This window comes from Halichoerus grypus, chromosome 9 (assembly GCF_964656455.1).
Source record: "Halichoerus grypus chromosome 9, mHalGry1.hap1.1, whole genome shotgun sequence".
Lineage (NCBI taxonomy): Eukaryota > Metazoa > Chordata > Mammalia > Carnivora > Phocidae > Halichoerus > Halichoerus grypus.
In genome coordinates, this window is record NC_135720.1 from 60,092,848 (window position 1) to 60,225,390 (window position 132,543).

Sequence of the window (132,543 nt, forward strand, 5' to 3'; positions counted from 1 at the left end):
TTTAAGAAAAAAGACCCAAACCTCAAACCAGTAGCAAACACTACTCTTAATGGTTAAATAATGAAAATATTTCCCCTGATACCAGGAATGAAGCAAGGATGTCTTCTATCGTCACTTCATTCATTATTGTATTGGAATTCTTAGCCAGTGCAATGAGACAAGAAAATGAAACAAAAGACATAAATATTATGCATGAAGAAATAAAACTGTTTTTGTTTACAAATGACAGGATTGCTCATGTAGACGTTCCAAAAGAATCTACAAATGAGGGGCGCCTGGGTGGTGCAGTCAGTTAAGTGTCTGACTCTTGGTTTCAGCTCAGGTCATGACCTCAGGGTCATGAAATTGAGCCCCGGGTCCGACTCTGCACTCATTGCAGAGTCTGCTTAAGATTCTCTTTCCCTCTCTCTGCCTCTCCCGTTCATGCACGTGTGCGCTCTCTCACTCTCTCTAAAATAAATAAATAAATCTTAAAAAAAAAAGAATCTACAAATGAACTATTAGAACTAATAATAGTTAATTTAGCAAGATCACTGTAGACGGCAAAGTCCATATATATAAATCAACTGTAATTATATATATCAACTACACCAATTCTAAAATAAATATTCAAAAAGATGCCACTTATACTAGCATCAAAAGTATTAAGTAGCCAGGAAAAATGTAATAAATGCAAGACCTCTATATAGAAAATTATAAAATATTACTGACAGAAAATAAAAGCCTAAATAAATGAAAAACTACAACATGTTCAGGAATTGAAAAGCTCAATATTGAAAAGATGCCAAACTGATCTATAGGTGTAATGCCATCTTAATAAAAATTCCAGCAGTTTTTTAATGGAAATTGACAGATTCTAAAATTTATATGTAAATGCAGAGTTAGGAATAGTGAAGACAATCTTGAAGAACAAAGCTGGAGGATGTAAACTTTAGATATCAAGATTTCTTATAAAGCCACAGTAATTAGCACTATTTTGTTCACTTACGGATAGGCAAATTGATTAAAGGAATAGAATAGAAAGTCCAGAAACAGACCTACATGTATTCCTGGCCACCTGATTTATGGCAAAGGTGCCATAGTGATATAGTGCCAGAGGCTGTTTTTCTTTCTTCAACAAATGGATAAATATAGAAAAAAAATGGACTTTGTCCCCTATCACAGACCATGCATAAAAATCAATTCTTGGTCATAAGCCTTAATATGAAATAAAATATTCTAGAAGATAACATTGGAGAATGTATTTAAGACCTGGGAATATGCAAAGATTTCTTAAATAGGACACACACACACACAGAAACTAACCATAGAATGAAAGTTTGATAAACCTACTTCATTAAAATCAAGACTCTCGTCTTATACCACTAAGGAGAGTGAGATGGCAAACAACAGAAGAGGATATTTACATCACAAATATCAGGCTACGGAGAAGCATCTAGAATTTATATTAAAAAAAATCCTACAGATCAGTAAGAGTAGGAGAAAATCCTATTGGAAGTGGACAAAAGGCTCAAACCAGCACTTTTCAATAGCCAATAAGCATATGAAAAGATGCTCAACATTGATAGACAGTAGAGAAATGCAAATTAATACCACAATGAGCTTTTACCAAGCATGCTTAAAATTTTACAAATTGGCAATATTAAGTGTCATAGAGAATGTGGAAGACTGGAACTCATATATATTGTTGGTGGGAGTGTAAATCGGTAAAATGAGTTTGGAAAACTGGTAATATCTGATAAAGTTACATATATATGTACCCTATGATGCAGCAGTTCCACTCTTAGGTATAAATCCAATAGGAATTCATAAATGAATGTACAAAAAGACATGTACAAGAATGTTTATAGCAGCATTATTCATAATCACCCAAATTAGAAACACCTAGATGTCCATCATCAGTGGAATAGATAAATACAGTATATCCATATAATGGAATACTGTACCTCAATGGAAAAGAATGAATTAATGATATCCACTACAACGTAGAATCATCTCATGGACCTGAGTACCTTAGCAAAAGAAGCCAGACAGTACCTATGGTGTGATTCCATTTATATAAAGTTCAAAACCAGTCAAGGTTCACCTATGGTGATAGAAGTCAGAATTATATTTGACTGAGTTAATGACTGGAAGGAGATATGGAGGAGGCTTCTGGGATATCAGCAACATCTTATGTCTTGATCTGGGTGCTAGGAACACAGGGTGTTCAGTTTTTAAAAACTCAGTAGGTGTACAGTTAAAATCAAAAGTTTATAAAAATAATTACTATCCAATAATCTGGAGACAGATCATGGGTTGCTTTTTCCGGGTAGTGGAGAAGGCTTCAGTGGAGCTGAGTCATGTCCGGTTTCCAACTGCAGCCTTTTAAAAGGGAAGATTGTCCTCACGTCTGTCTGATCCCTTGTTCAATGGAATTTACCTGGTGTTTAGCTTGTTACACTAAAGACAAGGGGAGGCTTTCTTTTTCTTTTCTTTTCTTTTTTTTTTAAACCAGTAAAGCTGATCAGTTGAGTCTGGTTCAATGACATAAGGTTGTTTAAAGAATCTTGATATAAAAACCACACTTGGGATTAACAAACTCTTTTCACTGCCTTCTCTTTAGAACCAGGAGCTAACAGTGAATTAATAAAGCTTTTCTTATGCTTGGATTTTAAATCAAAGAAAAATTACTTCCAGTCCAGCATCTTTTGGGGCAAACAAAAGGAGACACGTGGGTGAAGCTGAGGGTGGGGAGCGTGGGACCGTGGATCGGAGATTGAGAAGGACCAGGAGAGCAGGATGAACAGGCTTCAGAGCAGCGTAGGCGGGAGGGAAAGGGAGTGTCAGAGGCCGAGAGTTAGGAGACAGCGCAGGAACCTGGAGTGAATCGGTATTTGTTCATTTGGATATGTAAAGCACCTAAGGGAGAGGAAAACAGGTGCAATATGAATGCATTAATGGAATGAAAAATGAGGCTTGACCTATGAATAAATATTCGGAATAAAAGCATTTTAAAATGTATCTTGGTTTTAGGGCACTTACTCTGTCTGGCAGCTAATTCAAAGTTTTCATGGTCACACACACTCACATGGGTTATCAGCTTCCTGAGCGCCTGAGATGCACTCACCCAAGGTCCTGTGGTCCCTGTGCCTCCCCCCTTTGTTGCTCAGTCTTGTTTCTCTTGATGAGAGTCTGCTTAAATTGTATAAAACAAGATCCCGTATTATATGGATTCAAATGGTCAAATCACGTCACCAGAAATCATGATCTAGCCCTAGAGCCCCCGACAGCCATCGTTGGGGCAGGTTGGTTGGTCCATTGCGCCCACAAGAGCCTTTGCCGGTGCCTGTGCTATGGTATCATATTTTGCCTCAATCTTGGGATTAAAATCTTACCAGAAACCAATTAAAGGAAAGGATATTACACATTTTTCCCCCTTAGAAATGTGGCTTGTGGCAGGTTGGGTGGAGACTCCCATTAGTTCATCTCTAAAACCCAGGGAATAGGCTTTCAAAATGATTTCTTCTGTTTGATTTCCTCAGGAGATGGGCAGGGGCCCTAGGAACGAATTCCACCTGCAGCTATCTCTCTGGCCTGAGACTCGAGCTCAGAAATGGGACTTCCCACACTTGACAAGAGTGGCTCCCTGCCCCCCACCCAAATATCGAAAAGTTTTCTTCTGAGCCAGGAGTGACTCTTCTGATGGGGGCGGCCTGAGATCCCTCAGAGCAGCCAGGCCTCTGTCCACCTGCCAGGGGGCAGCACCCAGCCTCCTCCAACCACAGGGACACCTTAGCTGCATCCTTTCTGCTTGGTCCTGTCTCAACATCCCCTCTCTCTACTGACCCTTAAGGGGTCCTGGCCTGCTTCAGCCACTTTAGAAATCCAATCAATTGTTGTTTCGCTTTTGAGCATCTGTGAGATTCCAAGATAGGTCAATTTATGTTTTTTACCATAGAAATACAGTTAGGTTTCATTAATTTCTTCAGGCTGCAGAGGGCAAGAGGGGTGGTATGACACAGACGGATCTGGAAGTGATTCAAGGGGTGGGCATGGGATCAGGTGGACATGCCATGATGCTCCCACAATGATTCTCTGTCCTTACTCTAGTCATTGCTAAAAAATGACCCCCTATCTCTCACTTCTCTGAATCACCCTCATTCTCTAAGATTGGCTTTCAAGAAACCTTCATTTGGTGCATGATAGTGATTAAGTGTTTCCTTTAAACATGTGTACTTTCTCTAGATAAAGAAGCTTTTATAATAGAGAGGAGCCAATACATTTCCCCCCAGGATTTCAAAATCCAGAATTGGTCAAGGGCTTATTGAATTTTCCCCATGATTTGGTATAGGATCAACTTCAGGCCTGGGAAGGGTGGAATATATGGTTGGGGCTCAAGAGGTGGGGGTAGGGAAAGTGGGGGCAGAATGGGGGACAGGCAGGTGGAGAAGGGCCAGGAGGCGTCTTCAGCATTTAGGGGAGGCTGCTACTTGGCTCAGTGTTTTGAACTGCTAATGTGAAGTGCGTGTATAAAGATATGGAGAGTGTTTGTTCTTTCTCTTGTAACCCACAGGATAGCATCTGTTCATGCCAATGCCTTGAAGAATTTGTTAATAATTTTTATTTTCTTCCCTGCTGTTATTTAGAAATGTCTTCTGATATTAGCAGCAACAGTAATAATTAACACATGTGTTAAGTCATTTATGTTTACGACAGCTCTATAAAGAAGGAACTATTACTAGTTGCATCTCACAGAAGAGGAAACTAAAGTACGGACAGGTAAGTGATGTGTCCAGGGTCATCAGCTGGTAAGTGGAGGGGCTGGGATTTGAATCCTTGCTTAACGACCATACTACTTCTTCAAGAAGACTTCTGAGCTTACCTTGATAAGCTACAGGGCATGAAATCAGATATGGTGTAGATCACCTAGCCATAGAGCTCGGAAAGCTTAACTGTCCCACTCCTATATTGTTTGACTGATTGGTTAATTCATTCCTTTGATTAAACAAGGAGAGCCCTCTCTGTGCTAGACATTGTGCTAGGTGCAGGGAATTCAGAGACAAGTAAGACAGGGAGCCCTCTATGTGGGAGAAGACATATGTTTACAAGTACTTACTAAATAACAGTACACATGTGAATGTGGAGATTAGTGTAGCATGCATTTAAATCATGGAGGAAAGGCAAAGGAAATCAGGGGAGGATTACAAGGTTGACATTTAAGTAAGTCCTAGTAAGAAAATAAAACAGAACAAAAACAATTACTCAAGAGATACATTTGCTGCATAAAAATGCAAACTGTATAACATGTATAGAATATGAAGGGAAGAACTACCTCCCTCTCAGGGGTATTGTTAAAAGTTTTATCTATATTTTTCCAGACCTTTTTGTATATATTTACATAAACATACATATATGCTAATACAGAGGACTAAAGTAAAATGGGTACATCTTATAATACTGTTCTGTATATTGTCCCCCCCAACTTATTGATAATGTCTTAGAGATTTTTCCATGTCATATCATATAGGTCCATCCCATTGTTTTAATTGTTGGGTATTAATGGATTAAATGGTAATAACACAATTCATTCCCCATCATGTTACTGATGGCCATTTAGGTTAGTTCCATTTTTTTTTTTTTTAATGGAACCATAACAATGCTGCCATAAAAAGTATACATATGTGTCATTGTCACTATGCTTTTGACTTATATGTTTTTGTCATGGTATATCATTTCTGTAGTATACATGCTCACTTCAACCTTTGATATACACTGACAATTTAGTCTCCCTTGACTCTGTTCCAATTGATTTCCTTCCATCAGTTCTGAGTGCCCACTTCCTCACTCACTTGTCCATATTGGATATTAATAATCTCTTAAAATTTGGCCAATCTGACCATTAAAAATGATATTTCATTATTTTAATTTTTATGTCGCTGATTACTAATATGTTTGTCCTTGCTTATATCATCTTGGTTTGTGCTTTTAGCTTTTAAGTCATTATTATTATTACTTTGTTTTCAGGATGTTGCGGTGTTTGGGGGCTCTTATTTGTCCCCCTGCTTTTTTCAATGATGTGTTTGGCTCACATCCTGCTTGAAATTTCATATTGCATGCCTCTTTGTTTTTCAAAAACTTTCTTCAGTTCACATTTCATTCAGGATTAAAGAATTCAAGTTACCTTTTGCCTTGCTCCTATACCATGTAAGATGGGCTCTTTAGCATGATGTTACTGTATCTCCAATCTGCACTACTCCCCACTCCCCACATTCTTTTCTTCCCACTGACTTTGGGGACCCAGATTACTGTTGTTAAATCATTATTCTTTTACTTTTCACATCTCCCCCTTAAAGAAATTTTCTAGACATATGTATTTGATTTTGTATCTGTATCCGTGTATTATTTTTGCCTGTGACTGTTTGCAATATTTATTGATAACCTTTTTATACCACAGCTCCCAGCTCTTTATTCTGATTTCTCACCCATTTGACTAGAATAGGTATTCAACTATTTTTTCAAGAAGTGGAAGAGTTTGGTATGTTTCTAGGCCCAGTATGCCTGAGGATATTTTTCTATTCTCTTAACACTTGAATGACAAGTTGGCTGGGTATATAATTTTAGGGCTTTTTATTTCTGTTTTTGTCAAAACTATTTTTTGGACTTAGTGTATGGAGGAGACATCTTGAGCTCAGATGGATTTTATTTTTTCTTTGTAGGAATTCCCCCTTCCCAATTTGGTTTCTTGTAGGATTTCTTCTCCCTCTCCTTCTTCTATTTAGAGAAGTTTAAAAGATGCTGAAAAGTACAAAGAATAAAACAAACTTTAATGCTCTCAATACCCAGAATGAACAACTATTTATATTCTGTCTCACTTGCTTCAACTCTTTTCTGTCTCTCCTCCCTCCCTCCCTCTTCTTCCTAACAAAACATCACAGATATAGCCAAGGTATCCTTTAACCAGCACCCCATTCCCAGCCCATTCACTAGCCTTCTCCATGGCCACTCAAGAACAGCCACTATTAAGATTTTGAAATGTAATTTCTAGGCCTTTTCTTTGTAATTGTACATACATATTTATACACCCATGAATAATATATGGTATTGCTGTGAATGTGTATGTATTTTCCTTATTTGTATAAATGGTCTCAATCTAGAGATATTCTGTAACTTCCTTTTTAAGGGATTCATTTCTCTTGTCCCCTGCCTGTACTTTAAAGGATTGCCAAGATGTATTGAGATGTGGTCTTTTACTTTGAATAATACATTTTGATCCTTTTTTAATTTGTACATTCAGGTTTTTTCAGCTCAGATTTTTAAAAAATTATGTTTTTGTTAGGGCGCCTGGATGGCTCAGTTGGTTAAGTGTCAGACTCTTGATCTCAGCTCAGGTCTTAATCTCAGGGTTATGAGTTCAAGCTCCGTGTTGGGCTCCAGGCTGGGCATGGAGCCTACTTAAAAAAAAAAAATACATTTTTGTTGTTTATTGTTTCTAACCAAATTGTTCTAAATTTCCACTGGGAAAACTTATAATTTGTAGGGTGGATCTAATTATTGACCACTTGTTTTTTTCTCCTTACTCATGCTTTGATGAGGAGAGATTAATCCAGCCTCAGTGTTTATTAACAGACAGACACATGGATTTTGTTATTCACATGTGCTGTTAACAGCCTTTTTAAAGTCATAGCTATGGGGAAAGTTGATATGCTCCTCTTCTAGCCTAATTCCCAGTTTCTCCAAGTTCTTATCCTGGGCAGCTCTGATGTACCACAGTGGGACCATTTTTACTCTCCACTTCTGTGTTTCTTGATCAACTGAAGAGAGAGACTAAACAAACAAACAAACAAATCTAAACTCTTCCACATCACCTCACTCAGAATTCTATCTGCGCCCCAACCCACCTCATTTACATATAGGGAATAAACTTCCCAGGACCAGAGGAATCTCTACTTTCTTTTTCTCTCCAATTCCTGCCTTGTTTTCTGGAATTTGCTATCTCAGAATAGAAGAAAAAGATTTGGGAGGAGTAGGGTTGAGGAATTGTACTTCTCTAGACTTCTCCATGCCACATGAGTCCTGGCAGTAAGCTATCTACAACTTAAGTTTTTAGCTTTGGATGATATTATGAGTTTTCTCTTTCTCATTTTCTCTTTCTCTCTCTCTCCCCCCCACCCCTTTCTGTTTTGGTCTTTTTTATTCTAGCTAATTTAATGGTAGCTTAAAAAGTGGCAGTTAGCTAGATCCCTTTTTAACTAAATACATTTGGACTGCTTCAATTCTAAGACAACTTAGCTATTTCTTTTATGCCTTGACACTTGGATAAAATAAACTTTTCCCCTACTGGTAAAGTTTTATTGTCCCAAATCAGCACTGATCCCAGTGTTACTTGAATTTCACCATTGGCTCTATACTCTTGAGTCTCTTGGTTTTACTTACCTCTCAGTTCAAAGTGCCATTGAAGTGGGCACGTAGAGTAGCAGTTCCTTAGGTAGATAAGGGCAGAGTGATGTGTTGCTGGGGTCAGTGGTGAATTGCCATTCTAGATAGAGGGAAAAAAAACATGTGCAAGGGGAAAGAGATGAGAAGAACCTAGTGCATATGGGGAGTGTTGGACTGTTGATGAGACGATCTTAGTCCTAAGAATCTGGGCTTTGTTATTAGACCAGCTCTATTACAACTTTTATACGTCACTGAAAATACTCTTCACTTTTTTCATCTGTAAAACGGGGACACTAAGAGTAGCTAGGTCATATGATTTTTACACAGATTAAATGATACAATGCATGTATACTAAGTACTTAGCACAGAGTAAGGGTCGATAACGGTTAGATTCTGTTACTGTTATTGTTATCATTTGAACTAAAATGCAGTTGGAGCCATGGGTGTGGTCAGAGTATGACCTACAGTCAGAGCCATAGATGTGGTCAGACCACGAGAAGCCATCAGAAAGAGCAGGAACAGTGACATGATCAAATTTGTGTTGAAATGTCTGTCTGTTCTGAGGAACAACTTGAGTGGAGACACCAAGGACAGGACTGTGGTGTACTGGAGTGGGTACGTTAATAGGTTGTGAGAGCCAATTAGTAGGTTCTTAGAAATTTTCTGAATAGGTTTGGAACACAGATGATATTACATATTAAATTATCTAAAGCTACAATTAAATTATATTAAAAACAAAAACAATAAATATGTAAAGCTTACCGATTATTTTACCACATTTTACTATCATTTATGCTCTTGGGGTTGTTTACATCTACTGTATCCGTATGTTGGAAACAGAGTGGTGTGCTACTGAGCATCTCTTCCCATGCTGCCATCAGTGAAGTCTCTTGAGTAGCTTGAAATGAGCCAGGGTGGGAGTGTTTGTACCACGGAAATCTGCACATTCCACAAATCAGGGCTTTATTCACCCCCTGGAGAGTTAGTTGTTAAACCTTTACTAGCACAGCACTGGGCCAGAGAGACCGATTAGAAAGCAATTGAAGCAGTTCTGTAGAGAGAAGAGTGCTTGAATCTTAGCACTTGGAGTGGAGAGGAGACAGATTTGAGAGACACTTTATTGTTAGAATAGGTAGCACGTACTCTCTGATTGAATGTAGGGGCAAAGAAGATAAAAATTGAAGCCTGAAAAGGAGATATATGGCTTGAGGAACTCTCTCTTGCTGTCTTTGATGAAGCAGGCTGCCATATTGTCAACTGCCCTATGGAAAAGCCATATGGCAAAGAACTGAAGGCAGCTTCTGGCTGATAGCCAGTGAGGAACTGAGGCCCTCAGCCCAGCAGCCCAGAACACACTAAATCTTTCCAACAACCATGTGCGCTTGGAAGCAGATCCTTCCCCAGTCAAGCCTTCAGATAAGGCTCCAGCTCTGGGTAACACCTTGATCACAGCCTCCTGGGAGACACTGAAATAGAGGACTCAGCTAAGCTGTGCCCAAATTCCCCACCCACCAAAATGAGATAATAAATGTGTGGTGTTTTGAGTTGCTAAGTTTGTTGTAATTTGTTCTGCAGCAATAGATAACAAATTCCAGGCCTTAAAGTAAGCCCTAGGGAGCACCTTTCTGCCTTTCAGGTTGAGTTGGCTGGAGACTGGCTTTTAAGTCCACTGAGCGGAGTTCCATATTGGAATCTGCAGTAGGGGCTTGTCCTTCTGGGTGACAGGTGAGTATCTCAGAGCTTGTCATGCACTCTGCTTTTCCTGTGTGCACTGAGTGAAGCCCTCAGGCTTCTGGAAAGTCGTCAGCTGTGCCCTATTGGGCAAATCTGGATAAGAATGATAGCTGGTGTGAATCTAGCAGGCAGAGCCCAGTTACTGATCCAGCATTGGCTGTGAAGAATTCTTCTCTGATGAAGGAGCCATAATCCTCCCTCTGTACATGACTTCTAGAATGGGCCAGAATTCATGCTGGAAGATCTGCTCATTTTCCAGAGGTGGGAAGGGCTTTTAAGAGAAGCATGGGTAATTTTTAACATTAATTGTTTGACATGAGAAAGATCACTTGCTACCAGATATTCTTTTTTGTTTTTCAACAGAGAGGATTTAAACATTTCTTTCATGATGATTTGGTTTATTTAAATTATGCAGCATGGAGTAAAACAGAGGTTACACATTTTGAGATGATGCTAGTCATAAAAGGAGCTCTGAATGGGGTTTGGAAACTAACTTTAGGCAAAAGTGTGGGTCAGCATCTTGCTCCTGATCCCTCAGGCTGAAGAGAACTCCTTGTATTTTGACTCTGTGCCCCAGACAGGGTGTTTAAGAAGGACCATGGCCAGGACAGTAGTCTACTAAAATGACTTATCTTCCCAGACTCCCATTTTAAAAACAGAAGTCTAATTGCCGATGGGGAATTTAAATAACAAAATAATGTAATTTATTTTTAAAACCAATTACCAGCATTTAAAAGGCTGCCTCTGTAGGATGTCAAGATGAACTCTTCATTTAAACTGACCTCTTAATAACACACTCATTGAAAATTTTTTTGCTTGAAACAGGCTAATTTTAAATAAGGACTTTTTTTTGTAAGATTCATTTATTTATTCAACATATATTTACTACATAGCCTTTGGGTGCTAGGCACTGTTCAAGGCACTGTCTTCACTGTAGTGAGGAAGAAAGACGACAAATAGACAATATAATATATAATGTAATAGCATAATGATGTAATATCAATAAAATATAAGCCACATATGCAATATGATATTTTTTATTGAGTAAAATATATTTATAGCATAGTAAAATTAATCAACATATTGGCAGCAATTTTGATGTATTTATTAACAATAAATATGTTATAATCATAGTAATTATATAACACAATGTCAGGTTGTGATAGATATTACTAAATTCATAAGCATACAAAATCTAAAAATTCACTCCTTTGTGGCATTGTGCTGAAAGGAAAAAAAAGACAATTTACTCTTCAGAAAAACAAAGACTATTAAATAGAGGTTCTTTCTCAAAGTGGGGAAGGGATGAAGAAATTTCTTTTTATCTATCTATCATCTATCTACCTATCTATTTCCAGTATAATTAATGTTCAGTGTTATAGTAATTTCAGGTGTACAATATAGTGATTCAACAATTCTATACATTACTCAGTGCTCATCATGATAAGTGTATTCTTAATCCCCTTCATCTATTTCATCCATTCCCCCCTTTCCGTCTGGTAACCACCAACTTGTTCTCTATATTTAAGAGTCTGTTTTTTTGTTTGTCTCTTTTTCTCTTTGTTCATTTGTTTTGTTTCTTAAATTCCACATATGAGTGAAATCAAACTGTATTTGTCTTTCTGTTACTGACTTGTTTCACTTAACATTATACTCTATAGATGCAACCATGTTGTGCAAATAACAAGATTTCATTCCTTTTTATGGCTGAGTAATATGCCATTATATATATACACACACACACAACATCTTCTTTGTCCATTCATCTATTGATGGACACTGGGTTGCTAGGGATGGACACTTGGGTTGCTTGGGTTGCTCCGGAAAGACAGGTGGTGGCCCTAGTATGTTAAGTAGGAATGCTTTTGTCTGTGCGTGACAAAAAACCCAGTTTATAGTGGCTCATGTAACAAAGGGTCAGAGAGGCAGGCAGCTGCTAGAGTTGGCTTAGCAGCTTAACAATGTCAGGACAAGATTTCCACTATACTTGTTGCCTCACAAAATGGCTGCTCCAGCATGAGGTATTGCACTCACCTTCAAAGCAGAAAGACAGGTGGATAAGGCAAGGCCAGCTACATTTGTCTCTCTTATCAGGAAACCAAAAGCTTTCCCAGGACTATCCTCACCTCAGCAGACTTCTGCTACATCTTATTGGACGGATCTGTCTATCCCTACTTGTACAGGAGCCTGGGAAAGGGCATACTTACTCCCTCCATGTTCTATAGTGGAAAGGACTAAAGGAGTAAGAAATTGGGTATAGGGACACCTGGGTGGCTCAGTTGGTTAAGCAGCTGCCTTCGGCTCAGGTCATGATCCCAGAGTCCTGGAACTGAGCCCAGCATTGGGCTCCCTGCTCAGCGGAGAGCCTGCTTCTCCCTCTCCCTCAGCTGCTCCCCCTGCTTGTGCTCTCTCTGTCTCTGTCAAATAAAGAAATAATATCTTTTAAAAAAAAAGAAACTGGGTATAGATGTTGCATCAGCATATCAGTAGCTGTTGCCACAGGGATCTCTGAATTAGGGCCATAAAATGCACTGAGTTCTTCTTTAAGCTTTCCCTGCATTCCATCCTTAACTACTACCATGGTTTCCTCTGATTTGAAGAAAAGCAGAAGTTTGGTAGAAATAATCTCAAGGAAAACTATATATTATTTGGTGAAAGAGTTTTGAGGAAATGGATGAATCATAATGATGGCACAAAATGGGAGCTATTGGTTTAAAATGATAAACATAACAGGAAACTGACAATAATGGCCTGGCTCTATGCTAGGGGTGGAGAAGAACATTGGTTAGTGGGGTTATAAGAGACAAAACAAATTGCTACTCCTTGGCAGGTAGAATGGTGGGAGGGATCATCTACTTTTAAGACTAGTCCAAATATGATACAGTAGAGGTAGTTCAAATAAAACAATAGTTTTATCACACATAAAGGTGTGATATGGACTGGAGAACCCAATATGGGGGGGAACGAGGTTGAAAGGGGTCTAATGTTATCTCAGAGCTAAGACCATGTGGATATTGAGGGCTAATGGAAGTGAAGCAGGAGACGCCCCAACCATCCTTTTGGAGGTCATGGGCAGAACACCTGCTTGGGTGTCAGGCCAGGAAACAAATATGGAAAGAGAAAAAGCAAAAGGTACCAGAGGGTGTGTGTTTCACTCCCCATTTGCTTTTAGAAACAAGGAGGACAAATTCCATTCTTGTTCTCGGTAGAGTTGGATGTGTACTAGTTCACTGTATTCTCATTGAACTAGTTTGAAATAAACCTGGGTCAATGGCAAGCTCTGCCATGGAGGGATGATTCACTAGTGGTTACACATAGGATGATCTTTGTTATATGGTAGTAATCTTTACTGATTAGTTGAGAAGACATTTTTCATGTTGAAGAAACCCCATCAACACTCTAGAGATAGGTGCACAGGCTGATAGGTGTACAGTACAAGAATGCTGAATATCGATCCTTGACTGGTGTGCACAGATCCACTGGTTGGAAAGCAGTCTCTGCCTTCTGAGGGATTATGGGTATTCGTGTTCAGTTAAATATGATCACCATTAGGAAATTTAATCTCCTAGATTCAGAAGAAGAATTTCAGGGTGCTTTTGTAGGGTGATTTGAAAGAATAAGTGTTTTAAAGTGTTAAAACAACTGTGGACAGACTGTTGAGTATGACAGGAACCTTGAATTTTAAGAAATCCTCTGGCAACCATGAGAAAAAGCAATTTCAATCTTTGCTTGTATCTCTTGAAGGATTAAAGAGAGATTAAATTTATTATTTACAGTACTACTTATTAGGGTCTCCTTGGAAGTTTCTCAGTCTCCAGATTTCTAAATAACTCTCCTCATCATGACTTTCTCCAATACTCAGTACATTTTGTTTTTCTGTCTTCTTCATTTCCTGAGTTCTTCTGAAGGTATTAGGTGGATAAACTTAGGCTTTTTGTTTTATTTTGTTTTCTTACCCCATAGACTATTTCCCTAGATTTTCTGCAACATAAGAAGGCCAGGAACTGACCCAGTAAGTAAGTTTACACCTACTCCCCTTGCCCCTGGAAATTTAAGATATTTGAATCCATTTAGGTATATATATATATAAGTCATGAGGAAGGTAACACACTCAGGAATATTACCGTGAGGCAGTGCCTTTTGGTGACCCTATATGTCAGAAAATTGTACAAGGGCCTCGCAAGTAGATGTTCTGGTTTTATATGAATTATTTGGCAGAAGCAATAATGTCTTATGCTGGTGGAATAGGGAAGGGGAGCAGTGGGAAGGGAGAAAAACTTGGTGACTTACCAAGGCCGAGGCAAAAGAAAAAGCACTTTGCTTTATTCCCTTAATTTGAACAGGGAAAGCTTAATATAAAGAATTGTTAATTTTAATAGGGGATTGAAGCAATGAGGGATTTGCTAATGAGATGTTAAGAGAACCTAAAGAATACAGGAATAGCAGATTTAAGGAGCAGCTTTCCCTCTGCCTCCAGGGCTGAGACAGAGCACCTGAGGAAGAACCCTCCCCCTCACCCCATCCCTCCACCCCAGGGCTGAGTTCAAGATATTGTCAGAGAGGGTTCAGGGGATGGCAGAGCAGCCGCTGAGATGCTGTGCCATCAGAGCACGTTGGAAACCCTTCCTTTGGAATGCAGGACAAGTGTCCACAGGCAGCCCCTCCAAAGTTGCTGTAAAGCCCCTGAGGGGATGCTGGGGGAGTCTGCGGGGGTCTAACACTGGCGGAGCCATTTGTCCTGCCCCTCATTTTATTTTCCACCAAGAAAGTACTCTAGGTATGAACTCATTGGTTTGTAAATCTCCAATTTCTCCCTTATTAGATAATCAAGCAGCTACTACTTCCCGCCAGGTAAATTTTGAGTCTGTGGAGAGATAACAAAACACCACTGCAAACTGTTTTCATAGATTCACATTCATGGGAGTTTCCCTTCAGCTTGAGGTTTTGTGTACCCTGTAAAAATACAAATACCCTCTAGAAGAAATGGCATTTTAGAGCTGTTCTCAATTATTTATACCTTAGTGTGCATGAAAGTATGGTCTCCTTTCCAGATACTGGGGCTTGATGTGACTGCTGGGGCTAGGAGGGAGATGATGTTATCCTGGACAGCTAAGGACTTCGGGAAGGGATGCTCCCAACCTTACCAGACATTGGAGAATGGGACCTCGGGTACCAGCAACGACCAAGCCTGCTTCACAGTAATAGGGAGTCTTGTCCTGACTGAGTTCTGTCAAAACACCAAATCCAAAATCCACTTTCTTTGCAGAACATTTCCCTTCTGTTTCTTCTCTTTTCTTACTTGCTTCGGGGAGGTTTATGGTTTGAAAAATTAAAGTGCGGATCTATTTTCATTACCAAAGGATTTGCAAAACTGAGCTGGGCCTGTCTGAGCTCACATTTGCATTTGCCATCCCTTAAGCTGATTTTCAATGCTGAGCAGCTATTTTAAATGTTTTTAAGAGCCTCCTTTTTAACTCTTTTCCTTACTTGTGTTATCTGTTTCTGCAGTTGAAAAAAGGTTCCATTGCTGATTCTTGGTGGGCAGTCCCCATACCAGATCGCAGCTGTCATCATGGATAAGAATGTTTGCTCAGGGAGCGACTGGGCAGTTGAGCAAATATGCAAGGGTGGCTTTCCCTGCAAAGGCGGGCAGGGTAAGGGTAGCAGAGCTGGAGCCGCAGAGGATTTAGATGACTTCAAAGTTTCTTTATGGCGGGAGGAGTGACTGGCCCAGAGTTGGTACTCAAGCAATATTTGTTAAATACATGAATGGGCTAAAGAAAAAAAAACAAAAACAAAACCACACCAAACTGCTGGGCAAATGAGGACATTACCCATTGTTCAATAATGCTGATTGAATGGATCGTTGGTTACTCATTTCCTATGGGATAGACTATGAAGTCCTCCATGGGGCATGACTCTTCATAATGTGGAACTTGCTTGTCTGTCCAGTCAAGACCTCCCTCCTTCCCACCTTTCACGTTTTGTGCTTTGACCTGGAATGTGCCGAGGCTTCTTTGTAAGTCTTTCCCTGAATCTTCTAGGGTGTGGCTTTTCTGGGCTCCCACTACGCCTTGTATATCCCCCCATTAAAATAATGGCTGTCCTGTTTTTACATACTATAATTTAATTTGTTTGCTTGTCTGTCTCCCCACTAGACTAAAATTTGTTACTTCCAGGCATCATGTGTTCGTGGTCGAGTCCTTCATTGTTTGTTGAATGAGTAGGCCAAGTAGCAACTATAAACTCTAAGCAAGTTAAAAGAGCTGTATCTAAGTAGCCAGAAGTGCTTATGGCTTTTGAGTTGGCTCCTGGTGAGCCCTGGTGCTAGATGCGGAAGATGCAGTCAGAGGGAATTATATACCAGAAGGCCAGCCCAGTGCTGATTCTGGGAACTGTTGTTTGCCCCAGTCTATGTGTTTGTGAGAAAATGATGATTCGGTTGACTTTTTGTATTTTATTTGTGTACCATTTTATTTAAGTTCATTCCTTTCTTAAACTTTTTTTTCCTTTTGGGTTAGTAGCAGGAAGCTTTCTTTACATAACCTTGTGGTTGAGAACCCAACCCTAAGAGAGAAAAAGTGGAGGGTCTCTGGTCAAACCCAAGGCAGGGGGTGTAGAGGCTCCAAAGTTGGTCCCCCTTCACTTCTGCGGGTGGTAGACTCAGACTCCAAGGAGCACAACTTGAACACCACTGATGTGGATTAAGGAATCAAGTGAATACAAGGGACTAAATCTTTTCCTGACATATTAAATAGAAACCCTTTGGCAACCAAGTTATATATTTACCAAGCCTTTCATATGACTCAAAACTCTGTAACTCCAAATCAGTTTTCACAGCTTAAAAATTGGTATTGAAATAGTTACTTAGGTTTAATTTTAGAAAACTCAGGTCAATCAATATGTATGACTTTTAAGTTTAATCCTTCCTTTGGGGATCACGGAAGCTCCTTTCGGCTCCAGTGCTCTTTGATTTTCTGATTGTGAAGGGCAAGGTGGGAAAGGAATAAACAAGGTGACGAGGTTTCAAGGGCTAGCTTTCTTGGCATGAATGAGTAATTGGAAAGCCAGCATAATCAAAATAATTTCATCCATCATGTACAGAAAGGGAAATAGAATTCAGGTTATTAAGGTTTCACGAAACTGCTTTTTGAATGTATGTACATATTTCTTCCTAGGGGCTAGATAACATTTCCCATTTTTATTTCTAAAAGGAGTTATGGAAAAAGACAACTGAAATAAAACAGGAGCTGCGGTCTCAGAGCAAAACTAGAATAATTCATTAAAAGGGTTTTAGGTTTCCCTTTTAAAAGAACAAGCTGGAAAACCAGAACACATGTTTTTAGCCCCTGAAGGGCCCAGGCCACGAGTGAGCATTGTCATCCCCTAAGAGGCAAACAAGGACCTTCGTTCTTAGCTCCTCAGACCCTTGGTCTGGAGGAAGGAATCATGTTAACTTACATTGTGGTTTCACAATTGCCTAAGTGGGTGACCTTTCGGAGTTTGGGGAGAACAAACAAAATGGGAGAACCAAGGACAAGAGAGCCTCTGCCAGGGTAAGAGAGATGGAGAAGGAGGAAAGGCAGGCCAGCTCCATAAAGGAGAAGAGAATTAGATTGCTAACCAGAAGGAAAAGAGGGCAGTTCCAGAAAAGGAACAGCAGAGACAGGCGACCCATCTGGACTCAGTGTCTGAGAAAGAGGCGCACTTACCCTGTGGGATTGGACTTCTTTTAAATCTAGGCTGACTTTCACTAACTCATGGGAAACTGGAGCTAAGGTACACCCAAAGCTTTGTGTACCTCATTCTTTTAAAAAATCATAAGATCAAGAATTTTTTTCCATATGCACAAAGCTCCAAAACTGTAGGAACTTTGTCTCTTTTGTTCACAGCTGTGTCTAATACCTAAAGCAGTAGTAGGTAGTCAAAAACAAAATCTTGAAAAAAATGAACGAATGAATAAAAAGGACTTTTATCCTTTTATTTCCCCCATTTAATCTTTCTTTTCTTTTCATTTCTTTTCTCTTCTCTTCTTTTTTCTTTTCTTTTCTTTCTTTTTCCTCCCTCCCTCTCTCTCTCTTTCTGTTCCTCCCTTCCTCCCTCCTTCCCTCCCTTCTTTCCTTCCTTCCTTCGTCTCTCTCTCTTTCTTAAAGTAAGAAGAGAAAGTATACTCCCGGTAGCAATGCTGCATTCTGGGGCCATAGGAGGGGGTGGATGGGAAGAGTATGGTTGTGTTTTCTCAACATTAGATTGGCCTAGCTTGCTGAGACTTTGGGGTTCTGCTTCAGCCATTATTATTAGTAGTTACTCCTCTCTGTTACTAGTTTATTTAATTACAGCAGCATCCTCCCATCCTGGTCCCCCCATGTTTCTCCTACTTACTATTTCAAATTTGCTCCTTCCTGAAATTTAGGAAGAACCGAAGATTGTCTGGAGAATATGAACACCAAATGTGTTAAATCGGCAACCTCATTTTATACACATTTCTAAGTCATGGCCATGGGCAAAGATACTCTTTTTCTTTATTAATAAAGAAGAATAAAAAGAAAGGAAAAGACGGCCATATAGGTCATTTTTCACATGTGCAATTCCGGGCACGAGTGCCAGTTCTTCCCCTTGTGTATCCACTTGGGACTAGTTCTGGTGGCATCTTTCAAAGCCCATGTGTGTGAATTCCATGAAGTCTTTCCCAATTATTCTCATTTTAATTTCCCTTCTCTAAATAGCTATGACATTAATTTATTACTTAATCATGAATTATGGCATACAATTCCCTAATTGATGTTTGTGGATTTTTTTCCCCAGCTATATTTTAATTTCCTTGAGGACAGAAGCCTTGCTTGTATAGTGTTAAAATAACCATCTCCCACAGCTCCTAACACAATGCTCTGTGTATAGAGGGTACATGTTGGTTCACCAATTTGTTCCTCACACCAAATGTCCAGGGATATCTTACACAGAATTTATAGACAGACTAGATTTTCTGGCCTGCCAAAAATCTGCATGTACTCCCTAGTCACCACAGCTTCCTGGGTCTGGAGGTCTTTCAATTTGTTATTGATGAGAAAGGAGAGCAGGGAGACTTCTCTTAGTGAGAGAGGGAGAAAGCATGCTCGGAATCACCTGGCCTTCCAGCTTCGAAGTTAAACTTTGGTCCTAAGTCAAGTAACCTTCCTTTCATTTAACTTGTTCTTGGGGCATAAAAAAACAACAAACCACTCCCTCCCCCCAAACCTCTGGGCTCCAAGAAGTTGGCTTATTGTTATTTAACCATTGTTATTAATAGCTATATATTTTGCATCTGTTCCCTGGAGGCTGAAATAAATCCTAAACATCTTAATTACATATAGTGTCACTCTCCCTAACCTATTACATTCCACAGGGTCCCTAAATCCTATTTAATGAGACTGTGGCTTCAACGTTTTTCTTCTTTCATCCTCACATTATATTTGGGTTTGTAAAAGCAGAAACTTAAACAGCACATGAGAGAGAGAGAGAGAAAGGAGAGAGAGACTTGGCATTATTTCTAAAGACTGACAAGCTTTATTTGATATTCTTTTTTTACAACAAAAATTTGAGGTTTCCTGTGACTTTATTATTAATACCCTGAGGGTTCATGCATGATGACATAAAGATGAGGTAGACAAAATGTAAGTGTGTTTGAAAAATTTTTAGTTAATTTTTTAGCTTCTCACTTTTCTAATCTGTAGACCTCAAAATTATGAAAAAATACCATGGGTTTTAATTTCTCTTGCTAATGTTTTTCCTCTTTAATTACAAGATTAATTTTTCAAATGGAATTTTTGGGGTTTTCTTATCACTAAATTTGGGCTATAGTGTTAGGGGATGTTATCTTACTGAATTGGCATAAGATACACTGAAAACAATGAAATTTTAGAGCTTTAAGTGGTTCTGATTGTTTGTTAGCATCACCTGGAGAGGTTTTTAAAAATATGGGTATCATCCCAGAGATTCTATCCCAATAGATCTGTTCTAGGGCCCAGAAGTCTGGGATTCTGATACAACTGGTCTACCTACAGTTTGGAAACACTGGTTTAGAATTTATTTTGTGGGATTCCCAAAAATGGTATAAGATATTGATCAGAAAGTGCCACGCTTTCCCCCTGGATCTAAGCTACCTCTTCATTTTATCTTTTAACACTTAAGCTTACATTAATGGCTTAAAATAAATATTATATACTCTAAGTGCATAAAGGCTATTGTTAAAAATCATCACATCTCCTCAAGGCTTTTTTTTTTTTTTTTTTTAAATATAACCAATGAGTTGGTAGCCATTACTGAGAGAATTATAGTTAAATTTTCTTGTTGTTTGTCAACAAAAGTAATCAATCCAATCTAGGTAGAATAGACCTGCTTTTGTCAACGAGAGAAATGTGAATCATTTAGGTTTTCCAAAAACCCCGACATTTTAATAAATGTTTTCTCTAAGGGCTCCCCCAAAGATACCTTGCAGGGAACTGGTCTCTCTGAGTAGCTGAGCCTCCCAGATAACTGAGGTTTACTCAAGGCTGACACCATCTCATTCTTGCTCCTTAATGTCTTGATGCCTGGCACACTGCCTGGCGCATAGCTGCTTCTCAAGAAATGTTTTTTAAAGAATAAATGGATCAAGCCACAAGTCTCCTCTTATTTTTATTGTATATTATGAATGTCTCTGCCTTTTTAGACTATACCAAATATAATTTAGCTTTTTCTAATGATGGCTTAGGCCATCATGCTGAACTTTAGTGCCCTCAGGGGTCTGTTATAGTATGTAGAATGTTTTTATTCTGCACTAAATGATCCTAAACTGCTGTGATTTTTACTTCTTTTGTTTGCCTTCTGTAGTTGTCTTCCCCCCCCTTTCCATCCTTGCTGTTAATCCATCAGCTGTCACTCGGTACTGTTATTGATGTGTCTCTTCTGGTCCTCCTCTTCTTTTAATTTGCTGCTCTTATTGGGCTGTGCATTTGGAAACCGTATCGCCAAGCCTGTTAGAATTTCTGAAGAGGAAGATGAGACCCCAAGTAAGGACCCTAGGAAATCCTTCTCGGTAGAGTTCATTAATGATGGTGGGCTCTGTCGGGTAGATGTTGGCTGCTCAGAGGTCTCTTTTGTTTCTTTCTTGGTTCTCAGTTGTTTTCTGATAAAGCAAATGCCAAGTAAACAAAGTGACAACGTGTCTTTAAAGAGAAGTGAGGTTCCCTTCTTCTGCATTTTAATTTCCTGTACCTCCTGGCAATTAGAGATGATTGGCAAGCACTTTAGTCTCCACGCTTCTCCTTTCAGAAAGGAATTAGCTTGCAGTGATTAGGGACCTGACAAAGCAGTTCAGGGCAGGTTTGGGGTCCTAACTGAGGTGGAGATCCAGTCTCCCAATGGCCAAGAAGGTGAAAAGATTGGCCCCTGTACATTCAAGCCTTTAGGAAGTGGAGCTGAAGGAAGGGGACAATTTCTTACCCTGTGAGAAAAGCAAGGCAGGTATTTTACTCTCATTGATCTCTCATTTTCCCGATGAGAAAACTAAAGCATTTGCTATAAAGTAGCAAAGGGACTCAACTTGAAACTTTTGCCAACAATAAATTCCACTCATCTTATAATTGTCTTATCTAGTGGGTGTTCTCAGCCTTCCTCATGTATGCTGGCATTCAAGACTAGTGAGCACGTCTGCTGGAAACTTCCTCTTTCCTGAGTTTTACAGGAGAAATTTGGTTCTCCTCATTCTTCTACCTCTCAGCCTTCTCCTTCTCAGTCCTAGAGCAAGCTCCTCAGCCCCTTCCTGTTATCTGGACATGGATGCGTCCTAGAGTTTCATCCTTAGTCTTCTTCTTTCCTTTCTCCTTGCCTTTTCCCTGGTGATCACATCCTAACCATGGACCTGCCTGATTTGATTTGCTTCTTAAATACAATGACAACAACAACACAGAACAAAACCCTCTGGAGCAGTTATATAAGCACGTGGAGTCCCTTGAGACCTGCAGGCAACTTCCCCAGACCCCTTTTCCATCTGCCTGTTTCCATCCTGCATGCTCGTTAGAACATGGCTGCCGTGGTTACTCTGCCCACCTTGGCTCCAGCCCTTGGCTGCCACTTTCTGTCTGGCTCCTCAGATTTGGGCACTGAAGTTTGGCTTGTCTAGTCAGGGCTGAACCTTGGCTTAACTTTGGCATTAAGCCCTTATATCCTACTGCATTCTACCCATGGCCACCTGAATGCCCTGCAGATATAGCAAGCTCAACACGACCACAGTGAATCTGTTTATCCACCATCCCAGGCCAGTAACTTCGGAGTTCTACTTTTACCCCCACCTATGCAAACTTTACTTCCTGTCAGTTCTCTCTCCTGAATATATTACTTATTTGTCCCCTGCTAGCTATATTTGTGTTTTTTTATTGCTGCATAACAAATCACCCCAAATTTAGAAGCTTAAGACAACTCACATTTATTTTTTTAAAAGAATTTATTTATTTATTTGAAAGATAGAGAGAGAATGAATGGGGATGGGGGAGGGACAGAAGGAGAGGGGGAAGCAGACTCCCCGCTGAGCAGGGAACCCAACAGGAGGTTCCATCCCAGGACTCTGGGATTATGACCTGAGCTGAAGGCAGCCACTTAACCACCTGAGCCACCCAGGCGCCCCGACAACTCACATTTATTATCTCACAGTTTATGTGGGTCAGGACTCCAGGCATGCCCCTGCAGGTCTTCACAATGTGATCCTCTTGTAGACCCCCCACCTCCCCCGCACTCATAACAGAGTAGCTTGTTTCTTTAAGGCCAGCAAGAGAATCTTCCTCCCGGTTTCAGTCTCTGACTTCTAAGTACTGTTTTAAGGGCTCCCCTGATTGGGTTGGGTTCATCCAGGATCTCCCTTTTGATTAATTCACAACTAATTAGGGACTTCATTCACATCTACACAATTCCTTCACCTTTGCCGTACCATAAAAATGAAATCCTTTACATCTACAGGCCCTACCCACATTCAAGAGAAGGGGTTTACACAGGATTCTGCCTCCACAATATCTCATTACCTCCTCCTGAATGTTGTAGCCTCTTCTGTAGAGATCTTCCTGCCTCTTCTTATTCTGCTCTGTCTAGCCTCAAATCCATCCTCTACACTATTAGCATCGTGATCTTTCCAATGGACAAATATGATTGAATAATCATCCAGCTCAGTTCCTCAGGGGTTTGCAAATAAAACAAAATAAAACATCCCCCTCCCCCAAACAAAGAAACAAACCAAACCAAACCAGGATGAAACAAATTCTTTTATTTGGTGTCTAAGACTCCTTACAGTCAAACCCATACCACTTTCCGGTGTCATCCTTTGCTTCTCCCCTCCCAACACCAGATGTTGTGTTTTAGCAAGTAAACATGTATTTCCCTGAACACACAGTACCCTCTTCACTCCTCAAAGCCTCTGAATTGGCCATTTCTCTGCATTCTTGCCACTTTCTCCTCCTACATGCGCAATGATGGTCTAGTAAAGTGCAACTCATCTTCCAAATCGTATCTCTTCAGTGATGTTTCACAGACTCAGCTGCCTTTTCTGGGCTCCAGCGGCACTTCCTACACATCTCGACTAGGGCTGCCCTCCCTGGAGCTGACGAAGGCGTCACTTGTGTCAAGACATGTCTGTGATCTGGTGGGAGAGACTCCACAAAAATGTGTCGACACTGAGGCTAAGAGACCTGGGGAAAGAAATCCCAGGTTCTGTCTTCTCTTAATTTTCAAGCAGGTCTGGTAATGCCTGCACGGCCCACAGGATGCCTGGCTCGAGGCCTCTCCAAGGAGGTCAAGGAGCCTCGTGGGAGGCTTGGATTTGTCCCCTGGCCTCAGTCCCATGGGTATGTAAGGAAGGCCTGCAAGTGCTCCTTCACTACATTCTGTAGCATGTCTGCAGGACCCGCCACATGGTAAAGCACAGATAGGAGAGGGCTGCATCCTCCTACTCTGTCACAGGCTGCAGGCTGGCCTTGCTGTCAAGAAGATTTTGGAGGAGGAAGAAGGGGTGAGGGCAACTAGAGGACGAAGGAGCGGCCTGCCCTGCCGTGGCCCAGAAGCAGGAGCCAAAGGGGGACTCGGGGCCCCAGAAGAAGAGTGATGGCAGAAGCTGTGCCTGACGAGAGAAGAATCGCCTGGGGCCTCCCTGAGAAAGCTGAAGGAAGTCTTAGTGGGGGGAGCTTCTGTGAGGAAGCACTCGAACAATCAAACTGGGGGAACTTCTGTTACATACCAATTCTCAGTTTGAACTGTAATTGTTACCATGTTTTTCTCTCCACGAGACAGTATGCTTTTTTGAGAATAGACTCTGAATAACCATCACTTGGCATCCCTGACATCTAACAAATACTGGAATGAATGAATGAATGAATGACTCATTTCATCAGACTGAACTGAGTTCTTTTTGCTCTTGAGAGGGTGGTACGTGTAGGACTTTGCAAACAGACGGGACATATGTATTTAGTCTTAGGTAAAAGCTTTCAGGAGGTCTATTGCCTTGTCTACGGCAACATTTAAAAATTGTCATCCAAAAGTGTGTATTCATGGATCTCTGGTAGAAATTAATAATTTATACCTGTTTCAGAGATACTGAACATCACTTGCTTGGCAGCTTATCCATCGGAGCCTTCCTTTTTTCCTATTCCCTGCAGAGGGCATGTTAGGCCATGGAGGTGAGAGCAGCAGACAACGTGGGGGAGTGGATTCTGCGTGGTTCTGGTTGATGGGAGAACTACTGGCACAGATAATCTCTAGGGCCCCCTTTCTGCTTCAGATGTCCCTGGCAGCTGTATCAAATTGATCCTACTTGACCACGAAACATGGAGGACTTGAAATCACCAGCCTCTTCCATTCTTACCCACGGTGGAAAACAGAACAAAACGAAAAACAAAATAGAAAAAGATTTCTCATTTTGGACTCAAGGTTTGGCAAGGTTACAGATGTGAGCAGGAGTTCAGGACTGGATGTACAGAGACATTGGTCAGCAAAATTGTATATGATTAAATGGCTGGTTCCATTTCCATTAGCCTCATTTTTGTAGAAACAATTAGAAAATTCAAATGCTGTATTTGTAAATTGCATTTGGGACTTAATGGTGGTATTTTTTCCCCAACCGGAATGCCTCTGTGAGTTGCCCTCTAATTCCCATTTATTTTTCCTTTATGCTTGAGCCTAATTCACAAGTGGATCAGAATAAAAGCACTTTGTGCTATCTTTTCACTGTTAAGTTTGCCATCCATCGAGGTTTTGGGGTCCTGATAGGATAGTACTCTTTTGACTGCTAATGTTAAAAAAAGGAGCTCTCAGGAAATGTGGCAAAATGGCTTACATTTGAATATAGCTTTTCTTTTAAATATATATTTATTTCAGTGATAGTCATCTTGCTATTGATCTAGGCCATTTATTTTTTTATCTTGAATGGAAACTTCCGGTGGTTGTCTTGAAACGAATAACTGTTATTTCTTATGCATGTTTGTATTAAAATGGCATTATTTTCTAAATCCTGTGAATTAGATACCAAGACAGAGGAAAATTTATTTACAAAACACAAAATGGTGTTGGGTATTTGAATGTAGAATCATCTGTCCCTTTTCCTATTGTATACTCAATAAATAAAGTATTTTTTTTTGTCAATGAGGTTATCAGAACTTTCCATGCTTAAAAGAGGTTGTTCTTATTTTAATTAATTAATTAATTAATTTATTTTTACCATATTTCTTTGTCAGAAGAATTGAGCTGGTTGTGGGTGTTTATTAGATAGTTGCTGAATTCATCTCAGGAATGGGTACTGATAGTTGCTCTTACCTGGAACCTGGGTTGGCTGAATCCTTTTGACCCAACCAGGGAAACTTTCCAGAATTTAGGTCCAGTCAGGGTAAACATCATGTGAAATGGCTAAAAGGAAGTAGCAGGTAAAGCTTATATGATTAAGACTAAAGCTTACTTGCCAATTGTATGTCTATAAAGGAATACTCCAGTTAACAAGTATTTTTTGAGAATTCACACCAGATACTGAGGATATACATACGCTCCTCCTTCAGTAATCCAAAATATGCTGAAATTTGCATTCATTTTCACAAGGCTATATGCCATATGTGAATGTAACCCTCTCCCCATACTTACATACATCAATGAAAAGAATATGGTCCTTGGAATTAAACAGATAGGGATTCAAATCCTGACTTCGCTATTTATTATGTTGCCTTTGTGAAGTCATTTAATCAACACGAGACACTTTTTCCTCATTTGCATTATTTAATGAGGGCAATAAATACCCACCTGGTTGTTGTAAGGGTTAGAGATCATGTGTTAAGTTACCTTGTACAGCGCCTGACCTCTATAGAAACTCAATGACTGATTATAAGATATAAATATGTTAAAAGTGGGGTTTCCCCACGTCAAATAGATTGAGAGCACAGATCTACATCGTGTAGGATGGCTGATATTGTCAGAGCCATGTTAGTTTCCATCACACGCCTTCATGAAAATTTTCGGCAATAGCATTCTTATAAAAGCACCCACACCTCGGCAAGCTGGGCAAGTCCCCCTTACACGATCCTCTGTGCCTTGAAAGACGAGTAGCTGTGGCTCCTTGAGGTGCCAAACATTAATTTATGTTTTCTCTGAGAATTTGTGCTCCGAATAACCAGAAATCTCTGCGCACCAGTCTCGCCGGGGGGAGAGAGTGGTGTGGCTGTTCTCTGGGAGGGTGGGCTGGCTGAATCTCACCAAAGGCACATCTTCCTTGGGAAGGAGCAGAGGACGTTTCTCCAATCCTTTTTGTCAACACAGTGGGAGTTATCTGAATTTCATTTGGGTATTAACTGCTGTGTGAGTTGGGTTTCTCTCTGTTAGAGGAGTGGCTGTTATTGGATTAAAACCACAGTTGTTGGGAAGCACTTAAGACTCCATGGGGGATTTCTCTATCAAATAGCAGGGTCAGAGTCTTGTTTCTTCTCTTTTCTAGTAACCCCACTCACCAGAGATGCCTGTTTTCAAGGTAACTATATCACTTAGCTGGAGACCAAGGAGAGGGAGGATTTCTTTCTTATTACCAAGGTGCCTGACGAGTCAGCTTCGAAATTATCCAAAGCTTGCTTTGGCTCTCGGCTGCAGGACTGGAACCACAGCTACTTTGGGGACGCAGAATTCAGCCGTAGGGGAGAATTTCATAAGCAACAAACTCCAGGTAGAGGTACACATTCTTATGTGCGGTAAAAAGGCCATCTTATGAATATTAACTCACTCCCGGATTCTCCCGTGGTTTAGACTCACTGTAGATTCTATCTTTTTATACAGTTCCTGGCAGCCTTGGCATTTACCAGAAAGGTGTTCTCCCTTTAAGTGAAAGCCGGAGGCTGCTGCCGGAACCCCTGGGACACGGAAGTTGGCATCTGCCGGCCCGCTGGGCTGAGAACCTAAAAGCCCGGGTTCTAACCTCAAACCTCGTCGGCCACGGCTCAGCCAATACATCTATCTGGGAAAGAGAAATGCATTCGGATGCCTTGAAAGTTTAGCATCTGCTTCTCGTTGGCTCCCGCTGCTTTAGAAAAACATTCGGAAGTTTCTATTGGATTTGGATGAGGCAGAGATGGCATATTTTCCGCATCTCCAGAAGTCTACACCCCACTTGGGGACCTTCATTTGCATGCGCATCGGATGCCGTCTGACTGCCGGACTGTACCTTTGAGCAGATCCGATGGGATCCCCACATGCATGTAAATGAAGCTCCCTTCGCCCGAGCCCCGCTCCAAAGAGGCAAAGAGCAGGCTTTTCTTGAAACTTGTTACCGCGACAATCTCAAACCAGACACTACAATAAGGAATTTTTTTCCTTGCTCGTGTGTGTGTGTGTGTGCGCGCGCGCGCCAGGAGGACGCCACATAACTTGGTTTTCCAGACCGAGGTAATTTATTTAAACATGGATTATTTGAAAAATGGGAAGGGATACAGGGCTTGATTTTAATCCCTGCTAACATAGAGAAAAGAATGCTCGTGTCACAACTCAGTGAGTGTAAAAATTAAAAAAGGCTGAGACTATTGTTTGGAAACAGGCAAAATAATTAAAATTATTATGGAATAATCACATATCACACAACAACCTCCCACTCTTACGAGCAACAATCCAAAACAGCTCCTCCAAAGCGGGCCCAAGGGCAGAGGTTCTGTATATCATTCAAAGACCATCTGTCGTGCAATTCCGGTAGCGCTTTTGCGCTATTCGGCGGGCAGGCTGAAATTTAGTCCTGGCAGTTCTCTTTCCATTTGCTAACAAACAGCAGTGATGGCAGATAAATATGGCAAACAATAGGCGTTTGTAATGAACTGGAAAGGGACGGGGAGTTTTGGAACCTGCACCAAAATCAGAAGTTTTGGGTCCTGTGCTGGGCTCCTGAGACCCCCCAGAGCCAGTTCTTGCCATGTGGCAGCCCAGACAGACATCTGCGGGCTGAGCAAGGCTTCTGCGCGCTCAGCCAACCTAAGGGCCTGATTTAAATAAAGTTCTTTTTTCTTAGAAAAATTAATCATCACAAAGACTCCAAGCTAGGTTTTTTTTTTTCTTGGTTCCAGGAAAAATCAAACACGGCAGATAGTTCCAAAAACGGACTTTTTAGTTTGCAGTCTTTACTTCTGTTCAGAGGCTATGTCTCCTCCCTCCCTGTGCCCTCAGTCCTGTGTTCTTGTATCCTGTCTCATTGTGGGGCTTTACAGAGCCCGGGAGAGCATAATCTTGGTAATTATGCTTGATATGGTGGTTATTCGCATTGTTTTCAAAGTATAAATTTGAGATTTGATTGTTTGATGTTGAATCAGGGAGGTGGAGATACTACATCAATCTTCAGTAATTATGGTTTTAATTCACAAATTAGTAATACCCGAGGAACTCTAGATTAAAGCTGCTCTTGTGAATGTTTGGAGCCATCTAGAATTCCGACAAAACCAAATCCTCTTTTAAAGTCATTTGTTGACCCCTTTTCTGGGAATGGTATCTATATACACACAAGCCTGCAGGCTTACATACCCAGCTCTCCAGACCCTATTTCCACTCTCGTCCCTCTGCCCCCAATCCCTCTCACATGCTCTAGTGCTCTCTCTTTCACACGTGGGCTCACACACATACACACACAGAGAATTCATTAGTCAGAAGTCTCTGGAAGACTTCACACTAGGTTCAGGAATGAGTAGAATGTTATTTTCAATAGGCACAGAACTGAATCTTTGATGATTTTAATTTCTAGTTGGAGTAATAAAAGGGTTGTTCCAGATCATCTTGTAAAATTAGCACCTCGTGCCAAGGAGGACACTTCACCTGCATTGGTAAGGAGCCCGTGTGGACCTCAAATAGCAAGGCCAGGCTCGACGTGCTGTGTGGGCTCTGGGAAGGAGTGGCCTTTGTGTGGTCTGCAGTGCAGGCCGTCAACAGGAACAGCGGTGGGTGGGTGCAGAGAAGATCAGAGGCCAATTCCAGTCCTCCATTACTGAAATTAGTAAAAGGCAAGTTGCTACATTCCCTGCCCCATCCCTGACATTGGTTCTCGCTGACAGTTCTGCCAGAGTGGTGAGCTCAGCTCTGGTGTTAAAGCCCTAATGACAATTGTATTGTATCCAAGCCGGCTTTTCTTCCTACCAGTATTTTGCAGCGAACACAGTTTTAAACTCAAAACAACTGAAGTGATTTTTAAAAGATTTTACTTAGAAGCCTGGCATTTTAGAGCCATAAGGAACTTCAGGGGATTATTTACTTTATAAGTGAGGCAACCCGAAACATAGAAAAGTTACATGATTTTCCCAGAGTCATTCAATAGAGGACAAGGACTGTATTGGGGGCCTTGCACTCCTAAGCGAGTGCTTTTTGTCACACCCCACTGTTCCTTTAGGTCTTGGGAACACAGGTCATACTGAATCATACTGTCCTTCATAACTTAGGGCGGTGTACTAGCGGAATTTGTGGGATCATGGGATCGGAAGTCTGCAACCCCGACCTTTAGGTAACACGTTCCCATATTATCATACCACAATAGACAACTGAGGCTTCTCTTTAGCTTCTGGAAACTAATTGCCAGAGCCTCACTGTGTCTCCAGTCACTCTGAGTTCGTGTCATTTTCGTTGATTCTGCCTGTTCTTGACCCATTTACCTATCTGGCTGTCGGCAAATAACCACAATTCATGTTACCTGACTCCTAGAACAGTTGTGTCTGCTTCCACCACCCTAATGTTCTTTCCCTTTCTTTCTTTCTTTTCCCTACAGGGTGGAGGAAATCCTGCCAGTTATTTTAGTATGGGATAATTTTGTCACATGTAATTTCTTGCTTATCCGGTGGTGCGCTGGCCCTGGCTTGTAGCAGCTCACGAGAGCTCGTTTTTGTCAGATATTTTGCAAGTCAGTCGTTAAATTGCTGACAGGTTTAAATTGACCTTGATGGAGTATTTACACCAGAGAAATTGGCAAACATAGCAAGTCAGAGCACTCCTTCCCTGGGAGGGCTGGCCGTTCAACCAGCACATCCCTGCTCCCATTCTCATCTTCCTGTCTTTCCCAAGACCAGTAGGTGAGTTGAAACAAGGGCTAGAGTTCAGTACTTCTGCTGGGGAAAGCCCAGTGAGACAAAGAAAAACAACACTCTAACAAATCTATGTTAACCAAACTGTAGTCCGACAGCATTATTGTTTTCATTACTGGGACTAGGAGCGGTGACTAAGTTGGAGAAGGGTAGGAATACTTATTTCTAGATCTTTCTAGAATTGCCTCGCTACTAATATGGACACTATTTCACAATACTCGAAATGTGACTATGTATGCTACCAGAAAGAAACACACTCAGTACTCTGAATTCACCACATCTCCCTGTGATGTCTGTGGGTTCTTGCTCTCTCCTCTTTCAGATGGCCCTGGGTGATGTTCGCTCTCCCAAACAGGATGTGCCATTAAAATTCAACCAAGTCAACATACACTTATCAAGGGCCTATTATGTCTAAGGTGCAGGACTATAGGAGCCCAACTAAATTAACAATATGAGGAATAGCCCCATGTCTTCCTTTTTTTTTCAAATTCAAAACAAATTCATGTACATTTATTTCTCGCACAATGACGGCTGAACATGCTGGCCGTCCACTCACGGACTTGATTAAATGGTTTTCTCTCCTTTCTCTTCTTCAGAATCTTTGCAACATACTAGCGAGGGAAGATTCTATGCTCTGGGGCCAAAAGGGAGAGGATTAAACAGCCCTGGGTGGCAGCTGGTCAGTTACCAGACAGTTTTAATGTGGAGATGTTCCTAAAAAGAGAGTGGAAAATTTCCATTCTGTCCTGGGAGCTGGTCCATGCTTCGAGTGCAAGTGCAGCCTTCGTCTCTGCCAGACTCAAGTGAAAACCGGAGTGCACGCCGAAAGCCGATATGGTAAAAAATCAAGCAGGCAATGGGGCTCCTCCAGAACCTCGAGACACCGAGCAAGTTTCAAAATCAATGCCAGGTCAAGTACTAAGTCACCCGACCTGGTTAGTAAATTTGCCGTTCCTTGAAAACCTATTTGTGCGTGGCTGGACCGTATTTTATTTCACGATGCTTCCTCTTCTGTCCTCCCATTTCAGTTTGAGTGACTAGAGTGGGTTACCTGAGCACTTTTTTAAAAAGAGATCAAGTGTGAAATTTCTTTCCTAGTCAAACATAGCGAGAAACCTCACTGCTGGCAATGTTGCACCAGAAAGCATAGAGCTGGACTAGAAGAGACCTGGATTTCAGTTCTAGTTGCGTTATGGATGGGCCAGCCCCACAACATTGGGTAAATGACCTAATCACCTAGAGCCTCCAGTTAACTCACCTGCAAATGAGATTAAAACCAGATGATCTGTGTATCTGACAGGCTGGTAATTCTTTAATACAACCAGTTGGGATCCCCTCTTCTCTCACCACCCACATTTTCTCCATATAACTCATTTATTTTTACTTCTCCCACACCTCTATTAATATTCTAAGTGAAGTGCTCCTTATAGCCACGATTCTCAAAGAATGGTCTCTGGACAAGCAAGGCATCATTTAGGAACTTACTAGAAACCCAAGTCTCAGGCCTGACTCTGGGTCTGCTGAGTCAGTAACTCCTTAGGTGGAGTCCAGCAATTTGTGTTTTGACAAGCCTTCTAGGCAGTTCTAACAGACTGTGTTAGAGAGTCAGATTGAGGGGTGAATATGAGGAACAGGATGATAAGTGTGGGGAGCAGCTATCTCCCAATCCTTTTGGCTATCAAGACCATAGTTTTCTCTAAACCCAAGCACTTTCATGCTGTAGACCAGTTTGGGAAAAGCAGACCAGTTACCTGTTTGCAAAAGTGTAGTGTCTGATGTTATTATTAGTAGTAAAAGCAGTAACGACATGTGTGCAGTGGTTTTTATATATATCAGTGTTTTTTACCTCATTTTCTCATTTGAAGCTTGGAGCTGGCAGCTCGCGTGGTGAGGATGAGAGACGGGTGCTCTGCGTGGGGGCTTAGAACTCAACAGCCTAGTTTCCATTCGAGGAGGAATGTGTTCCCTGCTCCAAGACCACATTTCCTGGAGTGCGGTGAGGGCAAAACTCCACCAGGGCCGCACACAGATTCTGCTGCTCTCTCAGATTTGGATCAACGATCTTTTCTGGGGAATTGTGGGTCTAGCAGACCAATAATCACATCTCTCCACCAATGACAGATACCGCCAGGGAAATAAGTTTCACATTGAAGTCCCCCAAGTCCATGACCAAACAAGTTGCAAGAGTAGATGGAAAAACTCTTGTGTTTGCAGCCCATGGGCGAGAGGAGCCTGCTGATTGGGAATTACTTACACTGGAAGTCAGAAGGGGCTGTAGAATCATGTGACATATGGCCCTGGGGCCTCTCACTCTTGTGATTGGCAGGTCACACTCGCTGGTTTTTTGACTAAGGCCTGTCACAGTTGAAAAGACAGCTAGTGAAATGGTTTTCACTTCACTGAGGGCTATGCCACAGGTCACCCAATGCTGCCATCCTAACAGTGAAATGCTGCCGTGCATCTTGGTTAAGGACAATGCTTGGAGTGGTTTCACTCGGCTGTGTGTTGCTGCTGGATGAGAGGGTTGCCAAGTGGACCGATGGAAAGAAGAGGAAATATTGTAACCTAACACATATTTGCTAAAGCTGACAAGATGAGGTATTATTTATTAACATGCTTATGCTCAAGTTAGAGTCACAGCTTAGTATATGAATGAAATGCGTGTGTCCAAAATAGCTTGTTTGGGACAGGAATTAAGAAACAAGCAAAAAAAATATCTCATTAACATCCCGATTAAGTAGGGAATTTATACGGGAGATCTAGAAGATCAAGAGTGCCTGCCAAGGGATACATTTGATGTGATTTCATAGATTCAGAAGTACATTTGGTGGCAAAAGTACATAGAATCAGAAGTACATCTGCCGAATTTCTCTGGCTTGAACACATCACACAAGAGCAGATATCAATTAATGCAAATACATATTTAACTGTCCTTAAAATGAAATCATACAGCATTCAGAAATGAATAAATGCATATCTTTGGAATTGTTCATGATGACATCTCTCAATTATTTTGTCCGTGTGTGTGTGTATGAGAGAGAGAGACAGAGAAAGAGACAGAGACAGAGAGAGACAGAGACAGAGAGAGACAGAGAAAGAGAAGGCCTCATTCTCATTGGTGATGGTCTCCTACCGTCCAGGAGAAGGTCTGGTCTCTGTGTGCATTTTTCTTAAGTGACACCTCCCTTCCCTCTTTCCATTTTTCTTTTCTTTTCTTTCTTTATTAAAAAAAAAAAAAAATCTTAAATTGGTATTCAAATTCATTATGGGATGTGATTAGAAAAACAGAAAGTAACATCGAATCTGATAATATTGGTGAAACATACCTTTAAAGGTATTTTAAAAATCTAAAACCACCTAGTATAAGTACCTAGCTTTAAAATCTTCATTTCATCCTATTTCAGAAGGCACACTGATTCTGAGCATTGCCCTTGGTGCAGCTGTTGAGATCAAGAGATACTGCACAATTCGCGCATTAGGAGGGAAGGTTCATGGGATGGTCAAAGAGCAAATTGCCTTGAGAAAAGTGTATATTTCATCAAAGCACAATAATTCTATGGAAATGGGGATCTCTCCTTTGTCTTGCCTTGTCTGTTTTTTAAACATTTCAACTCTTACTTTTATTTTTCTTTCTTACAATTACTGATAGAAAAAAAAATGAAGCTTTGACATCCGTATTTTAAACTGTCTGGGTGAGTTGATTGTATACGTCGTAGTTAAGGACGGAGCACGGGCTAATGTCTGCCTGGTAAAAACTAAATAGCGAGTTAATTCAAGAGTGCTTTTTATTCTGTGTAGTCAAAGTTAGTTATTAGTTCAGTGAAAACAATTAATTAGAATTTTCATAAATAGGTTTATATTTAATTTTTACTGTGTTTAATAGAGGGATCTAGGCTCAGTGTTTTCTTATTGTGAGATTTTTTTTTCTTTTAACTGAAGTATAATTGACATAGTGAGACATTCTTTTAAACTGAAAGTAACAAATATCCTCCTTCATACCCTGACGTGGATGTAATTATCTAATAGTTTTACATATGAGGTTTGGCGATACCTACGCACTTATAGGGTTTCTCACCATCTGAAATCTGGCCCCGTCCCTTTAATCAAATGGGTGGTCTTTGTTCACAATGTCCTCTGCTTGCTGTCTGCCTACCTGGTCTATTTGCGGCTGTTTTCCCTGTTTGTTCTAAGCTACATTTCCCCAGGCATTTTGGCTTTGGCTGTGTGTATGTGAGGTCAAATGACAAAAAAGTTAAAAATCCTGCCATTGGGTAAGCAAATGCCCCAAGCTGGCTTACTAAGTTTGTTGTTTTAATCAACTGAACTCCAGCGAAGTAGTTGAGCACACGGATACAGCCTGACCGCAGGAATGGGAGGGAAGAGTGTCTGTACTTCTAAGAGATATATCTCACCTTGATCTTGAGTTCAAAGATCACTCAAGTTGTGGCTTACCTTTTCCTTCAGCCACGAAACCATTGGTGTTCCAAAAGTGGACAGACTAGGGTAGGTAGAGAATTCCGTCATCTGCCTCTTTGGTTTTTATTCAATTACCAACAAGGCCATTTTGCCCATTTCTCCTGTAATGTTCACAGGGAAGACTGAATATTCACTCTGAAGGGTCTTAGAGAGTTGTGTAGACAACACTCTAGTTTTTTCACGCTCTCAGGACATCTTTATTTCCGAATTTCTAAGCAAACTGGGGTAAGGTGAACAGCTTTGGTCCAGTGGGTAGTGTTAAATAAAAATTATTAGCAATTCCTGACTTGTATTGACTTTGAATATTAAAAGCTCTGTAAGCCTTTACTTTCTGGTTATATTTAACCACTCTATCTTTTTTGGTGAATAGTGTGCTAGTCTTCCCAATTCTGACCTAGTTCCTGAGATAGCTAATGATGGAATTTTTTTCCCCTTAAAAGATCTTTTGGAAGAACAGTATATAAATATGTCTTAAAATATTTTTCTTACTACAGAGTTAAAGTTTATTGTAGAAAATATAGATTAGCAAAAAGAAAATGATAAAAATCACCTTTCATTTCACCTTCTACAGATAAGTACTCTTAATATTTTGAGGGATTTACTGCTAGACATTTTACCCTATGCATATAAAAAAAACAAAACAAATGTGATTTCCTTATCAGGGCTTAAGGGGTTAAAAGGGAAAGAGAGGATTATTTCACTTCTTGCTTACATTTTCAGCTCCCTCAAGGTCCCCTCTTTAACAGACTGTCTCTGGAGTGATTCAGGATGCTGAAGCTGTTGATCACTGAATAAATCTTCCCTGACTCTGAAAATGTTACAGTATTATGCAGCACACACAACGCGGGTTGCAGCTGAGCTGCTCTGTGGCCAGAGATGATCTCTGGGTAAAGAAACTGCCTGGAATTACCCAGGGGAGTTTGCATTTCAGTAGCGAAAGAGTGAGCGCAGAAATGGAATTGAGTGACTTGCTCAACATTTTGGCCATATAAACACTAAGCACGGGCTGGGGGAGCCTAAGATAAAAAGAAACCTCAGTATCTTTTGATTCAAGGAGGAGAAGGACACCCTATAAATGTCACTCATTAGAGAGCTCCAGAAATGGGCCATTTCAAATACATCACCCAACGGCTTGCAGGATGGAATGTCCTGGAAGCCCCATTTCTCTTGGAGCCACTCTGAACAAGGAAGCCATGTAGCATGAGGTAATGTCTGCTTCAGAGAGTTGCAGAGTTTCAGGTGTTGGCCTGTCCTCTGTGTTGATATTGGGATGTGGGAGATGGGGGAGGAATACTTCAAAATAGATTCTCCTAGAGATCTGTTCCCTCAGCACTTGGACAGTGAGAAATCAGTTTTGCGCTTGGTTTTAAAGGAATACTTTTATGCATTTCTGACCATCAGAATTGTTTTGAAACATAGCCCTCCATACTGTGAACTACTCTCTTATTTAATGTTGTATTTCCGGTGCTGAGGCAAGCACTTGAAACGTATTAGATATCCAATGAAGATTTAGTGAATGAAATGAACGAATGTGAATAGTAAACAGTGACTTAGGATTAGCTGCAATGTATGAAGGGCTTCTGTATACCATTTCTACTTCATTGTAGCAGCAAATGTAAACCCTGAAGATATGGGAAGTATGGTATAATCCACAGAGCTTGCAAACTGTCAGCCTCAATTTAGTCCAGAGATGTGTCTTGCAGGGGTGCAAGGTAGGGAAGGGGTGGCAGAAACGGCTAAGAGTATTAAAATATATTCTCAGGGGCGCCTGGGTGGCTCAGTCAGCTGAGTGTCCAACGTCTTGATTTTGGCTAGGGTCGTGATCTCCGTGTCATGGGACCGAGCCCCGCAATGGGCTCTGGGCTGGGTGTGTAGCCTGCTTAGGATTCTCTCTCTCCCTTTCCCTCTGCTCTGCCCACTTCACCCCCATCCCCCACACCTTGTGCATGTGCACACTCTCTCTCTCAAAATAAATAAAAATAAAGTAGCTTAAAGAACATTCTCAGAGTAAATGCCTTTGGAACATTTGTTTCCTTATACACACTTACTTCTGTCGAAAGACATTGTCCTGTACACAAATTTACTTGTCTTGCTTGTGAAGGCGCTTGAACTTGAGACCCTTGGTGTGATGCAAAGCTTCCCTATATAACAAATGTATTGAATCCGACTCTCCTGGGGGAAGGAGGTCAGGAATTTATAATTTCAAAGAGCTCTCCAGATGATTTGGATATAGGTGGTCTGCACAGGCATTTGGGAGCAGTGGTATAGAGGAAGGGGTGATGTGACTTTTCCATTTTTCTATAATTTATGTGAACCATTTAGTCTTAATGTCCAATTACTATGCAAGGCCATAACAATTACCACATGTATGTTGTTAAATGTGTGCCTGATTAACTTTATTACGGGTTTATCTGAAATAGCAGTCACTGTACCTACATGGGGTCTCAGTCTTCAGAGATTTTATGAGCAAAATATAAGATATGTTAATGGGAGCACAATTTAGGGCCAAACTTCAGCATTATGGCCTTAGTAAGTTGTTACGTGTACCGTCTATCTGTGTGGAAAGTTGAGCTGTAAATAGCTTGTCAGCATTTTTTTAAAAGTCATTTTTTGACCTGGAAGAATATTGTTATCTCTTTCATGATACTTGGATTTTCATTTCCTTTGGGATGAATGTGGGGGAAAGGGAAAAGATCATCTAAACATATGTAGAACAAGCAAAATTCTGTTGTCCTGATGGCAGTCCCGGCTTTTCTAGGATATTGATCTAATCTCAGGACACACCCTAGTGCCTCTCGACCAGCCTGATGATTATTGGGTCTGGCAAGGAAACTTGAACTGGAATCCATGTTGAATTCAGTGATCCATTCCAAGGAAAGAATTTTGTTCAGGGCAGACTCTACAAATGATCAATGCGCTCCTCATTCTACCACAGACCTTTGCCACACCAGAAATTGCTGGGCGCCCCTTGTATGTAGCACACACAACACCAGTATGAACCTTTCTGACAGTGGTCTTGAAGTCAAATTTTCGCAAGTCACCACCATCTTGTTTCATTCCAGTAAAAAAAAGAGAGAAAAAGGCAAGCGGAAAGGTTAGTGTAGATAAAATAAGTGTACTCTGAAGCAAAGTTTTGGAGCAGATTCATCATCTTAAGCAACTACTGAGATTGGCGGCAGACAGACAGGAGAAGTGCCGTCCCAAGTGCCACAGGGGATGGAACAATGGCTTGGCCCTCACCTTCAAGAGTCCACAGTTTGTCAGGCTTCCCCTGGGTCCAGCTTCCACCCGGTAATCAGCAGGAATCTCTTCCTGAATCACTCAGCCACTCATTGATGCCAAGCCCCTCTAGGTTTAACGGAGAATCAGAGCTCTGACAAAAAGGAATATGTCCTGGTCTTACTTCCCTTACACCTTGAGTAACCTCAGGGAGGTGGTAATGCTGAGCAAAGTGCTGGGGCGCACCTGACTTCACACTCCAGCCTTAACACTAACTGGTATCACTCTGGGCATGTTATTGCTGCCTCTTTGGTTTCTATAGGTGATAAACCAGGATGATGGTGTATCCAGTTCGCAGTTTTGCTTTGAGGATTAAGGGAGCTGTGTGTGAACAATGCCGGTGGCATGGCTAGGTATCACTAGTGGTGTTTTTTACCCCTTGGCTAGGTGGAGCTGGGTCATGGTTGTCCTGACGCCAGAGAGGAAGCTCCAGATCTTGTGCCTGTGCAGAGGGACCAACTCTCCTTTCCATGGAGGGGGTTCTCTGCAAATCAACCCTCTCCTCTCCCCAGGAGTAACTGGACAGTCCTCTGTAAGCAGAACTACGAATTTGGATCTGGGACTCCATCTTACCAGAAACACACTACTGACCTTCCATAGTTCTGTGCCCCACTAAGGGGTACTACGGAGGCATGGCGCAAAAGGGAGCTCAGAAGGTGCTGCTTTTTGGGGCCTGCATAGGGAGAAGGAGAGTCATGAGTGCCAGAAATCAGAAAACGCTAGGGGTCAAGGTTAGGAGGTGATTTTGGTTCTTTTAAGATCCTGTAGTTGTTTATAGCAATGACTTGAAGGGGAAAAGCAGATTAGTCAGAGATATTTTACAGCAGTTGGGCTGTCTTTTGAAGGCCTGCTTTTTCTTCCCTTCCCCCCTTCCCTCCTCCATATTCTGCCCCCCCCCCTCGCCCCCTTAATGGTTTAACCGAGCTTCGTTCAAGCATCAGCTTCCATGAAGGGTGTCTCCTGATGCCACCTGGCCATATCTGGTCTTGCTCTTTGGCTAATCCTGTAACACTTTGCCCTACCATTGATTCGGTGTGATTCTTTACATTTTCTGTTAACTATTTCACACATTTATTTCTTGTCTCCTCTAAGAGGTTGGAACTTCTGGAGGGCAGGCAAATGCTTCTTTGTCATTCTTTCTGAGCCTAGTCTGGGGCCCTGTGCACGCTGGCAAGTGTGACGATAAATGCCTGTTGAATCAACAAGTGCTCATGTTTCTAAAAGGCCATTTGGTGTAGTCAGTGAATTCTTATAAGAAGGGCTTGGAGTGCCTGGGTGGCTCAGTCTGTTGGGCGTCTGACTCTCGATTTTGGCTCAGGTCATGATCTCAGGGTTGTGAGATCCAGCCCTGTGTTGGGCTCTGTGCTGGGCATGGAACCTGCTTAAGATTCTCTCTCCCTCTCCTGCTGCGCCTCTCCCAGCACTCATGCTCTCTCTCTCTCTCAAAAGAAATGTTTAGAAAAACACTAAAAAAAATTTAAAGGCTTAAAAAGTCTAGAATCCATTATTGGGAAGGGGTGTTTATGAACTCTCCTGGTTGCCTTAATTTAATGCAGAATATTCCACGCTTTTGGATCTTCCCTCACTAAGGCCTGGAATGATGGTGAGCACACCAAACCAGAAGTCATACCTGCTTTTGCTTCTAAGAAACAGTGTAACTTCTTAGACAATTTACTTGAGCACTCATTGCCTCTGTTTCTTGACCTATGAAATGAAGGGTGTTAGAATAGATAAACTCAAAGTTTCTGGTATTGTCTGAGATTTTATTATCTTTCAGTGTTGTAAGGTTTCTGTTTTAATCATGACTGCTTATTAGGTAGTCCTCTAGCTATCTGGAAAGATGTGGAAGTTGAATTATTCATCCGTTCAAAAATTATATTTCCAATGAACAATTTTTATTGTTGTTGCTTATTTTTGATAAAATTACAAAAACATTATCTGCTAAGTTGAGTGCTTGGGTCAATGAAGATCTTACCCAAGTAGAGGATTCAAAAAGGTAGTTTTTAAAAATCAAGGATACCTTTCTAGTAATTTTTATGAAAATTATTTTACAGCATTTTTATAGTTTATGCTTTAAAATTTTGTCTTAAATTTAAAAAACTTAGTTCTATAAAGCTGTAAAAGGTAGAGAGATTAAAAAAGAATCTACTATCTGGAACAAATATATTTTTTCTGGTAAAATTATAGACAGTATTATGAATGTTCTGCCTGATTAACTTCTGATTACAACATTCTAATTGGAAAAGTCCTTCAGGTAAAATAGGACAAGTTGTAGTATAATAGGCTGAGAAGCATGGCTTCACGGACACAGTCAGGCATCAGGTATTTAAGCACGCTCCTGGGGTGTTGAGTTCTGGGCTGGAGACTTAGAGGGAGACAATGAAAATTTGGTAGATTCTATCCTCGGAACATAGGACTTGTTTTTTCTATATAGTATTATAATGTCTATAGTTATATTTACTTACTTCTATCTCTATCAACTGAGTAAATAAACCCATCCAACCAAACTCTTTTTATTTTATTTTTTATTTTTATTTTTTAGAGAGAGAGAGTGCATTCAGAGGGGGAAGGTGGATGGGGGAGGGGCACAGGGAGAGGGAGAAAGAGAATAAGCAGGCTCTACGCCCAGCATGGAGCCCAACTTGGAGCTTGATCTCACAACCCTGAGATCATGACCTGAGCTGAAATCAAGAGCTGGACACTTAACTGACTGAACCACCCAGGCGCCCCCAAGCACTTATTTTAAGGAGCAAAGCATAAAACAGTAGGCTTGCAATTTCTTTTTCAAAATAATTTTCAAAGTTCTACTTTGAAAATTTTGCATTGGCTGTCTGCATTTGAACCCTGTGATTGTCATTGTGATAACTCCTGGTCTGCCTGGATTTTTTTTTCTTAGCTGAAAACAGCCGAACATTTGCCTGAAGACAACATCTTTGACTTACGGATATGGGGTCCTTTAAAAACCAATCAGAAGGAAAATACAAACAAATTGTTCTGATTTCTTTCAGTCCCCAATCTGAGGCCCATCTCAACATTTTGTATTTATTGGTGCAGACTGCTTCGTTCCAAAAAGGATTTAATAAGGTTACTCTATGTTCTCTATTTTTATTTCTCACGTGGAACGAATTTGAACAAATCAACCAGATAGTACAAAGTGGGTCCTATGTTGAAAATGTGGCAAGTACCCAACTGTCACTGAGAAATTAGAAGGTGCTGAAAAGCTTTCTGAAGCTAGAATATTTTCCCGCATTGACCTTCCCATTATCAGATTTCATTAGAATCACTTCTTAGGAATCTCCCGTAGACAGGCATTTTAACTGGGTTAAGATGTTACCTGGGAGAGGTGCCAAATAAACTAATCTGTGTTAATGTGTTATATATCTGATTAATTCATGGTTGCAAACACAGTGCCTCAGGGGCCAGGCCAGTAGCTCGAGGGAGGGTGGCCGACTGGGGGTGGGGGGTAGGGGGGTGAGGTGAGTGGGGAGTTGGACAGGAGTGGTGAGATCCAGGCTCCTCTTTGGGCCAGCTGTGGCTCAGACCGTGTGAGTGTGTGTCATCGGGCTCCCGGCAGCTGGTTTGCCTTCTTTTGAAAAGGATTAATATAAGGAGTCTCCTGATATTGAAATGTTATAATTCAGACTTTTTGAAAACACCGCACTCTCTTAAAAAAAAATCTCTCTGACCGCCCCGATTTGGCCTCCGGTTTGCCACCTCCGGATTCGTGCCTTCGTCACGTTGGGTCCTGAGGGCAATTCTGGGAGCAGGTGACTGTTGTGAATGTCCTGACGGGGCGGGGCGGGGGGGAGCTGGAGTGGAGAAGAGGCCTGGGGCTAATACCCCACATCTGGGGCGTGGGAGATGGCGCCCCCTGGCGGGGCTTGAGTCCTACCGACCTGATTGGGGTCGGGTCCGAAAGAGGATGAAGGGCAGAAGAAGGTTAGACGGGGGCCACATCCTCATTTATTCTGGCTGGGATGAGACCCTGAATGACTCGGAGGCTTCTGGGAGCTTCTCTCAATGACACTCGTTTTCCTTTGATGTGCAAGCTGCTCTTGCTTGCTGTTCTCTGGTTCTCAAGGTGCTCCTGAGCAGAGCAGATATCGGGGGCCTGCCCTATCAGTGAGCAAACAAATCCCCAGTGAGACTTGCTGGCTGCTTCTCCGCCAGAGGATTAGTAACGATTTAAAGAAACACGGGAGGACACTTCGAAGAGTGCCTTCTTGGCACTGGAGTCAGCGATAGCTGGCCTTCAGGAGAAATGTAATCCTTTAATTCAGGACCACAACTATAATTTTTCAAACAGCTCCCAAGAGGCCACCATGACAGGCTGGCACTCGTGACAAGGGGACGCCATCGAAGCCAGGTTCCGTGTGAAAGATCCTTACTGTGCCCCGGGCACGTGCTTTCCTCGGGGGCGGGGGGGGGGGGACAGGGCACCCCAGCAGGTGGCCTTGACAAGTGGGACTCTAACACTGAGGCTGCTGGCGATGGGAGGGAAATTTGTGGGTGCCAGCGGAGGGGGTACAAGGAGGGCAAGGCTTTTTTGAACACGATCAGCCTTTGGTAAGTGGCCTGTTTTGTTTTCCGTCTGCAGAAACGCAGCCCCTAGGAAACCTCTGACTCGCTCTTTCCCTTCGTGAGCTGGTCATTAGGGGGAGCTCTCTGCTTGACTACCATACAGAGATTTCATCTGAAATTTTCAGAGAACTCACAGACCTCATTTTATATTCTTTTCCATGCCTGCCTTTGTCCTGTAGCAACAAGTGATGGCTTCAGGGTGTGATTTCAGGGATGGATATGAGAAGGCACTGGGGCTGAACAAAAAAGAAGTAGTTGGCGTCGAATTTGGCATTTTGGGACAAGAGGAATTTCTGTTGGAAAATTAGCACGTGTGAATATGAGAGCCAGAAGAAGAGGAGAGAGAGGGCAGGGGGAGGAGAAAGGAAGAGGAAGAAAAATTCTAGGTTCTTAGGAGATGGACTCTATCTCTGTGACTTCAGTGAGTCTCACAAGGCCGGTTTGGTTTTGTTTTGCTTCCTCAGGACCTCTGCATTTCCTTGTCATGGACACTGATTAGAGTCCTGGGTCAGCCAGCATGTAGCAGCTGACCAGCCAGCCAATAGCTCAGGTGGATAACTTAAGAACACTCGGCGATGTTAGTGCATTGCTCGATTGCCCGACAGGTGCGTGGTTGGAGTGATCGCATCCACAGAAAAGATTTTACCTGGTCCCTTTCAGTTTGTGCTTCTGGCTTCAGTGTATTGATTTAATTCCCAGTCAAGACAAAGATCTGGAGCTATAAGCAGGATCTGTAAGTGGTCTGCAGCTGCCCACACATGCCAACACCCTGCATGTTGCCTCTGTAATAAGGAGGGATCTATACTCTGACATTCTCTCCCTGGCCCCCTTCTTCCTCCTCCTCATCTTCCTGTGCATGTCGTGCACTAGCAACTGTTTATTTTCCTTCCTAGCAGTCAGGAGGGAATGGAAGACAGAATAAGTAAGGGAGGCCAACTATGTAAATTTACTAGCTGTTTTGTTAAACAAATAAACAAAAATCTTTGGCCAAAATGAAATATAGACTTCTTTTTTTTTTTTTTTACAGAACTTGGTGACCGGATAACTGCAGGCATTCACTAATACCCAGATGTGTGTTTCCTAAAGAGCAACGTCAGAAAAACGTCCCAGGCATTGAGGTGGGTAAGAATATTCCTTTAGAATACTGAGGAGAAGTGGAAGTCATTTCAGAGGGCTTTAATTGCCGCAGAGTGATTCCATTTCCCACTTAACTTTTTCTGCTTCAAGGTCCCCTTTACACAGCATGTCTAAGGCGTGATTTAGGTTTTTGGAAGCAGCTGATGGCATGAATCTGGCCAGACAGGGACAGTGCTAGGGAGCTGGCAGGACACTCTGCCGGCCATTGTGCCCCAATGTCACCCAAAACACCCCGGAATGAAGCAGGGGGGGACTGCTGGGCACCCTCCCTGACGCAGACAGATGAGGAGAGGAGGAAATATCTCTTCAGGTGTCTAACTTAGAGAGGCACAGTTCCAGTGTGGTTTTGTCCCCGACAGGTGCACTGTTAGAAAGGTCTGGGGCACTGTTCCTCCAAGTGGGGCCTTAGGAATCCGGCCTGTCGTGGGCCTGCAGGTGTCCCCTCTGACCTACTGCATCAGAGCAAGGAAATGTTTGTTGCAAAGAGTGTCCTGGGTGAGCCTTTGCACAGTGAACCCCTGCTCTAAGGACTCGGGGGCCTCTGTTCTGCTAGGTTAGCCCAAGGAAGGGAGGGTGCGGACCAACATTTATTTAGTGACTTTTATGTGCCAGGCGTGACGTTCCCTGGCCCTCTGCATCCTCCTGGTATCCTCATAGTGAGAGTAATACCAGGCAAGGTACGGAAACACAGAGAGGTTCAGCCAATTGTTCAAGGTCACACAGCTGGTAAGAGGTTGAGCCAACCCTTGATTTGAAAGTTAGTGTTCCTTTCACTAAACCATGAACCGCAGAAGATTTTTAATTTCCTTGTCAAAGAGTCCCCAGACATCACTCATTATAACCAGGCATGAAAAGAGTTTAATTCCTGTTTCTTTACATTTGTTCAGGCTCCTCTCACCCTGCTGAGAGGGAAGTCCTGACATCTGCTAGCTGCGGCGCAAACCCGAGCCGCCCCTGACACTTGAGAGCAGCCAGCCCTCTCCTGGGGCCGCGCTGGAGGCTTGGGGGAAAGGAAGAGTTCACGCCCCGTCTCCGGCTGGAATTCGGACCCCACACTCCTTAAATTCCGTCTTCTGGTAGCCAACACAATGTAGCGTGTCTTATACCAATCTTTGGTTTTTCCATCGTTTCTGAAATAGAAATGAAACCTTTTCTTTTCTTTTTTTTTTAAAAGATTTTATTTATTTATTTGACAGAGAGAGACACAGCGAGAGAGGGAATACAAGCAGGGGGAATGGGAGAGGGAGAAGCAGGATTCCCGCGGAGCAGGGAGCCCGATGCGGGGCTCGATCCCAAGACCCTGGGATCATGACCTGAGCCGAAGGCAGACGCTTAACGACTGAGCCACCCAGGCGCCCCGAAATGAAACCTTTTCTTAAGTGAATTTTAGGTCAAACTACTCTGTTGTAGGTTTGGCAGGATTCATTATTTTTCAGAAGATTCTAATTTACAAAAGAAAAGCTCCCTTTGAAAAGGGCTTTTCCAGTGAGAATCTGTTGCCAGTCAAGGGCCTGGCCTCTTATTTTTTGAGATACTGATTTTAGAGCACCTCAGAAATACTCCTTAGCGAAAGCTCGGAGCCTGCCTTTCAGGTCCGGAGTGGAAGCAGCACAAGTCAGTGAAAAGATTATAGGCTCTGGAGGGAGACAGAAGCAAGCTATTGAACTATTTGGTCTCTTGTTTCCTCAACCATTAAATGGTGATAATAAAACCAACCTCATGGTGGGGGGGCGGGGAGGTTGCACCGATTAAATGAGATAAAGGGTGTGAAGGGCCAATCCCAGCATCTGGTGCGTGCAAGGAGTCAAATGTCATTTCCTTCCCTTTTGGGGGGGGAGGGGTCGCGGAAGAGAGGGGCAGTGGCCATGGGCTGGCAGCCTGCAGTGAATGGATGAGAGTGGACGCTGGGGCCAAACACCAGCACACAGGTAGGGCCATAGCGAAGGGGACCAGCTGACGGAGACCGAAGGCTAAGGATTTCACCTTTACAAGATGTGAGTTGGGCTCCTCTCAGCCTTTTTGGCTCTCAGCTACCTTGCCAGGCAGTCCCACCCTGAAAGGCGCTTTGCTTGATCAAATCCACAGTTGACTGCTCAGGTTCATAGCCTAGCTTGGCCCCTTGTGAGTTGTATGCTTTTTGGGAAAGGTACTGTCTCCATTTCTTCCTCTGCAGAAGAGGACATAATAATGGTACATTCTGTAAGGATTGAAAGTGAAGTGCTTTTGCAGGGCCTGGCTTGTAGTAGGTGCTCAAAAAATGCTATTTCATACCTTCCCATACTAGGAAATGTCTGTTTTCATTATTCACATTGTGTAGTTGGAAAAACTGCCTTAACTCGCTGAGAGGCTCTCTCTCTCCCTGGGGGTGCAAAGTTAAGTAGGGGCAAAAAGCATCATCCCAGTGTTTGGAGGAGGAAGAGTGTGAGGAAGAAAGCTCCGGGGTCACACGTTGAATAGCAGACTACATTCTACCAAGTTTGTTGTTGTTGCTGTTAAGGCTAAGTTTGTTTCCATGTCTATAAAAGTCACAGCCTTCCCATCTTTGATTTTTTTTTTTTTTTTTTCCACACATGCCCTAACAAGATTCAAATTTCTCTCTGGCCAAGCTATGACATCCAGTAATGGCAGGAGTCTTATTTTAGCCTAACTCTTCTGGTGAGAAGACCTAGGACAGGTGCACAAATGTGAATACTCATTTGTTGGAAGGCACTGGAGGACCATGGATGCAGCAAAGTCTTGAGGGACCAAGATCCTGAGGGGAGGGGAAATCCAGAAAAGTGGACCTGATATTGAATGTTGGGTATTTGCTTGCTGCAAAGTGGTGACCAGGAGGCTAGGGGGCTGAGCAGAAAATGCTGGCTGAGAGTGGGGCCAAACACACGGCAGGCAGGCTCGTGCACGTGTGGACAGTTGGGGTTCAGGACCCACCAGGACAAGGAGCTCTGGCAAACACCCCAGGGCTTCAGCGGGGCCCCCTAAAGCTAATCTTCTTTCTGCCCGGTGTTCTTCCTTTCACCATTCGAAGTGGTGATGGATATCTATTCATCTTAATCAAACGGAAAGAAATGCCAGATTTTAATTCAGCTTCTATAACTAAGTGAAAGTCTAGATTGAGTTGCCAACCACCTGGATATTTCTGTTGGTAAAGAGACACTAAGAACATTTTTAGTTAAATAAAGGGGCGATAGTAAGATGCCGTACAAGAATATGTTTCTTCAAACTGTGCTGAATGTCTCAGACTGAATGCTTTCAGAATGCCGTCTATTGGATAATTTGTGTCTGTGTTGGGATACCAGCGTTAAGACATATATGACCATAATTGGAAATTTCCAAATGTAAAATTGCTTGAGAATCCCGATGTTGAAGAGTATACAGCTTAAGATAGCATGCAGTTTTGTTTTGTTGATTTTCTTTTATGCATGAAAATTTATCCGTGTAGTGCATGACTACTATCAATAACCCCTGTATTGGTTGGAGATTGGGGATGATTTTGAGTACAGGATGTGTTGATTCAGGGAGAGCAGAGACAGAGGCAACTGGGTAAAGTGGGCTCGTGCATTTCTGTGGAATATCTTCCGGTTGGAGCATCTCTTCAAATGGAGTAAGTGAGGAAGTTGCAGTGGGCACTTGAAGGCTTAAACATTTCTAAAAAAATCTTTTTATTTGGAAATAATTTCAAACTTACAGAACACTTGCAAGAATTAGAATAATACAAAAAAAACACCAAAGAAGTCTTCACCGGTATTTACCCATTGTTAACATTTTACCCCATTCACTGTATTGTTTGTGCTCTCTCTTTACTTGTGCACGTATTTTTGCTCTGTAATATGATATATGTAAATGTGTATATACTCAGACTATTTTTTTCTGAACCATTTAAGGGTAATTTACATATATTATGGCCCTTTATCCCTAAATACTTCTGCATGTATTCTCAGCACAAGGATATTTTCTTACATAATCACAGTACAACTATCAGCTTCAGGAAATTTAACACTGATACAATATTTTTTGTCTAAGCTAGTGCCTATATTTTAATTTCGTTAATTGACCCAATAGTGGCCTTGATAGCATTTTCTCCCTCAGTACAGGATCCAATCTAGGGTGAGGTAATACAATTAGTTGTCGTATCTCTTTAGCCTCCTTTAATCTAGAACATTTCCACAGTCTTTTTTTTTTTTTTTCTTTTCTGACATTGGCATTTTTAAAGAAGGCAGGCCCCCCCATATCTTTTCCTGATGGAACATTTCTCATTTGGTCAGATGTTACCTCATGGTGTGTTGATTTGGGCTACGCATTCCTGGCTGGAATGCCCTATAGACGACGTTGGTGGCACATCCAGAGGCAAACAATGACATCTCCCCTCACTGGTGATGTTCATTGCAATTACTGAGTCAAGATATTTTCTGGTTTCTCCATTTAGATAACTACTGAATTTCCCCTTGCAACTAATAAGCAGTCTGTGGGTAAGCCCTTTAAAACCACACAGACATCTTGCTCCACCTGGAAGTTTCCTCTAGATTTAGCATCTGTGGATGATTCTTGCCTCATCTGATCTCCACCCTAACGGTGATGTGCAGGCTTTTTAATGGTAAATATTAGGCAGTTAAAAGGTCATTAAGTTTTAGAATGTGTGTAGTTTAGTTAATAGCCAATGGTAGCTTTGAAAATGAAAAGTCCCTTTCTCTCTCTCTCTCTCTCTTTTTTAATCCAGGACCCCAAATCGTGTTGAGGTGAAGTCCCCATTTTTCCTGACCAGCTAGCCCATTATGAGCTTTAGAGGAACATGCTACCTCTCTTCCCTTGTCCTCGGCCTGTCTTTAGCATGCTCGCCTTGGGCTTGGGGAGGGTGGCTTAGACTGGGACTCAGAGAGCTCAGAAGTGAGTTTATTACCTGTTTTTCTCTACTCCTTGTCCCATCACCATGGATTGATCCACATTTGAGCTTCTCAGGTTTCCTTTACTTGTTAACTGTTTTTGTTTCCTTTGACCCCTAGCCCTTGGGAAAGGAAGGGGGTTGTGGAGGGGGGTTGGGGTGATGAAACATCTACCTCTGGAGTATTGACAAAACAGTGTGGAGAAAGAATAAATAAATAACTGAAGGAAGGCAGGCGGCCCACCCCGAGCAGCTTGCAGCCCCGCCCCCTGCCAGGAGCTTGCACTTGGGGCCTGCAATCCGCACATTACCACAAGATAAGCAGGAAGGTAGCGGGCGCTGAGCCTCTCTGCCTCGGGGTGGGGGTGGGGTTGCTTTTCCTGTGGCAGAAACTATCTGTGCTCCCCAGTAAGTCCAGGAACAATCTCCACTTATTATACCAGCTCAAAACCCAGGACTGTTTATAGCCTCACGCCGACAAGACACTAACCCTCACTCATTACTGTCACTGTGGGGATTGATCTGTACCACACTCTCCTTGCATGGGGCCCACATTTTCATCCAGTAAAATCACACGTTGTTAACTCAATATATATAGTGAAAACAGCATGAATAATGGAATCTTTAATCCTTATTTCTCAAAATTAAATTCCACTTTATCCTTCTCCCCTTTCCTCTCTTTAAAAAAAAATTCTTCTCAGTGCCAAGCAGAATAGATGTTGTCCAAACCTTAGCTCTAAGCAGATTCTATGGTATTTCCATTCCATGACCAGGTCCCATTGCAGATCCAATTTCTGGGTGGATTGATTGTATTTCTTCCCCTGGTCACTTCACACGTGACTCAGGAGAAATTAACATCATCCCTGTCACAGCGAAAGAGAAGAACATTGACAGTGAGTCCATTGCAACGAATTGAGTGAAAACTTTGTCCGATTAAACTTATATCTGTAATATCAGAACATGAAGACACACTCATAACCTGTCTCTTTTTCTCTGTCTTCCTCTCTAAACAGATTTATTGGGTTGAAATTATTTTTGGTATTAAATCAGAAACCAGCAATACTAAATCAAACCTCAAGGACAGAGTTTGTCAAAGACTGGTGTGAGGCATTAAGACACCTTTGTTAATGTACATCGTGTCATATAGTATGCAGACAAATACGCCTACGGCTTGTAGCAAGGATATTCAGCTTGTTAAATTGTTGTTATTCCAGAGATAAGTAAGTAAAAGCAAACGGATCAGATTTATGTGGACTGTTAGGATGGTATATGTATATAGCATGTATATATTGATGTCTAGATCGACTGTCCGTTCCTTTTGAGGGTTTGGAAATGGTCACCCACATTTCTTAAGTACTACAGCTCTGGATGTCTGAATATGCACACTTCTGTATATTATTGATAACTGGATTCCCAGTGTGAATCCACTGAGTTTCAGGCCTGACTCTGCCCTTACTTGCTAGGTAACCTTGGCCAGCTTCCTCTTTTCCTCATCTGTAAACAGGATAATTATGAACCCTACCTTGCAAGGCTGTCCTGAGGACTGAATGCATTAATGTGTGTCAAGTGCTAGCATGGTGCCAGGCACATACTAAATATGCAGGAAATGCTAGTTGTCATTACCAGAGAGGCCATTTAGTGGAGAGTGGATGAATTGAACTGGGGCTCATAGGGTCCCTGGAAACCAGTCTTGGGGAAAAAAAAACAACAAAAAAACCTAAAAAACAATTAAGTGCTCTAGCTGAAACCAGATTGATCTACATCAATCATCAAGATTGGTTAGCTTGTGATCTATCATTTCATGAAGTTAAATCTATCTTAAGAATTTCTATTGAAACACCTTAAAAATTTATGTCTTTTTACTGTCACCCTAGATCTTAAAGAGATGAATACAGTATTTTCTCTTCTGGATGCTTCCCCCTTCGGGTGGCTTATATTTAACAAATGATAGTCTTGATTTATGTGTTTGGAGAGATGTAAGTAGCCTTCATTAGTAAAAAGCTCTTGGTGGGAAAATAAGTTGCAGCTCATGACTGTTTATACCTTTCTATCTTACCAGAACTTTAGAGGCCCGGGGGTAAGGCTGTGTACTGTGGTGGTCTTATTCCTACTGGCTGTTGGCATTTGTTCCTGGCACATACAATCGTGTATACCTCTTTCTTTTTTTAGTGGTAGAATGTCTGTGTAGAAGGGAGCAGGGCACGTGAGTAGGTCTAGTGCTCGGGTCCCAATAGGACACATGAGGGCACCATCAGCTTCTGGGGGAGAAGGTAGCCAGCCATGTCCAGGCTTGTCTGTTGCTGTAGGACATTGTCACTTGGCGCACTTCGCACCATCAAGGCATTTTTCAAGCATTAGCAAAATACGTTTGTCAGGAAAGTAGATATTCCTGTTCCGGCTTCATGCAGAAGGAAATCAAGGTGGGAAAAAGGAAAAGACTCATCTCATCCGCACCCAAACTACTTGTGCTAGCATTCGCAGGGGAGCTGGTTTCTGAATCGGGGAGAGGTTGCTTTCTACATTTTCCCCACCCAGTTGCTGTAGGCTTTCTTAGTTTATTACCTGTTAGTGAGTTTATAACTGAGGGACAAAAAGACCATGTCCAAAAAATACTTGGACATGCTTCAGGAACCTTCTCGCTTGTAGTTTCAAAACCTCCCATGGGACTCTGTCAGATGACCAGGATCGCTGAAGCCTTCAACACACAGGTGTGTGCCCGTGCTAAGTGTATGTACGTGGGCCTCAGGTCAGAGAGCAGGATCCATCCACGAAGGTCCAAACAAGACAAGAGCTAAGAGAGGGGCCAGAACAGCTTGGAGACAGCTCCCCTTCGTGATGTTCGGGACTCGCTGAATTTTGTTAGTGTTCTAGCATGATTATTCATCTGCGGTGACTTCTCTTTTATTCTTCAAAGGAGCGGTAGCTCTGAAGTTAGCGTTGGTGTTCTCGTTTGCCTTCCTGTTATCTTCTGGGCTTTTCCTTGCCTGGTTCGTGTTCCCGGCTTCTCCGAGGACAGGGCCCTGAGATGAGAGAGATCACCTCTGTCTCGGCACAGCCTGGGGCTCCGCTGCCCGGTGCGGCTCAGGTGTAGTCGGTGCGGCTGGGGGCCCGTTAGCACAGGGACGGTTACACAAGTAGCCATGTTATTTCATTTCTGCTTTGTCCCCTTCACACCCTGCAGCGGGTTTAACGACCGGGCTGAGATGGCTTTAGCCATGTGTCGTGTTTTCAGAAACTAAATTTGTTTTAAATGAGGCTAGGGTTTCAGCAGTTGTGGTCCAGGATCTTGTCCAAATTTAATTGTCACCAAGTCAAGGAAAATAACAAAATGGGAAATTCGTCCAGTTTTTATTAATTAGCGGTAAGCTCACTCTCGGGGTATCCAGACACTGCTCCCTCTCAGTGTAACCTGTCCTTAGCCCTCAGGTCAGGGCCGTCTGGCTTATATAACTGAGGGCCAGGGGCAGGAGGCCTTTAAATGAAGCTGAATAGCATCTGGTTCATCTGTGCTGCTTACACGCTGTGTGGTTATTCTGATGAAATCCTAGATGTGGCTTCTCCGTGGTAAAGATGGAATAAGATGAATTATTTCTAACTTAACTGAGTTTATATTTAATTCCATATCTTATTCCATTTTGGAAATGGGAAAAATAGATAAGAAAATACCATAATTCTAAAAGACAGAATAGTTGAATGAGATTTAAGTAGTTTCAAAAGTCGAATTCGACCCTTGTTTCTGAATGTGTAATGGATTTAGTGCCTATCATAACCTGTAGGTCCAAGGTGTGCTGAAATCCAGGTGGCTTCACTTTGAACTTTAGGAAGCACCTTCCCAACGAAAGAATGTTGTCCTTTTAATCTGCGTTAATAACGAAGTATTTGTATTGATGTTGCAAATATGGGTTAGTGCCAAAAAGTCCCAATAACTGCATTCATAGCATGGTTTGTTGACTGGAGGATGTTATGTCAGGTGGTTAATCAACTGAAGTCCATGTGTGGCACTGATTTTTGTATGTGTATGGGTGTGTGAGCTGCATTAATTCAAACTCCTCTACAACTTATCCAGCTTTGATTTTTCATAAAACATGTGCTATTCCTTTCTCAAGCAGTAGACCCTGTAATGAGTGGTAAGCCTTCTATAAAAAGGTGCAGAAACTGGTCCACATTTACCTTTGGTGGGGTCACCTTGGCAGTGCTGTGCCCCCTCAAGATCTAGAAGAAAGGAAAGGATGTGACCAAGGCAAATGTCTTGTAATTTTATCCAAACTGCTCCTAGTGATGGTTTCCTGAACTGGGAGTGAAATAGAACATTCACGTAGGAAATAGGAGGGTGGTGGTCCTTTTTTTATGGCACCTAATTTTCCTTCCTTCTCTGTCCAGCAGGGGGTAGTCTGACACCAGAGTTGTTTATAAAAGGAGCGGAAAAGAGCTCTCAATCTGTAGTCACTTAGCTGTCTTCACTGGAAGAAGAGCCATCCAAACCAGGACAGATCTTGCTTCCTTGATGAATCAGACCTGTCACTCAAACATAACGTTAAATGATATTATCACAAAGGCAACCACTCAGCTATTTTAAACTGTGTCTTAACTGCAGATAAAAGAAAGGAAAGATAGCATTTATTCTCTTGCATGAGCATTCCATCCTTTGGCAGATCCACATGTTTCTACTTTGCAGGTGTGTATGCACCGCATTATATCCCCCCCTGTTGGAGTCTGTTCTTTAAGGTTGTGATGTTGAACCCAGATCATTGTTCTGATTAGCTGTCATCATCATAGTAACGGAAAGGTTCCCCACTCCTGCTCCCTCGTTAGCAGGCTGAACTCCAGATTTGACCCTTATTCTAGTTAGAGACAAAATGGTTTCCAATGTGCAAAACTGCTCTTAGGTATTAGAAACTTGAACAAGTGCAGTATCTACCGATTCCTACAAAACAAAGTGGTCTATCTACAAACTTGAGTGTCCAGATTTGTATTGTTGGACACGGTAGCCACCAGCCACACGTGACTTTTAAATTCATTAAAATTACACAAAAGTAAACACTCAGCTCCTCAGTCACACCAGATGCATTTGGACGCTCAACAGCCACATGTGGTGAGTAGCTGCCGTATCGAACCGTGCAGATTTAGAACCTTTCCATCATCTCAGGGAACTCTACTGAACAGAACCTGTCTAGAGGCAGGTGTGGGTCCTTATTCTGGGTCCTTAAGGGAAACTTTCTAAAAGATTCCCCCTCCATGCTGCTATTTCCATTAGTCACCTTACTGGGGTGAGTGGTGGAAGGGGGCTCCTCCTTCATACGGGCATCCAGTCCAACTCTCTCCGTAAGGAAGTAAACTCCTGACGGTGTGGTGATAAATGTCTGTGTCTGCAGGGGCGCCTGGGTGGCTCAGTCGGTTAAACATCTGCCTTTGGCTCAGGTCATGATCCCAGGGTCCTGGGATTGAGCCCCGAGTCAGGCTCCTTGCTCGATGGGGAGCCTGCTTCTCCTTCTCTGTTCTCTCTCTCTCTCTGTGTCAAATAAATAAATAAAATGTTAAAAAAAAAAATCTGTGTCTGCAGGTAAGTCCAGTCCCTAAATGTTGCCTTCTCCGTGACTGCGTTAGCCAGGTCACCTGAACGTGGGCAGCAGAGAATGCTGGCTTTTAAAAAAATAATTGGAAAGAAGAGAGAAACTAGATTATAAACGAGCCTTGTACAATCTATTCATAGGCAGGTGTTTCTTCCACCTGATGTGTTAGAAAAGAAGGCTGATCATAGGAGAGAACAGGCTCTAAACCTGGTTCACATTTTTGTAGTTACTGAAAACCCTTCTCTCTGCTCATCTTTTTACTTCTCTGCCAGTTCCTTCATCAAGATGTGAGGTTTCTGGAACACTCGGATAGTGTTTAAATGAGAATTGTTATTTAAAAGACTGTAAAACTTTAATTTCTAAATTAAAGTTTTGCAAAGAAATGAGAAAGAAACAATTAGTGTATTATCAATGGCACCTTCTTCACTCTCAAAAATGTCCCAATTTGTGGGCTAAGATATAGGGTCACACAAATCCTAAATGTTTACAAGTTGCCAAAACTTAGGGACGCCCTCCTTGTTTATATTTTGGTTGAAATTTCCCTCCGAACGGCTGTGAAGCCTACTTTCTACATCTTCACGTCTCTAGTCTCCCCTCTCTGCGCTGATTAAGAATCGTCACCCCGGGAAATCTCTGATCCCCTTTTAGGCCCCGTTTCGATTCCTTTCTCTTTTCCCAAGGCATCCCTGTAAGACCGTGAGAGAGGATTCTGTGATTACATTTGGATTTACACACTTCTGTGAAAGAACATCTTGTCGTCACAAGACTGTTCTTTTGCTGTGATACCGATACGTTTTACATCTTTGGCCAGTTCTGTGCTTTTGTGCCTCAGTTTTTCCATTCATCAAATGGGGGTGTCGATGCTTGAAAACTGCCTCATAGGAATGTGATGGGAAGAAACATGGCTGATTCTGTTTTAAGTGCTTTGAAGTTTCTAGATGAATGATACTACCATCATTCAAAGGATTAGTTATGAAAGACATCACATGGTTTTACATATGTATATTGCTTAACAGCGTTAGAACGCAGCTAACTCTCCTGAAAAAAATTCACCCCTCCTGCCTTATTATTAAACATGACACCAATGACTTGGGAAAAGATCAGTGGATACCCCTGCCCTCATGAAGACGACGTCCTGGTTATAGGGTCTTCCCTTTCCTCCCAAACACCTGCAAATAGAGGAAGACGGCACATTTTGTCCGGATACAATAAGTCAGCAGCCTCTGACAGAAAGACAGCTGCTGAAAGCACTGTTTGGGGTGCACATGATTTCATTTGCATTTTGATTTCTGTGATTTAACTGAAGGCATAGGTTGTCCCTGCCAAATATCCCTGGCCTACCAAGGGATGCCAGGTAGAACTGCCCAGAGCAGGCTGACTTATGAGGACCACCACAGCAGCACACCCAGTGCATCCCTAAACATTCAGTAATAAAAAATCTGTTGTTCTTTGGTCGCCAGGATTTAACAAGCCTAATCCCTAGGAGAGGCGATAAAAATTCATTAATCTAATTAAATACGTCTTATTGCCAAAGTGACTTTGTAGAGTAGCTTTGCTGAAGGATAAGTGCAAAGTAAAATGGGGTCCCAGCAGAGAAACAAACGTTAGACTTGAGCAAGCTGGTGCACGCTTCATTAAACTCATAATTATCCTTTGTTCTAAGTAGCTGATAATATTTAATGAGTATCCAAGATAATTTCAAGAAAATGTTTACTAATGAGGTACAAACAGTACCACAGAACACGGATACTAGGGTGCCATAACCGTGTATCTTCCTGCTGAATCTTGCTCATTGGACATCGGGAGGGAGGCCACAGGCCTTTGTGACAGGCATTTGAACTGACTGAAGTGAATTTGATGGTAAAAACACATCACTTCTAGCCAAAATGTGTAAAGAGTTCTACAAGACAGGAGGAATCCTAAGGAAATTTATTATCAGAATAGAGAGTTGGAAAAATAAAATCATTGAGAAAAGATGGAATGTCCTATTACATGAAAAATAGTCGAAGGGCTTGGCTGTTTCTGATCTTTGAGGAGCTGTCCCATAGAAAATAACTAAATTTGTCCCCATTGACAAAGCACAAAAAGAGGACCAAGGGGTGGAAACTCCGAGGAGATTTGTAACCAACCTGAGGAAGAACTTTCTAATACTAAGAACTGATTGAAAGTAGAATGGGCTTCTTGGAGGGGTGTTGAGGTCTTAACTGTTGGTTGCGTGGCCATTTGGGGGAAATATTGAAGGGAATCTTTGGACGTTTGCTAAGTATTCCAGTCTCCTCTATCTGCAAGACAGTTACACATCTCTGAGCTATTGAACTCAAGAGTGATCATATGATTTGCTCTGTCCAATGAGATGTGAGGAGAAGTGACATCTGCCACAAGTTTTCAGAGAAGGGGCATGGTTTGCTGTCTCTTTTCTGTTTGCCACAACTACTGTCAATGCGTGGTCAGCCTAGGCCCCTAATGAACATGGCACAGAGAACCATAGCTCATCTGCAATAGATGTGTAACAGGAGCAGAGACAAACCCCGGATGATCCAAGGGCAATGAGGTTGTATATTGCTGTAGCAGAACAGCCTCTCCTGATTGATACAGGCCATATTCGGGATGAGACAACCTCTAAAATGACGTCTATAGCTGAGCTGTTAGAAATATTTTCATAAAAAGCACTTAAATTGGGTGATATTATCTATGGTATCTTCTGCTTCTAGCTCTTTAATGCCTTTACTTCTTTTGTCATAGTTGAGTTGAAATGATCAAAGGTGAGAAAGTCAATGAAAAATCATGAGTTGTCAAAATTAACCTTGCAAATAATGAAAAATATCTCTAAATAGCAAATACAATATCATATATATAATCCTATAAGTTACATATGCATTTATAATGAAGTAGTTGGACCCTCTTTAAGGGTCATGTTGCATGACAATACATATCTTTCAATTCTAGAATTATGTGCACTGTAGCAAGATACTCATGTTTTGGGAGGTACTAAGATACTGAGACCAAACTAACGGAGGAAATAGAAATTAGTGTCTCCCATCTCATGCTAATTGGGGTATACGCTAACTGAGTGGAATGTAGGTGGAAACATCACCATGATGTAAATGTTCTCTCCTTCTCTCTACGTGCAGCCTGGTGCATTAAGTTGAATTCATCTAAGTCATGTGTGCATATAATGAAGCGCTGTTGAACCGTACTTCCTTTCTTCTTTATTAGAGTATGAGTGTTGAAAAGCAAGGCTTGATCCTGAATTCATAGTTCAGGTGGACACAGTTTTAGAGAGACTACCAAATTTGGACAATATCCTTTTGTGCTTACTCCTTGCCAGGGATTTTTTGGGGAACATGTGGCCTTACATTTTTTCCCCAACCCCAATATCTACCAATCCTCTAGGATTTGGCAGAGCAATGGGTTCAAACAACAGGGTGGCCACATTCTCTTAGCCTGGTTCATCTGAGAATAAAGAAGAAAGAAGATAAACAAACATGAAACAGACTATGACATGCAGTAGAAGTTTTGGTCCTCAAGATAGCCAGATTGATAGTAAAACTAAGTCACTGTAGCATACGGATTCTGTGAACTATGCTTCATTTTCTTGTCTACTCACTTAAAGAGGAGAAAAGTGAAATAAAGAGATGAAGTATTTTATAGGGTCCTCCTCTTCTTTGTAACAGCAACAGTGCTGGTGTGTTGGGCAAAGAGAAGGCGATGGGAGAGAGAGTGAAGGTGAGGGGCAGGATTAGAGGCAAGACAAGGCAGAGCCAGACTCATTCAAGTCCTCTGGCACCAATGCACTAAGAAAGCCCAAAGTTTTTCACATAGATTAGAGGGAAATGTTAAATAAATCAGTAACCTCATATCAGCAATTGCACCAATTCTCAAAACCTCTGGCTACTCAAGAATCAAGGTGAGGGGCGCCTGGGTGGCTCAGTCGTTAAGCGTCTGCCTTTGGCTCAGGTCAGGATCCCAGGGTCCTGGGATCGAGCCCCGCATCGGGCTCCCTGCTCAGCGGGAAGCCTGCTTCTCCCTCTCCCACTCCCCCTTCTTGTGTTCCCTCTCTCACTGTCAAATAAATAAAATCTTTAAGAAAAAAAAAAAGAATCAAGATGAAAAGATGAAAAGATGCTCAACATCACTCATCATTAGGGAAATACAAATAAAAATCATGATGAGATACCGCCTCACACCTGTCAGGATGGCTAAAATTAACAACAGAGGAAGCAGCAGATGTTGGCAACGATGCGGAGAAAGGGGGATCTTCTTACACTGATGGGAGGATTGCAAACTGGTGCAGCCACTCTGGAAAACAGTATGGAAGTTCCTCAAAAACTTAAAAATAGAACTACCCTGTGATCCAGGAATTGCACTAATAGGTATTTATCCAAAGGGTACAAAAATATAGATTGAAAGGGGTACATGCACCCTGAGGTTTATAGCAGCATTATCAATGATAGCCAAACTATGGAAAGGGCCTGGATGTCCATCAACAGATGAATGGATAAAGAAGATATGGTGTATATATACAATGGAATATTATGCAGCCATTAAAAGGAATGAAATCTTGCCATTTGCAACAATGTGGATGGAATTGGAGGGTATTATGCTAAGTGAAATAAGTCAGTCAGAGAAAGACAAATACCATATGATTTCACTCATATGTGGAATCTAGGAAACAAGGCAGAGGAACATATGGGAAGGGAAAAAAAAGAGAGAGAGGGAAGCAAGCCATAGAGACTGTAAACAATAGAGAACAAACTGAGGGTAGATGGAGGAAGGAAGGTGGGGGATGGGCTAGATGGGTCATGTGTATTAAGGAGGGCACTTAATTATGGTGAGCACTAGGTGTTATATGTAAGTGATGAATTACTAAATTCTACTCCCTGTAACCAAAAAAAAAAAAAAAAAAGAAAGAAAGAAAGAAAGACAGAAAGAAATAAAGAAAAAGAAAAAGAAGAAAAACCCCTCAAAACCCCCAAGAAATAATTAAATGAAAAAAAGAAAGAATTAAGGTCTTGGATATTGTTACCAAATCTGAATCCCTAGATTTTGTGAATGTTACCTTATTCAGAAAAATGGTCTTTGCAGATGTCATTTTTAAGAGTCTTGAGATGAGGAGATTATCTTGGATCATTTGAGTGAATCCTATAATGCCACCACAAATGTCCTTTTAAGAGAGAGGCACTGGGAGATAAAATGAACAGAAGCAGCACTGTGATTGTGGAGGCAGAGATCAGGAAGACGGGGCCGCAAGTCAAGGAATGCTGAGGGCCACCAGAAGCTGGAATTGGCACAGAATGGATTCTCCTCTAGAACTTTGATTTCTGGCTTCTGGCCTCTGGAACTGTGAGAGAGTAAGTTTCTGTGGTTTTCAGCCCCCCGATTTGTGACAATCTGTCACAGCAACCACAGGAAACAAATACAGGTTTCCAATGAAACATGTGAGGGAATTCCTGGGCTACCGTTTCGTGAATGCTGCTGTCTGGGCACCCACCTCCTAGGAAACAGGCAGAGATTTCCATGCAGGTTTCTGTTGGACCCTTGCTTTTAACCAAGGGCCTTGCTGTCATTACAGAGAACCTCCTGCTCTGAAGGTTTTCCCCCGGGGGAAATGCGTGGTGCTCCGCTCCTCCAGGGTACTGTTAAGCACAGTCAGCATTCCGGTGAGCCGCTGGGGAGTAGGCCAGGGAGATGGAAGGCCTTTGTACCAGAAGAGGCAGGTTGAATAGGAATGGGAAACTTTTGATTTTTACCACCTTGAGATGTCCTCTTCTACTGAAATGAGTGTTTCTGGTTAAACTCTATATGCATGCAAATTTCAGCCTTTTCCAACCCAATGGGAGACTGGTCGCCTAATAGGTAGGAATGAGGGGATCTATAAGCCGTAATGGTTTAGCTTCTGTTGCTTCACAAGAGGTGGAATTCTTGCTAATAATAGAAGACTGGCAACACGCCTCGATGATATTTTCAGAAGATACACAGATATAGAAAGCTCATCAACGGGGATCAGGTAAGATGACTTCTTAGCGGTACTCACGAGGCTCACGACTGGGGGGTCGTTTTAACGCAGGAGGAGTGTAATTTTAACAGCTGCCTTTCCTGCTTCTGAGAGTGGTTTTGCAGATGTGTTCCCTATTGTGCGGCACAAAAGGTGCCGGCGTAGTAAGCAGTCATCAATACGAAGTCAGGAGCTGTCTGTTCGCATCCTGGAAATATAAGCACAGGATAATGGCCTGAATACCTGAATGCTTCATCTTGTAGGCACAGTGAGATTCATAAAACTGTCTTTTAGCCATTTTAGAGTTGAATCTTTCTCACCCTCCAAAGCACTCCTTCAAAAAACTAGCAGGCATTTTACAATTGAGCAGAGAGGCTGATACTTTTAAAACGGCTTTAAGGGGCATAGTAAATGGAAATAGCTGTCTTAACTTCAGGCCAGCTGGGAATGCAATCTCTATTTTATGTAAAATGAAATGATACCTGGTTAGCTTTATTTTTTAATACTCACTGTTATTATTTTTTTCCCTGAATTTTATGGATGCTATAGAAATATTCCACTTATAAAATTATACTCTTGGTGTTAAGTTATGCAGAATGATTGTTTAAAGCTGTTAGAAACCTTCCCACTCTCGATTCACTCTTGATTCATTTGTCCCCTTACCCCCCCATCAGCAAATAGCTTTGCCCATATCTATACTTGTCACATGAAATGGAAATTTAAGGCAATTTTCTGGGTAATCGAAAATGTAAAACCTCATTTTACTCAGGAAATACTTTGGGCTAATTATCCAAATACTAGTTACTTCAGTTTTCATTTTTCCAGCTAAGACCCTTTGAACTCTTCATTCCCCAATTTTTTTTCTACCTGTCTTCCATTTTACAAATTAAAAATTACCTGTTCTGTATCTCCTCTTCAGAACTCGCTCTCCACCTTTCAGTGTGACCCCTAAGTTTTTTGCTAAAAGAGATACTGGATTTTGTACTTAGCTGCCTGTGTTTGTTTAGGAGGAGACAAGGCTTTCCCTCTGAGCTTTTATTTTAAAAAATGTACTCTATTTGAGGAAACCATGTTGTACATCTATCCTGATAGGTAGTAAAAAGCACGGGCTATTTCCTCCGTGTTATTTTAGATTAAAACAAAAGTTTAGAAAGCTGATTCTGAGCTCCCCCGATCTTTATAGATAATATATTTCATAAGGAGCACATCTTGGCTGGGAATGTGGACATGAAAAAGATATGTTTCAATTCCAGCCAAAGCAATTGCCTTCGTTGGAAGCCATATGTTGGTGAGGGATGGGGGAAGAAGCATTGTACACATTTCCTCTACCTTGGATGAGTACAGTGATCCAAGCTGGGGAGACTGAGATGAGGTTCATTTCTGCAACACACGTGGGTTGCAGAGACAAACTTACACCATTTGGAAACAGGAAAGAGTTCAGTGTGCCTCTAAGATGAGAAGAGCTTTTATCTATATTTACTCAAAAAGGACTGCCATTACTAAGTATGGATCTATTATTGGCTTTTTCCCCCCCCTTCTGGACAATCGGCTCTCCTGTATTACTTGGATTTTTACATAAACATGTCCTTTTTACTCTGTCCTTGGAGAGTCATATGATTCCCAGCAGCTCCTGTAAAAACCCCACTGCGCACCATCAGCATGGACTGAAATGCAGGTTTCATACGCGCCAAACTATGCCTTCAGCTGTTGACTTTCTTGACGTTTCCTACTTTTACAATCTTGCCTAGTGCAGGGGACCACCTGGAAAGTTTGGCACTTTTGGTAGAATTTTTAGGTATAGATTAAATCTCACCTTAGAAAGGTCATTTTTGTCTGGTTGATTTGGATTCATAATTTCTTGCACCTTACCTTCCAGAGCATGGGTTTTGGTGACTAGTTTAAATTAGTTAACATCTTGAGCCTATGATGCTTCTAAACTACTGGGAATTATAGAATTCCCAGAAAAGCTAGAAAAGCTATCCACTACCAGTTCCTTTCAAACAATCTTAGGCTGGGGTCACTTCAAACAGACAGAAAACCTGGCAGAGCTAGCTTTCATTACATTTAGGTCAGAGCTTTTTTGGTCACTGTCTTACTTAAGAAGATGATTCAGCCAATGGAATCCTTCCCTGTTGGCATATTTTGCAGGTATAAACAACATATTGGGTATTAACCTATTTGTGAACCTCTGAAATCCATCTACGAACTTTCACTAATAACTCAGGTATTCTAGACATTGCACTGCAAAATGTAAAATGGAAAGAACAATCCATATCTTATATCCAATGGCTTAAAAACCATGACAAAGGAGTGATTTATTATCTAAGAGTTTTGGCTGCCTTGGCTTGAGGGTGGTAAGGACAGGCCAAATGATTCCTGATACTCTTTGTTTCAATCATTGATAGCAAATCAAGTGGATATGGTACTTTTAGTGAATCTACAAATATAATATTCTAACCAAGTCATTAGACTTTTGTAAACAATTTTCTGATTCTCTTGATTTAAGAAAAATATTGATGGCCATAGCTGTGACTGATATTTGTATCTAAAACTGGACACCATGGACATTTGTGCCAGAGAATATAAAAGATCAGAAGAACAATTGGGACAATGTGTACAGACATTTAGAATCTAATATTTCCAATATTTATCGTTTTAACAAGTATTTATTGAGCCCTATGTGCCAGGCCTGGCTAGTTGCTGGAGACACAATAATGAAAAAGATAGATATGATTTGGAATAAACTTTGTATGTCTTTAGATAAGTGGAGTGATTTCTCCACAATTCTATAATTTGGTAAGCAAAGTTGATTGTATGGAGCAGGTATGTATTTTGCATATTTCTTTACTTAAAGAGTGTTAGCCGCTGATTTCTGAATGAGATGAAACATGCTCTAGAAGAATGGTGAGACTGGAAGAAGGAAGCCAATGTCATGGATTTTATTTATTTATTTATTTATTTATTCTTATTTTTTTAAAGATTTTATTTATTTATTTGACAGATAGAGACATAGCGAGAGAGGGAACACAAGCAGGGGGAGTGGGAGAGAGAAAAGCAGGCTTCCCGCCGAGCAGGGGGCCCCATGTGAGGCTCAATCCCAGGACCCTGAGACCATGACCTGAGCTGAAGGCAGACACTTAAAGACTGAGACACCCAGGCGCCCCAATGTCATGGATTTTAATCCCAGGAGTTGTCATGACTGATGGTAGGAGCAGCAATTCCTCAAGTGCAGGGAATAGTTAAGAGAAGCCCACATTAAAAAATGAGAGAAAAGGTGATTTCACCAAGTCTGGACAATTACCTGACTGCTTGAATTGCAAGAGAAGCCTACAATTGTAGTAAGTTATAAGGTGAGAAAGCTTTTTGAAAGACCCGAGGAAAGTCTAGTGAATCAATTATCCCCACGACCATAAAAGAGCCTCCTTCTTTGTAGACAAAGATGAGTACAGCAATAAAGGCACGCAAGGAGCTGACACACCGGCTTCCAATAATACGCCTGCCTGGCTTACGGAAAAGGCTGACGGTAGGTGATAAAGCTGTCAAGGTGTAAAGGACACTTGCCAGGACCGCCAAGGGGACACACATGGTGCCAGGGCCTCTGGCCTGCTTGACGTTAAAAAAAAAGGAAAGGAAAGAAAAGAAAGGAAAAGACAGATTTAAAAAATGACAAGGAGAGTGAAATGCCATCAGTTGTTTTTCTGATGTAGTGAAAGTATGACTGGGAAGGTCCTTGTTATTTATGTTGCTGTTATGAAGAGTAGTTGTATTTTCCTCAATTTCCTGTATCCTTTAGTATGTGGGAAGCTACTTTTAGAGGTGGGCTAAAAAGAAAGTAATGAATGACAAGTCAAAATTAGGGATAAATTTAGATTTTAAGCCATATGTTTATTATGTATTTTAACAGCTGCTCTTATTTTAGGTTGGAATTCTGGGAAATTTAAGAATAACCAGTTATGTCAAAGTAAAGTATTTTCTCTTATTTCAGGACTTAAACTGTTCCGTCACCCATAAATTACCATACTGAGCAGTTATAACAGGGAAGAGATCCGGATTGGGAGATAGAGTGGACTTCTGTCAGCCATGGTTGCCCGCCTTTTGTGCACCATTTCTGTTTTGATGGTTTCCCATACTGTGAGCATCGTTTTCTCAATGGGATCCCAAACCTGTATTTCCAGCTGTTCTCTTTAGCTGAGGAACAGATATGTGGCTTAGACTTATTATTCAAATGCACAAGAAACTGAGGCTTGGACAGAAGTGAGCAACCTGAGGTGGTGTCCAGGAGAGGGGATCCATTGGCCAGCACTGAGGTGAAGGCATCGGTTCTCTAGGGGCCTGTGCTGGAGCCCCTAGATCCTTATTGTGTTGCACGTGCTGTGTGGTTCATGACTTGAGCCTCAAACTAGTCAGAATGGGTTCTGTTGTTTGCAACCAAGAACACTAACCAATATAAGAGGTTAAGCAATTGCCTGGAAATCACCTAGTAAATTAGAGAAAGAGCGAGAATTAGGACTAAGCTGTCTCATTTCCAAGTTTCAGATCCTAGAAGGAGTTAGTATAACATGGAGAATGCAAGTTTGTGTCCCCACCCTTATCACTTAGCCGAGATGCAGCCTTAGATCCTTCTCCATTCAGTGCTCTGGACCAGGAGTCATCAGACCAAATCTAGCCCCCTACCTGTTTTTGTAAATAAAGTTTTATTGGGACACAGCCAGGCACATTTGTTTATGTATTATCTGTGGTTGCTTTTATACTATAACTGCAGAGTTGAACAGTTGCCATAAAGACCACATGGCATGTAAAACAACTACTATCTTGCCCTTTATAGAAGAAGTTTGCTGACCCTTGACTGGGAGACAGTCACTACCAATCAGCAGGATCTCGCAGGTGCAGTGAAGCCTGTTTGGCATCCCTGGTATCACATGTCCTCTTAGTCATCCGTTACTGATTTGCTAGCGGTTTTAGCATTTAGCATGGGCTCTGACCAGAAGGCTGGTAGAGATGAGAACTGAACAGACACAAATAAGGGATTATTTATATATATATATATCCACACATATGCAAGAGGATATGTACACTATTCATTCTCTTGCCTCTACATGACTTTTTATTAAAGTGGATAATTTAGAAATCTGTGCCTTTGCACTAAGTAGGTGTTAGCTCTGTGGATGATTAGATCAATAGTTTCGACAGAAAAAAGAAAAGAATCTGATCAAGATTGCTTTCTTTCTAAGCTGGCATTTATTTATTATTTACTTACTTATTTATTTATTTATTTTAGAGTGAGAGAGATGGAGTGGGGGGGGGCAGGGCAGACAGAGGGAGAGAAAGAATCCTAAGCAGACTCTCCACTGAGCAAGGAGCCCAACGCAGGGCTCCATCCTGCAACCCTGAGATCATGACCTGAGCCGAAATCAAGAGCTGGCCACTCCACGGACTGAGCCACCCAGGTGCCCCTTTAAGATGGCATTCAGTAAATGTCTTCAATCAAACTGGACATTTGCCACCTTAAAAATGATTGATTCAGGTCCATGGGGGACTTGGAGAAAGTCCATAGGTCATGGCTTCCGATCCAGAAAATCAATACTGTCTTGATGCCAATTCCTTGCAGTTTGACACAGAGCAATGCAGGTAAAAGAAATGTGGCTTCTCCACACCTTGGAAGGAAGTTACGGAGTTGACCGTATCTCCAGCTGATCATCCCGTTAGTTGCCCCAGCTGCTTAGAAGGACCTGCAGTTTCCTGCAGCTGCCCATCTGTCTAGTGCTAAGCTTTTGCACGTGCTGCTCGCTCCCTCTGTGGCATTCTTCATCGCCTGACTAGCTTCTCCTAGTCCTTTGAGACTCAAGCCCAGGGCCATCCCCTCCAGAAAGTTTTTCTTCTCCCTGCCTTCTGGGCTTACCTCTGCTGTGGGCTCTTCGTACCATGTTGTGTCCATTTCCTCCTCCGCCTCCCGCAGGGGACCATCAGGCACGGGCCCTTTCTCTCTGTTCCCTGCACACAGCAGCCTGCTGAGCACACGGAAGGGGCTCAGGATATGTTTATTAAAGGAGGTGGTATCCCTTTCGTGGTCTAGCGGCAGGGCCTTGTGACTGGAGTTGAGCTCTCTTGGGGCTCTTTTTTCAATAAAAGGATTACAATGCAGCGGGGCTTTTCATGGGATTCTGAGCGAGTTTGTTTATTTACTTTAAAATGAATGGAGAGAGAAAAAAAGGGAAGAAAATACATCGAAATGCAATTTGAGGTGGTGGGATTCAGAGTGATTTGTTTTTAGTTCGGTTTTTAGCTTTTCTGTGTTCTCTAAACTTTCTACATGGGTATATATTTTTCGTTTTACAAGTCAAAAAATAAGCAGTAATAATTAAAAAATTAAATAACTGGAATAAGATGTCAAATGGATTAGTTACTATTTGTTATAAAATGAAAACTTTTAAGCAAGCATGTTAGCCCATTTTAAATTTTAAAATAAAATACCAGTAGCCAGGAAACAAAAATAACCTCAGTTTAATTTGAAAAAGCCATATAACGATGTTGAAACATTAAGATGGTTAGAATGGATATGTGCTATTACAAGCTTTGATTTGGCCCCAGGTTAACTCTAGAGGGGTCCCCATGTCAGCCTGTGTCCCAATGAGCACAGATGAACAGTTTCTGAGAATTGTCTTTATTAACAGATCCTCAGTGTCCTACAGAAGGAAGGCAAATGCAAAGTTTTCTCCAAGCAGAAGGGGAAAAATTCATTGTCACGCAACCTTGGGAGAGCATTCGCACCCCACTCAGGCAAGGGTTGTGGGTTCTGGCATTTATAGGTCCAGCCATCAGCTACAGGGCTTGGGAGTGCAAACAACCCAGTGCAATAGATAAGGGGTGGGTTAGCCATGGGTTACAGAAAACCCTACAACAAAATACTCAAATGCAAAGCCTTGCTTGCTGTTATGAGCAGAAATGTCACTCAATGAGGAAAATCCTAAGAGGGAAGGTGCTGGTGATTCTGATCAAGGTCTAGTGTGAGCCGTGGGAACCTGTAGAGACGAGCTTACGTGCTCCCACTAAGAGGGACCATGCTTGTGTGTGCCATGGGAATTCACGGATAAACCCCCACATCCGAGCCCTCGGACCACGGCCTGATTGTCAATGATTTATGTTTACCTTGGAGTATCTTCCCAACTGTTGTCACTCACAAGTTTAGGACACTGTATGGTGACTTAGCATGTGAATAGGGCCTCAGTTCCCAAGCAATTAAGGTTCCAGGTTGAGACTTTTGAAATTGTATTTGCTCTATGACATGGTAATTCACGAACAAGCACATCTGAAGGCGCACTGGGAGTTCTTCTAGGAGCACAGAAGTAAATGAAGGCTATGTAAACATTTGGGGGAAAAGATACTGTTTCATTTTTCATTATGAAGATTTAAAAGCTAAATTTTAAATGTGTTGGAAAAGCCATTGGTTCACTAATATCTCCTAAATTAGAAATAATTTAGTTCATAATTCTACAATCAAACCAAATCGTACCTTTTGTACTGGAGCACAACTTCATTGTAGAAGTCACGTGCTCTCTGTAATAACGATGATTGCCATGCCACTCTGGACCTTGGAGCATTTGTCACTGTGTCATGGAAATGATGGTGATGATGATGATGATGATCAAAGAGAGTTTGAGGGAGTATTTCAGATCATATCCTTCAAAAGCAAGTATGTGGAACTCAGTTTTTAAATGAAATTGATAGTTGAAAACACTTGCCTCTCTTTACCTACAACCTCATCTGTAATGATTCATCCTGAAAATGTAGGCAGGGCAAAGCCCCATTAACCCTGTTCAGCTGACACGAAATCCAGTTCTGTAACTCAGCCTTGCTGGAAATGTAACACTTGCTTCTGTAAAATCCTGACAAAAGATAGAATACTTTCATATTGATGTATGATTAAACTGTTTCTCCTTCTCAGGAAAACCTCACATTTAAAATCTAAATGCTTTTTCATCTCCAGGGACAGGCTGGAGAGCCCCTTCTCATTACTGTGGCACTTTCCTTTATGCTGGGAGGGAGTTGGTGTAATGTGATGGATAACTGCATTTGTCTTTTGGAAGTTTCCCGTGTTATCCTTTGTGCTACTTGAGGCCGCCTAACTGGCCTACTTGTTGGTTAAGGTTCCAAGTCCTCCTCAACTGCAGAGTGCTTACTCTTCTTAGGACCTGGAGAAGTGACCCCCATCATCATTTTCCAGATGAGAAAAAACTAAGGCTTGAAGGGATCAAGTGACTTCTTCAGGTTTAGACAATGCTTATCCGTGTAGTGTAGAGTGGAGGATGGCTGGGGCAGCAAACGTGTTCAGAATAGACTGCAAATCTGATTTATTCAGAGCATTGCCCTCTTGATCCCTCTCAGCCTCCTTAAAACCCCTGCCTTCCCCTCCTTTCCTCCATAAGTTTTTTCCCATGAATTCCCTGGTAATTGACTCAACCCTCCCCTTCCCAACACTTTACTTTGCTTGTGTGAACGGAGCCTTGGATACCTGAGGACAGTAGACCCATTTTGCTGGACTTTGTGTAGTTTATAATCCATGGTCAGAGCCTCTTGGGAAGAAGTTGGTCCCTATTTCATGTGTCAGCCCTGGATTATGCTGCATATCTGGCAAGGAGATCCTCTGGCTGCGCTAATTCTTCCTTGCTCAGGGCTTCTTGACTCCATGAAGATGAGATTGTTAAGGTAGCTTTCAGGCAACTCTCCCCCATGCTTATTCTTCTGTAGACATCATTCATTCATTCACTCATTCATTTCCTCATTCAACAAGTATCATGTGCCAAACCCTGCCGCAATGATACAGTGGCCAACAGGAATGAGAGCTGCTGTTCTCGTGGTGGAGACAAGCAATAACCAAGGAAACAAATGAACAAGGTAACTTCACCTTATGACATGTAACGAGGGAAGTAAATGAGAGATTTGGCAGAGAATATCCCAGGAGGATGGCTCTCTAAATAGAATTGTCTGGAAGACCACTCTAAGGAATTGCCTTCTGCACTGACACATGATAGAAGGAAAAAAAATCAGCCATTCCAGAACCTGGAGAAAGAACATACCAGGCAGGGAAAATAGGAAAATGCTCAGAGGTGGGCAAGAGTTTGACTTAATTGAGAAGTTGGGAAGGGGCCAACGTAGCTGGAGCAGAGTGAGAGAGGGAGTGTGGTAAGCAAGGAGTAGGGTCAGACCTTGTTGGGCTTTGTTGGCGGCAGTGATTCTCAGAGGGACCACAATGGCACAGTCGTACTGGCCGTTGCCAGCGAGCATCCATTTGACTTGTCTATGCCTTGTGGTTAGGTATTTAAACTCCCACTCTGGTCATAGGCCATGGCAAGGATGATTGTACCTTAAAAACATGTGTTTCGCAATTTCCTGTTAATCCTCCTAGGCTATCAACATTAGGTGAGCTGTCAGGAACTGAGGAGCTCTGCCCCCAGAGAGGCAACCATTTCACCCCTGAGGACATGAGCTGGAGGGGAACACAGGTTGCCCCTGTTCCTGTTCTGACCTTCCTGTTTATCCACAATTATTCTGAGACACTTGCATTTCCTTTGGCAGCGCACACAGCACTTAACCTTCACCATGCAAATTAGTATTAATCTATCAAGGATTCTAGGCCAGCCTGTTTTGTCCCCATTAACCTCTGGCTAGCCCTACACTACTCCAATAAAAAGAACTCCATTTCCTAATCAATGGTCACTTCCCGATGGAAATCATAATTATGGTTCTGCAGCATTCAGTTCGCATACACAGCTTTTATGAGTATGATGGATGGAAGTGAGGCAATGGGACTGAGTGGGTCGCATGCCCGGTTGCTTTGCTCATCTTTTCTGCAGGTTATGGAGGGTGGCCATGTACTTTATTTTCCAAATAGGGGCACTTTTAAGAGTGAAAGGGGGGCTCTATGAACAATTATGCTGTGAAAACAGACATAAACTGAGGTGGGTGGTCACCCCACGTCTTCAGTCTTTGGATATCACACACTTATTATATTTCTGGTTTTTTTTCCATATAACATGAGAGGCATTCAATCTCTCTTGCCCCTTATGTTACATTCAAGTACGTTAAGTCCATCCAATGTATGCGTCTAAAGAGAACATCATAAAGTGACCTTCCCAATGGACTTCTTACTGGTGGTGTATGCCGAATTTCAGAATTAAGTAGGTAAGCCAAACCTTGTGACTTCAGTACTGTCCTTAGGCTCTAGATGGTTAGGAAAATGGCAGAGAGTTCTGAAAACTGTTTGCTTCCCTTACTCCATGTTCACCTTCCTGCCTAACGAAAGTACCTCTGAAAGGGGAGAGGTAGGTGGCATGGAGATAATTTGCCTGATGATCTCTGGTCAGACCACCTGCTCGTGATGGGGAAGGTAGAAAAGGAGTTATTCTCAAGACAGCAAATAATATGCCATAGTGAGAACCTATTGTAGGTGTTAATAAGAAATGGACTGTCTTTAAAAAAAAAAAAGAAATGGACTGTCTTAAAAAAAAAAAGAAATGGACTGTCTTGAGGGAAAGGAATGAACAGGGCAAACCCAATTTATTACTCTTGGTCTTACAGGAAAGAAAAATATATTACCCTGAATATCCTTAATTGGCAAGAATAATTTTTTATTCTTTAATTTATTAGAAAATCTTTAAGAAGAGCTGAATGTTTGTTTGCTTGTTTGCTTAAAGAACACAAAACTGTTGGATAAATTTAACATTGTATCCTGTCCTCCCTCCCTAAGCCATAGTTAAGTCAAAGTCTATCAGTCAAGTTAAAATGTTCTTCAGATACCCAGTCCCAGTGAATCTGTCAAGAAGAGAGTCCCTCAATTGGGATGATACTCTTGGAGATGCAAATTATTCCTCAACAGGATCTGATGGTTCACTTTTTCTGAGGGCACCTTTTCTTCTTTCATAGGAGAGCTGCTGTGCTGAGAATATTTAGCTCCGTGATTTAGACTAACAAAGTATCTCATACCACAATTCCCCACTAGGGTTTTGGTAAGTCATGTCAACATGCTGAGATGTTGTTGACATTTACAGGGAAGCTCACCTAATCCTCCAATGACCCATCTCCTCCTCTCCCCCTCTGCCCACTGTTGTTTCCTACCCTTTCCTATTATTTTTTATGCCAGCAAAAAATGAGCTCACTCCTGTATTGGGACAGCTGTCCTCTCAAACACCTGTCCGTGGGCTCAGTTCAGTGCAGCTCAGCCTGGAAGCAAATATTTTTACGAAACAACTGGGATATAACTATATAACTAATAGATAAAACAGGGATGCGTTGTGGTTCAATTCTGTGGAAAAATAAATTACCCAGGGTGAATCCCATGGAGGCATGTTTAAGGATACTCAATCACAGAAGTGTTTTGCCATCTAGACCAGTGTCCAAAAAAATGCAATATAAGCCATATATGTAATGTAAAATTCTCTGGTGGCCACACAAAAAATAAGTGAAACTAATTTTAATAATTCGTTTTATTTAACCCAATATATGCAAAATATTATCTCAACATGTCATCAATATCAAAACTATTAATGAACTATTTTACATTCTTTTCATGCTAAGCCTTTGAAATCTGGGGCAAGTTTCAATCCAGACTAGCCACATTTCACATGCTCAATAGCCACATGGCTAGTAGCTACTGCATTGGACAGGATAGTACAGATGTAGACCTTTGCTACTCCAAAATGTGGTCTGTGGACAGATGTCACTCCGTGAGCTGTTGGTACAGGTCCAAAATGAGATAAATGTAGAAGGTGAAAAGAAGTATTTAAAAACTTTGGTGGCAATTTGACATTGCCATGATAGCCAAGCATGTAATCATTTTTAAAGTAATTATTTTTATTGTATTTTTCAGAATATTAGTCTGCAATTGATTGGGGGTCAGAGTAGGGGAGCAACCTGAATCTTCCTCACGGATAGCTTGAGAAGCTCTGCTCTAGACCTGCCACCCTCCTCACCCTACACTTCTTGGCCAGATTTGCCCAGCAACCTATAGAAATAGATCCCTCAAAAGTCACTAGTATGGCTCATTGTGGAACTCTGGCTTTCTTCTGGTTCTCATTCTCCTCAGTGTTTCATGATATTTAACTTTTTTTTTTTTTAAGATTTTATTTACTTATTTGACAGAGAGAGACAGGGAGAGAGGGAACAGAAGCACGGGGAGTGGGAGAGGGAGGAGCAGGCTTCCCGCTGAGCCTGGGATCATGACCTGAGCCACCCAGGCGCCCCTCATGATATTTAACTCTTAACCACTTCTTTTTTCTTAAAACTTTCACTCCCTAAGATTATTGGTTCTCTTAATTGATTTCTTCAGCATCCTCCTTCAGCATCCTTCTAAATCCGAGTTCACCAGGAAATAACAGGGTTGGAAGTGAGCTAATTTGGGAAACATAATTTGTCCATTGAGCATAGTATAGTTATGAGTAGAAAGCTAGGAGATGGGTTGTCAGGGAGAGAAAGAGTGCATATGTTAGGATTTTCCAGAGAAAAAGAACCAGTAGGATATATTTCTATGTATAGATGTATCTCTATCTGTCTATCTATCATCTATGTATGTATGTATGTATGTATCTATCAATCTATCATCTATCTACCTATCTGAGAGAGAAATTATAAAACCAGCAGTCCAGTGGTGGAGAGAGAGGAGAGGACCTGCCTGACAGTTAGGAGGGGGATGATGGCAGGATGTGAGGTGTGTGAGACTGGGAGCAGGTGACACTGACTCCCAGGCTTAGCTAGCGGGATGCCAGGAAGGACCAGATCCACCTGGATGGATCCATCCCAGCACCTGAAAGTTAAAGTCAAAGTATCTGAAAGGGAACCCCTTTCCTCCACCTCTCCCTATCTCTTTCTCTCACCCCCAGCTCCTTCTCTTGATCCCATTCTGTGAGCAGTATCACTGTTCTTCCACTCATGAGGGCTCAGAATCTGGGATCTCCTTTGCTTCCCTTCCCCTTGTACGTCCCATCTCTTGTGAAGTCCTAGAGAGTCTCTTTCCACAGACTCTCTTTCTTTCAGCCTCTCATTTCTATTCATATTCCTTAGCAACCAGCTAGAACAGACTCATCACCTCTGGCTAAGCTCTTGCAATGTTCTCCTAATGTGTCTTCATATTACCAGCCTCTTCGTGCTCCAAACCACCTTCATGTCGCTGCCAAGTAATCTTGAGAAACAGCTTCAAGCCTGTCTTCCCTCCCCAAAGTTCCATGTCCTTTCATTGCCTATTGATGATATCTTGTCTCCTTCCTTGGGGATCCAAGGGCGTCCATGACCTGGCTCCAGCAGCTGTTTTAGGGTTCATCCTCTACCCCAGGTTACTGAGTTCTCTGCATGTCAGGCACTGTGGAAGGTCCCAAAGGTATAGCCCTAATGGCATAAGAGGGCATGGAGGGGGCAAGTTTCACTGGGGGCACATGGTAAGGGGCTTTAACCTGATGTAGGGTTCTTATTAAGCGGAACCCTAAGGAATTTTTAGGAATTGGCTAAGAAGAGGAAACCATACATACTAAGGCCTAGACACTAGAAAAAAGTGTGATTCCTTTAAGGGCCTGGAATAAAAGCCCCTGGCTGAATCCACAGAGGGCAAGGACAGGCTCAACATGATGTCACAGAGGGGCATATAGCAACCATCTTAAGAATGTGGGACTGGGGCGCCTGGGTGGCTCAGTGGTTAAGCGTCTGCCTTCGGCTCAGGTCATGATCCCAGGGTCCTGGGATGGAGCCCCGCATCGGGCTCCCTGCTCCACAGGAAGCCTGCTTCTCCCTCTCCCACTCCCCCTGCTTGTGTTACCTCTCTCGCTGTGTCTCTTTCTGTCAGAAAAAAAAAAAAAAAAAAGAATGTGGGACTTAATCCCAAGGGCAATGGGAAACCATGGGAAGATTTCAAGCAGGGATGGGAAAGGATCAAATTTGCCTTTTAAAAAGTTTACTCTAACTGCTGTAGATTTTAACTATTGAGTACCTCTTTTTTCCCCCTAAAACTTTCTCTAACATTTTAAATCCTGTGTTAAATTTTATCTCCATGTACGTTGGGAATTCCAAAGCTTATTTCTCAAAGAAGCTGTTTCATTTAATATCTCTCTTGTGTGCCCTGTGTTCTTTGGAACACAATTTGAGAAATGCTGGCCTAAATAATTTCCTCTGCCTGGGATGCACCCTTGCCCTGTTGAAATCCAGCCATCTCACCAGACCCGGATCCAATCATTCTTCCAGTTCTGCCACAATTGTCTGAAGCCTCTCCCAGGTCCCACAGTCAGGTCTAAAGTCAGCTTTCTTCATCCCTGAAACCAAGGCTCTTTTCAGATCTTAAAAGACTATCGTGCTGGGATATCAGAGATTTCTGTCTTTTCTGAAATTTTATAGTGCCTCATTGACCTGTTTCTTGGGGACTCACCAGCTGACCTTGTAGGAGAGCAGAATATGTATATGTCTTCATCCCCCCTTTAAGGGCTGGGGTTGGGGGTTATTAGTTCTGGGGCTCTCTCATACTCCTGCTACTTTATCTAGAGGAGGAGCTCGATTGCTTTTTAATGAATTCTCACCTCTTGAGAAGCCGCCCTCCCCCTGTTCTAGGCCACGCGTACGTAGAGCACCTCTGTCTTCAGCAGGAACTGCAACCCTCCCAGCGTCGTCTGGGTGCCTGTCAGCGCCCACGCCTGCACGTGTTGCTGGAGGGGAAAGCTCTCTCTGACTTCGACCCGTGGGATCCTTAAAGCCCTGGCAATCTCCTGCCACCCACCCCGTATTTTTATCCCCCAGATCAAGACTCTAGAATGCTTTCCGGAGATCCCCCAGGCCGTCTGGAACACACAGACCAGGCCAGGCACGTGATAGGCATGTTCCTCTCTCTACTTAGTGCTTTCTGAGTTTCTCCGTCACTGAACCAGGGAAGAGGTCTGTTGCCTGTTGTGCCTTCGGGTGTTTCTCAGCCTGCGCTTAAGAACAGGTTTCCTTTGGTCCAAAGGGTATCACAGCGGCATTTCCCCTTTTGTGATAGTGTGTATGGGGAAGGTAAGTGGGGAGTAATGGCTTTTGTCAAGGAGTCCGTCCTCCCCCCCGCGTCACTGTCGGCTCCCCTTGCTAGTGTTCGTTCCCCTCACTCCTTGTGGGAAGGACTGTCAAAGGATGTCAGGATAAATTCTCTGCTCCTACTTGCGCCTTTTCTCTCTCTCTCCCCCTCCTCTCTTTTGATTCTGTCTTGATGTCATCTCTTCAAAGTATACTACCTGTAAAATATTGATTCACAGCAGGCTGCATCTGCCAGGATCAGATTTCTCTTCCTCTGGCAGCAGGAATAAACTACCACAGGCACGCAGACCGGGTGCGGCTTCGACGCGGCTTCCCCCACCCCCATCTGTCTCTTGCCTGACTCGACATAAGGAAACAGCGGCCAGAGACATTCCAGAAGCAGAGAAACCAAGGAACAACCCGTGGGGACATAAAAGAGCCCGGGGAGCTTGCAAATGGCGAGTGTAACAGATACCACCCCAAGCCGCGGAGGGATCGGGAGCTCCCTGGCTTTCTGATAGCAAGTAGAAAAATAGCAAAGGGAAACAAAGCCGCCCGGTTAACCACCCCTGGGAGCATCATCGCAATGGTCCTCTGCCTCCTGCCCTTCCTCCGTTTCCCCACTCATCTTGGGCTGGATTGTAAAGCTGCGCATTGAAGCGCTGGTACCTTATGAACCCTGCCAGGGATATCAAACCCAGAGGAAGAGCTGATGTAACAGGGACGTGAATTCTGTTTGTGTAGGAAAAAGAGAGTTAACCACCGTGAGGTAGCAGGGCAAGGTAGGGAAGGGCTTGGGCTCTGCAGCCAGAGCCTGGGGTGGGTACAAGCTGCTTACCACTCACGTGATTTGGGGCAAGTTAGCGAACTGATGTCCTCATTTCCTTGTTGGGATAACGGAACTGTTGTCATGATTATGTGAATTAATAGTTGTAAGGCATTTAGAATAGTTCCTGGCACACAGCACTATTGAAATGTCTACTCAATACATACGTACTGTTTCCTTGATGGGGAGTCAGAAGTCCGAGTGAGTGGGAACGGGGGGGGGGGGGGGGGGGCATTCCTTGACCCTCCCGGGCATGTAAGTCATCCCCCTGCCAGGTCTCCAGAGCAGACAGGCGGCTGGGGGATGAGCCAAGTCCCAGGGGGAGCCTGAACATTCTCCTCTTGCTTTGTTTGCAAACGTGCACTTGTTCGAAGGTGTCTTGTTCTCTGGGAAGGTGACTCCTTATTCAGAAGCCCAACAGTCATGGGAAGTTTTCTGAACCTGGGCAGTGTGTGTCTCTGTCATGCGCATGCATCCTCACTGGGGGAGGAAAGTATTAAAAAGAGAAGCGGCCATCCGAAGTCAGTAAATCCGTCATCAGAGATGACAGCTGTGGGTTTGCATTCTTGTTTTACTGCGACTTTGAGCAAGTTGGTGAAGGTGGCCGTGGCATCCAGCTCTGGTCTGTGAAGAGTTATGATTTTCTACTGTATTAAGCTACTGAAGGGACCCTACCACTTAGCACCCTCCCGGGAGCCTTCTCTTTTGCAGTATAGGGAAATTTACCCCTTGTGACCAACTGTTAAGCTTCCTTTGAAGCCTCTTTTAATTCAGATTTGGTTCAGCTCATGACGGCTTCAGAGTCAGTGGGGAAAACATTTATGATATGACAAACTAGCAACCTGTATTTTTTACGTACTGTTAGAGAAATCATGGGTCTTTTATACTCGCGTTCTTTTGCTTTTTGTTGGGAGAGGTGTCCTTTGAGACCCCACAGTTCCTCACTTTATATTCTTTCTCCTCTTCAAACCTCAAAGCCTCTCTACACAGTAGCAGGCTTCCCTTTGATGAGGCAGGCTGGAGAAAGTTTCTTCTGAAGACTGTCAGAGTCAATGGTCTGCAGTCAAAGGGAAGACTGTGGGGTCAAGTGAAGCATCCATCTCATCACTGGGGGGGATTAGTTCCTTCAGCATGAGGGGGCTTATTTCCATGTCCCAAAGGCCTTGAAGGGCACTGCAATCTCATGGCCTTTCTGTGGGCCCAGTGTGCCCAGCTTGTCACCCTCACAGTGGCGTGCTCCACAGAACTGTCTTGTTCTTCTTAAATTGTTGTTCGTGTCCCTTTTCAGACACAGAGCAAGAGACTGGCACAGTGCAAAGTATCTTGGGACATTTGAACGTGGGGCTGTGGGAGACAGAGTATCTGAGCAGAGCAGTAAGGGAGGTGCCAGTGGGAAGACATGAGGTCTAAACCTTGACCCTGAGCCAGGCTTTGTCAAAGACGTGATGTGGAGAGTGAATGTCTTTTATAAAAGGAAGGGAAAGGAGGGTAACTTGGAAACCACGTGTAGAGGTACAGTGGCGTGATTACCTGCCTGGAGCTCGGTTCTGCCTTGGTATGGCCACGGGGAAGGTGAACCTTCCATGGAAGGTGAAGTCATTTTCCTTAATAACATGCGGGTATAAAGATGTACTGAGAGTAAGGAGTTCCTCAGGAGTTGTGTTCCTTTGGGAACACAATGAGAAAACCATGGAAAAAGGATCTTTACATGGCCAGTTAATAAAGAACTTAAAAGTCACCCCTGGTTTTTATCTACTAGCCAACTTGTCCCCACCCTTCCTCCTATTTATAGTCCCTAGGAAGCAATAGGTATACAACCAATATTTGGTGAATAAATGAATACCATCTTATATTTATGCCTTTGAGCTCAGTGATCATCAATAGCCTAAACAATTTCACTGTTGGCTCCACTGATCTGATTACAATTTTTTTGTTCTTTTCAATTAAAAAGAAATCTTTCAGTTGTCTATTTTATTCTTTTCAGGTCTGAGGTTAGGAGCCTATATTAATTTGCATGACCAGGTTAACTGAAACCATATTAGGTGTTTCCTATGTATCCATTTAACCAAGATTTATTGAGAATTTCCATATTTCACTAAGTGCTGTGGTTTAGTTTCTACTTTCAAAATCTAAAAGAGGACAAAATAGACTGGAACAATACACTGTGATAGGTATTAAACAGATATAAATAGGAGCTGCTATGGAAACGCGAAGGAAGAGAGCTTTACCTACCTGGTGAGTGTGTGTGCACATGGAAATGGAGGGAGCCAGAAAGGGTTTCTAGAGATGGTGGCATCTCATTTTCTGATAATGATGTGTTATATTTCTATGAGTAAATGGATTCCACAATGAGAAAAAAAAACTTTGTAGACCAAATAGACATTTAGTGGAATATACTCTGCTAGAAGGGGATAAAAACCCTAGGAATTGGAAGTGTGACTCTCTAAGTCCAGCCTTGCAAAATATAAAACCAAAAAATATCCTGATGAACTTCCCTAATGTGACTCTCTTTAACATTCATCCACTCATTTGCTCATTTGTTTATTTATTTTCCAGCTTTATTGAGATACTTGACATCTTTAACTTTGAAGAGCAACTTGGTTCTGTGATTATCCTACTGGAAGTTCAGTGAGAATTTGGGGAGCAGATTGATGAAGAAACATGATTCTTCTATGACTAACTAAAGTACAATTCCTGCTGGTGGCAAGAATGAACCGAAGAAGGCAAGGGTGTTGTATAGAGTATTTCTCTCAAGGTTTTTGTCCCTGAAGAGAGAGAATGAGTAAGCCTTATTTTATATTGACTGATTAGTATCTGTCAAAGAAGAACAATGGCAAGAGTTAAGTAGAAGTACCAGCAGATCACTTTTATTAATAACATTGAGATGGGACACATGGTGCCTGCCGTATTACTTAGGAAATTGCTTAGATAACAAAAGCCCTTTTACTTCCTGAGTAAACATAGACAAGGGTATATGAGTCGCCGGGAATCTAGTTCAGGTAATGGCTTGGCATCCACAATGGTAAAAAGGAATGATGGAGGGTTGGAAAGCAAAGAGAAAACTCATTTGAAGAGGGAGAATCAATAATGTTAGCTAGCACGTTTGTTCATCTGTAACATGAGGAATTTGGGGCTGGATTGAGTCCAAGGTTCTTGCCATCCTTGACACATCATGGACCTATGGATCCAGTAAGGAGCAGACAGGCAGTAGAAGGAACTGACTGGCTTATTAATTAAAACCTGTAATGCTTTTCTTCTCAAGAATGGAAACTTCTATACACAATGTTCAAAACCAGGGCATTTTTAAAGATAAAAATGAGAATATAACAAAATACAGCAAAAGTTATAGAACACAAATGAAAAAAGTGTCACGTTATCAAACGGATACTTCAATGCACATGTTATTTTCTCTGCAAGTGAGATATTTGAAAAGCTCGTTAATTCTTTGGGATATTGAATAATATTTGTTACACAATTTCCTTGTTGTATTAATGAGTATCCTCAAAGCCTCAAAAGAGTGGGGAATTTTAGGAAGCTTCAGAAACTCATAGTCAAGGTATAGCTTTGGTATTGAGAGGATCTGTTTCAAAATAAAAAAGAGCAGTGCATGTTACGGTTTCTGAAAGTTTCTATGTTCGGTTGAACACTTTGGAAAAGAGATGTTCATCCAAACGTATGGTCCCCAATCACAGAGTTGTTACTGGAAAGCGGTTGCCCAATCGTGGACATCTTTGCCATGTCCCTAGTCACTTGGTGGGATCATCTGACTCTTTGTGTCAGTCGAATACTAGTGGAAGTCATGTACATCATTTCTTGGCCCAGGATGTTAAGCAAAGAGTGTTCCTTCCCACAGTCTCTGTCTGCCCTTGTGATTGGATGCAGAAGACCCCACAGTCCTAGAGGATGGCATAACCCTAGGACGGACAAAACCCAGATCCTGGATGCACAGCATGAAAAAACCTGCCCATCTACCAGAACCCCTGCATGGTGCTGTTAAATGAACAAGAAATAAACTGCTATTGAGTTTTGGGGTTTATTTGTTTTAGCAACTACCTGACTGATATAGGCACCACATTTCTTGATCTTGTATAGGATGTTAAACTCATTCATGGGATAGAAAAATACACATTCTGATTTAGGGTCGATGGGGCCTATTGGAAATCTGGATATGTCCTGTGGTCTAAAGCCATGAGAAAAGAGAAATCAACAATCTTTTTTGTGTGTGTGATGTTAAATTCTCATAAAACAACTGGAGGGCTCTGGCTTTCTTATTGTCAAAGTCAAAATGGAATTGTGTGCTTTAGCCATTCAGGGGTATCAAAGAGTGGCTTCTTGATAATCACTAATTTGATTTCAGAGAGACATGAATTTCTGACTTTTCTTCAGCTATCCTTGATGAAAGGGGACAAGTATGATTGGTATGAACTGGGCGGGGGGCAGAAAAAAAAGATGGTTAAGACTCGGGAAATAGCAGAACATGCCAATCATTATTATACTTACTCAACAAGCCCTATAGTCTTCAACTGTCAATAGTCACATCACAGTTGCCTGTCATTGCTAACATTAAAAAAACACAATGGGTCAAATAACATGTGCAATAGATATTTCTGCTGGTCAAGGAAGATGTCCTAAGACCTGGTCTTCCACCTTTTGATTCGTGCTCGCTGGTCTTTGCAGCTGCTTGTGGTCCATACACTCTTCAAGCACTGAGCTGAAGTAAACCCAAGAGTGAGAGAAACAGTCTCACATAGTCTTAAAGGCAGAACTCTATATTCTCATAAATTCATAGAAATAGCACCACTGTAAAACTTGATAGAAACTGATCATAGCCAAAACCTGGGCAAGGGAAAATGGATCACTATAAGACAATGTTGTGTGGTAAAACAATTTAATTAGTAGGAGGACAAGATGAAGAAGAAAGGTCAGTTATGGTCAGGATTGTCATGGTCATGTCTATATATTAAATACACTAGATAGTTTGGACAAAACCAATAAGAACCTCTCTCCTGGCACAGAGATGAATGCTTCCAGATAACTTTGTGTTTTGAATACCTCAAAGAATCCTGCTCACTCTCTGGGATGGCTTTTTGTGTGTGTGTAATTTGCAGGAAGGCTTTATCAGTCAATGCCTACTTCACTCAACTCCCTGTTTGTGTGAAGATTAAATATTAAATCAGTGTTCTTTGAAAGTCTCCAAAGCAACTCAGTACACATTTTAGCAGACTCTTAAAATTTTATTTTCATTTTCTTTTTTCATGATTGGGGATTACTTAGAAATGAAAGGTTCAGCAGGGCGAGGTAGAGAGTGAAGGAGTGAGGTGTGTAGGGTGTGAAATTTAAGGACGCGCCCATTCTCACCCTGCACTTGCATGACCCTGAGAGTGAGTTCCTCCTTAAATTTTGTGCCCTAGGCTTTTCACTCACCCGAGTCCCATCCTTGAAAGCCACAGATAAACATGTGTGAAAAGTGTACCTAGGACGTGTGCAGAGCCACTTGGGACATCTTAAACATTGTTTCTATCTGAGTTTGGGTATCTGGTAGTAACTTCTTAATGAGAAATGCAGGGAAATCAGCCCCAATGTCAAGGTGAGTTCCTGCTGAGCAAATGACACCAGGAAAGAAAAGCTCCTCTTTTGGTCTTTGCTTGAATAATAATAATAATAAAAAAGACCTATAATTGGATTTCCTTAAAGACTTGGAGAACTCACATCTTTATAACTTTTCAGATTGAAAGGTAGTCCTTTTGAATTCTATTAACTTTGCAGCCTGCGTCTTTCAGAAAGTAAGATTATGTAGCTTCTGAAGAAAACCAGGGACAATGAAGTGAGCAATATTTGCATTCACAAGTTATTCTGTGTTGGCAGATTGTCATCTTTTGTAGAAATATCACAATTTTTCAAAAGGACCACTTTGAAGATAAAGAATTATATTTAATCATTTTTTTTTTTTGTTAATAAAAAAGTCATTTTGAATGCTCACTTTGACAGTCAAAGATCCCATTGCCCTTTAGCATGGCACAGCCCACTTCAGGTACCCACGTTGCAATCAAGGCCCTCGTCCCCCTCTCATCTTCACCTCTGCCGGGATAATAGCCCACATTCACACCCCTGCCACTTACTTTCTAAAGGTCCCTGCTCACAGAGGAATGAAAAACTAGGAAACTTGGTTGTCTAAGAAATTTTAGTAGCCTGACATCTAAAGAAATGGTGGCTAATAGCTACAGTGGGAAAGAGGAGCTAACAAATTTAATGGACGGATCAGAATACTGTATTTTTTATTCTAAGACAGCTTAGTTTAAAATCCTAAGCCTCAATGACCAGTAACATGTGAGAAAGAGTTGGCTACATCACTCAGAGTCACTGATGAGAAAACAAGATCCCTCGAAAGGACGCCTTCCCTTATTTCTTATAAACATTTCCAGGGATTGAGATGGGTAGATTGAATCTTGTCTCTTAGAAAATTGGACATTTCCACATCACATGAAGGATGGTGGCAGTTTTTATACATTTGTAACTAGACATAGTGATGTCACAGTCAGGCCTCAGAACGTGATCATAAATGTGTTATGGTGTTGAGTACATGGCTTCTAGGAGATGATAAAACACTATTCTGGGGGCGCCTGGGTGGCTCAGTTGGTTAAGCAACTGCCTTCGGCTCAGGTCATGATCCTGGAGTCCCAGGATCGAGTCCCACATCAGGCTCCCTGCTCAGCAGGGAGTCTGCTTCTCCCTCTAATCCTCCCCTTCTCATGCTCTCTGTCTCCCATTCTCTCTCTCAGATAAATAAATAAAATCTTAAAAAAAAAAAACCAAAAAAACACTATTCTGGGTTCGCTTCTCCTGCTTCTTTTTTTTTCATTTTCTTTTTTTTCTTTTTTATTTTTTTATTATGTTATGTTAATCACCATACATTACATCATTAGTTTTTGATGTAGTGATCCATGATTCATTGTTTGCATAACACCCAGTGCTCCATGCAGTACGTGCCCTCTTTAATACCCATCACCAGGCTAACCCATCCTCCCACCCCCCTCCCTTCTTTAAAATTTAGGCAGTGGGGAGAAACCTTCTCTGCCCCTGGCTGGAAGATCCTGTGACTTTTATGCTTATTCTTGGGTGAAAGATTGGTATATGATCTCTTTAAGCTAAAAACAGTCTCAATTCAGAAATTAGATTTTCTGGCCCAAATGTTAAACTATTGCTTTTATCCTCTTTTAAGGGTAGACTTCTGCCCTGAACCCCCATCCCCATGCTCAGACTTGTAATTGACTTCTTTCATTTCCCACTTGCTAGCTGCTTTTCCTCTCTTCCAGGGTCAAAGCTGGGGGAAGGTGGAGAAGTGAGGGTTCTTCCTTTGGGGTGGTTTCCTGGTTCTACTGGTGTAGACTGACCCGGGAGCTGCTCATTCTGCCACCAGAGTTCGCAGGTGTGTGGAGCACGGCTCTCCGTGGCTCATTGTAGAGAATGCCCTCACCCGGCATGAGATGAAGGAGTCGTCTCCCCACCGAGGATCCTCATACTACTAGCAGGTCACAGGTAACAGTTTGCTCCAAATAAACCTCTTCACAAAGTCCTCTTCCCCCTTCTTTCCAGCCCTGGCTCTTTCAAGTCCCTGTGTATGGCAATGCTCTGACACTCAAGTTAGGACCTGATGCATTAGTGCCACAGCCAAAATTGAGGCCTCGAGGACCCCATTTTAACATTGTGATACATCAATGAAATAGAATAATCAAGAGATTTTTTTCTAGTAAACAAAAATAACTTAATAAAATGTCTAGTGATTCAATGTTCTTTGTCTCCTTAATATGATCTATTTGATAAAAACCCTTCACTGAACCCTGCTCTGTCCCAGCTTTGGTACAGCTCACACTCAGCTACAATGTGTGGAGTGTATCGATCTGCACTAATGTCCTTCCACCCAACATTCAGCTACTTGGTCTATCAGGTGCAGAGATGCATGCTCCCTATTCACCAGGGCCGAGCCGGAACATGGGTATTCACCACCTGCCATTCGTTTCTTAGTTGATTTTAGACAATTATGCCCAGTCCCTCAAAAGATGGAGGTGCTTTCCAAGTGTCTATTCCTTTGAAAGGGCAATAAATATTTCCCCTTTATACACTATATTAAATCTATAACTCACAAAGAAATAATTTCATAACCTACTGGCCTGACAGCCTTTACAAGTAATTTAACTTCCTCAGGATGGGATGTTGTCCAACATCAGGGACGTAGATACAATTGCTAGATCACCAGAAGCTGCCATACACATGTTTAGAAAAGTAAACTCGATTCCACCCCGGCCACCCAATAGGCAGGAGCCGATGGTTTGCTGATGGTTTCCCCTTTCTGGTGGTTTGAGGCATACTGATGTTTGGCAACCTGGAACTTCTGGAAGGACCGAAAGTATGTGATACAAAAGGATTATAATCTAGGAAACCCTTAGAGGGGCTACAGTAGTAGGCAATGCCTAAAGCACTTTCTTCCTTTGTGCTTTCCTCCTTTGGTCCCTCTTAGTTTTGCAGCAGTATATCGGAAGGTAGGGCTCAGGGAGTACGCCGAGGCTGAGAGAAGGAACCGGAAGTTGACTGTTTTAGGAGTGCTCCTGGCTGCAGGCTTTTAGAAGGCAGTTGGTGTTCTTTGCTAAGTGGTTCCTTTCAGCTCACCAGGCTGGGAAGCTGACAGGTACTGCAAAAACACAGGGAGACAAGGGAGCCGAACACCAAATGACATTTTAAAGAAAATTGTAATTCTCTGCATCAGATTCAAACCACATACTCTCTGCTCATGAAAGCTTGAATGGGGGCAAAAATCTTACCTAAGCAAAATATTTGCCTTGAAAGAGGGTACGAACAACCCAAATGAAGTAATCCTCTGTAATATTCTATTCTTTGCTATAGACAATTTAATTCAACACATTTTATTGAACATCTTCACTACGCTTCCAATGAAGACATCAATTTAAACAGGACGCAGGCCCTGCCTTCCAGGGGCTTACAGAAACGGGAATACTAACTGGTATTTGATAGTTAAACATCTATAGCTTTAAATCCAAATTGGTTTTCGGCGGAACAATGAAACTACCAGTTTCCTACTATGCGGCGATCATGACAAAGGAAGATATTTCTAATGTTAAGAATTTCTCTGGCCCAAAGAACCAAGAGGATGTTAACAGCACAATGGCATCTAAAAGCAAAACCCAGACAGTCTGTTCTTTTCTTCATGAAAGAAGGCTGAAAATGTGCTTGTGAATATGCATGTCCCCTCTTGCCAGGCGCCCTTTATTATCCTCTAATTACTACAGGATACTTCCTGTCTCTGTGATTTAAACAAAAAATTATTTCTTCAATCTCATCCTCAGGGCTTATTCTTCCATTTACTCAGTGAACCTAGTTTCATGGTCTATCATGCAACCCTATTATCCATTCTATAACTTAGCATATCATTTTACTCTCAAGCTTATCGATCTGACATGTTTGGTGTACGCAAATTCATCTTTTTCTCCAGGGTCAAGTTTTTTTTAGAATGAACTACCACCTTGTATTCTGGTTAAGTGAGACTCTCCCCTATACTATTGCTTAGTGCTTGCCTACCTCTGTGCTGTTTTCCCTCTTTCCTCTTCGCTCCGTCTCCATTCATTTAAATCCTTCCCACATTTTATGGATAACACAAATGCTACCTTTCCTGGTTACCCCCCCAGGAACCCCTGATCTTCTAACCAAAATCAGACTTTTTTTGTCGTGAGTGCCCATCGTGTTAGTCATTAGTGCTATTTCTTTTATTTGGTTCTCTCCCTCATTTGGGGCACATTGTAAGATCGTTTGTCACTGGCCTTGAGCTCAAGCATGGTCGAGGCACATTTTTAGCCAACAAAATGTGGATGGAAGTAATATGTCACCTCCGTATGGAAGCTTTAAAAGTCACTCAGTGCTTTGCCTTGCTGTCTTTTTCCCCTGCCATGGCGACTAGTGATATTCCAGGTGGGGACTGCTCCATCAGCCTGGATCGTGGACTGAAAATGATCATGATAATGTGGAATTGAGCCCACAGTTGATCTGCAATAGACATATTATAAGAGCAAGAAATAAACTTTTGGTGTTTAGGCCATTGAGATTGTGAGGCTATTTGTTATCGCAGCAAAACCTATTTTATTCTGACTGATAGTGTGGATACAAAATGTTGATGTCTTTTTTTTTTTTTAAATCCAATTCACTTCAAAAATGCATACTGATATCCAGTGCAGTTGAGCCTTCTGATGATGGCAGCCCTGGGTAATATCTAACTGCAACCACAAGAGGGACTCCAAGGGAGAACGGAGAAGGAAAGTAGAATTTTTGGTCACCAATTTTCTCAGTAACCATGGACTTTCTTTTCAAAGGAGTCTTTTATATGAAAAGATAAGCTTAAAAGCGATTAAGACAGATCTTCCTTGGCTACCTTTGAAAAGGCTGCTGTTTCCAGAATGCTGCCCTTGGCCCTCTCCTTTTCTCTGCACATTCTCTCTGAAAAATCCCAAGCTCAACCACAAGCTTTATGTCTGACTCCCATATCTATACTCCTAGCTGTAGGAAGACCTGGCCAACTGAGGCCTTCTTAGTTTTTGGACCTACAATATCATGAGCAAAATAAAATGGTTATTTTTAGCCACCAAGGTTTGGAGTAACTTGTGATACAGCAACAATAACAAGAATCGTGAATCACCTTCATGACTCTTCTTGCTCCTTCCCTCACTAGTGCTGGTCCTGCAGCCCAGGGGCTGGCAACCTCCCTTATCCCACAGTCTCTTACTCAGGGCCCCATCCAGACATTGACCCATCCTGACCTCCCCACACCTGATCAATTCCAAGATTCTGATTCAGAATAGTCTGGATGGTATATCAAATGTGGATGAATCTAACCAGTCCTTTGTGTTCTCAAAGTTGTTCACAGTAGTAATGTGCAATTTAGTAGCAGAATTGGAGAGAATTTCAACTCTCCTTAACACATGTTGGCTACACACACCCTTACAGAAAGGGTGTGTTCAACAGGATGAGCAATGCTAGCTGCTGTAACAGATAATCAATCCTGAACACTCAGGGCCTGAACACAGTGCAAGTTTCCTTCTTGCTCACTTTGCTATCCAGGATGGGTGGTGTATTAGATAGGACAAGTAATGCTAGCTGCCGTAACAAATAAGCCCTGAATGCTCCATGACTAACACAGTGAAAATGTCCTTGCTCATTCAACTGTCCAGGATGGATGGTTCAGTATTAGTATGGAAAAAGAAGAGATGTTGGTTTAGGGAGGATCCTCTTTATTCTTTGTCTGATTTTCCCTTGATTGTGATGGCAAAAACCTTTAGAAAAGTTTCTAAGCATCCATGTACTGGCTTCAGACTTAGGAACATGGCAGTGTGCCTCTGCTCTGGATAGATTAGCTGGACTTGATGATGTATCAATGCTGGTGAATAGTGGGAAGTGGTGCTGTCAGGGTAGGCTGTGGCCAGGATGTGAAGGACCTTGAAGGCCAAGCTAAACCATTTCAACTCTATCTTGTGGGTGGTTTGGAGGCATCAACAGTTTTTAAGCATAGGAAGGCATGATTATAAGAAAGCAGAACTGGAGTCTGTATACAGGGTGAGGCAGATGGGCTCAGGAGCCCATGGCAGAAGCCCAGGTATCAAGGGAATGGTGAAGGGAATCTGCAGTAAGAGCTGGCAACCAGCTGGAAAAGAAGTCACTGAGATGAGAGACAGTGAGAAGGAAGATTGAGAGGACCTGGTCCTCACTTACATTAACATATGGGATAGGCAGTGGTGGCAATAACCTCATCAATATATATGACGATTCCTACAATTAAGCATTTCATTGCATGTACCATGTGCTAAGAGCTTTATATAGATACTTCCATTCATTCTCACAGTAGCCTTGAAGGCAGATACTCTCAATATTACCATTTTACAGAAGAACTCATTGAGGCACAAAAGTTAACGGCAAAGTCATACATACAGTTAATAAGTGGTAGGGCCAGAATTTGAACCCAGGCAAGTCACCTTCAAAGCTGATGCTCTTCACCTCTCCTCTTTGTCCCCTCTATTAATTTTTAGAACTCCTAGCCATCTTTCTTTTAGTCTGATCACACTTGGAGGGCTTAATAAAACATTATTTGATGCCGAACCTCATTTTTCAATTGCTAATAAATGACCATCCTTCCCTGACTGAGGAAATAAATCAATTATATTCTGGGTCTATGGAAGCATTTTCTGAAATAGGGTCTGTGTGGGTCAGCCAAGAACATATTAAGTGGTATAACAATATCATTACCAACTCTTTACCACTCTGCTTCTATATCACTAGATATTGGCAACAATAATTGCTCTATAAATCCATATGTGAAATTTGCTTTAAAAAAGAGAGAGAGACTGAGAACCTCAAAAAATGTGACTTTCTTAGAGTTCTAACTTTAAATGTCATGCAAACTTACATTTCAAGGTGACCTACTTCAACAATAGAAATATCATTCATGGAAAAGATGATCAAAAGTACAACTATAACCAGAAATAATCTGAGAACTACATTGTTAAATATAATATAATGAAACACATTTTTATCATTCCCTGTGAGAGGTAATCCGATAAACTAAAGCACCTTGATAATTAAATATATGTTTTTTGGGGGTGGGGAGGGGTGGAAACAGGTCAGAAGTGAATCTTGAAAATGATTATAACTACTTTACACCTGCATGGTGCCTTTGCCACAAGGGCCTTCATACACTTCAAGAATGACTAACCAAACGTGCACTGATTCTCCCAACGTCCTCAGAGAATATGTGAGAAGTAAACAGTGTTTATCAATAAGTTTTGTTCTCTTGCAAAAGGAAACCCAAACCTTGGCAACCTAAAGGTGATAGAACACCTTTTGCTCTGACAATCTCTGTAAGCTCATTGACTGTGGACACAGCAGGCATATTGGGACTGAACTGCCAAGTTCAGGTGGACCCCTGAATGAAATGGGAGGGGGAGGTCTGCTTGCTTGCTTTCTTCATCCCTCTCTCCCTCCCTCCCTCCCTCTTTTCTTCCTTCTTTTACATTTTCTAAATTGGCTCATATTCTAAGCATTGGAAAGAAATCTAATTCTTGCTTTCTCTCTTTTTTTCCTTCCTTTATACTTTATATGAAAACACAATTTCATCATAGTAGTTCCTGATTTACATTTCTGCTCCATTGGTGGATTTTCCCCTTGGTGTTCAGCAACATCTCACTCCTAATGACTATTTATAGCCCCCCAGGGTTTCTGTGGCCCTAAGTATCACCGTTGAATTTATCAGAGTTCTTGCCTATCCTGATTGCCTAGGTGCACCTGCTGTGGGATTTATAGCCTTGAAAATAAGTACCAAACACCTAGTGGCTTCTAAACTTTTTTTTTTTTTAAATCAGTCTTTTGAGATAGGTTGCTTCCCACCCCTTCCCTCCTTAGGAGGTCCACAGTAGCTGTTTCTACATGATGTTGAATCATCAAGATGAAAAGTGAAAATTCTGTCAATCTCCTGTTCTCAGCTGTAGTTTAATGTAAGAAGCATTTGTGTGGTTGTTGCAATGAAAACAAGGTTGGGAGGGGGAAGGAGCTAGATCTCTGCCTCCCAGGCCTTCTTGTCTTTCATCCTGAATTACTTGGCTCCTTTATCCCACCACCATCATCTTGAGATCAAAAGAGGTGTTGTCTGCTTTCAAGACCAAATCCTGCGTACCAATGTCTTCTGTCCGCAAATCTGCTCCTCTTCACTCTGTCCCATGCACTTGGTCCTGTCCCACACCCCCTCTGTAGTCCTTTGCACAAAGGCTGCATGTTTGCAACACAAATTTACTCCTTTTCCATTCACAGAGAATGAGGATTATCTCAGCTAAAGACCATTTGGATGAACATGTTCTGCGGCATCTGTCAGTTCAGAACAGGGCAAACATGAAGAATGAGAGACTTCTGATGAGAGATGATGGGTTACTTGTTTAATCTAGGATTGTTGGCTCCATTTCTTATGTGAAGAAGTGGAAGACTAAATGCACGAAACCCCTGGACCAAGCCAGTGAGTGGGGCTAATGTACCAACTTGCTGGTTTAAGAGACACCAATGAGATCAACTCTGCTTTTCCACATAGCTCTCAGGACCAACAACTCTGGGCATGGTCAAGTGGCATGGCTAGAATGGTTTGAGAAGAACTCACTTCCATGCATCATCTGTCCCCCTTCAAAGCAGCCACAAGTCTGCAATCTTATTCCTAGGACCGAATGGAAGACTCTACTATTTTTCCTCTTGAGCTGATGTATACCCACAAAAGGGCCTCTTCATTATGAGCTGAGGTGTGAAGAATGCTCGATTTGAGAGCCCCCTGCCTTTGGAAGGGAGCCCTAAAGCAACACGACTGCTGAAATCTGAAGGTCCCCTCCTTCTGTAACTTGGACCTAATGGGGGCTTCCTGTCACATTCAGTTTACATGATTTAGCCTATCACCCAGTTCATCTTTGTTTAACCCACTTGGTTCACCTTAAATAGGTAAGTCTTGAGGTCCTTTCTGTCCCCATTGGCTTCCCAGTCCTGTAGCCACTATCATATTGGGCTCATCCCTTTTGGCTTCAGGTCACTCCACAGCCCCTTGGAGGTCTAGCCTGGTTCCTGACATCTGGGAAAGAAGGCTTGTCAGCGCCTTATGGCTCAACAGTAACAATGCCCTATCCACAGCCTGGGATCTCACTGTCTCTAGTATCTAGGGAAACTTTGCTCTCCCCACTCTTGACCCTTTCCTTGACCCAATACAGGCTCTGCAGTCCTCCTTAATGCTTCCTATGAGGTGCACTTTGCTTTCTGTATTTTGTCAACTTGAACTTTTTTACACTACTCGGTAGTGACACCTATACCCGGATCTCGCTACCCAGATAAATCCCTTTCACCACTCCCAAGTCCTTACTTTCCATTTCCTCTGTCTGAACAGTTCTGACTCATTGCATTGATCCCATGTTCTGCATATAAACCCTCTTGTTTTATTTCAGGATTCCTCACATTTCGATGGTGGTGTCCTCTTTAGCCACATCCAGCAACCTCCATAGTATCTGTATCATCTGTTAATTATCACCAACAATAGCATGCAACCTTATATGGGAACATAAATAACTGTGTGTGGAGAACTGTAGTTTCTCCACAAGACTTATAAAATACATTCGCACGAGCACAGTCCTAAGCAACCACTGAAGACCATCATACTGGTGGAAAATATCCGGCATGTGGGCTGTTGGGTGTTTTTATTTTTGGTGTTTTAACTGATAATTGGGTGCTATGTAGTTATAGACACAGTAAACAAGAACCCATCCAAAGCTGCTTGTTTGATTTGCTTTTGCCTTGTGGGCCAGACATTGACAGCCAAATGGCACCAAGGAGAGAGAAATGCTATGCTTTGGACTCATTAAAGTCATTTACAGTGATTTCACTTCTTATTTTTGTTCTACCTATAGCAATATTTCTGAGATGATTTATCCCTGTGGTTTATTTTCTTAGTCTCCAAACTCTTCCATTCTGACTTTGTCTTCCCTGTCTTTCATACTTTTCCTGAAAGATCTGAGACATAGAAGCAAGCAGTCATCACAAGCTTCCCATTTATCTAGAGCATGTGAGAGCTGCATTCCAGCTGATCTCTTCCCCACTTCCCCCTGCATTGCAGCCAGAATAGAAGGCGGGTGGATGTCCCAAAACCCACAAGGATGCTAACAAGTGGTCTTGAAGTTGATATTTCCAGAGAATGGGAGCTGCAAGCCAAGGACCCAATGTGTGGAGTTACTTCAACTTCTAAGTATATTAATTCCAGGAATACACTTGGGACTGGGAAATGACCACTGAGTGGGTCTCCAGACTCAGTGGGCCCAGTGGGAACTGAGTTTAGTCGGGACTCCCTTTACTATCTGGTCCTTACTTTCCCCTGAACTACCAAGGGGGTCATGATGACACATTGGATCTCTGGGTTGCAAGATCAAATATGTCTAATAATTTTCAAAATTCCCAGGACAAAACAATAATTTACTACTTAACAGAGATGCATTTAAGGCTATGGACTTAAAAGAGTGTTAAAAAAAAAAAAAAAAAGAATGGGGAGTGCTGACAGGAAAATGGCCAAATAAGATGTCCTTCATGCATATCCTCCACGTCAACAATAATAATTTGGCATCCATCCATGGACAAAAGTGCCTTTGTGGGGCTTCAGGATCCAGATAGAACACTGTGAAACCCTGGTGCAGTTTGAGACTGAGGAGAGCTGTTTTCAGAAAGCAGGCTTGCACCCAAGCAACCAACTCACTGACTGTGGTCCTGGCTACAGACTCAGAAACAGATCTATACCCTAAGGACTTGCCTGCAGCCCCATTTGGCTTTGGTCCTGTCACCAGGACTAGGCACCAAGAGACTGGAGAGGGGTCACACCTACCCATGCATCAGGTAATAGACACACAGACCTTGGACCTGGCTGCCCTAAAGTGGCCCAGGAATAGCTCCAGTCCCTCTTTGCTGCAGTGTGGGGAGCACCTAAAGGGAGGCCTGCCAAACCTATTAAGATTGTAGACTCTGAAAAGGTCCTCTAACTGGGCTTGAGCCCATCTCAGCCACAGTCCATGAGCAGACCTGCTGGCACAGGGGCCCTGCAGGAGTCACTTCCATCTGCATCCCTGGAGATCCTGAAAGGACCCTATACTCAGCTCCAGCTCCCTCTTGGTCACAGTATGCCAGCAGTCCTGCAAGCCCAGAGACCCAGTGGGAGATACTCATGCCTACAACCTCAAAGATTCTGAAAGAGTCCTATACTTGGCTCCTGAACCTCCAGCCACAGTCAAGGAACAGTGCAGCCCACCCAGGGACCTGGTAGGAGATATGCCCATTTTTGCCTCCAGAGCCAGGTCTGTAGACCGCAATCTTGGATGTAAACTGAAACAGCCCTGGGGCTTGGTTCCCACCCCTCTCAGCTATGGTCAGGGCTACTCCTGCCCACCCAGAGACCCATCCGGTCCCAAACAGGAGCCTCCTCAGGGACCAGTAAAGATCTTCTCCTACTGGCTTTCCAGGCTGATAGAATTACCTCTGGAATCACAGTCATGCTGGATTGAAGCCAGTAATGAGGCTGCCCCTGGGTCTGCCATGGGTCTGTGGTTGGTGGGCTTATTACCAGGGGCTTGGGTGGGTGTGGATTCTGTCTGGCTCCTGGTGGATAAGATTGCCTCCAGTACCTTGTTCAGTATGGAGGTGTTAGGAGAAGTTTTCACTTAAGGTTCCACAACTGGAAACCTTACACACTGGGAAGTCTTACACAATGGGCCTTTTAGTAGGTCCCTGAGAAGGCTCCTGTCTGGTCACCTGTTGGTCAAAGTATAAATCAGAAAGTATCTTGAGACAAATGAAGATGAAAATATAATATGCCAAAACTTATGGGATGCAGCCAAAACAGTTCTAAGAGGTGAGTTTATAGTGATAAATGCCTATGTTAAGAAAAGAGAAAAATCTCAAGCAACTTCACTTTTTTATTATAAGGAATTAGGAAAAGAACAAACTAAGCCTAAAGTTAGTAGGAAAAAAAGGAAATAATAAAAATCAGAGCAGAAATGAATGAAATAGAGACTAGAAAGACAATAGGAAAAAAATCAATGAAACTGAGTTGGTTTTTTGAAAAGATAAAATTGATAAACCTTTAGCGAGAGTAACCACAGAAAAAAGAACAAGGACTCAAATAACAAAATTACAAATGGAAGAGGAGACATTACAACTGACACTACAGGATACAAAGGATCGAGAGAGTTTATTATGAACAATTACACATCAACTAATTGGGTAATCCTGAATAAATGGATACATTCCTAGAAACATACAACCCACCAAGACTGAATTGTGAAGAAATAGAAAATCTGAACAGAACTAATAATGACTAAGGAGAGTGAAGCAATCATCAAAAACCTCTCAACAAAGAAAAGCCCAGGACTAGATGTTTCACGGGTGAATTCTATCAAATATTTAAAGAAGAATTAATGCCAGTCCTCAAATTCTTCCAAAAAATTGAAGGGGAAGGAACACTCTCAAACTCATTTTATGAGGCCAGCATTACTCTGATACCAAAGCCAGATAAAAACACTACAAGAAAAGAAAAATACAGGCCAATATCCCTGATGAACATAGATCTAAAAAGTCTCAACAAAATACTAGTAAACCAAATTCAACATCACATTAAAAGGATCATACCTCATGATCATATATAATTTTTCTCTGGGATGCAAGAATGGTTCAACATATACAAATCAATAAATATGATATACCACATTAATAAAATAAACGATAAAAATCATATCATCATCTCAAGATATGTAAAAAAAATTGGCAAAATTCAATACTCTTCCATGATAAAAACTCTCAACTAATTGGGTATACAAGAAATGTATCTCAACACAATAAAGACCCTTTATAATAAATCCACAGCTAACATCATACTCAGTGGTGAAAAACTGAAAGCTTTTCCTCTAACATCAGAAACAAGACAAGGATGCCCACTTTCACCACCCTTATTCAATATAGTACTGGATGTCCTAACCAGAGCAATTAGGCAAGAAAAAGAAGTAAAAGACATTCAGATCAGAAAGGAAGAAGTAAAATTGTCTCTGTTTGCAGATGACTTGATCTTATATTATAGAAAATCCTAAAGACCACCAGTTAGACCTAATAAACAAATTGAGTAAAGTTGGAAGATAAGAACATCAACATATGTGAATCAGTTGCATTTCTATACACTAACAATGGAATGTCTGAAAGAATTTTTTAAAATCCTATTTACAATAGCATCAAAAACAATAAAATACTTAGGAATAAATTTAACCAAGGAGAGGAAAGATCTATGCACTGATACATATAAGATATTGATGAAAGAAATTGAAGAAGACAAAAATAAATGGAAAGATATCCTGTGTTCATTAATCAGAAGAATTAATATTGTGAAAATATCCACACTACCCAAATCCATTGATAGATTCAATGAAATCCCTATCAAAATTCCAATGACGTTTTTCATAAAAATGGAAAAAAACAAAACGAAAATTTGTATAGAACCACAAAAGACCTTGCCAAATAGCCAGAGCAATCTTGACAAAGAACAAAGTTGGAGGCATCATACCTCCTGATTTCAAACTACACTGCAAAGCTGTAGTAATCAAAATAGTATATTACTATCCCATAGTATAGTAAAACATAAAAACAGACATATAGACCAATATAACGCAATTGAGAACCTAAAAATAAACCCATGCATATATAGTCAACTAATAGTTGACAGAGGATCCAAGAATACTCAATGGGAAAAGATGGTCTCTTCAATAAATGGGTTTGGGGAAATATTCTCATGCAAAAGAATGAAATTGTACCTCTATCTTACACCCCCCCCCAAAATTAACTCAAAATATGAAAGACTCAAATGTAAGGCCTGAAACCATATAATTCCTAGAAGAAAACATAGGGGAAGATCTCCTTTACAGGGATCTTGGCAATGATTTTTAGGGTATGATACCAAAAATACAAGCAACAAAAGCAAAATTAACAAGTGGGATTGCCTCAAACTAAAAAGCTTCTGTACAGAATAACAAAAAACAAAAAACAAAAAACCCAAGGGGAGAAAAAACCCCAAAATCAACAAAATGAAGAGGCAGCTTACAGAATAGGAAGAAATATTTGCAAACCAAATATCAGTAAAAGGGTTAATATCTAAAATATAGAAGGAGCTCATACAATTCAATAGCAAAAAAAAAATCTGATTAATAAATGGGCAGAGGAACTAAAGAGACATTTTTCCAAAGAAGACATACAAAAGACAAACAGGTATGTGAAAAGATGCTAAACGTCACTAATCATCAGGGAAATGCAAATCAAAACCAAAATGAGATATTACCTCATACCTGTCAGAATGGCTATTATCAGAAAGACAAGAGATAACAAACATTGGCGAGGATGTAGAGAAAAGGGAACACTTGTGCACCGTTGTTGGGAATGTAAATTGGTATAACCACTATGGAAAACAGTATGGAGGTTCTTCAAATAATTAAAAATAAGAATATCATATGACCCAGCAATCCCACTTCTGGGTATATATCTAAAGGAAATGAAATTACTATCTCCAAGAAATATCTGCACCCACCATGCTCATTGCAGCATTATTTTTTCATAATAGCCAAGACTTTGAAATACCCTAAGTGTCCGTTGTTGGATAAGCCATTAAAAAAAAAAAAAGAAAAAGAAAAATCCTATCATTTGTGACAATATGGATGGACCTTGAGGGCATTAAGTAAATTAGGTCAGGCAGAGAAATACAAATACTATATAATCTCACTTATATGTGGAATCTAAAAAAAGCCTAACTCATAGAAACAGATTAGAATGGTGGCTGTCAGGGCTGGGGGTAGGGGTGGTAAATGGAAAGATGTTGATCAAAGGATACAAACTTTTGTCTATAAGATGAATAAATTCTGGGGATCTAATATGCAGCATGATGACTACAGTTAACAATACCATATTATGTACTTGAAAGTTGCTAAGAAACTAAATCCTAAATGTTCTCACAACACACAAACATTGTAATCATGTGAGGTTAACCAACTTTATTGTGGTGATCATTTCACAATACACAAGTGTAGTAAATCATATGCGGTACACTTTAAATTTACACAATGTCATATGTCAATTATATCTCAATAAAACTGGAACAAATAAAAATAACTAAAAAAAAAAAGAAAATAGAAAAAGGAATGAAAGGATATGTCTTGGAAAGTTAAACCAAAGAAAGGAAGCGGGTATAGCTTTGCTAATATTAAAGATGAATTTTGGCCTGTCTCGTGCTCAACTGAGCTGCCAAAATAAGTAGATGTATGTTTCAAAAATGTCTTGAAAATTATTCTGATGGATTGTCTAAGTAAAAGGTCGTAATCTGAGGCATAGTAACTACTCGAAGTGCACTTTGAGTAAATATTGATAATGTTAATTATGTGCAGCTTTGAATGGAATGCTTTTAAATCTGGAAGGTTTGTGGAAGTTTAATGGTTTAATATCCAAGTGTGCAAATAAAGGTAAAATTACGAAGCATGCTACCTTGTTGTTTCTCACAGCACTTTTTAAATTTTAATGACAATGCTGTATACAGTGAAACCTCTCATTAATTTGAAAAGCAGCAAAAAGTTTTGGAAAGTTCTGAATGAACTAGACTTTAGACTATCTAATATTTTAGTGAGAAACAACAGTCCACTTAATTGGGTAAGAAATAGCAATGCTTCAAATCACCCTGTGTTTTAACGAACCATCATCGGACTAACAAGGTATAACTTATGTTACGTGGTGATTAAGCAGTCGGTGCTAGTATTCCAGAGTTAGTTTCAAAAGTGACAGGTTAATGAATATGACAAAGGAGTTCAGGTCAGTACGAGCTTGAGATGACCCTCAACTTTAAAGTGTTTGGCCAGACACAAGGATGTTGGCGCATCTTACACATTGCTTGACCTTGTATGAAGGCTATTTTCTTTTTTTCTTTTTTCTTTTTTTTTTTAAGATTTTATTTATTTGACAGAGAGAGACACAGCGAGAGAGGGAACACAAGCAGGGGGAGTGGGAGAGGGAGAAGCAGGCTTCCCGCGGAGCAGAGAGTCCGATGCGGGGCTCGATCCCAGGACCCTGGGATCATGACCTGAGCGGAAGGCAGACGCTCAATGACTGAGGCACCCAGGCTCCCCATGAGGGCTATTTTCTGTCATAAACTAGTCTTCATTTGAATAAAATGGGCCAGAGGCACAAATGTTTATGTTAGGTCTTCATTTACAAAGATAAACACAAATAAGTCGGAAATGGAGCTTTGTCACCAGTGTGTTAGCATTTCTTAATTAGATGACCACCATGTGTAAAGGGGCTAAGAGGATGGGCTCTGGAGTCAGCCTGCCTGGCTTCGAATCCCTGTTTTGCTACTTGCTGGGGGCTTTGGGCAAGTTACTTAATCTCCGCCTTGGTTTCCTTACTGTCAAACAGGGATGATAATAGTAACCAATAAAACCTTCCCTGATCAAGTCCTACCTTAGGATTTTTAAATCACAGTGGCTGACATTTAGTTAAGTGTTCAGTAATTATTAGTTCATTGTTATTATAAATACCTGGCACTTGGCAGACCATTAAATATACATCTGCACATACACACATGTACTCATATAGATGTAAATATATCAAAACCGTAATATATCATATCATATTATATTATATAATATCTAATACTATGTTAGATATACATTATACTTAATATATATCAGATTAGATATCCAGATGCCTTTAATTCACAGCAAAAATATGCTGATAGCCTCCTAATTTCTAAGCTTTGCATGCCCAATTTGAGGAATGATTTATTCCAATAGTTTCTGAGACTATTTACTATAAATCTCTGGAAATCTCTACTAAGGAAAAACTCAATTTTCCCAGGGAACTTAAGATTCTCAGTGTGCAAATGTTACCTTCCACTGTAACTATTAATATTGGTTAGAGCTTCGCTATGTGGGAAAAAGACAACTAAGTAAACTGCTCATAACACAGGGTGAACCACAGGCTATGTTTACCCTCACAAAAATCTCTGGATAGTTTCAGGGAAAAAAAGAGGTGGTCTCAGATACACATAACAAAAATGACATAGGTAACTGCTTCAATTTTCTATCAAATGTTTACTAAAGGCACTTTCTAAAAACATCCATTATTCCTTAATAGATGACCATTTGAACAGTGCTTTTGCCATAGAGAATTTCCTGCAATGAAGTTAATAACTGTAATACGGCCTCACTCCCCAGTTGAGAGGACAATAGCACATTTTATGAAGTCATTCTTTGGATGCTCCCTTGGAGAATCTCCTCATTCAATTTCATCTCCAACTCTTGGTGGTGCAGTAGTGTAAAGAAGAAAAAAGTGTACCCAATTCTATGGGTAATTAAGATTTTATTAACAAACTAAAATAAGAACTGCATCTTTTGCCGTATACACTTGTGGAAAAAAGGATTTTCCCTGACAGAAAATGAAACGGGCCCGATACAGACAGATCCATATAGCCATGGATCTCTAGTTAGTTAGTACTTTCCAAAATGCCTAGCATACAGTAAATGCTAAAGAAGTGAGTCAGAGCCCTGGGATTGGAATTTTCAGAAACATCCTGCTCATCAAACTTAAATTCTCTCTCCTCAGGGTCCAGCTCAATGCCCAATTAGTTTATCTGAGGAATCAATTCAAACAAATATGTTAATGATGGACTATTTTTTTTCTCTCTTAAATATTTGTATTGTTGCAGGCTTTTAGGAACAGTCTAGGAGGCAGGATAGAATGATGCTGAAAAGTCCAACCTCTAGAGTCAATTCAGATCTTTACCACAGCTGTAAACTTAAGTCCCTTAGCCTCAGGTTCCTCAACCATAAAGTGAGATAGTAATACTACCCCCAAAGTGAGATAATCCATATAGAGCATTTAACTGCATTATCATGACCCGTGGAACATGTGTGAATTGCGGAGATTCAGATATTTGGGAATTTGGAGAGATTTTGGAGTAAGGGAACATTTTTAGATCCCACAAATCATGCTTCCTAAGAAGCTATCTGGGCAGCCACAGTTCATGCTGGCCTCAAAAATACTATAATATATGGCTTCCTGCCTTGTTCCCAATTGTGATTACATTAGAGATGAAAAAGTCTGACATTCATTCATCAATATTTATTTAGCACTTACTGTGTGTCAAGCATTTTGTATGGTACTAACTAGAGATATAAAAATGAATAAGACAGGGAACAGATAATTTGCAATTCAGTGTGATTAATGCTTTGGGATCCTACTTCCTCTCTTCCTGCTTAACCAGCTTTATTCACTGAGAGAGTCGCCTGGAACAATTTACCTGGTCTAATGTAGACATTTTTTTTTTTCTGTAGTTCCTTTAGGGCTGACTTTACCTTTAAAAAAAAAAAATCTAGGTGCATTTCTTTTCATCTTCACAGAGTGGCAAAAGCTTTTTCTCATCTATTCCCAGGTCGCTGCTGGGGTCTGACCTCTCACCGCCTGGCAGAGACCCCTAATGAGGGCTGAATTGGTCATGTCTCATTCTGATGAATAATGGGCCTCGTCACCCCTCAGTGCCCTCTAGATTTACTCACAGGTCCCTGGGGACGTTGCAGGCAAATAAATCCCCTGACCGGCTGCAAGATCCTTTTCTCCCACTACAGCCTTTGCTGGGGCTCCTTCCCGACACTTTAGCTGGGCTTCCTCAGCCTCAACCAATCCAGATGGCAAACCGAAAGTACCCTCAGTCCCCCAGATGCACATCTGCACCAGCCAGATTTCTAGGCAGAGCCACTACCCCATGAGTCTTCTCTTTTAACATCAGCGTGTCCTCAATCTGTGATGCATTTGTTTGTTAACCTGTAAGAATAGGTTCAGTCCCCACATGGGCTCTCCACTCACTAACTTGTGCCCAACAGAGTCAACTATGTCTCCATATACAGTGTGATCAGCTGAGTCCTCTGGGCTCCTCTGAAAGCGTAGCTGATCAGTTTTGACCCTGAGCTGCTCTTCTGCTTCTAGACCTTGCGGTGGGTTTGATGTGAAATGGGAGACCAACTTCATAAATAATGGCAGGGAGGCTGCCGAATGGTTTTCTCCTCGCTTCTGGTTGTCTGTCTCAGTGGCTCTGTGACAATCGGTTGGTGCCCAACTCTGCCCCTGCTTCCGTCAGGCCCTTTGCAAGGAATTATTTTATCCTGCCTTTAGAAGAATACTTTTGCATTCAGAGCAGAAGTCCACCGAATCGACCAGAGGCACCCGAAAGAAATCACATCAGGTTGCTCGTTAGGCTTGATAGTTGTTGGGTGGCGTGTCATCCCACGCCCCCTCACAGATGATCCGAGAGTGATTTTCGGCTTTCAGTGCAGTTCGATCAAAGAAACGCCCATCAAATGTTGCCTCTAATCACTTTAGACAGTTCAGGCTTCTGCAATGCCCCAGTGTTTCAATTTAACATTTACCGTTGTGTGCCTTTGTGGAAATAGATGCATTTGAAATTTGAGCCTGTTCTAATGGGGGGGGGAGGGGAGGAGGGCTGACAACATGGAAAAGGGGGAGAAAGCCTTCTACCAAAATTTTAGGTGGCCACATGCCAGCTCCGTATCTCACACCCATCCTCCTGGGTAACCTCAGGGAACCGGCTTCCACTCATTTCCTTCCACTCCCCGCCCAGAAGCCCATGTTCGCAGTGACTACAGACTGGATATTATCTAAACTCTCCGTGAATCACAGCTGACAGTGCTGCTATTTCTAAGCCACAGAATCACTCTTTGAACAAAATGCAAGCGCTGTGTCTTTTCAACCTGTTCTTCAACAGCGGAAGCAGCAGGATTCCAGCACTGTATAATAACTGTCAGAAACAATTTCTGCTCTGTAAGTGAGGTGAAGCAAAATGTCAAAATATTTGAATACATTTCATTGAGGATATCTTCTTTTAAATTAGTGAAGGCTAGAGAAGAAGAATCCCATTCTCTCGCATAATAAATATGCATGGAACGGAGGAGCCACGTGCATTCTAATAAAGCCGAGTCCTGGCTTGTTAATGCGTTATAGGTCCACAACAATAAAACACAATAATTACTAGTTAAAGAGATGCCAGTGTTGGCCTTTTACCAACACCCCTAAACATATAATTCATAATAAATTTAGTAAGGCTGAAGTCGGCCTGTTAATTAACCTATTTTCTGCAGCGCAGGGGATGGAGGAAACAATTGTGCAATCCGACAAGGCACCCTCCCAGATGTGCACGTCTCATCGTTGGCTGCAAAGACTCTGCCATTTGGACTCGTGAGCCTCACCACAGGGTCCTTGCCTTCATAGGTGAGTTCATACAGATGAGAAAGTTTGGGGAGAAATGGTTAGGGAATATCTCACTGTGTAATTGCCATATTTAAGAAAAGAACTTGCAGGACAGTGTAGGCAGGGACTGGTGGGTTTAAGGGATTCTTTTTTGAGTTAACATTTCAGGCAAGGAAAGCTGGGGAGAGGGGCTTAGGGTCCTAGGGGACTGAAGCAGCATGAACAACTGAGGACATGGGCTTTTCCACTCTTTTTACTCAAAATCCCTTAAAATAACAGAAAATAGGCAAACATGTCACAGGGCTGGTAACAGGAAAGGGTATCATTTTCTGCCAGAAGTTAAGAAATTTCTGGACTATAGAAAACAGAAGGGATAGGACTGGCCAGAACGGAGTGCACCACAGTCGAACATAAACCAGGAAGAACACCACCCTGAAATTCGATTTCTCTGAATCCACTAATATCAGCCTGTAAACTAATAGGAGAGGAGAAAGAGGTCCTGGGAAATTATCTGGATTTTTTTTTGCATTAGAACATTGAGCTCCCCCTTCTCACTGTCTCACACTGGACAACAGGTGGTGGAGGTGCTTGTCAGCAAGCTCCCAGTTAATAAATGCATTCTAAGGAAAGTAAGGATGCCACCCAAAGAGCCCTCAAAATTGGGTATAGGACTTGAGGGAATGCTAATCTCCATGACAGATGTAGGGTAGGAGGCAAAGACATTAACGTCCTCAAATGAGTAATATACTTCTTATTTTACTGGTGGAGAGGAGGGGTTTAGCGTATGTGGGCTTAAATTATGTAGGCTGATGGAGACTCCTTTCCTCCTTCCAGGCAGGAGAGAGGCATGAAGGAGAAACAGAGGAAACCCACTCCACTTCTATACCTCAATCAACCTTGCTCATTATTCATAGAATCAATGGGCAACCAAGGATCACCAGACATTGGATAAAAACTACTAACAGTATAAAAGAGAAGAACCAAGTGAACTAGCATAATGGTTGAAAACAGATAATTCGAAGAACTAAAGAAAACATTAAATCAGTTCTAATTAGTATCCTCAATGAAATTCAAAAGACTATTGATCGGTAAAAGTAGAACACATTGTTATGAAAAAGGAGAAATCAGAAAATGAAGAATTCTTGGAAATTAGAATTTTGATCACTGGAATTTAAAAATTAACAGAAGGGCTAAATAGTTGAAAGGACATACATAAAGATATATTACTAATTTGGAAAATAAAGTTGAGGAAATCTTTTAGAACATAAGGCACATCAGAGACAAAAATATTTTAAGAAATGAGTTTATGTGGAGGTACGTGGTAGGTCAAAACCTAAGGTCCAACATCCATCTAATTGTTTTTTGGGATTTTTTTTTGTTGTTGTTGTTTTGTTTTTTTGTAGGAGAGAGTCAGGGAGAAGTGAAGACATAATAGAATTCATAGAAAAAAATTCCCGCAATGTAAGGCACAAACTTCACATTGAGAAAGTTTACTGAATGGTGAGGAAATTGAACAGAAAAAGGCCCATTAATCATATCTTAATAAAATATCTAAGCAAGGATATGTCAACATTAAGACATTTGTTAATGAAATTTACTACTTTGATAGTTTAAAAGCTAAAAGCTGTGTTAATAGTCAGAATAACATGTTCTATACACACTCACCATTACTATTCACATTATATTGGGTGGCTAAGACATAAAAAGTAATTACTAGATATAAATATCTGTAAATAAACTGAAGTGTTCAAACTTCCTGTCATTAGGAAAAAACAAATTAAAAACAATTCAATATGAGTGTGTATTCTTCCATCAAACATTTCAAATTTGAGAATGGGGAAACAGATCATCTCAAACATTGTTGCTGTGAGTATCAAATGGAAAGGCTTTAAGAAAGGGGGAAGGTATTTATCGAAACTTAAAACTCAGAGATTTGTAGAGACAAAGTATCCTTCTAAGTATCTATTGCAGAGAAATACTTGTGGGTGTGCATGAAACTTCAAGCAGAGGATGTTCATTGCACATTATTTATCAGGAGAAGAGCAGCAATCCAAATGTTAAAAGTGGAGAAATGTGTAAAAGAAATGATGATATATTACTACTGAGAAATAGGTTGTGGCTGTAAAAAAAAAAAAAAAAAATACCATGGAAATGCAGTTCTTTGGAATCCTCAGAAGACAAACAGTGTGATGTTTGGAAGGGAAATAGAAAAGCATCGGGGTGGTGGGGTTTAGAGCTTGTCTTCTGTCTTCTGTGTTTGCCTCCAGCTCACAGACATGCAGAGCCCCAGCACCCCACCAAACCAGCATCGGGCTTCACCCCATACCTGCCTCTTTCTCTACAGTCCGGGCACATACACGGCCCTGTAACATTTGTACCAACATTCTTTTCCTGGTGCAATTTTTTTTTTTTTTTTTTGATTCATTCTCCTTCTAACCCAAAACTATGCAGAAAGAAACATTTCTCCCCCATAACCTTTGTTTCTCAGAGAAACTAAAGCTATTACAATTGAGATTCATTGAAATTTTCTGTACAAACCCCCTACATTTTAAGGGTTTATGTTGTAAGCCAATCCAGTGCCTTAGTATCTTCAGTGAAGGTCACTGTTGGGAGTGACGAGAAAGTGTAAGAGGTATGATTTGGGCAGTAGTAAATAAGGTTGTATAAGAATAAAATTATCTTAAGACATGTATCATATGACCTCACTGATATGAGGAATTCTTAATCTCAGGAAACTGAGGGTTGCTGGAGTGGGGGGGGGTGGGAAGGATGGGGTGGCTGGGTGATAAGATATCAGGGAGGGTATGTGCTATGGTGAGTGCTGTGAATTGTGCAAGACTGTTGAATCACAGATCTGTACCTCTGAAACAAATAATGCAATATATGTTAAAAAAAAAAAAAGAAGATAGCAGGAGGGGAAGAATGAAGGGGGGGAAATCGGAGGGGTAGGCGAACCATGAGAGACGATGTACTCTGAAAAACAAACTGAGGGTTCTAGAGGGGATGGGGGTGGGAGGAGGGGTTAGCCTGGTGATGGGTATTAAAGAGGGCACGTTCTGCATGGAGCACTGGGTGTTATGCACAAACAATGAATCATGGAACACTACATCTAAAACTAATGATGTAATGTATGGTGATTAACATAACAATAAAAAATTAAAAAAAAAAGAATAAAATTCTCTTTGTTTTGCTTACAGAGCCTAAACTTCTATCTGCTTCCCTTCCTTCCTGGTTTCAGAAAATTTAACCCTGTTACAGCTGGACATTTCTGTATTAAAATTTAGTATCTTTTGGATAGTCAGTCTAGTCCAGAAAATCTTTCCATTTCAGTACAAGTATTATTACAGTTTCAGTTCCTATCAATTTCAGAGCTGAACTTCTGAGTTTCCTCTCCCTTAGAGATCCAATGGGCTTGGGCCGCCATCCCAAAGTACAAGGTGGGTGGAAAAGTGGGTGGGTGAGATGAGGCAGCCTACTTTCCCAGCCTCATAGGGTTCTGTGCAGGGTGCTGCTGTCTGCCATGGGCAGTCGTGGCCGGGACCGAGGCTGATGTTGGATCGCTGGGTAGCATACCAGATGTCCTTTAGACACCCTGCCCGGCTTCCTAGTGTGAGTAATCCCAGGGAGGCACAATCATTTTTTCCTGCCTCCCCCAGCAGGGTCCACTTCTGTTGGGTCTCCACATCCCCAGTGGAATGGTTTTGGGATGGAGCCTGGCCGACTGTGCTGTCGGCTAATTGCTGTGCCCCGCTCCAACACCAGGTTACCTACCCAGGAGCAGTCTTTGCTCAGGTCCATCACGGGAGGCCATTCCATGTTTATATTGGCTTCTCTCACTCTGACAACAAGAGATATGTTGCAGGCTTTGCCTGAGGGCAAACACCAGATGAGATGCAGAATCCACTTTCTTTATTTAGAATCACCCCCAAATTTCAGAATTTCAGGATAACCTCTCCTGGCTACCTCCCACTTTAACTGCTCCCCTCGGCCCCCCACTACAAAGCTCCCTCAAAGAAGGGACAATGCAAGTTGTTCTTATCTTTCTTCTCTAATTAGCTCCCACCCCGTATTCTTCTGCCCCCCACCCCCAGCTCTCTCACACCACCATGGCAGCCTATGCCTTGTGAATGGTACTTCAAGAGTGTGATTCCATGAGCTTAAAGAATTCTAAGTTTTCCTCAGTTTTTTTCTTTTTTTTCAGCAATGAACTGTCTCCACAGTAATCTATGCTCTTTCTGTTTAAAAATCAGATGGAGGAAGGTTCTGTTGGCAGTCCAGAACAATAGGACAAGGCCCCTTTACTTAATTATTTATATCCTCTCTGCAAGAAAGCAGTTTTAAAAAGAATTCAGTGACTGAGAAATTAAGAAAATTGAGACATATAATGAGCAGCTTGCAGTGTTAAGTCTTGTCCTCAATAAAAATCTGCAGAAATCAGTATTTTTGCAAGTTCCCTATGTGAGGTCCTTGGTGAGCCAGTTTGGAGATAGTGAGAGTTGATAGAGTTCTCCTTGCCAGCGGATTGATAAGAGGTAGAACAATGAGATGTATATTACTGATTCCAGATCATTTGTGAACATCTGGCTTTTGGGTGACTGCTCATTTAGGGTAAGGGAAGTAGAAAGGAAAAGATGCCTCGAGAAAGCTCAGGTATGAGATGATGAAGTCAGCTGTTTTCTGAACTAGTGTGCACTTCTTATGAAGCCCAGCTATATTTGCTGTACTTGGGCTGTGGGAGATCCACTACAATTCAATTTACAACAAGCCCACTGTCCTCCTTTTCCTTTAGTTGAGTGGATATCTGAGCCTTCATTTCCCCAAAGGGAGTGAAAGTTGGTTCTTGGGAGCGGAGTGAAAAGAATCTTACATATTATAATGGTTTGTGGCCCTCCTAAACTCAACTCTCCTCAACAAAATCTTGTTCCTTAGTTTTTAATTCCATTCCTCTCATTAGGGACAAATTTAATCTAATCTAAGTTTTAATTAATTAACTAATTAATTAGAATGACTTAATTTAAATTCATTGATTAAAATAAAATTCTCTCTTTAGGGGAATGGTAGAGGAAAAGAACGTTGAGAAACATCCAACATGAGCTGAGGCATATACACTTTCCTCCAAATATTTCCAAAAAATAAAACAAAACAAAACCCCAAAACCAAAATACAAAGCAAAGCAATTCTTTCCTTCAAAGTTCCTAAGATTCTCTTATAATATCCACAAAAGTGAATATTAAATTCTATGGACTCAACCCATTCTTAGTCCATTCTTTGAGCAGCAGAAAATAATCCACATTCTTACCATCCTGTTGGAGAAAGAGAACTTAGAATTGTCTTGTGTCCAGTAGTCAATAAGTCATCTTGCATAGATGCTACTTAAACATTGATCTTCACTTCTCTATTTTGCACCTAAAATATCAGAAGATCAGCAAGCTGATATGACAAGAGATAAAATTTGGCTATAAAAATAATGAGTCAATCACCTATTTTATATAGGTTTTTTGTTTGTTGTTTTGGTTAGCAAAAGGCTATTCTTACTCCCAACACTGATAAAGCTTTAGAAAAGGGTCTTATATTTCCCTGTACTACCATCATTTTCCATGTCACTCTCCTCTAAACCCTGAAAAATTATCTGCAGGAGTTTGAAGAATCTGTTAATGAGTTATGTTACTTCATGCTAATATAGCTTTTTGTAAAACCAAGCCAAACATATGCTATCCATGGAAGAAGACAAAATCAGTTCATACAATTGGAAAACTCTCTTCTGTACATTATAATACTACCCAGAAGAATCATTTAAATTGGAAAATAAACCAGATATTGAAAGCCATTCTTCTGCCACATTAAAAATCTTTACCACTTGAAGGTATATGGGTCCTACCTCCTTCTTCATAATCTTAGTCATTTGATTGTTGTACCATTGAAACTGCTGCCCTCTTCTTCATTTCAATAGCTGAAGAATCTCTTTGATGATATAGAAGAGACTCTACTTGGATCCTCACACATATCTTGGTAATTTTAATCCTGAAGTATAGTGTGTCCTCTTGGCTAATTGGTTAAGAGGCTCTTTTCCCTTCCACACACTTTAAAACAATTACCTTGCGTTCTGAAAGCAGTATGTGATCTTTCAAGTTGCCTTCTTCACTCCTCTTGAAATAAACTATAAATAGTCACCTAAAGTAAACCTGGAATATGGGATATTTTGAATTTGTAAAAGACAAAGTAGGAACACTAGTAGAGGGTAGATTTCTTGATTCATTGGCTTCCCCCACTTATTCAAAATAAAAAAACTCGGACTAACTTTTCTTTAAACCTTTCACTTCATCATAGGGTAAAGTCTGAGTCCTGTGTGTACTCATCTGTACTCATTAGGTAACATAAATGTCACGGATATTTATTTATAAATCAATTGGAAATGTTGCCAGCCTCAGACCAAAAAGAAGGGCATGATTCAATTAACAGAAGGGGTAAGAATATTGAATATTTAGGGGCTTTTACTGACCTTACAGATCAAGGATTGCAATTATTATTGATCATCTATGCTATAGGTAGGCATCGTTTTTGTTCATAATAAGATTCCTTTCTCAATAATAAGACATGATGAAGATGGAGATCATGATTCATACCCATCTGACTGAAAGGGTCTCTTTCAGATGTAAGTTACAGAAAATCCCAAAATGTGGGGAGGATTTATTGACTCCTATAAAGCCCAGGGGTGGAGCTGGCTTTCAGGTACAATATTTCCAGGGGGAAGTTTCCCTTTGTCTTTCAGCTGGGCTGTCTTACTCTCCTCTGTGAGCTGGCTTCTTTTCCAGGCTCCATTCTGTAGCAAGAAGATTGGGAAAAGATTCTGAACAATCCTGCTTGGACCTATACTGGTTGTTCCCTGTTGCTCCTTGACCTACCTTGACCCCTAGCAATGTGACTTAACACTATGCATGTTCAGACTTGTACCATCCAATCCCACTTATCCGGAATGCTAGACTATTTCTTCTTGACTAACTTATTTTATTGCTTTTTAGACATCAGTGTGATGTTCCATGGGCATTAAACATGTGGTTGGTTTACTTTTTAGGGATCCATGGTTCTTGATCCTGGCTGCATAATCGAACACCCAGGGACCATTTAAGGAATGCAATTGTCCAGGGCACACCCAGAGCAAGTAAATTAAAAATCTAGGAATAAGGGGCACCTGGGTGGTTCATTTGGTTAGGCATCTGCCTTCAGCTCAGGTTATGATCCTGGGGTCTTGGGATCAAGCTTCGATTTAAATAAAATCTTTAAAAAAAAATCTAGGAATGAGACACAGGCTCTGGTATATTTAAAAAGCTCCCAGATATTTCTAATAGATAGACTTAATTGGTGGTATGTTGGTAAATGTTTAACAACTAGCTCTCTGGAGTGGAGAGAGGAAGAAGACCTGATTTGTAGTGTTTGCTGATTTCCATGGTGTTAATACCTCCACCGCGGCCAATTCAAGCTTCAAACATGACCTCACTGAGTGTGGAGATGGGAAGAGATGCACACCCCTGGCTCTGGTGACTTCTGACACATCTGCAGCACACAGTACATACGGGCGGAATCATGGGTTTGGTGACTAGTAGCTACTTCTCTGCAGCACTTCACACTGCTGACTAATACTTCTTTCCCCAAAGCTGTGTCTGCTCGGTTTCTGGGATACAACGAACCTTTTCTGAATTCTCTTCTTGTTTCTCTGAATGTCCTTTCTCCCATCCCCTCTTCAGACCTATCTTCTTTTTTTTAAGATTTATTTATTTGAGAGAGAGAGAGAGAGCAAGCAGGGGGAGAAGCAGAGGCAGAAGGAGAGAGAGAATCTCAAGCAGACTCCCCTGCTGAGCGCTGAGGGGCTCAGTCTCGTGACCCATGAAATCACAACCCTGAGATCATGACCTGAGCCGAAATCACGAGTCAGATGCTTAACTGACTGAGCCACCCAGGCGCCCCCAGAACTACCTTCTTTTAACCAAACTTAACATGGTTGGTCCTAGGCTCTCCTCTCCTTACACCAATTAATGACTCTGAATACGTACCTTCAGCAGTGCCCCTTCTCCTGGGCAGACCTCCAATATCCAATTGCCTCCTCTCCTCCTCATCTCCACGTGTATGTCTCATATCTGCCTCAAATTCAACATTATAAAAAATGATACCTATGGTTCTCCCTCCACCCCCCTAAACCTCATTGCCTTCTAGTTTTCTACAGCTCAGTGAATGGCATGATCATTCAAACTGTTGGATAAGCCAGAATCCAGGGAGTCTCTGTTGACACCTGCTAACCTTCATATCAAACCATCACTCCAGCCTGCAAATCTTTACTTCCTTAAATTGCTCTCGAAACCATCCACTTTGCCCCATGGTCAGTGCTGAAAGAAACCCTAGAGGAGAGAGCTGCTAACTTCCCAGAGAGGTGCATTTGAATTGACACCTGAAGGGTGAGCAGGAAATTGCTGACAGAGGAAAGGAAGGTGTTCAGGGCAGAGAAAGCAGCACGCTGACCTCAACCACGACAGATGCACAGATGCCATTCACTTCTCTACCTGCCTGTCTACCAAACATTACAAGTTTCACACAGGCAAAACCGAAACTTGATTCTGCCCACTTCTCTATATTTTGAATTATTCTTCCCTATCTCAGGAAAGGGCCCAACTATCCATTCACCAGTCGCTCAAGGCAAACACCTAGGAATCATCATTTTCTTAACCCCACATCCAGCTCCTCAGCAAGTGTTATCTGCTCTACCTAAAAATATATCCTGAATCTACCTTTCCCTATCTCCACTGCCACTGTTCTTGTCCAAGCGATCTGCATATCTTGCTTGAGTCAGAGTAATACCCTTCTCAGCAGCCTCCCTAAATTCTTTTTTCAACAAAGCTGAATGATTTTATAAAAATAATCAGATCATATTGCTCACCTGCTGAAAGTCTCCCAATGGCTTCCCATTACACTTAGAATAAACACCATCCCCCAGCCCTGGCCTATAAGTCTCAACATGACCTGCACCCTGACCACCTTTCCTATCACGTTCATGACCAACTTCACTCCAGTCTCCACCAGTACTGACTTCTTTCTGCTTGACAAGCACACTAAGCTCCCTTTCCCCTCAACATTTCCCCTCCTCCCAGGTCTTATGAACCTTTATACTCGCTCTGCCTCACCTGGCATGATCTGACCCCAAATCTTCATCTCTTCATAGAGATTTAATGACCCACTGGCCTGCCCACTTTCTAACTAGCCACGATAGTACTCTGTTCCATTTTCTTTATAGCCCTTCTCATTGTATGAAAATGTATCCCTTTATCTGTTTTCTCCCTACCCCTCTGCCAGGTATATACTCCTTCCCACCTATGATCAAAGTCTCTGTGAGTGCAGGGATCTTGTCTGTTTCATTTATCCCTATTTTCCTAGCATCTAGAATTGTGCCTGGACTGTAGTAAGTATCTGGTAAATACTTACTGTTGACAAATATTTACTGTGGAAAATGTTTTCAAAGCCTAGGACAAGAATAAAGGAACGATTTGCTTTATATATTTCTTGTTCAGATGACTTAAATGACCTCAGAAAATCAATTATATCCCTTCTTTATTTAGTTCCTTACTCTGTAAAATGCAAATAATGTTTCCTATATATTTGTAAATATGAAGAGTTTAAAGATGTCTGGGAATATCAAGTATTTTTGTAGCATAAATATATGGTAAATAAATACGTGGCAGGGATACCAACCATTAAAGCATGACTATCTACACTCCTTCCCCACCAGCTTCTGAGAAGCCCGTCTTGGCCTGATCACGTAAATCAGAGGAAAGAGGCAAGGAGGAAATTAAAAAGGAAAGGGGGTTAATGAGATTTGTATTGCAGATGGAGAGTATTACTCATTGAAGGGGGGGGAAGGGCAGAAAAAGAGAGTGAAAGAAAAATGTGAACTAGAAAGAGTGTTCTGTCTGAACTGGAGGGAGGGTTTGGGATTGCTGGGAGAAAGGAAAGAGCATCAGGATCAGCCCTGGCACCAAGGGGTTGTGTGGGAAGACAGGGCAGGGCTGTAGGGGATGTGTGTGTGGGGGGGTGAAGGCGTGTGGCTAGGGAAAGAGGATTTCAAAAGATGTGCTGTGGTTTATGAGTCCTTTCTGGAATTTCCAGAGATGACAGTAAAGACTTAATTTGTTTTTCAATTAATTTTTTGGCCGCCAGTTTGTTTTCTTTACTGCAAACCCACAGCCCCTTTCTGTGACTGGCCCTGGGGAGAGAACAAGGGGTCTGGCTTTGTGAGGGCTACAAAGGGAAATGCAAGTGTCATCGGCCAGCCCCCAACCTTCTTCCATATTACACTTCCCATAGACTGAAATGGGACATTGTGTCTCAAGTGCAGCACCTAGCATGCTGGAAGAATGGGAAGACAGACGATGAACTCAAATAAATGAAGTCCTCTGACATGGAAGGCGCAGGACGAGGAGCTTGGGGATGTTTATTAACTTGCCCAAGGTTATACAGCTAAGCCAGGATTTCATGGGGCTTTCTCTGGCCTCCAGGGGAGCCTGATGACACAGTGCCCTCCAGCATTTGGTGAAGTCAGGAAACCCTGGTCTTGGCACTGGAAAGCTGGGGGATGGGTCTGTCTCTGGCCCTTACCAGCCATGCAACTTTGGAAACAACATGGAACCATATTTCCACTTCTAAAATAAAATGTTGAACCAGTTCAGAGGCTCCCAGACACCAGTCTGAGAGTCTGTGACGGTCTGAGAAGAAGTTTCCATTGGTCAGTGGCGAATTAAAAAAAAAAAAGATAATGTTGTATCTACATCATTATATATTTGTAACTGGAACATTGCTAAGTGGCTTTTCTTGGAAATGGCTGTTCTGTTTTTTGTTATCAAAATAACTTATTATTACTTATTATTTTAGATAATAGTTTCCTTTGGAAGAAAAATGTTGTCTTGGCTTATCAATGTAAAAACTCCACAACCCCTTGTGGGTCCGCCAACATCTGTGAATTCGTTGAATTAGATTATTTCTGGTGTCCCTTCTAAGTGTGACAATTTCCACAGGGAGGAGAGCTGCAAACTGAAATGCTTGAAGGGTTTGGTCCAGTGGTTACCATTGAATGAAGAATAGGACAGTGGGCACTCAGCTGTTCTAACGCTGCCTCTGTAATACTGAGTAGCTGCTTTGCCTTTTTAAAAACGTGCTCATCTCAAACAAACAAAAGCAAATAAAGGTGTCTGTCGCTAGTATGTGACTGTAGCTACCACCTCACAAACCCTATGCAGTTAATTTGTAACCGTTTTCCTGCAGTTCTGACAGTCTGGGTTTCTGTTCTGAACCCCCCACCAAAATATTGAAGTACATAATTATTTTAATAATTTGATTCATTAGTTAAGATGGCAAAAAAATGATATTGCGGTGTGTCCTAGAAGTGCTTCACATCATCAAGGAGATCGTTTGGCACCAACAGAGTGCACGTCTTTATGTGCTATTCTATGCGGGTTTTTTGCTTGGGTAAAAATGTGAAGTCAGGGCCTGTTCAGAATGTTTGAAAAAACATAAGCTGAACTTACATATTGACTATGTCACAGATTATGATTGAACAGCAGAACCACTAGGTCTCATTCTTTACATTTTTATTTTATTGTTTCTTCATGAATATGATAATAGCATTTCCACAAAATTAATGAAATAAGCAGTCGGGCCTTCGCCTGCATTATAACATCTCAAAAGCCAGAAGTGAAGCTACTCCAACAATTTTCTAATTTCAGGAATAGCCATGCAGGCTTTTCCACATTTCCTAAAAGTTCTAGTTTTTTAGATTTTCAACCTTACGCACTATTGGGAACTATCCTTTTCTGTAATGTAACTTTAATCCATTGTCCTTTCTTAGGGGAGAAAGAAAAGAATCAGCTAACAAAAGAAATTATTTCCTGGAGAAATAATTGTAAAATAAGGAGACACGCCATCAATCTACATAATTCTTTGTTTTGATGTAGGATTGTCAATGAGGCTACAAAAGAGAGCTTCCAGACATAAGCATCCAGCCCCTTTGGTGTTGGTTCCCACAAAAGTCCAATAAGGAAAACAAAAATGTGATGGGGTTGAGCATGGTTTGAAGTAATACTGAGAATCAAAAACAGGAAGCTCTGAGAGATGAATGACCTACCTCAAGGTTCTTATTTAGAGGTGAGACCCTCCTGGGAGAGGGGACTGCTGGAGGACCCCAGGGACGCTAGAGGCAGCGTGAACATGAGAACACATCTCTCCCTGGCATGGGAGTGCTCTTTCTACTAGTCCACATTCGTCCCTGAACAATAGTGTTCTTAATCATTATTGCAAATCGCAGCCTCTTCCAGTCTAAGTCTCCGCCGTGACAACATTATCTTTAAAATCCTTACCCTTGGTCCTATGCCTTTGATCCAACTTTCAAATTTGAATTTCTAAGAGAAGCCACACCAGCCTCCTTGTCCTTGTCTTTGAGCTGGTGAAGTTACAGTGCCATCTGTTGAATTACGTATATTTTGGGATTCTCCATTCTGAACCCCATTTCCTTTTGAAGTCTCAAGGCATGGGGATCCTTCCTGATTTTTCTCTGAACTTCCAGAAGCCACGCATATGACACTTCAGGCCCCATTACCCAAAGCGAGGTCCACACAAAAATCGAAGTTCCATGGGATAATTCCATGAGCTTCTGCTGTGGGCGGAGGTGAGCGGAAATAGTATTCCAGGATTGAGTACCTCTAAGTAACACTGCCTCAAATAATTTCAGACACTTTTTTCTGAATGACTTCTCAGACCATGAATTTATAAGAGGGGAATTAGTAAGGCTTCTGGTACCTATTTTATTTCAGGGTCCTTTTTTATTCAAGAAATGTACTTCGAAAAATTCTAGTCTTACCACAATGATTACTAGTGCATAGAGAGTACCAAATACTAGTGCATAGAGAATAATCTTGGGAGTTTAACAATATTTAGATTTGTAGGCCTCATCTTCACAGTTGAGTGAGCCAACACTTCTTTCAGGGAACTCATGAATCTGCATTTTAAAAAGCATCCTAAGCAGGGCTGCTGAAACTTTAACTTGAATAGGAATTATCTGGGATTTTGTGAAAATGCAGATTTTGATTCCATAGGCCTGTGCTGGGGCTCTACTCTAGATTCTGAATTTCTAACAGTTCCGCAGTGAAGTTGTTGCTACTGGTCTGAAACCCACACTTAAAAGGAGCAAGGCTGCCATGATTCTGACCATCCAGCGTGCTCCACTTCTGTGATCATCACAAATGTCACTGTCTTCCAAGGTTTCTGTCACTTTCCATTCAGGAATCAGGGTTGCCTTATTGGTTCATAATTAAGTTCAGAGTTGTAATTTCCTTCATTGCTTATTCTACCGTCTGAGAGGTGAAAGAGTTAGCAAATGTGTCAAGGTTTATCAGATGCTCTGGTTCTAACCTAACATGAGGTCCAGATAGTTGGGGTCTTCGTCACTCCCTATTCCATCAGTGGTCTGTGCCAGGTTTTTGATCTGACTCAGATACTGCCCTCGGAACCTCCAGTTTTACTGAGCTTATTTGCTACTTCCTTTTTTTGCTCTTGGGGTCCTGCATTTGACCGTGCATTTGATTTCTACATGTGTTATAAACCCCATAAACATTACTAATGTTTTTGCCCGTAACAGAAAAATTGTCTTTTAAAGAAATTAAGAAAAGAGAAAAATAATCTTTTATACGTGTTTATGTATTTATTATTTCTGGCCGTCTTTTTTCCTTTGTGTAGATTCCTATTTCCATGGAGTATTGTTTTCTTTCTTTCTTTCTTTCTTTTTTTAAGATTTTATTTATTTATTTGACAGAGACAGCGAGAACAAGAACACAAGCAGGGGGAGTGGGAGAGGGAGAAGCAGGCCTCCCGCCAGCAGCCCCCCTTGTGGCTGGATCCCAGGACTCCAGGATCATGACCTGAGAAGGCAGTTACTTAATGACTGAGCCACCCAGGCGCCCCAAGTATAGTTTTCTTTTACCCTGAAGAACTTTCTTTTGCATTTCTTGTAATGTGGATTTGCTGAATTCCTTCGGCTTTCATTTATCTGAAAATGTCTTTGTTTACCTTCATTTTGACCCTTGTTTGTTCTTTTCCTTTTGAAATATCTAGAGATTCACAGGAAGTTCCAAAAAAATATGCAAGGCAGTCCCCCAAAATCCATCTTCACTTTTAAATGTTATGTATGTGGATATATCTGGGACTCCAAGTTTATATGTGTTATTCCATTTGATAACCTAGAAATGACAAACGACTGGTGCTGTTTATTTTTCTTTGTGTCTTTTTCTCTTTCTCAGACCATTTGAATAATCTCTACTTAAGGTCATGGATTTTTCAAGGTCATGGATTTTTTCTTCTGCAGTGTCCAATCTGCTGTTAAGCCTATCTGATGATTGTTTTTAAATTTCAGATATGCATTTTTCAGTTCCAGAGTTTTCCATAAGTGTTTTAAAAATAGTTGTCTTGTTTTCCTGCAATAACTCTCTTCTTTCTCCATCATTTCCATCTTCTCCTGTACATTCCCTAGTGTGTTGATAATAATTGTTTGGAGTCTTCTTCTGCTAATACCAATATCTGTCTGTATTGGATGTGTTTCCTTTTAATGTAGTTCATGTTTACCTATTCATTCTCAAGTCTTGTAAGTTTGTACTGGACTCTGAACATGGTGTATAAATAATAGTGGAGATCGAGGGAAGGTTTTCTGTTTTGTTTTACTTATTTCCCAGAACATCTAAACACTTTCTTCCATCTGGTCGTTAGGCTGAGGCCAGTTGGTTTTGATTTCTCCTAGAGTGGAGCTGAGCTGGAGCCCAGCTGCAGCTTTCAGTAGATGGAGATCACCTGTGATCAGCCCGACCCCAAATTCCCGTGCCACCTCTTCGGGTAGATCTTGTCAGTACTTAAGCCAGGAGGGAGTTGGGCCAAAGTTTCAGATATTTTTGCTTGACCTTTGGCTGCATCTCTGGCAGGACCCAAGAATCCAAGTGCAAAACTATTTGACTTCTTTCTGATTTCCAGGCCCATCCTCATTGAATTTCTTTGCATAATTTGGGACAGGGCTGGGTAGTGATGGGAAGAAAAGAATTGTTAGGCAGTTTGCATCTGGATGTCTTCCAGATTCTAAGCCATTCCGGTAGCCCACTCTGTTAGAAAGTCCCTGCAGTCTCTTCGTCTACTGTGAGTCCGTGACAACTTCTCCGTCCATCCTTCTTTGATCAGGCATCTGATGCGATAAATGGGAGCTCCTCCTGTTCTTTTCTCACCTGTGCAGTATTCATTTCTCCTGGCATTCAGTTACTCAAGGCTTCCTTGCATCCTCTGTTCTTTTCAGCCCCATCGACATGTGTAATTTTAAAATTTTCCACGTAATGGGAACAAAGGTCCTTTGCTTCATCCTAACCATCTTAAATAATCACAAAACAAGCAAATACTTCCCCCACTTTTTGTTTGAAATACATAAACCTAGAGCACATTTAACTGTTAAGTAAATAATTCTTACTTGCAAGCTTTTTGAATAAACTCCTATGACTTGCACTGGGATACACCGATGGCCGCACCCAACTTTCCTTGCTTTCCAGGTAATAGTTGAGATCTTTCTGGAGGCATATGAAGTCTGCTCTGGCTACATTGGGTGTCTGGGGCCCAGGATGCATACTCCAGCTGGGATAATTTCTGGTAATGCCTTCTTGACAGCTTTCCAAGGAAACAATTCTCTCGAGGATATTCCCCCTTTATTTTTCTTCCTTTGCTTTTTCTATATAACTGAAGTAAAAAGAGAAATTATTAAACCTAAGACAGAATCTCACCCTAACTCCACTTCCCTTGACTATGAGAAGCCTTCAATTTCTTCTTGACTTCTGGAAAAAAAAGGTACAGCTCTCTCTTCCCATAGGTTTCCCAGCTGGAAATTAGTACCATTGATGTCATTAAAGCTCATTTGTAAGTGCTCTCTTTGGCAGATCTTTAGCAATATTTCAGGTAGCCTCAAATTCAAAACTGCCATGGTTGTTTTCTGAAGGAATTTTAACTCTATTAAAATACACATTGAATGAAATTTAAACCGATTTTTAAAAAATTATTTAAAATGGCTTTATGACATTGCTGTTTGAATTGTATTCATCGTTATCTTACATTTAAATTGGCTATTTATGTTAATATCACCCAATTTCTGCATAATAGGAGAAGGGATTTAAAATGGAAATCAAGCCCAGGGATATATAGTAGTGATAGTTGCTGCCAATAGCAAACTCCATGTGTTCTCTATGACCGTGAGAAGGAGATTAGGGCTCCTCTTCCCTTCCCTTCTAGCTTGAGTTCTCTTCTGATTGTCGGACAATGTTTGCAATCATTACCTTATATATTTTTCTACTGTCTATGTCTCACTGGGGGCTAAGGAAGAGGCAAAAAGGAGCAGGACCAAGACTTAGGGGAATAAAGGTTTTGTGGCTGCCTAGTACTCAGAGCCGGGGGATAATTGACAAATTCTATCTCTTTGGTTTTCTCCTCCACACTTTTTCCATCCAAATCTTTCCTTTCCCATGTATTTTTCATACCTATTGCCTTCTAAGAAATAGTCATACGTTTGTGCGAGATCAATGAGATCATTGAACATTAGCTCATTTCTTCTCTCAGTTTATCTCTTTGACATTCACTTCAACCTCTGTCATTGTTACCATGAAACCATCCTGCTTCTGACAATCCCCAAGAGCATTAAAGAATTTGAGTTACTAAAAATGTAGCCACAGCCCCCAGTTTCTACGTAGATTAACAAATGTATGGGAAACTTTGAGTGTTTAGTAACTACCAGGCTAGGATATTAGTTGAATACAGGGTTATAAAGATTGTCTCATAAATCAAGATTCTCTCCAAACCATTGAATATATACACTTGATATATACTTTATATGGCTTTCTTCATTGATAATGTCCTTCTTTTTGTCTACTGTGAGTGTTCTATACCGAGGCAAGATCCTGGTAGGGCACAGATAATTAATAATTGTTCTCTATTAGCACTTGTGGTTTATGACCCCTGTACCTGTTAGAAATTGCATTAAGCAATTAGTATCTGGTAAAAGAGTAAAACTATTAAAAGCAACTAGAAAAATGATGGTTTAAATAATAGAAATTTGTTTTTCTCACACCTAAATGAAATCTGGAATTTAGGCAATGAGCCGTGCTATGGAAGGTCTATGGTTGTTGGACACCAGGCTTCTCTGACCTTTCTCTTCTACTATCCTGGGGCATTACTTCCAACCACAAGATTACCTCATAGTCCAATAGGGCTAGAGAGGTCCCAGACATCATGTATTAGGAAAAGGAAAAAGAAAGAATAAAAGGGATGTTGATGCCAGCTGAGTCAACTTCCATTAAGCTGGAAGTTCCACAAAGCATTTACAATTACATCCCATTGGTCAGAATGTAGGTATATTCCCACAACGAGGTACACAGAAGGTTGGAGAATAAATTTCTATCTGGTCATAAGGCTGTCTTCTGTCACTAAGGGAAGAGAAAATAGATAGTGGGGAAAAATCACAGTCTCTGCCACATCCACTCAAGCCTTAGAAATAGAAGATGGTTCTTTGGGTCATTTTGAATATCAGTTGAAATTATGCAAAATTTGAAACATATGAAAATATGTTACATCTATGTCACTCTACCTTCCACTTTAAAATGTCTAAAGAGAGGGTTATCTGAGTGGTTCAGTCGGTTAAGCACCTGACTCTTGATTTCAGCTCAGGTCATGGTCTCAGGGTCATGAGATCGAGCCTCACATCAGGTTCTGTGCCGAGTGTGGAGCCTGCCTAAGATTCTCTCTCTCCCTCTCTCTCTGCCCCTCCCCAACCATTGGTGCTCTCTCACTCTCTCTCTCTCTCTCAAAAAAAAAAAAGTCTAAAGACAGAAGAAACTACCAGGAAATGCCCAAAGAAAGGTTAACAGAAAGTGAGGAATATAGAAAACATATTTTTTGAGTAATAGTAATTTTTAGTTGGTAAATACATGAAAAGCTCTAGCCTAATTGGGGAATTTGATTTATTCTATGAGAATTAGGAGCAGCTTTTATTTGAATTGGACTTATCCAATAATCAAAGTTTGTCTTGAGATGTGCAAAATTTCTCATCACTAGAAAAGTTTAAAAAGAACCTTAGCTTCTAGAAACTTGTTCAAAGAAATACCTGAAAACGTTTGCAAGATATATGATCATAATTCCAATGTTTAAAATATCAGTAATATGAAATAATATATTTACCTAATAATAAAGAATTGGTTGAAAAAGAGTAGATTCACACACTATACATGTTTTAAAGTGACTACATAAATATTCATTGACAGAGAAAGAGATTCATGATATATAGTGGATTAAATCAAAGAGTTACAAAACCAGCCCTATAGTATGATTTTACATGTGTCTTTAAATGATCGCCAGAATGCATAATCCACACACCCACAGATAATCAAGGAGAGATCTGGTGGGTGTTGCTGGTGGAGCTTAGAAGGGCTCAGTACCTCATCTCTGAGCTCATCATGGCCCAGGAGCTTGGTTGTACATCTTTTTACCTTCTTTCTTTATTTTCACCTCAAATTCTTCAATGCCATGAATTCTTCAACAACTGATAACTGTTGTTTTCTAAGAAAACAATCTAGTTACACGTTTTATTTGTGCATTGTTTCTTTTCTTCCTTCAAAAGATACAACCCTGAACCTAAAAACATACTGGCTAGAAACTGACATCTTAAAATAGCTCCTTTGGCCACAGCTGAAGGGAGCCTTGGCAAGAGAGATGGCTATCTAAAACCCTGTTACTTTCGGGCGCCTGGGTGGCTCGGTTGGTTAAGCGACTGCCTTCGGCTCAGGTCATGATCCTGGAGTCCCTGGATCGAGTCCCGCATCGGGCTCCCTGCTCGGCAGGGAGCCTGCTTCTCCCTCTGACCCTCCCCCCTTTCATGTGCGCTCTCTCTCTCTCTCATTCTGTCTCAAATAAAAAAAAAAAAAAAAAAAATCTTTAAAACCCTGTTACTTTCAGAGGGGCAAGACAACAATAACAAACCAAAAACCTGAAAAACTTCTGGAGGATGGACCAAAAGGGTAGAAAATTTAAAACTCTATTTAGAAAATTTAGCACTTTGTGATGATAAAGAATGTACTACTTATTTCCTCTTTACCATCATGAACAGGTGGAAGTGCCCATTCTAATGCATCCTGAGGTTCCTTGGCCAGGGATGCTGATGTGTTCTCAAAGATCCATTCACCTAGTTCTGCTCTTGACACATGAGCAAAATGACTAGCTGGACTTACACATACATACATGTATCCATAGTTGTGGAAGAGAGAGACTCATGATGACTTCATTTCAGTATCTCACCACAATCCTGGCTAATCCTATTCTTGAGAGCAAATAAGATTGTGCTTTGAACCAACACACACACACACACACACACACACACACACACACAGACAATGTTAGGATTGGTAAACATCCAAGAAAATACAGGAAAAGGCTAATGAGAATATTTTAGCAAGGGTTATTTTAAATGTAAGCTTACTAGTATAAGTGGTTCTGAAGTCAAAACATGGTTATCACATAGGACTATTTTGAGATGGGGATAGTTGTTATATTATTGAGGAATTTTAATGAATAGTAGGTCCATTTGTTATTTATTTTCTCCCAAATGTTAATAAACAGCTCCAGTTATAATTGCTGATTTTCTATATTTATGGAAAACTGGCATTTCATAAATATCAAATTGTGATATCATCTACTTGTATGCTGGTTTTCTATGAATATATAAATTTAGTAATTATTTCTAGAAGTGTGAGTTAATTTTTTTGTGTGTGAATAAATCAAGAAGGAGAATGACAAGTCTGTAAAAATGGTAGAATCTTAAATATCCTTTTCATTGTTCTTTTTAAGAATTTATCTAAAATGATGTCATGGAGTGGCAGAGAAAAATCTGGGATACAAGATTTTCTATTAAAGCCACCAAGATGTTCATCAAAACTAAGTCAACATGCAGACATTTGACAGGGATAGTGCATAGAGCTTTCTCGAAAGACCAAAAGGTTAGGAAGACTTTCTAGGTCCCAAATAATCAATGTTTAAAGGAAAACAATTGTACAGAGGTTATATTAATTTAAACTAGTAAAGGATTTCTTCATAAGAGGAAGTTTTAGCTTATTTTAATTCTAGGGCAACGAAATTCTCACTTGATATATTTACTATTATAATGTATTCTCTTGGATAGTATTGGCAGAAACTCCCCATTAATATTTATCTTTAGAACTTTGCTCCATTTCATGGCTCAGTAGAGAATTAATATTTAGCAAATGTGTGATGAGCCTTTTTTTGTCTTATGGCTCAAATTCACCCAAGTCCTTCAGATGCAAAATTTATTTTTATTAATGAGTTTTATAATGAGCATAATATTTTACCACAATGTGGTAAATGTTACCATGGGCTGTAAGTTTTCTTTCAAAGTTAAGTCACATCAAAATGGAATGTTTTAGTAGCTAAGGGGAAAGGATAAATTTTTGGCTAGAAGAAAATCAATCTCCTGTTTTTGGGTTTGAGGTCTTAAAATGCATGAGACTGGCCAATACTGAAATAATAATCCTAAATCCTGATAACAGCTTTTAAAGGGCTTAAACGAAACTAATTTGAGCAGTAGTAAAATTTTCTGTAATAGCTAGACTGTGTCTCATCAAATCACAGTTTTAAAAGAATACTTTCAATCCAACTGGACATTGACATTTGTGCTATGAAGGATAAGCTTAGTAGTGGTAAGGGACCACCATCTGCAGTAAATAAATTCTGTCTGTTAACAGAGAGACCACTAATCTGACAACAACTATGCAGCCATGAATCCAGGAAGCGACTTCGAGATCAAAATCTTCCTTAATCAGAGGAATGTGTCCCCATTGCAAATGGGTCCTGAATAACCTGGATGGGGCCTGTTTACAATCCAGGTGGTGATGTCAGCATTACCTCCTGTAAGCATCTTAAGCGGCAGGTGGGAGCACAAATGTGTTTAACAACCTCCTCAGGTAGAATTAGAGCCCCACCCAAACAGCTGGCCAGAGTAGGAGTTCAGCCTGAGCTTATCTAATCATAATCAGAGAATATCCTGTCTTTTCTTATTAGGGAATTAAAAATCATTATTTGTATATTTAAATATAATTACATATGGTCCAAATGAAATTTGGAATGCTACAGAAGACATGGTTTCTGGATCAGTGTTCTGTGGCAAGAAGCTCTTAAAATATTGGCTATGGCTTTGATCTTGATAGTTTAAAAAAAACAAGTCAATTAAGTGGTCTCCAGAGAAGTGTGAACATAAGGTGAAAGAACACAGGTAGGGCCCCTGAAGACAGGGGCATAATACTTCACCATCTCTGCGTTTTCAGTAGCAATCAAGTTCAAGTTCTAGAATGTGTATTGAACACAACTGAGGCAAACCTTTGACACTCCAAGTATGTTTTGTGCTCAGAACAGGTACAGAATTTTCCTCCAGTGGCCTCCTGAGTTCTAACCCATGTGCTGCTACAGCAGGGATTTCTTCTTTTTTTTCTGGTGGTTTCCATTTGCTTAAAATCTTTCAAGTTGCAACTGGCTTTTTGAATTCCTTGATTTAGCACTCTTCCCTTTTATTTTCTCCTACACACTGGCTTTGATTTTGTTTTGGGGGATTTTTTGGAACTTCAGAGTTTCACGAAATGATGATTGACAAAATTGTCATTATTGGCAAAGGTGGCTTCTTTGCCCAAAATCTCCACAAGTAGTCCAACTCCTAAAAGTTCATAAAAGCTATTTGTCATCATTTTATCACAGGAGCTTTATTCCTATAAAGAAAAATCACAAAAACATAGCAAATGCTTTTCCATAGTGTGTACAAGTGTCCAATAATTATTTTAATCATCTTATTTCTGTGGGTATCTCCATGATTCCACACGAGTGGGCTTGGTTTGGTAAAAATAATCACAGCTTCTAATAAACATCTTTGTTGACCATTGTCTTCCTCTTCATAGCCAATAAGTACCTGGTACCGATAACGGCCTCCCCTCACCCTCAGGGCACTCCTTCGGGGCCAATTTTTCAGGCTGCACTATTGCTAAAATATTGATTCCCTAGTTGGAATTCTGATGTGAATTCACAAAACTTCTTGAAGGTAATGATGCTGGTTTTTTAATCCTGAAAATTCATGGGGCTTCACGTAAGTGAGATATCAACTTTTGAACCTATATTCATGTATGGATTTTTAGCTCAGCTTGCCCTTAAAACTGAATATCACTAGATAACCCAGCATACTGACTGCATCTAAATGACAAGTTTTCAGGAAGAGGTATAAAGCTCATTTCTCTTCATTGACTGTGAATCGATGTGGGCACCATGAATCTACAGGACCCCGAATAACAATAACGATAGTAATGGCTACTAACACTTATCAAGGACTCATTATAGATTAGCTCTTAATCCTCAAACAACCATTATTATTCTCATTTTAGAGATGAGACAATATTACACATGGATATAAAGAAACTTGTCCAAGACCAAAGAGCTTGTCAGGGGCAGACCTGGCATTGAAATTCAGGTAGTCGGATCCCAGAAGCCAGGCTCTTCACCACTCTGTCTCCTTAACAGCGAAATCTTTCTATGAAATGGGTTCTGTCTGGTCTAGATGCCCTCAAAGAGTAAGTCACCCATTTGAACTAACGGATCATTTCTTTTGGGTTCCTTCATGCTAATACAAGAGTCTAGGCTGAGCCTTGTTACAGGAAGTGGGGTCAGCAGAATCTTTCTTTTTAGGTCAAGAGGAGGGATGAGGTTAATTGAGTTCCACTTTCAAAAACAAAAGAACAGAATACTGGTGGGGTTTCCAGCCACCATCTCAGTCTGGACCGGATATTAAGAATTATAGCATGGTACTGTATTTTCTGGACTTACTAAGATCTCTGAAATTCTGTAACTTTCCATGTTTCTTGTTTCACATTTCCTCTTTTCCCATGGAGATTGGTAGTAGAATATTTAAAAGTAAGAGAGCTTGTGTATTGTTATTGCAAGCCATCGGGAAACTAGACACAATAATTCCAAAGGGTGGTGTGGGTGATGAGCAGCTCTGAAGAAGTAAGAATATATATGAAAAGATTAAAAAACATAGTATTGATTGAAAAATGCAAGATGCAGAATCATATGCACAGAATGAGTCCATTTATTAAAATATAAATCTATAAAATAGCACCGTAGAATATTTGTGGATTCACAATGTATGGAAGGAACAAAAATGGTATGGAAAGATATACGACAGACTCACAATAAAGGTTGCTTCTGGGGAGGTGGAAAGGGGACTTTAGTTATAGTTGCAATATTTAATTTTTTGTGACAGAAGGAAATGTGATAGATGTTATTTTTGGATGGTGGGATGTGATGTTATATTTTTTTGAATTTTCCATAATTTAAATTTTTTTTCAAAATCAACTAACTGTAAAAAAATAAAAGGAAACAAAAAATAGAGGAAAGGAAAGAAAACAAGGTCACTGGGAACTTCAAATCAAAAGATAGGACCAGGAGCACAAGTCTGGGTTTGAGGGTTGGTCCTACTGTTCTTTGGAGCTGACTCTAATCTAGATTTAAATAACTATGAAAATTCCTAGGCATGTTTCTTATTATTTTAGAGGTTAAAAACATAGGACTCTTGTTTTTATATGGGGATATTTTTTTAATTAACATACATAATGTATTTATTTGTTTCAGGGGGTACAGGTCTGTGATTCATCAATCTTACACAATTCACAGCACTCACCATAGAGGGAGGGGTTGTTTTTGATAGGGAAGGATATTTCTTGGAGGAGGGGCTGGGTCACATGCTCACAGGTCCTTACTAACAGTCCAGATCTTTATGCTTGAAATAGCTCAAAAAGGGTAGTCTGGTCAATGTTTGATTTCAATGTATGGACATGCTTATTTCCTTTTGATTTTTTTTTTACAGCCCTCTTTTCTTCCATAAATGATAAATAGCGCATTAACCAGAGGTTTTCTGTGTGGTGCAGGATAGTAAGTTCCCTGAGAGCAAGTAGAGTCAATGAATGCCATTAATTGCCCTGAGTTTCTCTTGCTTCAGTGGATTTTATACAATTCTTACTCTGTTTCTATATTTATGCAAGATGCTTTGCCCTTTCATTTAAATCCCAATGAAAGAGCCAGCAGAATTTTAGGAAAGGTCAGGCTGGAAAAATTAGATATGGCATCAGAGAACAGTGTGATCAAACAAACCATACAGAATATTACATTTTCATACCAGTGCTTAATTCAGTAGCAGGTGGTAGAAAGTTAAGATTTTTTTCTTTTATCTTTTTTTTTTTTAGTATCTCCTAAAAATATACAACAACAACAAACCCAAACCCAAGAAATAAACAAATAAAAACCAGGAATCTCAAGGCTTGTTGTATGCAATGGGGGGATGTGTTCTAATCTGCAACATGCTATGTAGACAGGGGTCTCCCCAGAAAGAAGGAGCCATCTCAGGACTTTCATCCTGACTATAATAATCCAAGGGAGATGGCCTTAAAAACTTTCAGAGCATTGCCAGAAACCAGCAGGCAACATTTTCTAGCTTTTTGATGTCACCAACATTGACAAGGGTAAGGCAGAGAATCCAGTGGTTATCTTGACCCTCAAAGAGCTATAAAGAGAGCTTTGTAATGAGCTTCTCCCCCTTCCCTCAGGCTGGTCACTTTCAGATCAAGGTTGATTCGGTGTCCCCACAGGGGTCCAGTTGGGCCAGAGTGTTGCAATCCAGCACCAGCAGTGGCCCTCACTGGTCCCTCTGGAGTGACCCTCCGGTGAGGGACCTAAAGCAGGCATCTGCAAAATGTACCCTGTGGGCCAAATCTGACCCACCACCTGTTTATGTATTTGCCCATCATCAAGCTAATAAGGGTATTACATTGTTAAATGGTTGAAAAAAGAATCAAAGCCTTTGTGTGTGTGATGGGTAATATTATATAAAATTTCAATTTTAGTGACAACAAATAGTTCTACTGGAACACAGCCATGTTGTCCATTCATGTTACATATGATATCTGAGTGCATTCATGCTACAATGGAAGAGCTGAGTAGTCGTGACAGAGACTTTATGTGGTCTGCAAAGCAAAAAAATATTTACAATATGCCCTTTCGCGGAGAAAGAAAAAGCTCGCAGATGTGTGCTCTAGAACGCCGTTTGCCAGCACTGGAATGGCTTTAAAAACAATTGCAGCTAATTAGACTGATGCTTCGGAGCATCATCCAGCTTGCTTTGCTACTGTAGGTAGAGTCCCAGTTGGAGCGTTCCAGACTCTCAAATAGCATGCTGTTCTGTGAATTAAAAGTTTGCAGACTCACGTAGGGAGATGCTCATACCTTATTAAAGCTATTTTCTTAAATATACCCTCCCTCCCCCAAACAGTGCTGCTGCGGAAGGCTGTGTATCCTGTACAACTTCAGAGTGCACCGTTCACACAGACTGTGGGGTGCACTGCAGTGGCCTCCCTCCTAAAATGTTCGAGAAGACAGACCTACAAATTAGGAGCGGAGCGCCGAGTGAATGTGTTAGTCGTGTGTGTGAGTCAGAGAGGGGAGAATTGATTGTAGGAAAGAGATGTGAACACACAGTCTGGAGTTACCCTGGCTCCGTGAGTCTGCAAGCATTTTCTGTTATCCGCCGTTATTAGATAGTAGCACTTTCCAGCACCAAGACTGCAGAAGGCTCAATAGCTGCAGGCATTTCCAATCAGGAGATATTGGTATGGTCATCCATACATCGTGTGTGGTCCCTAATTACACCAGAACTGTTTCCAATTTTCCAAATGCAATCCATAACTCCCCAGGTAGATTCCTTTCCCCACAACTCCTAAGGTTCCCTTGGAGGTGATCGAGAGGTACCTCCCTTTGTTGGGTCAAAGGTCCCTTCGGCCTCCCACCGTCCACAACAGCCCACACGGTGGAGAGCCCTACTGCTGTCTCAAAGCACAGGCATTTCCGTGATATGATTTTATCCTTATACAATCTTGAGAGGAAAATGACAGGTGTTATTTCACTCATTCTGTAAATGAAAACTCTAAGGCTCAAAGATTAAATCATTTTTCCAGATTTTTCAGGTATTTGGCTCCTGGCCCTTTCCTCCTTTCCTGGGATCAACCAGCCACCTATTGCAATGAGCCAGGCCTCCCCGCCCCCCCCGCCCCCGCAATCTGGTGAAGAGGGCAACATGGAAGGGTCTGTGCTGAACTAATAGTCTCCAATTAGAAAGAGATCCCAATGTAATGCTCTCTGCCTTTCTGAGGAAATTTCCCTATATTGATCTGCAAAGTGACCCAAAACTATAGCCATATGTGTATCACTTAAAAGTTGCAAAGATAGAATTCCTCAAAAAGAATTCATACCAGCGATGAGCAAATATGGTGTGAAAGTAAGCCCCCAGTCCCAGAAATTCATCCTTCAAGAGAGAAAATAGAAAAAATAAAATATAATGAAATGGGATGGCTGAATAACCATTTAAGGAAAAAAAATAAAGCTGACTCCTTAAACAAAATATATTTGAAAGGGAGCAAAGATTTACATGTGGAAAATAAAACCATAAAATACTAGATTAAAATATAGGAGAATAATTTTACAGCTCTGGGTAGAGGAGGTTCTCTCTATGCATGACAAATAGCTCAGAAGCAAATACTAATGGAGTAAGATTCTTCATCAAAGCAGTGTTTCTCTGATTCCGGGGCCACCAAATAATCTGATCGTGATTCATCCTTCCACACAGCAATAGTAGTAAATCCTCATTCTGCATTTACTTATCATTGTGATAAACATTTTACGTGAATTTGTTCACTTAATTCTCACGACAGCCTCACGAAAGAACACTGTCATGTGCTGATTGCCCCTCTTTGGACCTTGCAGCATGGAGAGGTTCATTGAGCAGGTTCACGCAGCCAGTGAGCGGCAGAGAAGATGTGAAGGCCAGGTCTCCCTGGGGCCCCAGTTCCTGCTCTCCTCCCCCACGTGGATTTTCCTACAGGAGAAGGTGCTGAAGAGCCCTGCCGAATTCCTGATCTGCTGTGAAGTTAGGCTTCTCATGGCCACTTAATAAACTGGCATTTCCTTGATCATCTTCTCCAGCTCAACCAGCATGAGCTCAACCTCCTGAAACTTGACGAATGCTGGGTGCACAGACCAAACTAAAGTCCCGAGGCACAGGACTCAGAATGGGGAGACACGTTGAGGGAAATGACTGGGCCAGCATGGTTATCTTGCCTCCCCTGCTGACAACTTTATATCCTCTTTTCTGTGATTTAACTGTAGATTGCTACTTCTGAAAGGGTAAAACACAGAGCAGATGAAATATAACATAGATAGCAGAGGACTCGTCTGATATGTAATAGCTTTTAGTGGAGTAGATTTCTCGCTTCAGAGGGGGCATAATATCAGCTGAATGCTCCTCAAGCTTATCGTAACATGACATTACACAGAGCACATGCACAAGATTGGTTATTTATATAGAATACAATTAATGTGAGATTAAGCTCGAAGCTTGATGAGTCTGCAAAAAATCAACTCCAAGGCAGATTTGGTGTGCCCTAAAACCACCGTGATTCTGATGATTTCACAGCGTTGACCTAAGTCCATTGAGAGCTTTGGGTGATACACTATATTCTGACAATTTACTACACACAGCATCATGGTTGTTTGTCACAGCTTTCTGAAATCAATAAATATAGCACTGGCAAATTTTCCTGGCAGACGAATTGTTTTCAGTAAATTCTAGAAGGGCAGCTGCTGAGTGGCAAGGAAGAAGCCAGAAGCACAGTGCTACTGTTGACCTTAGACAAAGGTCAATTTTCAATCCCTGATCCTGACCACAACAAATAATTGCCACCCAAGCAGGGAATTGATTAATTTGGTGGGAGAAAGGGTGATTTTGAAATAGCTGGGAAGTTCCTAAGATGTCTCGAAACAAAATAAATGTACCTTTTATTTTACTAAATATACAACAGTCGGGATTTTTGGCTAGCGAGGATGTTAGAAAGGTGGTTTGTGCTCTCTGTGGTTTTACTGGGCCATCTGGCTTTCTGAAACGAAGTCTTCATGTTCTGTCTTCAGGAGCCACCCACTTGCTGACTCTCCCATCCAGCTTCTGCCCCACCGTTCCCCTCCCCGGCCTCAAATGTTACGTTGTCACCGTCAGACTCCACATCTCTCTCCGGCTTTTGTTCCTGACCTCTCACAGCGTTTGATCACCTGCCTTGGGTTGCACCAGGTGATGCCCTCCTATTTCCATCCCTCATTGCACCTCAGTCTCTCTCGCTAATTTCTGATCCACTTCAGATCCCCGAAATGTAGCTGTCCCCCCGGAGGACCTATGCTTGATCCTCTCCCCATCTCTCCACGTGTTCTGCCTCTCCAGTCTCGTTGTCCCTCCCCTGACTAGCACAGCACACTAGTGGACGGCTCTCTGGTCTGGGTCTCCAGCCTCCCAGAGCCCTGCTGCCGTCCCCAGGGCCAGCACCTGCCAGACACTTCATCTAGACCGTCTACCCTGCTCTGCTTTGGTTTCACACCTCAGTTTCACTTCCTGCCCAACACATGGGATGTCCTACTAGTTAATCAACACAACAGCATTTTTTAAAAAGGTTTTATTGATTTATTTGATGGAGAGAGAGAGAGCACAAGCAGAGGGGAGTGGCAGAGGGAGAGAGAGAAGCCGATGCAGGCTCCATCCCAGGACCTGGGATCATGACCTGAGCCGAAGGCAGATGTTTAACCAACTGAACCACCCAGACGCCCCAACACAACAGCATTTTTATCAGCATTCTTCTCCCCAGTCACCTTCTGTACGCCTGACCGCAGTGTTACTGTGAGTGGTACTGCTTAAGCAGCTTGTGGTACAGAATAAAAAAATGCCTCATTTGTCTTTTAAAATATCAGGTGAGCAGAGAACAGAGCCAAACACACATAGAAGTAGCTGTAAAAAACCTGGGGGCTGTCAGTTCGCATCCTTTGATTGGAACAATTAGGGAGGAATTTTTGCTTTAACTTAATTTAGTTTAGTTTTGCTTTGTTTTACTTTACTGTTTTATTTTATTGTGCAGGTACTAGGTCAACCCTACACTAATGTGGGGCCATGACATCATCCTTCACAGTTTCCCCAATGCCAGGGAAGATCTCAGAAGTTACGACTGATATGCAAGATCCCAGGGCCTGGGTATTTTAAGGTGTAGTCTGAATTTGAAGCCTCCTTCACCAGGTCTTCCCATACATAGCTTGCCCGTCCACTCTTTTTAGTTTTTACATTATTTGCTTTGTTTCCTGTTAGCAAATGTCTCTGGAAAGACAAATACAAAATACTGAGAAGAAAGTAGCCTGGGGTGGTTGGTTATTGATGGTAGATGACATGGTAAGGACTGCTCATCTTTAGCCTGGAGAAGTCTGGAGTACTGCAGGGGTCTGTCACCGCCCAGGACCCCGGGCGAGGAGCAGAGCTTCCTGGGGAAAGCAGAGGTTGGTTAGCTGCGCACACAGCTGTAAGGGAGGTTTCTGCTTCATGTCTTCGGTATATCTCAAAATAGCTCTGGGCTTATTTATATAAAAGGAAGTTTAGGGTTACATGGGCATTTAGATTAGGTAAATTGCCATGGAAATACCATATTTCATTGAAACTAAGAAAAATGAAATGTTAATTAAATTAAGATATCTTGTAAATTTTAAGAAACATACAAATTTCAGAGATGTTAAATTGTTTTTATCTTTTTAGGATTTATTTATTTGAAAGAGAAAGCGAGAGAGAGCACAAGCAGAGGGGGAGGGGTAGAGGTGGGGAGGAGCACGGGGGAAGAGGCAGAGGGAGAGGGAGAAGCAGACTTCCCACTGAGCAGGGAGCCTGACGTGGGGCTCGATCCCAGACCCTGAGATCAGGACCCCAGCCGAAGGCAGATGCTTAACTGACTGAGCCACCCAGGCGCCCATTAAATTGTTCTTAAAAAAGTCAAGTCTAAGAAAAAGATATGTATGGTAAAAGCATTCCATCATAAAAAAAAAAAAAAAAGCCTACATTAAAGAGAGACTTCTTTTTAACTCCCTGCCACTTCAGGTGGGCAGCTGAGATGAAACAGTACTGTAGAAAATCTATAATTCAT

The 132,543-nt window shown here is 41.4% G+C and overlaps 1 long non-coding RNA gene across 1 annotated transcript; it reads left to right on the forward strand.

The window, feature by feature from the left end:
- Positions 1–44,113: 44,113 nt before the first annotated feature.
- On the forward strand, positions 44,114–103,316 carry LOC118549127 (uncharacterized). Its single transcript, XR_013440919.1, has 3 exons — positions 44,114–44,170; positions 102,250–102,379; positions 103,193–103,316. It is a non-coding gene; the product is annotated as an uncharacterized LOC118549127 (long non-coding RNA).
- Positions 103,317–132,543: the final 29,227 nt, after the last annotated feature.